Source organism: Corvus moneduloides, chromosome 10 (assembly GCF_009650955.1).
Source record: "Corvus moneduloides isolate bCorMon1 chromosome 10, bCorMon1.pri, whole genome shotgun sequence".
Classification (NCBI taxonomy): Eukaryota; Metazoa; Chordata; class Aves; order Passeriformes; family Corvidae; genus Corvus; species Corvus moneduloides.
The window spans coordinates 3,768,882-3,890,777 of NC_045485.1; the positions used below are offsets into that span (position 1 = coordinate 3,768,882).

Consider the following 121,896-nt stretch of genomic DNA (forward strand, 5'->3'; position numbering starts at 1 on the left):
GGATGGAAGGAGAGGTATTGTTCTCTCGCCGTGGAAACAATCCCGGCAGTGGGGCCAGCCAGGAGGGAGCGGGGCCGGACACTTCACTCGGCAGCTCTTACGGCATCCTGTATGGCAGGGCAGCCTCCAAGGGACGCGTTTTGTGGTGTCCCCTCTGCAAAACAGCGCTCAGGACGGCAGGGAGAGCTGGTTCCGACCGAGGGGGACAAGCCCAGCCTGCTCACCGAGGTCTGTGGGGATTGGAGGTGGTTTCCCTCTGTGGAGACACTGGCAGGCAGGCAACAGGACACTCTGGGCACAGGGAGGTGGCCCAGAGTCTGCCACAACACACCCAAATGAGCACCTCCGACCACACCCTTCCAACCCTGCCTCCATCCCTCTCCATCGGGCCCCACTGGAATGCAGCCCAGCCTGGGAGCAGCTGCCTTGCACAGCTCCAGGCAGAGATCAGCCTTTCCACAGCCACCTCTCCTTCAGTTTGACGCTTGCCTCTTGTCCAAGGGACTGGAAACGAGCTGCACTGGACTACTCACGGTGCCAAGCTGGAATAGAATAGATCCTCCTCCACCAAGTATTTTTTATTCCTGGCCAGCCATGCTTGCTATCCAAGGTGAGATGTTTCACTCACCTTTGCCCCACACTCAGAAGGGCAGGAGCACAAAGGCTGCAGCCCCATCCTCTCTAATTAACAAAATCCACATGCCATGCTCTTCGTTCCCTTGGCTGGTGTTTCTGTGGAGCACAAGTGATTCCCTGAAGGGTTTCCCGAGGAGGATGCCCATCACCTGCCCAAGACCCTTTGCTCTGTGGGGGTTGGGTACCCTCAAAGCATGGAAATTGGATGAGATCAGAGCACCCCTGTGCTGATTCCAGCCCTGATCCCAGCATCCCATTTGCATCAGTTTATCAGAAACATTGCCTCTCGCTGCTGACATCCAAATATTCCTTGCATGGAGGAGCTACTGACATTTATTCCTGAATTGCCACATTGCAGGAGCTTTGGCTAAGACTCGTGTTACATGGGAGGAGAGAAGGGACGCTGTTACTTCGTGAAGATAAGTCCTCTACAGCCTATCAGTCTAGATTGGATTTGGGTCACTTCCTTTATTCATTTCCCTGGATGATTTTTTTAAGGCTCTTTCAAAGAAACACTCGAGCTCAGTACAATGTTCTTGATTGCAACCAGAACTGGCTGAAAAATGCTGAACTAATTGAAAGAAATTTTCTTTTTCATTCCTTCCTCAAAACATTTCCAGGGTTTCTGGTCAGTACTTGGAACTGTGAAAAATCCCCCTGGGCTCCACTCTACAACAGCAAAAGCTTTTTTCCACAGCATCAGCAGCATTTCAAAACCCTGTGAGCTGATCTTAGGGCAGCAAAGTGGCTTCTCTGTCTATCAAAGACACAGGGGTGTCACGACACCTGTGTGTTTTCATCACAACACCCCTCAAACAGACATCCAGGTCATGGAGAATAGCTCCCCCCACCAGTTCTCCATCACCACATTCTCTGAGCATGTCCTGAAGTCTTCTAAGAGCAGTTGGCATCATTAATCCTCTCTCTCTCATGGGGAAACTGAGGCATGGGGTGGCAGCAGCTCCCACAGCACAGAATCATTGAATCATTCAGGTTGGAAAAGACTTACAAGACCATCAAGTCCAACCTCTGACTGAATTCCACCTTGCCCACTGAGCCACATCACAAAGTGCCACATCTCCTCATTTTTCGAATGCCTGCAGGAATGGTGACTCTGCCACCTCCCTGGGGACCTTCTTCCAGTGCCTGACTGCCCTTTCAGGGAAGAACTTTTTCCTCCTATCCAGCCTGAACCTCTCCCAGAGGCAGAAATCTGCTGCCTCCCAAGTCCCCGTGGGGATCCCCACGCACCAAACCGCGGCAGGGGGTCCTACCACACACCAGCCTCCACATCCCCCCCAAAGCCACAGCACAACACGGAGCTGGAGAGACCATCTGTGCCTCCACCCCAGGGCTTCCTCTTGGGGCTCTCACTGGCCCATTCCTGTTTCTCTGTGGCTCCCAGGAAATCGGGAAATTTCACCTCAAAAAAGAAGCAAACCAAGCAACCCCCACCCACAACACTCAGGCTCTCTGGCAGAGGGGAGAGGTTTCTGCAGCACTCATTTTCTGTCAAGTTAACACCAGCTGAACAATCTCCTTTCTTCCCTGAGCATTTCTTCTCCTGGTGGTTCCCCCTCCCCTTCCTTTCTTTTTCCATTTCAACCACCTCAAGCAGAAGGCCCTCCGAGGTACTGGTGACTTCAAAGACACCAGGTCCAATGTGCAGCAAGTGATAAAAACCTACACAGCATGTGTTGGGCAAATTAATATCCCCTCCAGAGCCACCAGCTCCCCGGTCCCAGCAGCCCCATAATGAGATGCTCTACTGACGGGGAGGGGGAGCTCGGTGCAGAAGGGGAGATGTATTTAATGTATGCAAATTGACTCACATGCAAATTGCCAGTAAGTTAAAAATAACGCATTGCACAAGGAGTCGTCTTTTAAAACATTTGTTTATTCATTAGGGTAATCTCTGTTATCAGTCACCTCGTTTTCTTGCACACTAAGCGCTCAGTTTGGGGGAATTTTGTGTATTACAGGTCTGGGGGAGAACTGTGACTTCCTGCTGATCTCAGCCACCCCAGAACAACTCCGGTTTTTGCTCCCCTTCCTTCTCCTTTCTGCTCATAGACTACCTTTCCTCAGAGGGGAGATGCTCAAAGTGATGAACTTCAAGGACAAAAGCTGTCAGAGCCACCCAGAGTAGCTCCTGACAGCCAGAGCCTTCCCCAGGGCCTGATCAGAGCATCTGTCCCAGCTGGGCTCAGGGTGACCAAGCTGGATGGAAGGCACAACATCGTCCTTGCAGCTTCCCTTCCCTCTGCTGGCCAGGGACAGGACCCCAGGAATGGCTGGAGCTGTGTCAGGGAGGGTCAGGCTGGAGATCAGTGAAAGGTTCTCCCCCCAGAGGGTGCTGGGCACTGCCCAGGCTCCCCAGGGAATGGGCATGGCCCTGAGGCTGCCAGAGCTCCAGGAGTGTTTGGACAATGCTCTCAGGCCCAGGGTAGGATAGTTGGGGTGTCCTGGGCAGGACCAGGAGCTGGACTCCGTGATCCTGTGGGTCCCTTCCAGCTCAGGACATTCTGTGACTCTACAAAATAACAGTTCAAATGCCCCCTCCCAGGCCGAGCTCTGCAGGACAGCCAGTCCTCCCCGCACCTGGCACCACTGATTAATACCAGATCCTGCCAGGGGTGTTAAGCACTGCAATAGCTGCTGACAGAGGCCAGTGCACCCCACTGATCCTGGCTGATTGACCTCATGGCAAATCCACTGCTGATCCTGCCTGGCATTACAAAGGAGCAATGGCATTTTGAACAGTGCAAGATGGGAAGTGGAGTGGGAACGGGTGGTAGGTGCCATTTCAGGACGATGGCTGCAGTCCCACTGCCTGGGGGTGGTATTCAGACACCAAGAGCATTTGGTGTGTCCAGAGTTCAATACTGAGCCTTTGCTGCAGGCTTAGGAAGGGTCTCCAGTGGGATCTACATGGAGAGCAGTTCTCCATCCAGCCATGCTGGAGTGTGCTGACACTTCGCAGTCTTTACACATCCAAAGCTCTGGGAGACGGAGGGGAGAGGGGGATAACCTCTGGACTGAAGCACAGAAGGAGCCCTGGTGTCCTGCTCTCACTGGGATAGAGTTAATTTTTTTCCTAATAGTTAATACATTCCCCACAGATTGCAAAGCTCTTGATGCTGTGGAAGAGGAGTGGCACTAGACAGAAGCTGCAGCCACCCCAAGCAAGAGAACAATCCAGACAAAACCCTGCTTCAGCTGTACCAAATTGTCAGGGTCAGAGCTGCTGCAGCTGGACCATCTCCAGGTCCCAGAGGAGCATGTTCTGCCATTTCTGTTTTGGTAATTTCTTATTGCTCAGCCCAAGACTGGTGAAGTTACAGCGTTAGCACAACCCTCCAGCACCTGCCAATGACCATTAGATAATTATTAAGTAAGAGACCATTATCTCTTACTTCATTAGATAACTCCGCTCCTCTTGGGAACCTTGTTCTTCTGTCCTGTGTATGTCAAGAGCTGTGAAAACAGACTAAAGGGAGTCTGAGGACAGCAATAAGCCTTACTCATCTTCTTTCAGCTGGAATTCTAGATCAACATACAAACAGAGATTCACCCTTCCAAGAACCAGGATTCCTGCTCTGGGCAAAGAGGAGCAGCAGGGCTGAGCTCCCCTCCCCCAGCACTGCCCACTGGGAGCAGCCTGCTCCTCCTCTGTCCCTCACCAAGGGACAGACCTGAGCAGGGGCGTTGATGGAAATCCCTCCTCACAACAGCAAGGGCAGATTTAAAGTGATTGGGTTAAACTGCATTAACCTCTGTGTGGACACAGTCACTCCAGATTTAAGTGGCCATTGCTCAGTTTAACAGGAGCCACTTCAGTGTGACCTAATTCACCACCTGAGTAAATAAGGCAAACCAAATAAAGGTCAATGACTGTGAAGAAGTGGCTCCCCAGAGGAGAGTGACCCGCTCAGAGCTTACCTATCAACACAGATTGACAGCAGACACCATCTCTCATCCCTCTGCCTGGAGCTCCAGCTTGGAAGAGCCACTGAGTCCTGGGTGGGAGCAGGACACCGAGAGTCAGGGGGTCACCTTTAATTCAGGCAGGAGCAAAGATCACAAGTCAGGTCAACAAGAACAAACTCTCATTTCCAGGAGCTCAGCTCTTGCCTCAGCCAAGGAGTTTCAGCCTGTCAAGAGATGGGAGCAGGGCAGGACAGAGAGGAGACGTTGGTGCAGGCACTTCCCACACACAGGGACATGGCAGAGCACCACACTGAGCTGCTCCCTCCAGATGCCAGGTTATGGCCATCCCAGCTGGAGCTGGAGGAAGCTGAAGTTCATGACAGGTCATGAAGATGCAGGTGATGATGAAATGGTGGAGACCACCCTGCGATGCTTCCAACCTTCCCAGTCTCCCTCACCAGAGAAGGCTGGGAGAGGGAGGCTCCTGAACCCTCATACAGACAGGATGTGGGGGATGGGAAATCAGCATCAAAACACAGGGCCAGCGCACAGCAAAATGGGATTATACAGATTCATGGACTGGAGATTTAAAAAACTGATTACAGGGACAAGACAGAGAGATACCTTCTACTACCCCCTGCCAGTGACTGGGGATTCTGGGCACAACTGGAATGGATGGTAAGAGAGACCATTCCTGTGTGCTCTCTTTACAGAGTACCTGCTGCTGCTGCTGCTGGAGGCAGGGACCTGGGTTAGGTGACCCACTGCTCTGTCCCACCCAGGCACTTCTGTCCCAAACGGCCCAGCTTGCAGGCTGCTCCTCCCCACACCACCCCATGTCCACGGCTCCTGGCCCCCAGGCAGCACAACCCCACTGCTGCGGTGGGCAGGAGTCTCTTGTCTGCCTGTCCAGAAGAGGATGGAGAACAGGAATTATTCATGCAACAGCAGCTGCTCTTGCAGCTTTCCCTGAGCTCAGCCAAGTCAGATGTTTCTTCTCCCTGTGCCATCCCCCTCTCCCCACCCCGTGCTCCTTCCCCCCCAGTTTGTCACTCCCAGTGACATGCTCCACTGGTGACCGAGAGCTGGTGGCCGTCTCTTTCTGTCACCGAGGCTCGAGGTGAGTGATCCTGCCAGGTGGTGCACTTTCCAGGGGATGCAGAGCGACGGAGCCTGAATCCTAATGAGCTGCCACCCCTCCACAAGGGTTCAGTGATGCTTTCCCAGTGTCAATCAAGCATAAACAGATTATCCTGCCCGGCCTGAAGTTCATGGGCCGCCTCCCTTTCCCGTTTGTGAAGCCCCAGCAGCTGCTGGTGAGAAAACACAGAATAATTGCTCTCCAGAACTACCTAAAAGGAGGCTGTAGTCGGGTGAGGGTTGGTCTCTTCTCCCAAATAACAACCAATAGGATAAGAGGAAATGGCCTCAAGTTGTGCCAGCGGAGGTTTAGGTGGATATTCAGGAAAATTCCTTCACAGAAAGGGTTGTCAAGCACTGGCACGGGCAGCCAGGGCAGTGGTGGAGTCCTCACCCCTGCAGGGATTTCACAGACACGTGAGTGTGGCACTTGGGGACGTGGGTCAGTGGTGGGCTTTTCCAACCTAAAGGATTCCGTGATTCTCCAAGGAGCACGCTTGGACCACGTATGGTGCTGCACCTGCTGCGCCCACGGCACGCTCAGGTCGGAGGCACCTTCTGAGTGTGGGAGCTTCTCCCAGAGCTCCAAGGCACAGCCCAATCCCACCACAGAGATCATCCAATCCCAAAGGATGACTCTGCTCCCTGCCATACCCAATTAATCTGTTTGCCCCCAGCTCCCAGCAAGAGCTGCTGCTGCCCTGTTGTGTGGAGACCTCTCGGAGTTGGTGAGGAATTTGTTTCCCCCTGAACTCAGCTTCCTCCATCCTGCTCCGAGTCCTTGACAGAACACCCAGCCAGCAATTCCAGGCCAAGGACAGACCAACACCCCCACTCTCAAATGAATCTTTCTTTTCCATCCACTGGTGCCAATGATCACAGGAGGGCCTGAAGTCTTGAGACTTAAGGGTTGAAGTATGGTGAATTTGAGCTCATCCCAAGGCAGAGAGTGGTGTCAGGAATTCCTGCTTTCCCTGCAGGGTCTGTTCTCTGCTAGCACTGCTGAACAGCCTGGATATGCTCCCCACCAAACGGCAAAAACTGGAATGCTTCCTAATTAATTGCATGGGAGAGGATAAAAATTCCCTGCTCTTCCCAATCCTGCAGAAGTCAGGGATGTGAGGGAAGACACCAGAGCAGGAGAGATGGAGTGGCCGAGGTGGAACACGTACCCACCAGCATGGCAATTCCAGCTTAATCACCATGGGCTCGTTAGGTGGCCATTTCCATGAGGTGGAGCGCGCCCACAGGACCAAACAGCAGGGCCTGAAAATTGGAAACGTCACAGCTCGAGGCACAGGGATGTGCTCTGCGAAACTCTAATTGCAGGATGCTGGGCAGGACTGTCAAACAGCTGGCACAGCCACCCTGTCACCTCCAGGCCTTCTGCTACCTGACCCGGGCCTGCAACCGCGGCATCCCTTCCCAGATCCATTAATTCCTGCCAAGCACAGCAGCTCTGAAGAATGGCAGAGAGGAAAGAAGGCAGCTTGCTAATGCTCATCACATCCCCAGCCCAAAGCTGCGGCAGAGCTCTCCACCAGCCCCACACCCAACTCTCAGCTGCTGGAGAGGATCTGATTTTTGAAAGGATCTGCCACTGCCTGACCTTTGGCTCAGGATCACGAAGGTCACAGTTAAGGAGGCGCTGGGCTCCTTGTGGCTGTCACTGCTCCTTGCTGAAGCCGTTTCATCCTGGCTGCTCTGGCTGCAGGAGCTGTTGCTGGGTTCAGCTCCCAGTTTTCCTTCCCGCTGTCCAGGCGCGGCACGTCCCGCTCTGACAGGGAAATCAAGGCGCCGCAGCAGCAATGAATTATTGCTCACTAAAAGGGCCCGGTGCCCCGCAGTTCCGGGGTGAAGTGACCTCCATGAATACCTGCACGCACGCTCCCTTTGAGGATTTGGTGCGCGAGTGCCAAGGCTGCACAGTAAACCAGAGATTAATGCTCAGCTGAGCAGAGCATTCCTAGGCAAGAATACAAAGCAGAACAAAGGCCTTGTCATGCCTTCAGTTCCTTCCCCACAGCTTTATTTTATTTATTTCATTTACTTTGGAAAAAACTTCCTTTGCACAACTTCCACCTTACAGCCCTGACTTTGCAAAACTCCAGCGTGCAATAGGAGCCTCCTTCCTTTGCAGGAAGCAAAGCTCCCAGAAAGCCAAATCCCCAGCAGACTTTTCAGGCAGCCAACACACTCTGGAAGCTTCATGCTGCTTCCAGGGGGTCTGTCAGGCAGAGCCACTCAGGAAATCTACCCCTTAATTCCAGTCATCTGCACCAGGGAGGTCTAGAGAGCACCTGGTCATTCAGCAAAACCCGTTAAATTCTCTGGCCCTTGGCAGAAGCCAGGGAAGGTATCTTAGGATCACTCTTCCACCTGGCTTCAAAGCATGGCAAAGCAGAGCCAGGAGCAAGAGGGAGAGCACAGCCGAGTGTGGGGCTTCACACCTTAGCAGAAGGAGATATTCAGAGTCACTGAGTCACTGAGGTTGGAAAAGCCCTCTGAGATCATCGAGTCCAACCATTAACCCAACATTGCCAGGCCCACCGATGACCCACGGCCCCAAGTCCCACACCCACACTCATTTTGTCCTTCTTGGGACAACCTCCTCCACGCCTTACTCTGCTTATAGAACACTCAGAATGCAGTTGCTATAGGGGTTTTCCTGTCAGAAAAAGGTTTTCAAGATCTTCTGCTTGCATCCAAACAGCACAGAATCAGAGGATGGTGTAGGTTGGAAAAGCCTTAAGACCATCGAGTCTGACTATTCCCCCAGCACTGCCAAGGCCACCACTGACCCATGTCCCCAAGTGCCACATCCACACATCTCTTAAATCCCTCCAGAAATGGGAATTCCACCACTGCCCTGGGCAGCCTGCTCCAGTGCCTGACAACCCTTTCAGTGAAGACATTTTCCAGAATATCCAGTGTAAATATGATCCTAAGGCAGGTTTTGGGATGGCAGCTGTCTGCAGCACAGGTTAGGTGCTGGCAGGACAATCCCTGGAGAGGAGCACAGAGACACAAGCACGCTCGTGTCTGTTTTCCAAGCAACAACAAAGGGTGGAAAGCACTCTCCTGGATTTGGATGGTGGAGGAGCTTGATGCCAACACAACAACTGGGCCTGACCTATTGACATTTCTGCGGGCTCCCGATTCCTGCGTGGGGGCTGTCACTTTCAATTTGAATTGCCTGGGTCTTTTCTATCACAACAGCCTGATATTTTTTTGCTCGTGAAGAATAAATATTTACAAACCTTCACTCTCGCCAACAAAAGCATTCTGTTCCAGAATTTTCTTGGGGTTTTGTTCTGGTTTTAAACAGTTTTAGAAATCATTGCCCAACATTTTGATTTCTCTTATTAAAACAAGCGAGACAGTAAAAGGATGCACAAACCAGGGGAGGGATCACAGCAACTCTCGGTTCACATTCAAGGGTTTTCAGCAACCTGCTGCAAAACGGCCGAGAGCATCTGTAGGAAACACAAAGGATAACAGCACAGCAACTCCAGCCAAGGACAGGTCACCAGGCTGTAGGAAATGTGTTTTCTTGGTAAACTAATGAGGGTTCAACCATTTCATACAATGTGAGGTTGTAAACAGATTAAACAGAACGCGGCAGCGCTGCTCCTCCAGCCAGAGGAGCCGACTCCACGTTCCTCAAACATCTCAAGAGCTGCAAACAAAAGCGGAGCCCAGCAAAGCAGTGACCAGCTCACCCTTTATCCATCCCAAAGCCTGTCAGACCCAAGTACCTGACAGCCCACCCACAAGCAACATCCCTGCCAGAGCAACTCACTTCAGGGGGACGTGAGGGGGCTCAGCGAGCCCCTCGTGGGGCAGCGAGGGAAGGTCAGGGTGGACACCTGGCTGAACACGAGCTTGCAGCACCAAGCTGAGCCACCCACACCCCCCTGCCCCATGGAGTACGAAGGGAGTCCTGTTTCACATCACTGCCTGGTGCTGGCAAGAACATTGTGTCCAGCTCTTGTATTCACACCTGCAAAAAAAAGTATTGTCAGAAACAGCGAGTTCAGACAATAGCTACAATAATAAATTTTGGGTGTGAAAAACCAGCCTTGAGGTGAGAACCTGAAAGAGCTCAGTCAATTTAGTTTGCTAAGAAGAAGGTTAAAAAGCAACTTGACTCCTGTCCATGCATTGCTACCCAAAACAATGGTTCGAGTTAGTGGCTCTGCGCTCTTGCCCACTGCAATCCAACAGCCGCAGGCTGGAGTTGCAGCGTCCAAATCCAGACCTGAGGTGAAAATTGTTGCCATATGGGGTCCATGAGACTCAGATGTCTTTCCAGAGGGGATGTTCCTACTCCATTGACCACACAACCAAAATTTGGGGGTGTATCCGCCTGCCTGCGTGATGCTAAAGCCAAGACAGCTCTTCCTGATTTCCCCAAAGTCCCATCCCTCATCCATCCCGGCTCCAGAGGTGATGCTGGAGACCAGCTCAGACCCTACATGGGCTGCAAAGCCCAGGGTGAGGAGGTCACTCAGACCACACAGCCACCGGAGCCTCTGCTTTCTGGGGGTTTGTTGTAGGAAAACCTGTGGACAATGAAGGACATGGCCATGGCTGAGCTGCTGGGGGACAGCCAAGGGACACCCAGAACAGGAGCAGAACTCCAGCACTTCTCCATCACAGTCACTGCCAGAAGGGAGCAGCCAGAACGGGCAACCAGGCAGCTCCTGTGGACAGAGAGATGGAGAGCCCAGGCTGGGAGCGATGAGATAAATTCTGGAGATAGATGATTTATTGCATAACCCCCACAATAGGGAGCTGCTTGACTCTATTAGGTGGATGGATGGCAGGGAATTTAAGAAGAGAAATAGATTTTTTACTCAGCTAATTAGCTAAAAAGGCTTGTCTGGAAACACGGGCCCCATTGTGTCTGAAGTCTGCTGACACACGGCTCAGAGCCACATTTTTCTTCCCTGTTATTACTCTGCCTCTCAGAACATCCCTCAGAGACACAGAGAGTGGGGTGGGACCCCTGCACCAAACCACAAACCAAACACCCAAAAAACGCTCAAGTGACACAAAAAATACACAAGTTTATGTGTTTATACATAGAGATGCACACACTTTCAGGTATATGCATGCACCTACAGCTATACACAAACATATATTACTTATGAATACATTTTGTACATGAAAATATCAGTACACTAAAAAAAATAAAGTCCATAAAAGAGCCAAGTTTGCCATCAAAACCAGTTTGCTGCTTCACATTAGCCTGCCCCATGATTTAGAAGCAAACTGGGGGCACCTGATGAAACAAAAGGGCTGTAGATTGAAGAGAAATAAAAGAAAAATACGACTTGACCCAGCACAGTCACTCCTGGAATCCACTACCCCAGGAAGTCATGGAGACATGCACCAGTGGAACAGACATTTTAAAGGACTGGATAATTTTATGAGCATTAATAACATTTGCAGCTATGCAAGCTAATAAAATGTTACAAGGGCAATCAAACTTCATGCTTCAATGTGTAAGTTGATCACCTGTGAGCTCTGGGAAGGAATTTCCTCTCTGGTGCTGTGGCGCTGAGCAAGTAGCCAGCTGCTCCACAGGGGTGCACTTTTAATAAAAAAAAATTAAAAGACTAAAAAAAAATAAGAATCAGTGTCACTGCTGTTGCTGCCATGTCTTTGCTTTGGTTTTCTCCTTCTGCAATAGCTGGCACTCACTGGAGACTCCAAATATCAGGGAGAGCTTTGATGTCAACTCCCTAAGGTTTCCTGGTGCAGCTTTGGGACAGCATATCCGACACGATCCAACAATAATATCACTTTACTCCTGGAGGGTTGTTCCTATGAGCTGGCAGCAGGAATTACACCAAGCTTAACCTGTCATCCCCGCACCACGGATCCCACATTGGCTCTTTGTGCTCCCATACTGGACAAGTTGTGTCGGCCAGCTAAGCACAGGCTCTTCCAGTAACTCTGAGCCCCCTCACGGAGGAACTCCAGGTATTCCTAGGAAAACTTGGCAGCTTTTGAGCTCTCTACCAATTCAAAACTAGCAGAAACCTTGGTGTTTCCAGGGTTTTCCAGCCTCAGAAGTTAATGCCCTCGTAATTAATGAACTGACAGCAAACGCTGCAATCTGCTGCCACAGGCTTTGCAAAAGAACAACAGACTTTGCTCCTGTGCCTACCCTTCTGTTCCAAGGAATCCAGGCTCAGTGCAGCCAGCTGGGGAGGAGGCTGAAGGGAGGATGGGACATAGCAGCAGTGTTGAAATGAACCTTTCACTTCAAAGTAACAAGCACGGGGTGGGGGGGTTCCAGATACAAATCCAAAGGGCTGGAGAGGACGAGGGTGTGCTCGAACAAGGGACCTGCTCCAGGAGCCTGCCCTCTCCAAAACAAAAAGAGAAAACAGGAATATTGGTAAAACACGTGCTCCGGGCTCTCCACTGTGAGCAGGCCACAGCAGGGTCTGGTGAGCTCTCCTGTGAGGTACAGGCCTTGGGACCACACGGGATTACAGCTCCCTGCCACACCCCTGCCGTACCCCCACCCTGTGTATCACCACGGTAACCAAACCTGAACCATTCACTAAATCCAAGCAGCCAACAGCGAGGCCCGGCTTTGCTGCTTGTGCCCCCCCTGCCCTTGGGAGCACCTTCTCCTGGGTCCCAGAGCCAGGGGTTGGAAGAGGCAAGATACACTTTCCCAGGACAGGAGGAAAGTGCATCTCATTCGAATGAAGAGGTCTGTCACTGGTCACCTGGGGGGGTTATTCACAAACTCCTCCTTTGAGCACAAGGTGAACGTGAGGATCCATCAACCAGCCTGGCCATGCCTGAGTCCATATTTCCTCTCCTTTCTATTTGGCCTTAGAAAAAAGCAGTTCAACATTCCTTTGGGAGAGAGGAGGCAAAGGACACAAGGATTACATGCGTCAGTCACCCTTTCATCCCCACACAATCATTCTCACCATGACAGTGTCCTCCAGGCCACAAAATCCATATATTTCTGAATACACAGCACTGAGAATTTCACTTGCTGCCCTCCAAAGACCTTTCCAAATGACATTCCCTCCTCAACCATGGCAGCATGTGGCCTGGAACATGATATGCCCCAAGGAAGCCATAACTTTTCCATCAGGACAGGAAAGTACTTTAAATCACGATTAGGAGAGCACCGTCATCAGAGACCGGAGCTGACACCCCGTGTGATGTCACACACATGAGCCCAGCACGCTGACAGCAGCCACGGGGTTTAGAATTACAGGCAATAAAGTATGACATCATGATGACATCATGGAAGGAGAAATTCAATTCCCAGCCCAGGGGCTATCAGTTACTGCTTTATTCGAAAACCTGTCACTATGTGCGTGAGCAATGAGCAGAATCCATCATTTCCACGAGTTTTTATGGCCACCATAAATTCAGAGCACTTAGGCCTCAGCCACCTCCTCGTGTCTCTCCGAGCCCGTCTGTCGGCTCCCGCGACGCTCCCTCCAGATCCCGGCACTCCAAATCCCATTTCAGGGGAAATCAAAGCAGCTCAGGTCTGCTGTGAGATCACACAGGTTTGGCTTGGGGGTGAGCTGTTAGCTCTGCACGTGGCTTCCCTCACCGCCGGGCTGGCACAGCTGCATGCACCACGGACAGCCCCTCTGCCACTTGCACGACCTCTAAAAGCCATTTAAAATCTGTGTTGATGAGCACTCTCAGGCAGATGCTTCGAGAAGGTCTCCTGGTGCAGGCTGCCCATCCCACCCCCTGCCAAGGCACTTATCAGTGTATGTTAATAAAGGATTAATTGCACAGATAGATAAAGAATGAGGCTAGCAGGCCGCAGAGGCGGAGGTGAACTTGCTCTCCAGTGAGGCAGGTGGAATATTTTGGGGTGTTTTTATGAGTAGTTGATATCTGTCTGTCTACTCTCACAAAGACCACGTCTGGCTCATGTGGTCATACTCACATTTAACTCAGTCCTCATAATGCCTCAGGCAGAGATAAGGGATGGATTTTTCATAAGATTCCTGACATGGAAGAGGTGTCCCTTGTCTTTGCCTCTTTTTATTGTTTTTATTTCACCTGTTCCTGCAAAAGACAAAGCAGTGTCATGACCCAAAAGATATCTCCTGGAGTATATCAGAGACTCCTGACTGTGTTGTTTCCAGTCATGAGCTAGGAAACTGCTCCACTGCAATGAGCCCCTACTTCCAATTTCCTGACCTCCATAGCATTGGATTAGGCCAGTCTGATCTTTACCAGATACCTTGAAAATACAGAAATATCCTCTGCTTGCTCCCACCCAGGACACAATTCCCCAGAGTGTTAAAATAAAATTAAAATGACCCATTTCCATCCACTGCAGCAGCATTTGTCCTGCTCACCTCTTACAGGTCCCCTGCAAAAATGTCATCCCATGCAAAAGTGACCTCCCTGCATTATCAGTGTGATTGCCAGGCACGTGGGGCCTTCTAGATATCCTTGAACTGATCCAAAATCCCTGCCCAGGATGCTTAAAGGTGGTGCCTTTAAGGGAGTTCAGCTGATAGACATCAAACACCATATCAAGTTCTGACACATTTTTAACTGTTGTTGATCCATAGAATAACCTTGTTGATGCACAGAATAACCTTGCTGATGCATAATCCCTGAAAAAAAAAGTCACAATGACAGCTGGGCACAAAATATTCAAGTTCTGCCAAGGATCTGGCAGTATCAGCTGGATCATAACCTGGTGCAGAGTTCACTTCATTTTCAAGATATTTCATGAGATAGTCTTTACACTATCTTAGTTCATTACTTCTGTGGAAACATCAAGGATAACACTGGGGTTTGGAGATGAAAGAACCTGGCAAGTCACCTTCTCTTCTCTCACAGGCAGTGAATAACCAAAGAACAAAGCCACCTAGTTTAAGAAGGGCTGTTGGACAAGTCACTTTTGAGGGAGTCTGTTGGTATTGAGGGAGGGCAAAGAGCTGCTAAAATTCCTCACATAACCACCCTCTTCAGTTCCCAGGTCTTGCAGTCCCAAAATCCACTGTATCATTTCAGCTCTGCACCTCTGATTACTTGTAGGCTTTCCTGAAGTGGGACTCTGCACTCATAGCCAGCACTGAGAACGATTTTAAGACGCCGGTGAGTTTTTCTTAACCCGATTTCCACTGTCCCCATCAGTTACACACAATTAACAGGTAATTATAGGCAGGTTCCGAGACAGCAGCCTGCATGCAACACTCCCCTTGCCCAACGTGCCTAACACACCGTGCAGCTCCACCTTCACCAGCCAGGAGACAGGAAAAATGGGAAAGGGATTGACTCAATAACCTGAGACTTGCTGCAAAAATGTAGCTCCGAGTTAAACATTCAGAGCATACACAACCAGAGCACCAGCAATTACTGGATTTGTTATTGCCTCAACTATCATGACAGGCATTGAAATAAATCTCATTTATATGACATACAGTCATCTAGAAATGCCTTTTTTTTTTTTTTTTAAGAATTCTTTTAAGATGTCAATGCGCTACACATGGCTCCGTTTTGAGACCTCTCCAGACTGGAGATCAGACAAGATATACAAGCCTTTCAGCCTGCCAAGTTCCATACTTGTTAGGAGCAAGCCTGAATTTGGCATTTTCTACACGGTGCCTCCATGAATGCGATTAAGGAAGGCCTCTTGCCGTTAAATGTTGGCTGCAGGGCTCCAGCTCCCCCTCTCCCATCATCCTGCGCTGTTCCCTAAAGGCCGGGCTCATCGTGGCCGCGCTCCAGACGTTCACGTTGCATTTCCCGCTGTAGCTCAGGCCTGGGATGTTTCTCTGGAGCCTGAAGCACAGCCCAGATGTTTCTCCTGGCGCTCCAGGCAGCCCCACCCACGTCTGGTACCCTCCGTGCCCTTGCTCACCACGCTGGCACAACCACACTGGGCTGGAAGACAGAGTGGGCTGGGGAGTCTCTCAGTTGTTCTGGTCCACGGGTGCCAAGATCTGAACTAAAGGTTACTGACGTCCAGATCTGTGCCAGAGGAGAGTCAGGCTGGATCTCAGGGGAAGGTTCTTCCCCCAGAGGGTGGGCAGGGTTTGAACAGGCTCCCCAGGGCATGGCCATGGCCCCAAGGCTGCCAGAGCTCCAGGAGTGCTTGGATAACATTCTCAAGGATGCACAGGGTGGGATTGTTGGTGTGTCAGGAGCTGGACTTTGACCCTTGTGGGTCCCTTCCAGCTCAGGATATTCCATGGTTCTATGAAACTCAAGAGCATCTCCCTCAAGAGGTCCTGCCTCTGAGTTCAGGGTGCTGGCATTCCTGAAAAACGCGGTCCTGAGGCAACAGCTTCACCACATCACTCCTTCCTTTGAAACTTTTATAAAAGGGCCATTCTGGCAGATGCTGTGACTGGGAATCATCACATCCACTCAGCAAGCAGCAAAGAAAACCACTTGTTACCTTCCTCCATTTACGTATCGCGCTCCCTCAAATTACAGCTCAATTAGGGTCTCCTGGAATCCATCACACAGCTCCAGGAGAACGTGGTCCCAGCAACTGCGCTCTCCAGGCAAGTTGAGGCAGTAAATAGAAAGAGCTAATTGGGGAAGGGGGGAGATGCTGTTTCCTGATGTAAAAATAACTGACACTTCCAGGAAATAATGGTATAAATAGAAAATGAAGCCATTCCTCCTCCAAAAATATTTCATAATTATGTGTCATAAAAATAATTAGGTTATGGTGAATTAGTACAAATGTTTACAACAAAATTGCCATGCAAAACATTATGGGTAATAACATGCTAATTGCTGTAGAAGCAAAAGCTGATTATGTTTCAGCAATATTAAAAGTTGCCAACTCGGCGCTACCATCCAGGCTCTGATATCTCTCAGCAGCATCTAAGGACACAGAGAACTGGTGAGGAGAGGAGGATGTGGCAGGTGGGCAGTCTGTGCCCTGCCCTGCCAAGCCCTTCCCTTGCTGAGTGTCAATTCCTAGAAAGCTCCCGCCAGGGAATCCTCAGGGAGCACCCACAGAGGACGAGGCATCGCCCTCGCTCCCTGGCAAGGCTGAGTGGACACGGAGCAGCCAGGAGGGGACTCAGCTGGGGCTGTCTAAGGGGTAGCTGAGCTCTGGGTCCTGCACAGCCAGCGCCCAGCCAGAGCCAGATGGGATCTGGATCCTGTTCCGTGCGGATCACCCACCTGAGCAGCTGCTCTGCCCCACGGCAGCCGGCCAAGCCTGAAAGACCCCGTCCCTAAGCCTGGGCAGGATGGTGCTGAGGTTGAGCTGACATGGTGTCCTGAGTTGCAGTGTATTCTATTACCATCCTCATGAGCTGTTGAGATCAGGTGGGGCAGTGTTTCCTTGCCTCCTCCCCCCAGACTATCTTTCTGTTAATTGCCCATCATTGTCCTGCCGCATGACTCATAGATAACTCCCTCCGGACTATCTTCTGTTAATGAGCCTAATCAACACTTGGCCTCATGACTCATTACCCCATTGTGAGATGCTCCACCCAGAGGGAGGAACCAAGCATTCCATCGTGGATATAAGCTGAGACTCTGAACACCAGAGACAACCTTTCCACTGGATTTCCAGAGGACAGGAGCTACACAGCCACCACTGGACCTGAGGAAGAGCAGACCCTTTTTCTACAGGATCACCACTTCAGAGGACTGCAGCCACCATTCTAGCAGACTGCTACCACCACCCTGCCTAACAGGGTGTCAGGTTGTATCCTGACTCTGTGAATTTGAACCAGTGTTTTCTTTTAGTTTTTCCTTTTCTTTAATTTCCCCATTAAATTGTTATTCTGACTTGGTGCCTCCCACTGGTTTGTTTTCAAACTAGTATACATGGATTGCTCACGCCAAGGCCCCTGCAGGGTGGATCACTCTGTCTGTGCACATCCCTCTCCTCTGAGCACCTGCTCACTGCCTGGCGCATCCCAGCTCTCCCCACTGCTTCAGGGAACCTTCCTCCTGCTCCTGCCACACAACTGTCCCAGAGGGATCAGGTCCTGCCACTAAAGGATGGTTTCATCCCCTGGCCGATCCCAGAGCACCACCTCCCCTGCTCCGCCCGCTCAGTTCCCACTGCCCAGCAGGGCCCCCAGCCGTCCGAGGGTGAGCTGATGTGCCAGGAGGCTGCCACGGGATCTGTGGGATCTGCAGCAGCAGCAGCCACTGCTCAAAGGTGCCTTTTTGACAGCATCAGTGGCCTCCTGGGAGCTGGGCTGTCTGCACACGCATCTCCAACCCACTGCTCTCCCAACTCACGCACCCAGTGCTTTTTGGGTTGGATCCCCTCAATCCAAGATGTCTCGGGAGAATTGGGGTGTGAGTATTTCTAGAGCGTGGGCAGAGGCCTTCCACAAATCCCCATAAATCTGTTTGGTTCCTCATCCCCTTGCCACCAGATGTGTCAAACTGCTCAAGGGGAGCACTGGGTAAAATTAAAGGTGTGAATTCAAAGCGCATTGCTTCAAAGTTAGGAAATCCCTGCAGAGTGTTCTCACTCAGAACTGAAGTGACATTAATTGGGTTTACCAAGCTCATTTCCAACACAAATGCCGGTAAACCGGATTACATTTCAATGGGGGTGTTCACACAGAACTTCAACACAGTTTAACTAATCCTCTTTCTGAGTACATTTGCCTTAAACCCTCTAAGCGTCCCATATTACAGTTTCTCCTGCAGGGGAGTTGCTGAGTTTTGCCATTGAAAACTTGATCATCTTTGTCCTTGTTTTATTAGGCTGGAAATAAGTGTCTTTCCAGAAGGCAGAAATTTCTCGTTCCCCTTTTACCAGTGCCTGGAGCCGAGGCAGTTCTCAGACCATTACAGACCTGGGACAATGGTCCCAAGAGCAGGCAAAGCCCATCCCTAGCAGGAGGTGTCCCTGCCCACAGCTTGGGGCTTGGACCTGGATGATCTCTCAGTCCTTCCAACCCAAACCACACTGTGATCCTTCGGACAGGCTATGGACCCCTGACACGTCCTCAAAGCCCGCACATGTCCGCAGGCTCCAGCGATGACCCCCTGTGTGACACCGCAGGCACTGATGTCACTCCCGAGTTTGCAAATACCGGGTGAAAGGCACCATGGAAATGATGGGAGTTACTTTTTCTTCTTCTTCTTCTTCTTCTTTTTTTAACAAAGCGTCGTTTGATATGTTAATTGCGGCGCTGGCTAATGAGAGGCTGTGCCGTGAATGGGCTTGGAGCCGGCCTCTGCTCCCGCTCGGCTCCGCGGAGCTGAGAGGCGCGTTGGGCGGCGCTGGAGCCCGGCCGTGCACTGCGCCGCACTCATTATGCGCCGAGTCACACCGGGCAGCTCCCGGCAGAACGCCGAGACAGAGGTAAACCACTATTTGGAAACAAAGGAGGGCTCTCTCCATCCTAATTAGCGGCAGGTTGCAGGGAGCAGCGGCGGAAGGCGAAGGTCACTTCCCACAAGGCTCAGCTCAGGATGCCAAAACACCCACTTAATTCAGGCGGCTCAGCGGGCGGAGTCAGACCAGAGCAATTACACTCCCTGGATTTCCCCGTGGAAGGGTTTAACAATGCAACTCTTGGAAAAAAAGGTGACTGCAGGAGCTCTTTCTTCTGCCACCTTGGAGCGGGGGGAAGCGCAGCCCACCGCGCTGCCGACTCCAGCACCGGCACGGCTGTGTCTTTGTGCCTCTGCGCTGGGAGCCCAGCTGGCAGGGCTGGCTTTCTCTTTATTTTTAACTTGAGAGATGAATAAGAACAAATTTTAACATTTAAAAAACAAAGAGAAAAGGAACCACAAACGTGAAGACCCTTTGGAGTGGGTTGAGTTCCCTCTGAGTTCTCCAAGTTTTCTTCCAGATGCTGCCGGTGAGAATTAACCTTTAAAGGAACCATCTAAGCGTGAACCCTGGGAGCCTTCCTGGGAGAAGCAGCTCCTCTGCTGGGACAGTCCCCGCGTGGCTCAGCCCAAGGATTCAGCTGTGCTGTTAAATGGCTCACTGCACCCCAGCCACCTCACACACACAGCTCTTCCAAAAGGTCAGAGCGTCTTTTTCGCCCTCAGCTGATACTTCCTCCCTGCACACACCCCGGGTGATGTGTGACCACATCTGCCCTCCTGCCGCACCTCTCACAGCTCCCTCCCACAGCAGCTCCCCCTCAGAGCATCTGCACCGCCCTTGGCACCTTCTGCCGATGGCAGGAGCATTTCCCGGGGGGAAGGAAACACCTTCACCCCTTCCAAAGACTCCAGCACGGGGAACTTTCAGTGGGAAAGGAAGACTGAGATTTTTCTAAAGTTCTTTATTTTTCGCCTGATAAACAAGGGATGCAGACACCATCTGGATCCCCCCCTCAAAGGCTTCAGATCCAGACCCCTCTTCCCTGTTCCAGCTAACAGCAAGTGATCACCAGCACATACTGGATAGGATCCACCCCAACCCGTCCTTGGATAGGGAACAGCTTCAGCCAGCAGCTCAGCAGGAGGCAGAGCAGCCATAGGGTGAGTGCAGCTTTCTTTGAATCACTTGTGAAATACATTTCAGATCTGACCTGCAGCTCTTTCCCTCCAACAGACTCCACACTGTTCACAATCATCTCCCAGCGTGGAGGAGTCCAGCAGACCTTCTGCTTCCCACACCTGAGCCACAGCTGCCTTGTGCTCCACAGACCCACCCTCGACGGGGGACCAGCATCGCTCAAAACATCTTCCAGAGCTGCAATGCCCCCTTGTTTCCTCTCCCAGCTGCATCAGCAGTCACTGATACCGAGCACTGACATTACAGGGCTTTCCAGCTGTTTCCAAGCAGCCCATAAAAGCGCTGGCAGCGCCCAGGAGGGCTCTGGTGTCTGTGTGTCTCAGCCATGCCCGCTGTTCCCAGCACAAGGAACAAGCTGGCCCTGGCACAGGGCTGGGGACACATCGGGTGGATCTCAGCAACGTGCCAGTCCTGCTCGGTCACAGGCTGGCATCTGTCCTGGCACATCTCTTGGCACCAGGCTGACTTTGCAGATCGGGGTGACTGCAGATGAAGGTTGGAGTTTTCTTGCTCAGGAGATGTTTCCAGCTCCTTTCACTGTTTTAGGTGCAGGCCTGCCAGGAGCAAAGATGCTCAGTGGGGAAGGGAGGTTTTCCAGCAGGGATGTATGGCTCTCCACCAAGGTGGTGATCCCATCCTGCCTCCCTCATTCCTATTAAAATGCTGTTTGCCCTCTGGCTGCACTCCCAGTCCCCCCTGGCCACTGTTCCCACAGGGATCCATGGGGATGTCAACTGCTGCCTCTATTCCTGGAGCTCAGGTTTGCTCATCAAAGCTCTCCCGAGTGATAAAACCTCCAGTCAGGTGAAAGCACATCAGCCGGGACAAAGAGCTGTTTCCCTCTCCTCCTCCTCCTCCACATCTCCAGAGCCTCTGCTCCAACAAAGTTTGAGCTGCTCCCTTTTTCTGGGCAGCACTTTCTTCACGCATGTTCTCCCTGGCCCCACACGTTGCTGGGAGATCACTCAAGACACGAGAAGCTGCTCTGCTCACCAAACTTCCTCCCAGCATTGCACAGGGCATCTGCTGAGCACAGCAGCCCATCCCAACTCCACTCACACCCTTTTTTTAGTGCGTCTCTTGCCCCTGCCTGGCCTAAGGAGAGGAGACAATTGCAGCCAGCTCCCTCCCTTTGCACAGCACCGGAGCCAGGAAAGGTTTTTCCCAAGGGTGCTGGTAGGAGGTGAGCGCCAGCAAGGGGCCACCACCACCACTTCCAGGGATGTTCCTACACACCTGATCCACAGCTGCTGGGACTTCCACCTGCTCTCCTGATAGAAAACACTCTGCCTGCTGTCTCCAACCCTGCAGGTGCTCAGTGCTCTGCTGACCAGCACAACCCTCCGTGCTGATGGACCTCAGAAACGCCCCTTCTCCGCCGCCCACTCCTGCTCCCGAGCAATTAAACCCCGGCTGCCAGGGCTGGGCAAGATAAATGGTGTTTGTTGGGATGGCTTTTCTGCATGCCAAACATAAAACAAAATGCCAATCGATAGAGCTGCCTCACCTGATGGTTTTATTTCTCTTCTCCTCCCGCCCCCACTTTTAACTTTGCAGTGCTCTGGAGCTCTCGGCGGGGTTTGCACCGTGGTGATAAACCAATAGATCCTCATTAACCCGTGGGCAAGAGCAAAAATTTGCCTTTTCTCTCTCTTTCCCTTTTCTATTTTTTTTTTTTTAAAACTCTCCCTCTATCAATATTTGATGAGGGTAATTTCAAAGACTTGTTTAGTATGATCTCCACATAAGGAGTCCTTGGGAGTGTTTATCACGTTCGAGGTATAATTACATTCAAATGCTGAGACACAGTTGCCAGGGTTACAGCTGCTGGTGGTTCCTCCAGCTTTTGTGTGTCTGGGGTTTCTCACCGCCCCCCGCGCACTCGCACACCCCACGCGCTCCGCTCCTCCAGGGAAGCAGGGGAGGGGGATGGATGGGAAGCTCAAGGACCAGCTGTGGCCAGGGCAGGTCACACCAGCACCTCCCAGCCTGAAGGAAAGTCAGCATTCCCTGCAGGGTGTACCCAGTGCAGGGGTTTGGGGTCAGGGATGGGCTAGAGGAAGAGCTGAGCAGGGAGTTCAGCGCTGCTGACAAAAATGTTACAGTAAAATCCTCCAGCCATTCCCTTGGGTCCTGTCACTGGGGGAGGAGGGAGGTTTAAGTTGGATATCAAGGAAAGGTTCTTCCCCCAGAGGGTGCTGGGCACTGCCCAGGCTCCCCAGGGAATGGGCACAGCCCCGAGGCTGCCAGAGCTCCAGGAGCATTTGGACAGCGCTGCCAGGGATGCCCAGGGTGGGGTTGTTGGGGTGTCTGTGCAGGGCCTGCAGCTGGGCTGGATGATCCTGTGGGTCCCTTCCAGCTCAGGAGATTCTGTTGACTCGATGAACCTCAATGACTGTAAAAGCTCCAAGGAAAGAGAGGCAGCAATGCCTTTTCTTCACCTCTGGAATCCCCAAGTGAACTCTAAAGAGCCAAGGCAGGAATTGCCAGGGGCAGAGGGCTGCAGAATCCCAAGGGAGAGGCCCAGTGGTGCCAGCTCTGGGACCTCCTTGCACCCTCAGCTTTCTCTGCCCTGCCATGTGCTCCTCTGCTCCCACCAGCCCAGGAGAATCCTCTCAAGAGCTGGGTGGTGCTCGAGGACACCAACTCTGCCTGCGCCAAAAAGGGGACACAAACTCCAGCTGACAGTTCCCCTGGGCAACGTTCCGGGCATTAACCTGGCTTAAAGCAGACACAGAGATAGGTAAGTGGATGGATGGAGGGATGGAGGGATGGAGGGATGGATGGATGGAGGGATGGAGGGATGGAGGGATGGATGGAGGGATGGATGGAGGGATGGATGGAAGGATGGATGGAGGGATGGATGGAGGGAGGGATGGATGGAGGGATGGATGGAGGGATGGATGGAGGGATGGATGGAGGGAGGGATGGATGGAGGGATGGATAGAGGGATGGATGGAGGGATGGATGGAGGGATGGATGGAGGGATGGATGGATGGAGGGATGGATAGAGGGATGGAGGGATGGATAGATGGATGGATAGAGGGATGGATGGAGGGATGGATGATGGAGGGATGGAGGGATGGAGGGGTGGAGGGATGGAGGGATGGAGGGGTGGAGGGATGGAGGGGTGGAGGGAGGGAGGGAGGGAGGGATGGATGGAGGGATGGATGGAGGGATGGATGGATGGATGGATGGATGGATGGAGGGATGGATGGAGGGATGGATGGAGGGATGGATGATGGAGGGATGGATGATGGAGGGATGGATGGAAGGAGGGATGGATGATGGAGGGATGGATGATGGAGGGATGGAGGGATGGATGGAAGGAGGGATGGATGATGGAGGGATGGATGATGGAGGGATGGAGGGATGGATGGAAGGAGGGATGGATGATGGAGGGATGGATGATGGAGGGATGGAGGGATGGATGATGGAGGGATGGATGATGGAGGGATGGATGATGGAGGGATGGAGGGAGGGATGGATGATCTGGGCTATCTGCTGGAGAGCTGGTCTCGCACTGCAGGCCCTGCAGAGAGGGAAGGAGCTGCCAGCTGCAGCTCTCTGCTGTCACTTACCCAAAGCCCAGCCACAGCAGGGCTGTGTGTGTGAAGCCACCTGACCACCGGGGCTGGCAGCAGCCCCTGCCCCGCTCCCAGTGTGGACCTACTGGAATGCCCCCAAGACTCTGCTGTACTGGGAAAAAATTAAAGCCTGAGTATTCCCACCCCTACACAACGCCCCATCCCTGCTGGAGCAGCGGCTTGGAGATCTCCAGGCCAAGGGCAGTGCTGGAGGAGGCACTAACACCAACCCTCAGGGAAGGGGCACCCGAGGAAAAGCTGTTCCCTGCTCCTGCCGAGCTCTGGGGCTGAGCTCAGGCTGCCCAGCCAGATCCACCTCCCTTCCCCAGCCTGCAGACAGGCAGGGGCTCAGCTCCTACCTGGCCGGTGTCAGTAAATGCAGTTTCACCCGGGCAGCAAGGAACTGGGATTGAATCACCTTTGTTCTAGTTCCAACTTTAAATAATATGAACCTTCCTACAATAGGCAGCATTATCACTAATCCCTACAGCTGAGCCTGAAATAAGCTTACAAACCATGCAGTAGCACTGTGGGAAGAACAATTATTCCAACAAAGGATGGAGAGGGGAGGAAACAACCATGAGCTCCTTGGATTAGATGGAGGGTTAACACAACTGTTGTCAATTCACAATAAATAAATAATAAATAAAATTTAAAAACAGAAAAAAAACAACAGATCAAAATGCAAAACAAACAAACCCCCAAGAACAAATGCAGCGTGAAGGCCTGGTAAAATATTTACAATTATTTCAATGGAAAAAAGGTACCTGCTACAGTCAATAGGTTGTAAAACAAATTCAGATGGAAGCTATTGTTTACCCCTAAATCAGCTCTAATGCACTGGCAAATGTGATTATCAGCATTCTGCGGGGAGCAGCACCATCAGCATTCATTCCAGGTGTGCTCAGTGAAGGCTCTCTTGGCCGCAGGTTCATTTGTAATTATTAAAATGCACCTTGTTAGCCATGCAGCAAGTCCCAAATTCCTGGGCAGCGGCACATGCAGTGTTTGCTTTAATTTATTCTGTGCCATTTCTGCATTATTTTACTGTGTCAATGCCACGGTGCAAATGAGAAACCCCATCTCAAAGGCTCCGAAGGGAAGAGAGCCGAGCACTCTCTGTTACCTGTGACTCGGAGCTGGCACGTCCTTTGTTCCTAGGGAAAGCTTTTCCATCAAGGACAAGCAGCCGGAGGAGCTGGCAGCCAGCATGGCTGCTCCCACTGCCAGGGGTGGGAAAGGGACCAGCGCAGCGCCTGAGTGCTCACCAGGGGGAAGGCAGGAGTGGAGGGAAGGGAAAGACTTGCTATCACCCTAAGGACTCACACCAGTGGCACTGCTGGGCCACCCTCGTACCCGAAATAACAGCAAACGCAGGGAAGTGACAGAAAAACAGGGAGAGAACTCTTAAGATAGTTTGGGGCATGAGATGTGAGAGATTACAAAATGGTGTTGGGGTCCCTCCCCCGCCGTGTAGCCCTGGGAGAGGGGCCCTGAGGGCACAGACACGGGGCTTCCCTGCCCCTGCTCAGCCTCGTTCCCATGGGTTGGTTTGTGTTCCCTGCGCGGGCAGAAGGACCCTTGGTCCCGTGACTGGAACAGTTCCTCAGCAGAGCCCCGGCCATGCGGCTGGAGAAATAAACATCTCTGAAACATCTAGCAAGAATCTGTCTGTCCATATATATTTCCTTTCCACAGGACTCCTGGTTTGATATATGCGTGTTGCAGTATCCCCACTGCAACAAATGGTGGAGAATTGAGAGCAGAACGATCCCCGATCCCTAAGCGACTGATTTGTGTGAGTAAACCCTGGAAACTTTGGATTCCTCTTCTTGGTTTTGCTTTGCTATTCCATATCTAAACTATGGAGGAACCGTGGGAAGACTCTTGGCTCTCAGAGCCGCATATGGACATTTATCTTAAACTTAAAACAATTCTTGAACAACGATTTGTAAATTTTAGCTTGATTCAAGCTCAAAAAGAACTGAAACACTTCCTGGCATGGTTGTTTAAGAACTTTTTCTATGTTTCTTGGGATTTAATTCTTACGAAGGGCTTTTGGAAAACCGTTTGGACACAGTTAATACTGGAGTCAAAATATATGCCGATGGAAGAATATTTTCGTGAATATTATTTAGTTACCGAGACTGCTGAGCAATGTCAGCTGTGTCCTGGCGAAGGGAAGCCTGGCGCAGGGACCGTGCGGCCCAGGCCACGTGCACCGAGCGCTCTGCGAGCAGCAGCGAGGCAGTTCCCGCGGGCGGGCGGAGCCACGCGAGCCGCAGTGTCGGTGGCGGAGCGAGGCGCGGCGGGAGCGGCGGGACCCGGCGGTGCCCGCCCGGCCCTGCGCAGCGCGTGGTGGAGCGAGCCCCGTGAACGCCCGACCGAGAGGGACGGCGCGCGGGCGGCGGCTGGCGGCAGCGGCGGTAGAACGGAGCCATGCCCAGCCGAAAGGCGCGCTGGAGCAGGGCGCGGGGGGGTCGTAGCTCGGGGGCCCGGCCGAGACGTGGGTGCAGCGCCCGGCAGCGGCAGCGAAGCTGCGACCAGAGGAGGTGACGCACGGAGAACTGAGCGGCGCGGCCCGGCCCGGCCCGCGCAGCCCCGAACGCGACCCCGGGAAGAGCGCGCAGGCACCAGCAGCCCCGACAATTCCAACACGGGAGCGACCGAAGGAGAGAGCAAAGACGCAGCGAGACAGAAAACAGCAGCCACTCGGAAAAAGGAAAAGATCATAGTAACTAAGATCTTAGGGATAGTAAAATGGTATAATGTTAAGCAAAATTATGGTTTTATAACAAGGTGTGACAACCAGCAAGACATATTCGTGCATAGAACTGCTATTAAAAAGAATAACCCTGAAAAATGCATCCCAAGCTTGGGAGATGGAGAGGCGGTGGAATTTAATATTGTACTAGGGAGAAAAGGGTTACAAGCATCGCAGGTCACTGGGCCTGATGGTGTTCCTGTGAAAGGCAGTATATATGCAAAAAATCGTAGTCATGTTAGACAGTATCTCCATTGTAAGCCCCCCCTACAGTCTCCCTTTCCTAATCCCACCTTTCCCTTTTACCCTATGTCCTATTACCCCCAGTGTATTCCTAATCCGTTTTTTCATCCATGGTTTCCCTCACAAAACCATGCTTTTGCCAATTGTTTCCCCAGAAATCCCTTTCCAATGCCGAGTGGGGGATGAAAAGGGGGAGGGAAGAAGTTAAACCCTCTCCTGCCTCAGTTTCCCCACAAAGCATGCTCAGAGAATTCTGTCTCCCTTCTGTCAGCCCTAAGATGTTCCACAGAATCTGATTGGACATTTAAAGACTCAGGAGGGTGGCTTGTTTTGTTCTGAAACTGTTCTTGTTATGTTTATCCAGTTGTTTTCATTCTCCTTTTATTAAAAATAAAACGGGTGAGGTGTTGGGGTCCCTCCCCTGCCGTGTAGCCCTGGGAGAGGGGCCCTGAGGGCACAGACACGGGGCTTCCCTGTCCCTGCTCAGCCTCGTTCCCATGGGTTGGTTTGTGTTCCCTGCGCGGGCAGAAGGACCCTTGGTCCCGTGACTGGAACAGTTCCTGGGCAGAGCTCCGGCCATGCGGCTGGAGGAATAAACATCTCTGAAACATCTAGCAAGAATCTGTCTGTCCATATATATTTCCTTTCCACGGGACTCCTGGTTTGATAGATGCGTGTTGCAGTATCCCCACTGCAACAAATGGTTTGGGTCAGAAGGGACCTTAAACCATCCAGTTCCACCCCCTGCCATGGGCAGGGACACCTCCCACTATCCCAGGCTGCTCCAAGGCCCGTCCAACCTGGCCTTGGACATTTTCAGGGATCCAGGGGCAGCCACAGCTTCTCTGGGCACCCTGTGCCAGGGCCTCAGCACCCTCACAGGGAACAATTCCTTCCCAATATCCCACCTAAATCTTCCTCCGGCAGTTTAAAGCCTTTCCCTCTTGTCCACCAACGCCCCCAAGCCCTTTTCCTCAGGGCTGCTCTCCATCCTTTCCCCACCCAGCCTGTGTTTGTGCCTGGGCTTGCCCCGATCCAGGTGCAGGACCTTGCACTTGGCTTTGTCGAACTTCACCAGGCGGATGCAGGATGCCTCATCTCACTTATCCAAGGGGAGAGCAAGGGCAAATCCACGTGAGAAATCCTGGAGCAGCTCTGCCTCAGCTGGAACCAGGAGCTTTGGAGGAGAAGAGCAGCTGGACACAGCTGCAAGGGAAGATTGGCTCTGGTTGTTAAAGGGTCCAACACAGGGAGATGGGATCCAAACACGTCCCCCAAAACGCCCATTTACATCCCCGAAGCAGAGGGCCAGGTGGAAACATGATCCTCAGGGTTTTAAAATATGAGGTAGGGAGGATGAAGACATTGGGATGAGGGTCTGGAGTGGTGTAAAGAGCACTGCCTGGTGGCCTCACCTCCCAAGGCAGTGGCACCACGGACGCCACTTATCAGGGGAAGGGAATGGGATTGAGGTGAGCACGGAGCATGTCTGAGCATTCAAATTACAAGCAGGGCTTGTAAGGGACAGGATCTGACATTTAATGCCTCTGTTTGCAAAGTGCTTGACATTCACGATAACAGGAGCAGCACAGGCAGGTGGGGAGGGCTCTGGATTCCCGGGAAAGCGAGTGAAGAACAGCCTGGTTTTCCCTCTCTGCTAGGTGGGAACATCCCTGGGAGATGTGAGGGCTGCGTGTCTCACACAAACACCTGGAGCACCCCTGGGATGGGCTGCCTGCAGACTCCTGGAAAAGTCACCTCATCCCGTCGTGCCTGAGCTTTCCTCCCCAGAAGATGGATCATCCCTCCCGGTTCCGCGGGAGGTGTGCCACGTGTGTGGAGCACACGCCCAAAGGAGCCAGGCTTTGATCTTAGCTGGGGCTCTGAGGAGCCATTACAAGAGAAATAAAGTTCAACACTCAGTGTTCTCTTGGAAAGCTGCAGACTGGATGGAAATAACTTACTTTAAAAGGTGTCTCTCCTGACAGCAGTTCTGGGATGGAAGAGGGGAAATCAGAGTCACAGCGAGTGCTTGGCAGGAGCTGGAGGCTTGGAACCAGTTTCAATGCAGGGCTCAGCCTGGAGGTGCCACCACTGGTGTGGGCAGCTGGGTCCCCAGAAAGAGGTGCCAAGTCCTGGGAGGTGCCCAGGTTGTCTGGACAGGGCTTGGAGCAGCCTGGGCTAGCAGAAGGTGTCCCTGCCCGTGGCAAGGGTGGGACTGAAGGAGCTTTGAGGTCCCGTCCAGCCCAAACCATTCTGTGATTCCCTTCCCCAGGAAAACTCTCTACCCCACACCAGCCTCCAGAAGTTCTCCTGGCATGGCTGGAGAGTGGCCTGCAAGAGCAGACCAGTCTCAGGGTGTCTCCCAACAGTCCCAGGTTTTACAGGGCAGGGCCTGGCAAAGCTGAGCTCCGGAAGGCTGATGACAAAATTACTCAGTATTGACACACAACGGTGTTGTCACCACACGTGAACACCTAATTCCACTGCGGTGGCAATGGACTGTCCAGCACAGAGACAGGACTTGTGTGGTGACAGGGGAGGGGACAGAGCCCGAGGCCCCCAGAGCACAGTGCAGATCCTGCTCTCTCAGCCATCCATCCAGCCGTATCTGCTCTTAATTACATTAAAAGAACACTCTCCCACCTCATTTTTTATTATTAGAAATGAACAGATTTGAAGCATTTCCCCTCAAATTATGGTTCACCTGAGTAGATAATTAAGAGACTATAAAGGAGACACACTTTTATGTGTAATTACGCCTACCTCTGCTGCTGTATCGGGGCTTCAAAAATATTTGCAAAACAACTCAAAACTTTTATTTTGTCAGCGCAATAATTGCTGCTTGTCAGGGCTATCGGTGCCAGCCTCTGCTCAAACAGGAGCAGCATCTCACAGGCAGCCTTGCTGGGAGAGGGAGGAGTGTGGAGCTGCAAAGCATCCCAGGAAATCTGCTGGCAGAACAGCTGTGCACACCGTGCCATGGAGCTGGCGCTGAGCTCACCCCTGGAAAGGAGAAGGATGTTTGTTTGAGTTGTGTGGGGAACCAGGAGGATGGACAGAGGCTGCTGGCCTGAGCAATGGAAGGTTTGTTCCTTGTCCATCGTGGTTGTGGACACCCTCAGGGACAAATCTCCACACGCTGCTGGAGGCATCTGCATTGGTTTGGCACACGGAAGGCTCAGCACAGAATCAGAATCCCAGGAGGGTTTGGCTTGGAAGTGAGCTTAAAGCCCATCCATTCCCACCCCCTGCCATGGGCAGGGACACCTTCCACTCTCCCAGGCTGCTCCAAGCCCCAGTGTCCAGCCTGGCCTTGGACACTGCCAGGGATCCAGGGGCAGCCCCAGCTTCTCTGGGCACCCTGTGCCAGGGCCTCCCCACCCTCACAGCCAAGAATTCCTTCCCAGTATCCCATCTAAGCCATTCCTTCTTGTCTGGTCACTCCATGCTCTTGTCCGAAGTCCCTCTCCAGCTCTGTTGCCCAGATCTCCCAACCCTGTTTGTTTCTTCCCTGCATTTGGCGCTCCTGCAGAGGAGCTGGATCTGTCCCTGTGTGCAGAGCAGGAGCAGAGGTGCCTTCATCTTCCTGACGAGGACAGTGGCTGTTTGCGGCTCCTCGGGAGGCTTCCTCTGCCCCAGGGGATGCAGCACTGGCCACCTCTCCCCGCAGAGAGGGGTGCCGGACACTGGTACCCGGTCCGGGGAGAGCACAGGTCCCTCCAGCCGCCCCCAGGCACCCACCCTGGGGGTGACACCGCACAGCTCAGCCCGGCTGGGCTCATTAACTGAGGCTCGGGATGCCGAGGGTAATTAGCACAGCTCAGCGAGCGGGAGCAGCGCGTGGCACTGCCAGCCCCAGCCCGTCCCGGCTGTTGCCCACATCCCACCGCAGGTAACAAACAAATCCTCCCGGCGCTAAGGGCAGGGCTGGCCCGGCACCTCCCGCCCCGGCTGCTCTCCACAGCCCCGGCAAGGCCGCCCGGGCTTGGCAGGGCATGAAATCTAAAGCAAAGGAGTCCAGAAGAGAGTGTGGGGACGCCAAAGAGGCAAACGAGGGCAGAGCACGGAAAAAAGATGCTGACTCAGCACAGCGAGGGAAGAGCGAGGGGACGTGGGCAGCGGGCAGGACAAGGAGTCCGGCGGCCCCAGGAGCTCTGGAGGACAGAGAGGTCCGAGAGAGCGGCAAGGAAACGCCCGGGGCCCCTGATGCGACTTGAGGGGAGCAAAGCTTATCAAGGAATGTCTGCAGCAGCAAATGGGAGAGGGGATGAGGCAAGGACAGGATGCTCCCGCAGCCTGGGGAGCTGCCGGTGGAATCCCAGCGGTGCTGTTACAGCCGCGGACAGACCATGAATGCTGGGGACAGCGGGTCCCAGACAATCCACCAGCTTCTCCCTGACTTAGAGTCACAGAATCACGGAATTGGCTGAATTGGAAAGGATCCACAAGGATCAAATCCAACCCCTGGCCCTGCACAGACCCCCCAACACCCCCACCCTGGGCATCCCTGGCAGCGCTGTCCAAACGCTCCTGGAGCTCTGGCAGCCTCGGGGCCGTGCCCATTCCCTGGGGAGCCTGGGCAGTGCCCAGCACCCTCTGGGGGAAGAACCTTTCCCTGCTCTCCAGCCTGAGTTGTCCTGGGGGAAAATCCCCCCGTGGTGGGTGAAGCTGCCGAGGTGATTTTGTGCTGCCCCTGGTGCCACTCGTTTTAAGGCACTTAAAGGCGTGTGCAGCCTGCTGAGCCCCTCTGGTCAAAGCAGGAGCCACGTCAGGAACCATCCCCCAGCACAGTCTCCAGCTGGACACCGCTCTGGGGGCCTGGTCAGCTCCACAGAGCACAAACACCTCAGTGCAGGGGTCACCCACCCCCACCCGTGACATGGGACCCACGTGTTCCCAGAGCCAAGCGACCAAGCAGATACCAACCAGAGGAGGAAAGGTGGGTTCCCGGGGAGGATGGAGCTGCTGGGATGAAGGGTGAGCAGGGACCACCAGCATGGGGCCAGCACCAGGCTGGACATCCCCCCTCTCCTTATGGGACACCTGGAGCCAGCTGATGCCCACGGCCACTGCTGGGTGCCAAACGCCCCCGGGTGCCAACGTGCTTTGAAGTCCCCAAATCGACACTTGAGCTCGCTGTGTATAAAGAAGATATAATACCCCATCTCCCTCATAAGGGCATGGGGAAATAAATTCATTAGTGTTTATAAGGAGCTAAGAAGCTCTGATTAGAGAGCCAGGGAAAGGGCCCACGAGGGAAATGAATAATTCGGCGTGCAGGAAGAGGGTGGTAAATAATGCATGGGCTGCCGTGGCACCGGGGGAGGAAAGGCTCGGGAGCAGCTCCGGGCGTGGCACGGGGCCGGGTAGGGAACCCCCGGCTGGGGTGGGGAATGCACCTACAGCCCTGCCTGCCAGCACCGATATCTTGGGGTTTTGGGGAGCTTTCCTCTTCCCATGTTCCTTCAGAGGGGCACCGGCATCTCCAGTGGGTCCACAAGCAGCAGGGACAGTCCCCAAAGCTGGGGTGGCAGCAGAGGCAGATTCCCACCCAGGGTAAAGCCAGCACCCCGGGGCACCTTACAGCAAAGCATTCCCACTGCTCCGGGGCCAGGTGGGTGTAAGAGGTGTTTCTGAGGGGCTGGTCCTGCAGGGAAGCATCCTGAATCCTCCTCGTGGCTGAGGGCAGGGGCAGAGGAGCCCAGCTCACAGCAGAGGAGCAGCTCAGATGTGTCTTTCACCCTGCCCAAATCCCAGAAGGTGGGATTTGCTCAGTCAGCAAAAGCTGGAAAAAGGGTGAGAGTGTGTATCTGGGAGCTTCCTGGAACGCTAGGATGGTTTGGGTTGGAAGGGACCTTAAAGCCCATCCAGTCCAACCTCCCACTGTCCCCGGTTGCTCCAAGCCCTGTCCAGCCTGGCCTTGGACACTGCCAGGGATCCAGGGGCAGCCACAGCTGCTCTGGGCACCCTGTGCCAGGGCCTCCCCACCCTCCCAGCCAGGAATTCCTTCCCAATATCCCACCTCTCCCTGTCCTCTGGCAGTGGGAAGCCATTCCCTGTGTCCTGTCCCTCCATCCTTTGTCCCCAGTCCCTCTCCAGCTCCCCTAGAGCCCCTTTAGGCCCTGGCAGGGGCTCTGAGCTCTCCCTGGATCCTTCCCCTCTCCAGCTGAACCCCCCCAGTTCTCCCAGCCTGGCTCCAGAGCTGAGGGGCTCCAGCCCTGGGAGCAGCTCCATGGCCTCCTCTGGACTCATTCCAACAGCTCCACATCCTTCTTATGCTGGAGGCTCCAGAGCTGGACACAGCACTGCAGGTGCTGAGCAGAGCAGAGGGGCAGAATGCCCTCCCTGGGTGCTGCTGGTGGCTTTGGGGCAGCGAAGGGGGCGGCTGTGCAGGTTTAATCAGGGTGGTACCTGAAATCCAGCTAGAAGCAACTGCCTGCAGTAAATCCTGCCCTGTCCCCATCACCCTGGAGCAGAGGGAGGATGTGGTGTCACTCAGGACGGGTATGTGGGGTGACCACATAAACAGGAACAAGCCCCTTGGCTGGCAACAGGAGGTGACTTTCTTGGGAGCATCCCCCAAAACCTGTCCAGAGGGCCCGGAGGAGATTTCGACACTGCAGCAGCCTCAGACCGGCTCCATCCGAGCCCTCCTGGCTCTCCAGCACTGCCAAGCCTGCCTGGCTTGTCCTCCAGGAAAATCCCAGCACTTTTAATAGGTGGTGAGGCATCTCCAACAACTCCAGCAGATGCTGCCAGTTAATGTGGGTTGGCACAGAACTTCATCATCGGCCCATATTGCTCCAATTACAGTTTAGCCTGTGGTGCTCTTGGGCTCATCTTTTATTTGTCTTCCACTGCCGAGTGTGGGAGGGAGGGGGTGTGGGAGAGGCCGGGGGATGCGTGTCTGAGCTCTCCCTCCTCCACTGCCACACCTCTGCACGGCCAATACATTCCCAGCCCCTCTCTTCCCGTGGGAAGGGCTGTCCTCGGGCCAGAGCTGTGCATCTGGAGTAAGAGCAAGTGTCTCCCACTGGACTCCACAGGTGAACTGCCCAGGGAAGCCCCTCCTTGCACCCCATGGAGCTGAGCACAGCCCTGGCTCCATTTTCTCCTTGCAGGGGGGTAAATAAGGATTTATTTATTTTATTAGCCAGAGCTAGGCTGGCATCACCCTGGTGTGCCAAGCACAGGGTGCACTGGGATTTCTGGGAGCTGCTGTGGGGTAATTGGAGCCAACACGCTGCTTCCATTTTTCAGACCTGAGAGGCATGAAGGAAAGATTTTTCATTCTGAGGGTTAGGCTCTGTTCTGGCTGTGACAGTCGCCTGTGTCTCTATTCAAAGCTCAGGGAAAGTTTCTTTGGATGCTGTGTGGCCTCGGAAATGACATCTCGCTCCAGCTGGGACACAGGTGGAGATGGTGACTGGTTATCCCCTGGGGAAAATAAAACCCAGCTTCCAGAGCCCACAGCTGTATAAACCTGTATCGGGAGTGAGGGGCAGTCAGGGACTGGCCGGCCATACCCGGGCTCTGCCGAGGGGCTTTGGGCTCCCCAGGGTCCTTCAGAGCCCCATGAACCATCACAGTGACAGCAGGGCTCCCCCAGACCCCGTTAAAAGGCTCTCCCAAGGCAAACCACTTCGGGAACATTAAGCACTGGGTGTAAATGTCCATGGGTTACTTAAGGGGAAAACCTCGGAGCGACCTGCCCCAAAGCCCAGAGGATTCAACAACCATGAACACTCATTTAAACCACACCAGAAGCCCACTAGATCAAGTGTCTACTCAATTAAGGACACACAAACAACTTCACTCTGCCCTCCATCAGCTGCTGCCTATTTGCCTCTTGCATAGCCGAAGATGGCAGAGACTCTCTGCTTTCATCACTCGGGATGGGCTCGGCAAAAAACACCCAGAACACCCAAACCAGCAGTTCTACCCCTGTGTAAAGAGGGAGGCAAATCTCACTGTGTATGTGAGTCTGGGGCAGTGGAGTCCTGCCCGCAGGGACCTGGAGCCATCCCCATCAGCACGTGGAACTCACCCACTCAAAAATCCCCGCAGTAAAAACATCCCAGCTATAATGGCCCTGGAGAAGCAGAAAGGACTTGGAAATCTCCTGACGGGAGCTGTGAGAACACCCCACATGAACACCACCTCTGGTGGGACAATTACAGGATGCCAGGGACCGCAGGGCTCTGCCAGCCCCACCTACAGCTGAAGCACCGCTTGCCTCCCTCCCCACGGCTCACCCCACAACCCCAGCGCATGGGAACCCCCACCCCCCCTCCAGAGCTCTCTCAGTAGCAGCTCCTCTTTCCGAACCCCAAGAATCTCGTTGGTGGCTGTGTATTTTCAGTTTACAAAACCTTTATCCCCCGTTTCAGCCCCCGCTGCCGGCCGGAGGATGTTCCCAGTGCCGGCAGGACCAGCTGCTCTCAGCATCACCTGGATCCGAGAATCACAGAATAGCCTGAGGCGGAAGGGACCCACGAGGACCATGGAGGCCAAGTCCTGCACAGGACCACCCCAGGAGCGCGTGTGGCAGAGCCGGACGGGCTGTGTCATTGATCCCAGCAGGACAAAGTGCCCAAGCGCAGCCAATGCACGAGGAAGAATCCATTTTCCAGCCATCATTTACAGTAAGCCTTAAGGAAAGCAGGCTCAAGAGGAGCATCAGCCTTTGCATGGACAGGCTCCAGCGGGACTGGGGACGCGCGGAGCCAGCAGGGACGGCGCTTTGATCCCAGCCAGCGCTTCCAGCGCGGCTTCCCTGAGCGATCGCACACGAGGGCTTTGAAACGCGCTCCGCACCAACACCCGTGCCAGGAAAACTCCTTCTCCCGGCTTTTCTGCTGCGAGCAAGCTGCGATAGGGATCGCCAAGAATAAAGTCACTTCATTTACAAACCGGGGAGCCAAATCTGATAGACATCAACATTCGAGGTAAGTCAAGGAGCGGTGGAGCGCTGCCAGTTCCCCAAATGAATATTCATGGCGAACACTCCCCCAGCTCCGCGCTGAAGAGAGGCCGGCAGCAGGAAGGCTGCCCCGGGGAAGGGGAAGGCGAGGGACCAGGCTTATTTCATCCTTTTTATTGAGTGCAATTTTCTCTTTAGTACAATATTCTCTGAAAGATACTGTTACAAACTGCGACAATTTCAACACAATCAACAAATTGGGGAAGAAGGGGAGGGGGAAGGGGAGAGGGGAGCAAAAAAAAAAAAAAATTCCAAGGGTTGAAATCTTTTACAGACATCTCACTGGTTATGTACAGGACAGGGTAGGGCTGGCCCGGGACACGCCGCGGCTCGGGGGGACCGGGGCGCTGCGGGACCTCCCGGAGCATCCTGCGGTGGGAGGAGGGGGAGCGGCCCCGGGGGCCCCTCTCCGGCGCTGCCGCCCCGCTGCAACTCGACGCCCCTGCAAGGCAAGAGGGAGAGGAGAGGGTGAGAATTGGCACGTCCAGAGCTCCGAGAGCCACGCGTCCTTCCCCGCCGAGCCCCAGCCCCGCAGCCCTGTCCTGCAGCCGGCGGGGGCCGCGCCCGGAGAAACCCAAAGGTTTCTTACAGCACATACAGCCTCTCAAAAAAACCCCAAAACCCAAAAGAAAACCAACCCACAAAAAGCAGGGATTAATTAATATGCTGTCAGAAAAGTGATGATTTCACTGAAAGCTCTCCATTTCTCCTCGGGGGAAAAGGAAGGAACGGAAGAGATGGAATTCTTTGTGAGGCTGAGTTGCTTTAGGGAGAGGAGGCTGGGAGGCGATTTTGGAGGCGGGAGGGTTTCCGTGTCCCCCAGGAGCCAAGATGCCCTTCCCCCCCTTCCCACTGCAAGATGAGCCCCCCCGGGGTAAAGCAGGAGCAAACCACCAGGCACCATCAAATCGCTTTTTCCAATGTAACAAAAAATCCCCATTTTCTCCACTGCCAGGGGGAAACCAGAAGGGCTGGGAACCAAAGGAGAAGCCCCAGGAGCACCTTCTCCACACCCTGCAACCAAGAAGTACCGCACAGCAGCAAAATCCCTTTATTTAGCCACTTTGGAGAGGCAAAGATGCTTTTAATATACAATTGCATCTTGGAAACATAAAGGCAGCACATTAAATAACAAAGCAATTGACTGCTGGGTCCCTTTGCTGGGCCACAAAAAGCCGGGGCTCACTGGCTAATTATTGCCGGGCATCCCTGTGCCTCTCCAAACATACCAATGCTTTCAGAAACCCACTCCAGCTGTGCCTGACATTTCACTCCTATTAAAATTCATCATACTCCTGAATGGAAATAATTTTTTTCTTTTGCAAACCCAGGTAGTAACGAAAGTTTTATTTAGTAATGTCGTGTTTGGTGGGAAAAGGGGTAGAGAAAAGGGAAGAGAAATTGAGATTATCTTTTAAAAAAAAGGGAACTTCAGGTGGGGGAAAAGACATTGCTGGGTATTTCTTGGGCACAGGGGGCCATTTTCGCTGCCGTGCTTGGAGGCTTGGTCTCACAGCTCTCGTTGATGGGACCAGAACAGCCAAACAGCTGGAAAAAAGCTGTGACAGAAACACAACCGATGAACGATGCTGAACTCGCTGCCTGAGCCGGGCGGGCCCGGGGGACGGGTGCAAATCGAGGTGGGGTGGCGGCGATTTGTATCAGCTCCGGATTCTGCCACATTAAAGCCGGACGCGAGCGATGGCTCCGGCCCCGGGCGCTGCTCCCGGCTCCGCCACCGCCTTCCCCCGCGGCATTCCCAGCTCTTCCAGCCGTCCTGCCCCAGCCCGCCCGGCAGCAGCACAGCGGGACAAGGCTTTGGGGGTTATTTTCCCTGGGGAACCCGCGCCCTCCCGGCGGTGGCTGCCGGCTCAGCCCTGCCACACGAGCGCAGCCCTTCCCTCCGTCAGGACAAAAGCGATCCGGGGACAGCTAAAGATGATTTGGGCCGACCCCAAAGGATGGATCTCAAGGGACGCGAGGGACAGGTCACGAACAGCTGGAGGAGGATGGGGGCGGGCAGCGCAGCTCATCCCCAGGTACGCAGCCACCGAGTCACCCCCTCATCCCTCATCCCTCATCCCTCCTCCTCCTCCTCCCGGACCGCCGGCGTGGGAACCCCTGCGAGGCGGGCGGAGGGCTTTGATCTCAGCCCCCGAGGGCTGGCGTGACACAAGCAGCGATCCAAAGGCCACGTTTGTGATGAGAAGGCGTCCCACGAGGGAAGGAGTTACCGAGCAGCGCGCCTGGGATGCGGGCACCGTGTCAGCCCCGGGGCGCTCTCCTTTTCCACACTCACGGGAATGGGCAGAACTGCAAATACCCAAAATAATCGGATGGGTGGCACTGCAAACGCAGCTGCCGTGCCCGTGTGATGCCATGGAAAAAGGGAGCAGCTGGCGGGAACGGGGAAGGATGGAGGCGGCCCTGGGAGTGACCCAAAGCCATCCCTGCATCCTGCAATCCCTGTATCCCTGAGCACAGGCCCATTTCCAAACCCTCTGCAAAGGGAGTCACACCTCACCCCCTTTTCCCTGGGGCCTCCCAGAGCCACATCCCCACCCAGGCACCATCAGGATCATGACATGGCACTGCCACCCAGGCACTGACCCCAGCCTGAGTCCCTGACCACAGCAGCCTCTGGCTGGCTCCCAAATATTTAGGCTGGGGAATCTGAAGAGTTCACCCAAAACGTGGTGGGGAAAAATAAGTAAACCAGCCACTCTGTTCCACATCTGCCTGTCCATGGAAGCCCCCACGAGGGTGCCATGTGAGGCTCACCTGGCTCCTCAGACAACACTTGGCATGGGCTGCACCTCCCGCTGTCAGTCCTGCTTGGCACTAATTAGCATTGATAATTGCACTGATGGTGACCATAATTTTCCTGCCCTCTCTCCCTGCCTTCACACAAAGGTTCAATCACCTAATGAGGCCCCTGAGGATAATCAGAGAGGAGCAGGTTCCCCCACCACGATGGCAGCTCGTGCACAACGTGAGGGGATGAGAGAGCGGAGGAGGGAAAGGCACGGCCCAGCTGCTGGATGGGGAAAGCTGCCGAGCCTTGTTTACTTGGGAACACAGAGAAAAGTTCACTCCAATTAATTTTTTTAAGTGGATGGGCGTTAATCCCCCTACACTTATCTAGAATTAACACAGCCTTAAGGAGATTTTTGCCTAATCCACTCCCACATCTGCCCCAAAAGGGTGCTGTCTGTGTTCGGGGAAGGAGCAGAGTTCATCTAATCCACTTAAAATTCACTAGGCTGGTTTGTTCAGATTAACCTCCTCCAGCACTTCCCTCCAGAGACAGGCCAGCAGACCTCAACACCATCCTGCCTCTGCCACTGGCGCGGCCACCCCCTCCGCGGTTGTGTCCCCTGCAGTGCAGCTGTCCATGTGTTGGCATCCACAGGGACCCCGAGATGTCCCCAGAGCAGCCACCACAGCAGAGCAACGAGCAGGGTGGGACAGCCAGGCTGTTTAACATCCAATGGCCAGAGGAAGGAGAGCTGAAGCAGCAGCGATGCTCGGACGCAGATGGGGGAAGGGGGCAGCTATGCCCAGGCTGGAGAGGTACTCACAGTACTGGTCCGTGGAGGACAGCCAGACAAAAGGGACAGCCCTGGGTCACCATCCAGAGTGCCAGCAGCTCTGACAACCCCAAAAGGTGCAGGTGAAGGGCACCATGGTCACCAAGACGGGTGCACTCCCCTCCCCAGCACCGATCTGCTGCTCTGACGGGAACCCAGACACCACTTTTACTGCCATGGATGTTCATGGTTCCCACCTCACATCTCTTCCTGCCAGGCAAAGCAGAGCAGGGAGGCCCTCTCCTGATTGGAGCAGCTCCTCTTCCCATGTCAAACCCCCCGGTGAGGGACATGAGCCAGCAGATCTCCCCTGAGACACAGAGCCAAACCCTGAGGACATCAAAAATGGGAGAGCACAACCCAGCAGCAGCTCTCACTCCTCCCAGACAGGCTTTGGAGGAGATTGAGCTCAGCTGGGACAGGCAGAGCCATTCCCCCGTGGCAGGAGGGTTGATGATCCAAGATGATCCCAAAGGACCCCTCCAACACACCAAAAATATCAAAAATATACGCCAAAACAGGAGCAGCAAAGAAATCACTGATGGGGTGAAACAACTCGCCACAGGAGTCCCGTCAGTGTGGACTTGGCTTCTCCTCCGTCATCACTCGAGAAGTTTCTGGCGCTTCCAAAATCCTGAGGAGACTCACTGGGAATGATCCAAGTATTGGATCACTATCCACCCTGGCGGGATCCTTCATGGAAGAGGCATCACAGCAGACGATGACTGGAATGTGAAATCCCCTGCAGCCCCTCCCGCAGCGGGGAGATTGGGGCAGCAGGGACGAGCAGCACTGGCTGAGTGCTGGAGCTGGATGTGACTCCCTGGCCCCCACCCTTTCCCAGCAGTACAAGGAGGACGGGTGGCCTTGGAGCGACAGAACACTTCTGGGTCTGTAAATCCATTCCTCACCTCAGAAGCTGATTGATCCTTTTTTTTTTTTAACTCAAATTCAATGTTTAAGAGTAACGATTTCCAAGTGAACACAGAGTGGCTCAGATATATCGGCAGTTTTTATGGATCAGAGGCAAAAGCCTTAATTCAGACCTTAACGAAGGGAAACGTGTCTGTCCCCACCGCAGAACAACAGCAAGGGCTGATGGCAGGGCAGAAAAACCTGTCCTAGGCAATGCCCAATGATTTCTCCCAGACCATGGGCCAGCTGGGATGTTCCCACAGAGATGTCCTTGGGATGCAGGCAAACTTACTGACGAGATTCTGCAACCCAACCGCAAGCCAACCCTTCCCTCTCTCTGAATCAAAGCAGAGAGCAGCAGAGATCCCATGGGACTCAGGCTGGCACAAGGGGCGCAGGGGGAAGGACAGCCGTGGTTTCTCCTTGGCAAAGGAGCATTAGAGGCACCAAAAGCTGGCAGGCTCAGAAGTAATGGTTTGAGATCACTCTTATTTAAAAACCGGCTGCCTGCTGTTTTCATCGCAAGCCCTGCTTTGACTTGCAGCAACATTTAAAATTAAATATACATAAGTGCTTTCAAAGAACTGTTAATTTGAAGGTCATTAAATGGCATAAAATACATTCCTTTTTTTTTTTTTCTGGAAAGAGGCACATAATTATGCCATTAATACACGCTCTTCTTCCATGTTCAAGCCTCGGATGTGCGAGGGGCTTGGGTTCACCTTCCTCGGCAGAGGCACCCCATCTCCTTCTAATTACTGCCATTGAGAAACCTGCTGCTCCTCCATCACACCCAGGGATGGGGCTGTGGAAAAAGCATGGAAAAGGCCCAGAGAAGAACGATGCAGCTGAATTGCAAATGGGGATTTTTGGGGGATGAGGGAAGTAACAGCCACTTGGCAACACCCAGTCCAGTTGTGAGGATCTCGCCCACTGATTCTCACACAAGACCTAGGGCCAAGCTCAAAGCAGGGGTTTGGTAGCCAAAAGTTCCTTTTTTGATTTAATGCTCTATGCAAAAAGGACAAAGCCAGCCCAGACACACACAAAAAGAAAACTCTAAAAAAGACACAAAAGGGCTGAGGTTTTTACAGTTGCCATAGAAATGGAGAGAGGGAGCTGACGACTGCAGAGTGCAGAGTGAAAGGCCAGGATCAGGGGCGAGGGCGAGGTGGGCTCACCCGGGCGAGCAGCCACATCCATGTCTGGATATTCATGTGGGATGCAGCCAAAGGAGCAAGGCACCGTGACTGAGCTTCACCCATGAGCAGTGGCGAGGGTCAGGATCCAACCCAGTGGGGTTCACCAGCAATGGGCATCTCCCAGTGATGCCATGAAGATTTTTGCCTTTTCTTTTATACCCGTTATACCTTTTTACAACTTCTGTATTCTCAGTGCTTTTTCCCTCCATTCTTGGACTTGTTTGTCAAGCTGAGAGACTCAACATTTTAGAAGCTTTGTAGTTAGGGATCAGTGTGCCCCAGAGCCCAAGGTCCTCTCCAGAACACATTCTGTAAACCAAGATAGAACCATCCAGGGGAAGGCTCCTTGGGGAGGGGGGCTCACTCAAGCCTCTCATTGGGGAATCTTTGATAGATCTGCTAATTAGTAACACCTATAATGTTATACCCAATCTTTTTGGGGTGGGCATTTTGCGGGGTGCATTCGACCTGGACGTGTGCACCTAAGGATTCTTAAAATAAATACCAAGGTAAAATCCCTTTTTCCCTTCTAACCGTGCATGACTCTTGATTTTAAGACCAGAAAAAGGCATCACCCACCCTTCCACATGGCACAGGAACCCACCAGGACCCTGTGTGATGGACGGAGCCCAGCCCAGAGGGAAGGCCAGTGCAGTTGGTCCTCTTTGATCCAACACTCCTTTTTCTTCCCTTTAAACCAAAACTCTGCAGGGAGAAAACAGTTTCTGAGCCATCCCTTCTCCTCTGGGATCAAAGAAAGGAAGTCCAACACCAACCAGTGTGGATCCAAAGACGTGAAATCGCAGTGTTCATCTTTAGACCAAGGAAGAGGCTCCCGCTGGAGCAGGAGCAACAGGGCAGCATCAGAGAGGCACCACCCAAGTCAAGGTGAGAGCCTCTTCCTTGGCATCTGATGAAGGAAAAGGAGGAGCAGGTCAAACACAACGCTGCTGCCATGGCCAGGCAGGGACAGCACTGTCACTTCCACACAGAAAGGCTTCACAGTTTGGAAAACTGATTTTACTCGGAGGAAAGGCCTCTAAAGAAACAAAATGGTCTGTCAGAAGTCATCTGAAATTTTTATGCTGGTTTTTTTCAATAAAAAACAAAACCCAAACATGGCTGGTTTGGACTTGCCCCGTTGTTTTCCACTAACAGATTGATGGTGAAATCTTCTGGTTTGGATGAAATGACTTTTATTGAAAGGCAAGAGAACAGGTGGCCCCTGGTGACCCTCCCTCAAGTATCACCTTGACAGCAACTCCCTCGGCCCATGATGCCTCTTTGCTGCAGGGGTTTGGTTGAGCCCACCTGCAATCTCTTTGCTCAGCCCTGAGCACCACCAATCTGCTGCTGGACTCTTGCATGATCCTGGAGGGGACACGTCCAGGTCCCAGCACGAGGCCAAGATGTGAGGACAGCTGGTTAGGAGTGGAGGGATATGGGAATCATCTGCTCTGACACAGCTCAGGAGACAAATGTTGGACAGCTGGGAAAGAGCAACAGAAGGGAAAGGCCACCAGCCCTGGCAATGCCCAGGGGCACTGCTGGTGGCCCAGAGCCAAGGAGCATCATTAGCCAAGATGGTCTTGGCATCTCTGACAGCACCTGAGCACCCAGACAGCCTGTTTGATCCCTCAGGGGCACCTGGTCTGCTGGGTGGGATGGGCAGGTCTGAATGTTTCACATTTCACATTCACGATGAAATGGCCTCAAGGTGCACCAGGGGAGGTTCAAGTTGGACACCAGGAAGAATTTCTTCACTGAAGGAGTGGTTAAACATTGGAATGGGTTGCCCAGGGAGGTGGTGGAATCCCAATCCTTGGAGGTGTTCAAGGAGCGCTGGGCATGGCACTCGGTTCTCTGGACTGGCTGACATGGTGGGGATCAGTCACAGGTTGGACTCGATGATCTCAGAGATCCATTCTCACCCTATGACCGTGGTTCTGCACTGAAGGGTTTACATTAAAGCAGGGTTGCTGTGGTGTGGCAGGGCAGGGACAGCACCGAGCAGGCAGCAGCAGCTGCTTCACAGGTGCTCGCGGGGCCGGCGACAGCGGCAGGGGAGCCGTGAAGGCGCACTATTGATATTTAGCCTCTGTGGCTGTCACTCGTTCCTTTAAACACCTTTAGCTTCCTTCTCATAAAAGAGAAATCATAAAAAAACCCCACAAAGGACCCTTCAGCAGCGGCGAATACCAATGTGGCGGGGCAGCGCATTAGCATGCGCGGCGCCCGCTCCATCTGCATGTTGTGTTCCGTGTGACAACATCCCGGAATATAGATTTGGGCCGCCGGCATCCCGAGAGGTATTAGCAATCGTCTATCAGACAGGATGAGGAGCAGTCCCTGCTGTTGTAAACAAGGGGTGTTTTTCTCTGCCTCTTTCTCTGGGGGGAGTTCAGTGAATTGAAACAAGCTCATTCCTGCATCTTGTTACTTCCCCTTCTTCTTCGGCAGAGCACGGGTCATCTGCCTTGGGCAATGCAAGAAAAAGAACTGGAGGTGGAAAGTGCACCCCAAAGGGTCCTTCACCTGCTGCTGGTGATGGACCATGAGCACGACCCAATGAACGTGTTCCTCACAAACCACCACGAACTGAGCACGTGCTCCTCACGGGATACACGGGGGTCCCCCCAGCCACAGAGCACCCTGACAGCCCCAACACAGGAGGGACAGTGCTCCCACCCAGGACATGTGGACAGGTGCTGGCAGCAGGCAGAGCACAGGCTTGTCCCCTTGTGCTCAGGGGCAGCAAGCAAATCTGGTGAGGCATCTCCAGGCATAGATGGGAATACGATGGGGCAGATGGACGTGGAGCAATCCCATGGTGTAGCTGGATGTGGGCAGCCCCATGGCAAGGACAGACATGGGGAAAACCCAGAGCCCAGGTGGGCGTGAGCCATCCTCAAGGCAGTGATGGACACAGGGCATCACTGCAGCACAGACAGACGTGGGCTGAGAAGTAAAGCAGCCCCTGTAACACAGCCAGATATGGGGCATCCCTGTGGCTCAGGAACACCCCCAGGACATGGATGGATGCAGGACACCCCCATGGCGCTAGCAGACGTGGAGCATTGCCACGGTGGGGATGGAAGAGCGAGGAGGATGGAAGGTGAATGAGAGGGTCTCCATGTACGCGTGAGCCACCGCGCCACCAAATCGCAGCTGGCACCTGCAGCCCCCGAGGCACAGCCACGGCCAGCCCGTGCCAGCGCTCCCCCACCACGCGGGTGCCAGCACAGTGATGGATCACTGCAACTCGCACACAGCCCTCTAAGTAAAAGCCTTATTAAGAGTTCATTCGTTTTATACACTCCCGGCGCGATCCGCGGGGGGAAGTCAGATGGCCCAGCCTTACAATATTCTGGGTAAACACTGACACGTGTCGGGCAATTTTAACCAGATCAATTTGCCTAGGAGACCAATGGAGGAACCAAAAAAAAAAAAAATAAAGATCAAATTAAATACGGGGAAACATCCGCTGGGAGAGGCTATAAAGAAGAGCAGAAAAATACAGAGCAGGATGGACGGATGGACAGAGACACACAAAACACTCGGACCTACCTCTGAAGCCATGAAACCTAAGTCCATAAATCAATATCAAAATCCTTAGGTCCACAAGATGGGGGAAAAAGTCCTCCATAGCCATCTTCCAGACATCACCGAGGCCCTGGAGGCCTGAGCAGTCCATTTCCCAGAGCATCTCTCCTCCTCCAGCAGCCACCAACCCCGTCACAGCCACGCGGCGGCTCCTCCGGTCCCGTCCCATCCCCGCGGCGCCGGCCGGCCCTTGGCATCCTCCTCCCCACGTGCAGGATGCCGAGCACTTCCTTCACCGCCGGGTGCTTCCCGGCTGCCTCCCGCCCCTGGGGGCTGTGGGCACAACCCCTGTTCCCCCCGGGCTGGGGACCGGCCGGCTGCTGGCCGCAGGCTCAGCGCTGGTCTTCGGTCACGGACAAGCAGTGAGTCCACGGAAGGTTGACAACATACACAGGCGCACGAGCGCGCACACACACATGGGAACACCTCTTTCCATTTTCCAGGATGGAGAGTTTGTTTTTTTTTTTAATCCTCTTTTTTACCTTTTTGCAAAAAAAATGCAAGCAAAAGAGAAAAAAAAAACCAAAACCCAAGGTTTTCTATTGAAGGTACATCTCTTCTTCAATATGAAGACATTAACTGGATTGAGTCGGATCCCCCATGCAGTGGTCAGCGAAGTCCTTTGGTAGTTGCCGGAGCGGCACCTGGGTGGGATGGCAGGGAGCTGCAGAGACATCTGAGGACACTTCCTCCCAGTCCGTGAGCAGAGAGGGGAGCGGGGTGAGCTGGGAGGGCCAGGGCAGGGAGGGAGGGCAAAAGAAGAAAAAGGAAGGTGGTTTCTCCGGACAGGATGCTCCATCTCATGCCTCTCCCTTCCCCAACAGCCCCTTCCTCCTTCTCAGTTTCGACCACTGCTCACTGGTGGCAGGATTGGAGTCTGGTCTCTAGGGTTTGGGTTTGCTTCCCCAACGCACATTGGTTTGTCTTCATCGTTTTTTATGATTTTTTTTTGTTTTGCTTTGCTTTTTAAATATATGATTTGTACATATTTATATGTATTTATACGCTGTTCCCCATGACATTGGTAAGTGTGCTTCTGTTGGTGAGGAACGGAAGTCACCAGTCAGAGGTGAGTCCCAGGAACGTCCTGTGGCTGCGGTCGCAGTCCCCAGGCAGCGGCAGCTCCTGTCCCAGCACTGCCCCGCCTCAGTTCCTCCCCTCCCACCTCTGCCCTCCGCTGCGCGCCCTCCCCGGCCCCTCCCCGTGGGACAAGGGACGTCATGCCATCGAGGTCGGAGACTGGCTCATCTGTACTCGCATGGACTGGACGCTGTTCAGGATCTTCTTCTGGTGCCCAGCCAAAGTCACCCCTATTCTCAGGAGGTCTCTGGAAGACAGACAGACAGACAGAGGAAGGTCAATGGGCAGTTGAATTTCCTCCACAGAATCACGGAATAGGCTGAGTTGGAAAGGATCCACGAGGATCAGAGTCCAGCCCCAGGCCCTGCACAGACACCCCAACAACCCCACCCTGGGCATCCCTGGCAGCGCTGTCCAAATGCTCCTGGAGCTCTGGCAGCCTCGGGGCCGTGCCCATTCCCTGGGGAGCCTGGGCAGTGCCCAGCACCCTCTGGGGGAAGAACCTTTCCTGATATCCAGCCTGAACATCCCACGAGGTGTCCTGGGGGACACCGCTCTGTTCAGGTGGTGAACCTGTTTTGCTGTTGCTAAGGGAGGTGAGGGATGTAAGCTCAGCTGGAACATCCACAGAGCCCAAACACGGCCCTGCGAGCATCACTGGGTCTGAAAGCAGGGAGACACCCACACGTTGACCCCCAGCTGGTGACTGTGGCCTCCTCCAGACTCTGGGTGACCAGTGTGAGGGAGGCTCACACCTGTCCTTTGCCCTGAACTGACCTCCCCACCTCCCCAACTGGGCAGCACCCCGCTTTCAGGCGGCCCTGGCACGGCCAACTCACTCGGACGTCATCTGGGCCACCAGCTGCAGGGAGGTGAAGCCAGCGGTCAGGAAGCTGTCCCGGTACTGGCTCATCTTCACAGCACTCAGCCAGTCGTCTACTGAGGTAAAGGCAGTGAAGTCGGGGATGGAGCGGTCGAGGAGGGGCTGAGAAGGCCTGAAACAGGACACACTGCTGGGGACGAGCCCAGCCAGCATAGGGACACACTGCCCAGCCCACCCCTGGCACCCCTGTGCTCCCCCCAGCACACACCCATGGGAGGCCATGAGGAAGGCGTGTCCCATGGGAATACCGCTGTGCCAAGCAGTGCTCTGCAAGCCCGCACGTTGGATTCCAGCTGCGGGAGCCACCGGGATGAGGCGTGGGCAGAGCAGCCACCGCACCCAAATGGTCACACGCCACAAAGAATCAATAGCAAAGAATTATTGCTGTTGCTTGGCTGAAAACTGCATGTTCTTTGTCTGACTGTCAGGCAGAGCAAATACAGAACCCCCCCCCGCCCCCGCCTAAGGATTTATGGATTCTCGAGCCGCTCGGGGAGCCTTTCCCCACGGCGTGGGATGGTGACAGGGAGCACTCACACAGCGGTGATGGTCGCCACAGTTTTGAGGCTTGCCGGGTTGCGGATCATTTTGTCCAGGGTGTTGACGATCTCGGTGAAGCGCGGGCGGGTGTTGCGGTCCTTCTGCCAGCAGTCCAGCATCAGCTGGTGCAGGGCGGCCGGGCAGTCCATGGGCGGCGGGAGCCGGTAGTCCTGCTCGATGGCATTGATGACCTGAGGATGGATGAGGACGGATGAGTGAGGGGGAAAGTGGATGAGGGACTCGGGAGGCTCCCTGAGCTGCCTGTGCAGGCAGAGGGGCTGCAGGCAGCCGGGAAGGCACGGCCAGCCCAGCTGATCAGCAGCCAAGGGAGCGGGAGGAGCCGGGGGCTCCGCGAGGTTAATCTCCGCTCTGATGCTCCGCGGCTGCAGTTCCTCCCAGCAGAGAGCTGCCACTCATTATCTCGGCGGATCTCGCCGGAGTACAGCAGTCACACTTCCAAAGCTCCTTCCCTGCTTGTAAACCCTCTGAACATTTTCAAAGGCCCTGCAGCTTGCTGAAGTCCAATTACCAGCCCACTGGCTTTTCTTCCCAATTTCCCTCCTTGCTCACCAGCCTGTTTCATCTCCAAACCAAGTGCTCCCAAGGCTCCTGGAAGGAGCAGAGAGCCCTTCAGGCAGGGATTTCTTTTGGGAATGAGCACCCCCTGGCCCCCAGAGCGGTGTGGATGACTCCCAGTGCTTACGTCTTGGTTGGACATGTCCCAGTAGGGCCTCTCCCCGAACGACATCACCTCCCACATGACGATGCCGTAGCTCCAGACGTCGCTGGCCGAGGTGAACTTGCGGTAGGCGATGGCCTCCGGCGCCGTCCACCTGACAGGGATCTTCCCCCCCTACAGAAAAAGGGACTTCAGCTGAGAAATGTCTCCCTAGGTAGAGGAGGCTGGATGCCCACAAGCCACAGTTGTGGGGTCATCCCACACACCCCAAACCATGGGTCCCTGGGGACCCCATCAAGGAGTGGGCAGGTGGCACCCAATGGGATGAGGAGGCAGGAGCCATAAACAACTCCATGAACGTATCTTGTACCTGCCCAAAAGGGCTTAGCTGAACAAAACAAATGGGTTTAGCCAAGGATTTACCCCACTGACTGACACCACCCCACTCCAGCAGGACCCAGCACATCAGTGGCCTGTCCCCCAGGCCCCTTGCCAGGGAGTCACTAGGTGACAAGGCTAAGCATGACTGGGCTAGTGCTCGTCACAGGTAAGGAGCCACAGGCATCCCCATCCCTCAGCCTTCAACAGAAACACGGCTGAACTGAAAGCATCCTCTACAGATTTATCTGAGCTCCCACAGCTGCCAGAAGATCCTTCCAGCCCTGCTTTTGGAGTAGAAGGCAAAAAGAAAAACACCTTTAAAACCCAATGGAAAGCACTGATGTAGGAAAGTGCCTTTGGCAGAGAGCTCCTCATTTCTCCCAAAGGCTCAAAATCAGGCTCAGCATCTCAAGCCACCCCGCCAAGCCAGGGCAGGTTGCAGGGCCAAAGGCCATGCCAAGGGCGCAGGGATGTGAGCAGGGGCAGCACGCACAGAGGGATTGCTCCCTGGAAAAGCTCCATCAAATAACCACAAAAAAAGCCAAGGGATAAGGAAAACCACAGACACGCACGGGAATTTTCTGGGGGCAGGACTGCTCTGTAAATCGTTTAGCACAATCGTTTTCCGTAGCCTTTCCGAGGACGCGTCAGCTGCTCTTGAAGGATGAATGGCAAAAAATTTGATTTGACTAACTACAAATGGAGAAATTAACTGCTAGGTTGTTTTTCCTGCCTTTTCCCCAGAGCGAAAAGACTGCTGTGGGAGGCAGAGTGATGCAATCGCAGGCACAGCATCACTTCCCAGCTGCCGGGGAGATCTATTATGGCCTAAATTAAATAAAAACACAGATGAGATAATCTCTTTTTATCTCTGAAGGTGGGGAAAAGACTAATTCATGCCTCATCTCAGCAGCTACCGCTGGGGTATTTGAAGGAAAAATAAAAGCTGGGTGTCTGCTCAAAGGCTGCTGCCTGCTGGAAGGGTCTGGGCAGGGAGCGGGGCAGGTACCGGGGGGACAGGAACATCCCATTGAGCAGGGGAGGGACAGTGAGGGGCTGCAACTGGGCCAAAACATTGAGTCAGCCTTAAAGGCATGTCCCTGGCTTTCCCATTTTGGCAGCAGGAGCCAGCCCTGGCACCTGGGCACAGCCCAGCAGCCCGAGGAACTGCTTTGGCAGGAGCTGGTGCAGCCTCGTGCCGGCACCCACTGCACGCTCTTCTGATTAATCCATTAGATGAGGCCAGCGAGTTGCTCATCCCTTTCCCCTCTGACCATCCTGAACACCTCTCAGGGGCTCACAAGCAGGACAGTGGCCATGCTGGGGAGCTGGGGGTCCCCTGGGGTAGCCAGGAGCAGGGGGAGAACAGAGCTGCCATTACCTACAAATGAGTTAATCAAGGAAGAGAAGGGTGGCTGGGGAATGGCAGAGCTCCCGTTAGGCTTGTCTCTTTAATTTATGCTTGGAACAAGTTTCCAGCAGGGAAAAGCAAACCAGACCTGGAACACTGGGGGAAGGGGAGTTAAAACACCAGGAGTTGCTGTGATCTCCCTGCCTCCCCTTCCTGTCTCTCCAGGGACTCCTCTGTGCACCTTTCCTCCACAGAGGAGAGGGAAGAGCCTTATCTGGAAACTGCAGAAGGCAGAAAGGTGCTTAAGGGAGGAGGGAGCTGGAACACTTCTAAAAAGGAGGAAGAGAAAGGAGGGAAAAGAGGATAATTTGTGGAAACCACAGCCAGGACCTCTGGATCATGAACCTATGTGGTGGGAACGCTCATGAGGTGCTCCCACCCATGCCAGACTGTACATCCAGCACCCTTCTGCCAGGTTCAGCAGGTGCAGGGCACAGGGAATGCCAGGGAGGAGAACATCCTGTGGGAGGTACCTACCAAGGAGCTGGTGTAGGTGGGGTCAGACGTGTCGTCCTGCAGGTAGCGCGAGAGGCCGAAGTCGGACACTTTGCACACCAGGTTGCTGTTGACCAGGATGTTCCTGGCAGCCAGATCTCGATGCACATAATTCATCTCTGCCAGGTACTTCATCCCAGCAGCAATCCCTCTGAGCATTCCCACCAGCTGGATCACTGTGAACTGACCATCGTTTTGCTGCGACCAGAAAGAGCAGGCACTGGGTGAACATGCAGACCCCACAGTAGCACCAGGGCCACTCACCCCGACCTCAGGAGGATGCTGCACCTCCCCAGAGGACTCCAGCTGCCCTGCCTGCTTAAAGCAGAGGCAACCACCCCAAAGCACACATTTTCGAGATGTATGGCACACTCCAGCCAGCTCCCAAGTTAAGCAAACAGGCTGGGATGTACAAACAGCACACCAACATCCCATTCCCAAATCCCACGGCCCACGTGGCCCCGCCTCGCCTCACCCGCAGGAAGGAGTCCAAGGCCCCGTTCTCCATGAACTCTGTGATGATCATGACCGGGCGGCTTTTGGTGACCACCCCTTCGAGGCGGATGATGTTGGGGTGGTCGAACTGCCCCATGATGCTGGCCTCGCTCAGGAAATCCCGGCGCTGCTTCTCCGAGTAGCCGGCCTTGAGCGTCTTGATGGCCACGTAGATCTCCCGCTTGCCTGGCAACTTCAGGCGCCCTTTATACACCTCTCCAAACTCCCCTGCGAGCACAAGATGGAATCATTTCGGTTGGAAAAGACCTCCAAGATCACTGAGTCCAACCTTTGATCAATCCACGCCAGAGCTACCACCTCCTCCTCCACACTAAACATTGCAAAGAGCAAGGGGGCCTTGCCCAGCCCACTTGTCCTCTTTCAAAGGGCCAATGTCTGCTGCTGGGGACATGTTTAGGTTTGCAACCTTCTCCAAGGTGACAGACACAGGCAGAGGCTGCAGCCGCCTGTGCAAACCCCCACAAGGAGATTTGCAGGGAAAGTGCATCAACATTTAAGAACTACCTCAAATACCAAGTGTCAGCATTGACAATCTCGGCTGCCTTTCTGCACATCACTTATCTTGGGGTGGGAAATAATTGGGCTGTTTACATTGCTGCTCTCTGATTTAAAATACAGAGAAAGCAGGACAGCTTTCACTTCACCAAAGCCAGATTTGCCTGTGGAGGGATTACATTTAAGCCACTTTTGCAGCCACTTTGCCTTGACGAGCAGTGATACATCACTGAACCTGATCCCAACCAAACTGACTCATTGCTTCCTCACAGCTTCCCCTCCCCGGCTTCTCACTTTCTCCTCTATGAGTATGACACAGTTATTTAAAAATGGCAATAGAACAGCACAGATCACACACACACACATGCACATATGTGTATCTACACACACATATGGGAATATGGCACAGACTACAGTGAGATCGGGCCTTTCTTGTTATCTCATGGAAAAGCCACATGGGAAATCCCAAGAAGCCCCGTGGTCAGCCAGTGAATACATTCCTGGAGCCTTTCCCACCTCAGAGGAACTTTGAGAGCATAAAACAACCTCGTGTCCACCCTAGCCCCTCACAAACCCAGGAAAGCTTGATGTTTCAAGGCTTCATTGAGGGCTTCCAGGTGAAGGACCATGTGTGTTCCCCCACAGAGCTGCTCCAGGTGGGTGCCCGGCCACACAAGAGCAGCAGAGAGGGCAGAGAAGGATGGGCAGCAGGAGACAGAGAGACCCACCTGCCCCAATGACTTCTTCAATCTTCACAAAGGACACATCGATCTCCTTGGCGAACTCTCGGACGGCTTCGTTGGGGTCCTCGTAGGTGAAGGGGTCGATGTAGATCTTCATCCCCGGAGACCCTTGTTACAGGGACAACAGGGACAACAGCAGAAGGGAGACAATTACAGAAACAGAGTTAATAGAGTTGTTTGGGTTGGAAGGAGCTCAAAGTACCCCCATGAGCAGGGACACCTTCCACTAAACCAGTTTGCTTCAAGCCCCACCCAACCTGGCCTTGAACAATGCCAGGGATGGGGCATCTCCACAGTCTCTGGGCAGCCTGGAAAACCAAGAACAGGTGTACCATGGCCAAGGACTGGAGACCCTTCTGTCCTCACACTCTCCACTAAGTGGCTGCTATCACTGTGCTCACCTTCACAGACCCTTCTCATCCTCTTTGGGCCACCAATTCACCCAGATCTCCCCTGAACCTCCTCCTCTCCCTCTCTGCCCTCCTCTCCTCCACCATTCTCCTTCCTCTTCCTCCTCCCCGGCAACGGGAGCAGTTACAGACCTGAACTACAGCGCACCGGCTTTACGGTGAAGGCTTTATGAGGCTCCACGCCTTAGTGAAGAAATATTTATTTACCCAAAAAGGCCTCTGATGGCTTTGTGGCGGCTACTAAATTGACAGAGTGCAGCAATTATAACCAACAAGCTGGATGGATCCGTGAAATACGGCTTGGCTGGACGCCGGGACACGCGGGAGGTCCCTCACCCGGGGCAACGCGTGGTAGCAGGATCTGGCCACGCTGCAGGGACACACACAAAGTGGGCTCTTGCCCCTTTCCAAGGGGGAAAAAGCAAAACCAGCTCCCCAGACTTCCCAAATGGGGTTGCAGACATCGAGTTTGGATGCCGGGGGCTTGCGGAGCTGCCAAGGGGCATGGTGGTGGGGCACGGTGAGGTCACAGGGCTCAGCGGGACACCGGTGTTGTACCACCACCCAAAAGGGACCTACAAGGGGCTGTGGTGTCCCCCTGGGCGGGGGTCAGCTTCCTGTGCCATTTCTCACACAAAAAGGGGACCATGGATGGCACAGCAGCCCCTCAAGGTCATCTCTGGTGGAGACCAGGAGGGACATCACTGCCTGGTCCCCTCCCTAAGGCATCTCGCCCTTACAGGGACTAACAGCACTCAATTACACTGCTCAGGACCTTTTCAAGGCCATGATTCCATCACACTGGTGCTTCCCAGAGCCCTTCCAGAGCTGGCATACAGATGGATGCATGGACCACAGCATCACCTCTGCACCAGGAATCTAAATCCGCTCCCAGCTATGAAACAATTCAGGAGAAGGCATGAAAGCCTCTCAGTGGGCACTGCTGGTGCCAAACAGCCACCAAGGGAGAGCTGCTTGTGGGGCATCGAGGACTCAGGAGGGACCAGGCAGGAGCATCCTCACCCCCAAAAGGGGCCTTTGGGGCAAAAGTTCTGCACCTCAGAGGCAGGGAAGGCTGCAATGAAGCCATCTGTGCATCTCCCAGTTCATAAATCCCTTTATGGCTCTGTCTCATACACTTTAACTGCCCCATAAATTCTTTTACAAGAGCAGCTGATGCTCCATCCAGGATTACAAAGGGATTTACAGGATCGTAATGGAGACTGGCTCACTGATCAAAATATTGAAAAAATAGAGGAGAAAACAATGCCCAAGTTTCCTGTCCGCTGTCAACACAGGCTGGTTTTCAAACACCCTCTGACATGCCCCAGGCTCTGTCCACAGGCTCAGTAATCAGCAGGATGAGCTCCCCCCTCATCCTCATCCCATCCAAATGAGGGATTGGCCACCCAAACCCATTCCTCATCTCTGATGAGGTCAGCCCCCGGCTCACCATTGCCACACCAGCAAAAGCTGGGTGAAATTCTGGGTACCAGAGCACACCACCAAAGAAAGGCACCCGTGGTGAGCCTGCCTGCAAAGAGCTTTGTGCTCTTAAAATCATCCCAAGAATCCTGAAAGCTGGATTAGGCCATTTTTCACTGCTGCAGACAATGGCAAATTTTTTATCACTCTTCAAAAGTTGAAGCGCTCTGCACCACGACCCTGACCCCAGTGTCCAATTCCTTCTGGCATCAAGTTTCCCTGGCAATAAATATCATGGGGACAGAGAAAAACCCTTCCTGCTGAATTGCTGCTGCTTCAACAGGGCGTTTTCCCAATTTCCCCAATCTCAAAGCTCCCAGCAAAGCAGTGGAAGGGATAAACCCTGAAAAATTACACCCCGAGAGACCCTGTCTCACCCCAAAACCCACTCAGAGCACTCTGCCAGCAGCAGGTGATCCTGGGGTCCTGCCAGAGGGATGGCAGAGCTGCTCTGGGAGGCTGTAATTGCCATGCCACTGAGCACACGGTGATTTGTTCCAGAGGATGCTCTCATTACTCCAGCAGTTGCTCATCACAAATTTCCCACCTGTTTTGCTCCAGCCTCTGCACTGACGGAGCACCCGGGGGCTCACTAACCTTGGCAGAGTATCACTGGCACCCTGGATTTCTGACACCAGTCCTCACAGCCCCCAGGTTTAGAAACCCAGGACAGGCACATGCTTCATTGCTTCCCTACCTAGGCTGAGCATCCTGGATTTCGGGGTGCTTGGGGCCAGCTAGGGATGCGCATGGGGTGGGGAATGCTTCAAAACAGGGGGAAAACGTGAAAAATCAGTCTGCCTGCAGCCTGACATGAGTTTATCCATCAGGCATCAAATAAATCTTGCCCTGCCCCCCCACAGTGCAGAAACGTGGAGAAAAGAGGGAGGAAAAGCACAGCTCCATTGCATTTCGGGATCACCCGGTAATGTTTGGAAAACAGTTTATTGTTTGCCAGGAGGTTCAGGGTCCCCCACAGTGCTGCCACCATGTTGGGAGGGTTCAGTGTGATGCCAAGAAGGTCTAAAGAGATCCAGTGTGCTTTGCTGGCTTGGCTGGGCTCTCCTGCTTGTCTCCAACCCCTCTCCAGACCTCCTGATTTTCTCTGCCAGGCCGACTGCTCCATGCCCATTCCTCCCCTCTGCTCACCCATACTGCTCCCTGCCTTTCCCACCCATCCTTCCTCCACCCCTGCATCCCACACCTCTTTCCCCCAAGCAGGCACCCAGGACCCAGAGATGGTTCTTCCCACAAGGTAGCAAATTGTACCTGGGAAGCATCTCTAGGAGAGCGTAAATGGGATTTATTTATGGGAAAATCCTGCCCCCCAAAGCTGCTGTTTTGCTGCTTTATTCTCATTTGCAGTGCTGGCTGCTGGAGGGGCACCAGAGCAGCCATTCCACACAAATACACCTGGAATTAATTCTGGTGCACAGCTCCACCGGCCGCAGAGGTCTCCTAGGAAAAGTTCAGGCTCTCCTAATTGTTTGCCAAGGGGATCAGCAGCCCAAAGCCAGTTAAATGTTCCCAGTCACTGCCTGCACATCCTTCCCCGAGCAGGGGACAGGGCAAGCATCAGCCACGCAGCCAGGACAGCAGCAGTGCCAGCCACCAGCACCCACACCCCAGCTGTGCTCCCAAAACCCAGAATCCCCCCAACAGCCCAGCCCCAGTCCAGGCCCAGGGAGAGCCCGTGGCAGGAGATCAGGCGCACATCCTCCCTCTGATCACCACCTCTTCTCCTTCCTTTCCTCCTCTGGGAGTCTTCACAGCATCCTCTCCCCATCCCTTGCCCCCTACATCCTCCCTGCCCCTGACATCCCCCCAAATCCATCGCCATCCCCGAAATCCCTCCTGGTACTCTTCTTTTCCCACCCACAGTGCTGCACCTGCCCTCCCCCACACCCTGTCAGACACGTGTGGACATCTCCCCTCCCACCCTATGGTCCTGCCCATCTGCCACGGGGGTTCCCCCACCCCACAGCCCCCTTGGAAGGGGATGAGTGGGGCACATGCCGGGTGCAGGCTGGGGAGCGTCTGCCCCGTCTGCTTTTCCCGCGTGTGCTGCTCACCTCTGCCGGTGCTGTAGTGCTGCAGTTTATCGCTGTACACCGCCTCCTTGCTGTAGGCACGCTTCCTGCCAGAACAGGGGACAGAACAGCCAGGTTCACGGATCAGCAGCTGCTGGGGGCCCCAAGCCGCTCCCCTGCCAGCAACACTCCATCAGCAGCGGCATCGTGCTGCTCCCTCTGGCAGCACGGGTCCCCCATCCCGCCTCTCCGACCCCTAATCTGCATCTTACCACCTCCACCTCCCGGGGACACTGATCCCACAGGGACCCACCTGCTGCAGACGATGGAAATGGCCACCAGGGAGACGATGAAGACCACCCCGGCCGCTGCGGACCCCGCGATCAAAGGCAGCTGCTCTCTCAGCTCTGACTTGTAATCGTCTGCGAGAGAAGAGGGACAGGGTCAGTCCTCCCTGGCACGTTCAGGGAGCGAGAGCAGCTTGTGGGAAGGGATCCCCTCCCATTCCATGGGTGCTGCTCCCAAGGTGGTGGGACAAGGGGGATGCAGGCAGGGGGCTCAGCTGAGGCAGGCGATGAGCCCATGCCATATTGCACTGGGTAGGACTGCCATGCTCGGCTCACACATCTTTGGCTTAAAGACAGGGGAGAGAAGATCCTGGAAATAATGGCAGACCAATGTGCATGGACCCAATTTCCCAAAGAGATGAGGTTCACAAGGGGGTTTTGCCCATGGCTCTGGCATTTCCCTTTCCTCAATAAATTCATTTATTGAGCAACCTGATCTACCGGAAGGTGTCTCAGCACATGGCAGGTGGTTGGAAGGAAATGAGATTTGGGGTCCCTTCCAACCCAAACCTTTTTGAGACTCTGTGATTTCAACCTGTTGGCCACTTCGACCAATTTTAACATGGGGTCTCACAGACACAGAATTCCCACAAGTCGTAGGAAAGGAAGAAAACATCATTAATAACCAAGCCAGCCAGAGAATGCTGTGCCAAGGCTTCACCCAGACCAGACATCAGAGAGTCCCCTGCACAATGGTGAGCTTTGGGAGTGAGGCTCAGGAGAACCCGGGAACCCTGGCTGCAGGTCTGCTTGTAGGTTTTAATATCTCAACGTGAGACAAGTCCTTTCACAGAGCCACGGCACCCACAGCATCCCTTCCCCACTAAGCATCCCTCCAACCCCCTGCATCCCTCGGAACCTCCTCTGTCCCCTCAGCCACCCCCTGCATCCTTCAGCAGCAGCAGGCTGGGAAGAAAGCCAAGGTGGCACTGGGAGGACTGGATATGCCTGGGGGAAGCCCAAAAAAATTACTGGCACCCTCCATGTGTCTCCCCCATTTTTCACTGCCCCATCAGTGGTGTAGGTACTCTCAACAGGCAGTATCCAGCAGATCCCACACTCCTGGGGCTTCTGTAGCATTCCAGAAATACTCCTCCCTCCAGCTGCCCCAGAGAGGTCTGCCAGGCTGTGCCAGCAGCCACATGCAAGGGTTAAAATAAAACTCATCCAAAAGAAAGCATTTAGCACCCTTTTATCTGTATTTTCTACTCTGCAGTTAATTACTGGCAACTAGATTTATCTCCTGCATGCTGCTCAAATCCTGAGAAATTCTCATCTAACAATCAATTATTATTTAATAACCTACACAATCCATTCTTATTAAATTTCAATTAATTGCTTATTTGAGGCAGGATTTTTCTCCTCGCTTCTCTAATCCTGAATATTTGAGGCATTGGAGGGGGGTTTATTACCATTTCCTTCCCTTTGGTCTCCCGGCATGGTTTTCCTCTTCCCACCCCAGCTGGCACTCAACATGAATGCAAGCATGGGGTGACCCATTTTGGGGAAGAAGAAAAGCTTTAGGAAAGAAGAAAAGCTTTAGGAAAGACAGGCAGTGAGGCTGGGAGCCACGGATGCCACCTAAGCAGAGAAGGAGCCACGCCAGCAGCAACAGGGAACGGGCTCTCAGCTGCCCCAGGGCCAGGAGGACCTGCTTCACTCCCCAACTTCTGGATTAGTCCTGAAGCTGGGATTAATGACAAACCCTCCCCTGATTTAGTAGTTTCCAAAGGAAGCCAGTGTTTGTGGGTGCAGGGAAGGGCCAGAAGAAGCCACGAAGGTCATGAGCTGGCCCAACACACCCTTTTGGCATGGGAAACGAGCTTTCACATGGGTCTGACCGCCCCAGCTTTGCCCCAGCGGCTCAGATGGACCCCAAGCATCGCAGGGAAGCAGCCCAGACTCCTTCCTCCAAAGCTCTGCAGCCCTCCTCCCACCCCATCACACCGTGCCAGGGGGTTCCGTGTCCCCACAGCTGAAGGCACCAGAGCCAGAAATAAACAGCGGGGGAGCTCCCGGAGCTGGGCGCTCCTGCCGCTGGCGGATAACGAGACACCACCGCAAATCCGCCGGCTCCCGGCACAGAGGCTCGGCAGCCAGGCCCCTTTATCCCCCCTGCCCGGCGCACTCACCGTCGGTGAGGGTCTGGAAGCACATCTTGCCGCTGTACTTGCCGTAGCCGGCCACGGTGCGGGCGCGCACCTGCACCACGTACACCATGCCGGGCCGCAGCCCCTCCAGCCGCGCCGTGTTCGTCTGGCTGCGAGCCATGGACGAGTTGTACTCGTTGTGGTCCTGCGGGCACCCCGAGAGAGCCACGGTCAGTGGGGCGGGGACAGCGGGGGGACAGCGGGACTGCAGCCCGCCTGTCTGGGTTGAGGGGTTCGGCTGCTGGGGGGGGGGGAAAGGAGAGGCTCTGGTTCTGGTTCAGGAGCGTCTCTGGCACAGAGGATCCCACAGGAAAGGCTGGGAGAATTGGGATTGTTCAGCCTGAGAAGGGCTGGGGTGATCTAATTGTGGCCTTCCAGTAGTTGAAGGAAGCTACAAGAAAGATAGGGCTGGACTATTTATAAGGGCCTGGAGGGACAGGACATGGGGGAATGGCTTCCCACTGACAGAAAGTACGTTTAGATGGGATATTGGGAAGAAATTCTTCCCTGGGAGGGTGGGGAGGCCCTGGCACAGGGTGCCTAGAGAAGCTGTGGCTGCCCCTGGATCCCTGGAAATGCTCCAGGCCAGGTTGGACGGGGCTTGGAGCAGCCTGGGATAGTGGAAGGGGTCCCTGCCCATGGCAGGGGGTGGAACAAGATGAGCTTTAAGGTCCCCAGGCCATTCCATGATTTTATGAAACAGGACCCACAAGGCACCTCCCAGGTGCCTCTCAGGTGGCCCCCTGGTCCCACCAGAGCAGGGAGCATGGAGTAGCAGAGGGAAACAACAAGATCATCCAGAGCAAAAATAATTTATGAACAACAAATTCCTCATCTTCAAATGATTGATGTCCTTGTGCATTTCAAAAACATCCCACAGTTACGGAAACCTCGTGTCCCTGCCCACAGCACGGGGGTTGGAACTGGATGATCTTTAACCAAAGATCCAACCTAAACCATTCTGTGATTCCACAAAACACTATAATGTGCCCTGTGAGACCCTGCTCAAGCAGGTTCAAGGGCAACTCTCTGCCAAGATCCCCAGCCCCTGCAGCCCTGCTCTGCCGGCACAGGTCCTTGGCCTAGACCTTGGTGGAAACCTCAGGCGTCTCCGCTCTCATTTGTTACCACGTTCCCCAGTGCTCTGCTGGTGAGAGGCCGCTGGTGAGATCATCTAATTATTCACACTTAGAGGAATTCATTAGAGCTGGCGAGACACAGGAGGGATGGAACAGCTTGGGCCGGGCACGGTTCATCGCAGGGGTTGGGAGCGTGTCCCCTGCAGGGCAGGACAGCTGCCAGGGACAGGAGCAGTGAGAGGCAGTGACCCGGGGCAGGGACAACCCCCATAACCTTCCCTGGTCCTCTCCAGCTCCCTCCCCTCCTCCGTATGCCATCCCCATGATTCAGGTCCTAGCAAATACCAGCGCCAAGGCAGCCACGGGCACTGATGTGCTGGACAAATGCTGCCAGGGGGAAGGAATGGCTCAGGTTGGACAGGGCTCTGAGCAACCTGATCCACTGAGAGGTGTCCCACGGCAGGGGGGTGGAACTAGATGAGCCTTAAGGTCCTTTCCAACTCAAGCTGCTCTGTGATTCTCATTCTGTGATTTAGCAGCTGCAGTCACAACTCACTCCCACCTTCTGGAGGCAGCTCGGGTGACCTGGTGCCTGTCCCACCTGGCCATTCCCAGCAGAGCCTGTCTCAGAGCCTATTGATGTTCCCCGTGCCCCAGCCCAGCCCCCACGACAGGGCTCCCCCGGGCTCACCGGGGCCGGCCTGGAGCCCACGGTGCTGCCGACGTCGGGCGTGCAGATGCGGCTCAGCTTCTCGTAGTAGCGGATCTCGTAGTCCAGGATGATCCCGTTGGGCTGCTCGGGCTGGGGCCAGGACAGCGTGATGCTCCTCATCGTGGCACTCACCTGGTGCATGATGGGCACGGTGGAGGGGGCTGCCGAGGAAGCGGGGAGCGAGGGAAAATTAATGGAGAGGGGTGGGAAAACTGGCCCTGAGAAGGGGGAAAATCCCCACGGCATCCTGAATCTCCCGTGCCTGTGGCTGGCTTCCCCACGGGACCAGCTTGCTCGTTAGCAGTGGGAAGACCGGCGTCTCAGCAGCTCTACATGGAAGCAGAGCAGCAAGGCAGTGAGGGAATTCTGCTGTTTAATCCAACTACTCCCTTTAATTAGGGTCTTGGAAATCCTTGGTGTGGCTTCTCCCTGGGACTGCTTGCTCCAAGGATATCTCCCGTGGTGGGAGAGACACAGCAAAGCTCTCCCCAGCGGGGTAGACCAAGGTTTGGTGACAGGGTCCAGCTCCGTGTGACATCTTTTGCTGTAACAGCCTCTCTGGGGAGCCAGCACTCAGCACCCAGGGAGCTGTGCCACAACTGGCACCCCACGTGCTCTCAGGAATGGGCTGTGGGAGCAAAAATTTGCCCACCCTGAGGACAATGACAGCAAATCAGGGCAGGGACACGCCAGCCCAGCTTTGGCTCCAGAGAAGCTGCTGGGACTGCTCTTAGGGGCTCTCAGGGGATGCTCATCCTCAGCACCCAAATCTGCTTCTCCCAGGAGAACAGCAACACTGTCCTTCCACCATCAGGGACACTGAGCCACTAAACCAGTCAGGAGACCCTTTTCCAAATGCTTTGTGCCCTCCAAGCTGTACTTACAAGGGGCAGAGCCAGCCAACACAGCCCTAATCCTGCACTTACTCCTAGCAAAAGAAAGGTATCCAAGTCTGTCCACACCCAAAAGGACACTGGCATGACCTGTCCACAGAGTCAGCTCCCAATCCAGCCATCTCTGCCCTCCTCCTCCTCCTCACCATGCCCACAGTACAGGCAGTGCTGGGAAGGGAAAATGCCTTCCCTGTGTGAACTCAGGGAATACCTGAACCCGGCACAACCAGCCTGGGGCACGGGATCATGCCATGGAGGGAATCTGGGGGTGGCAGGAGCCCCGTTTCTCGTGGTTCCAGTGGGAAATGTGGATAGTTCAGCATTGCCTTTGTTTACCCAGAATACTTAATCCTATTTTTTTTTTTTTTTTTAATCTCTCCACATCTGCTCCAGGAAGATGATCGTGGGCTGAAATTAAGCACTCAGCTTGACTGCTGCTTTATTAATTCCCATTAGCTTGGATGGGGCTGGGAAAATGGTTGGAAAACCCCACTGCAAAGCCAAAGAGATTTTAGAGGGAGAGCACCAATGCCCTGGATATCCCTGGTGCATTTCCATCAGGTTACTCCACAGCCCAGCATTTCCATGTTTGTAATCAGCCTTTGCAAGACAAGCAGGGACCCCTGGGATACAGACAGACAGATGAGGGTGACCTGGCTGTTCCCAGCTCCCCGTGGTGGGCGAAGAGCTAAGAAACACCCCAAAAATCCACCCCAGGAAAAAAAAGGCCTGGAAACAAGAGGCAGGTTTGGCTGCACATGGTTCAGCAGACAGTGATGCCAGCCAGGCACAAGTGTAGATTTGTATTCCCTGGAGCCAGGAGACTGAAATGTTTACACTGGTTTACACTGAAATATTTACACTGAAATATTTACACCAGGTTTCTCCATTGTGCTATCCAGAGGGAGCAGGATGGCAAAGGCTGCCTGGCCTGGCACAAAGCAGGAGTTCCCATCCCCTTTTTAAACCCAGAGCACACGGGTTTCCCTCTGATCCTCAGTGCAGCCCAGGACCAGTTTCCCCCTTGCCATCTGCACACCCACCCCACCAGCATCCCTGTTTGACCCAGAGCTGCTCATTCAGCTCCTGATGCCTGACTGGGGAGAGGAAAGGGAGCAGGGGAGCCTGGAAAAGGAGACAAGAGGAAAATGATGGCAGAGGGATGTGCCAGAGGAGACAGAGCCTGGACTCAGCCCCGGCATGCTGCTCCCTCTGTGCTGTAACACAGTCAGACTGCATTCCAAGGCTGGATTCACCCCATCTCCCTTCCCCCAACTGGGAAAAGGGGCAAAGTGGTGATGCCATTTCACCCCCAAGCAATCTAGAGGGGGATAAAAGCAGGTATCGGATATCCCTCCCACAAGCCAACTCTCACCCTGCCCAGGGCACAGGCAACCATTCCTCTTCCCCCCTCTTCTCCTGGCCTTTCTGCCCACTCAGGGCTGGGGGCACCACAGCCATCACACACCCTCACACCCCGGGAGCCTTTCCTTTGGGACACAGACCTTGACTCCACACGGAGCCTGCAGCGGGCAGGGCACAGCCAGCCTGCGCGGCGTCACGGCGGGACTCACCGGCCTGGTTGGTGGTGATGTTGACGGAGACGTGCTGCTGTGGGAAGGGGCTCTTGCTGGACACGCCGTTGACGGCCTGGATCTCAAAGGTGTAGGGGGTGTGTGCCCACAGGTTGCTGATGAAGACGCGGGTGTCGGTGAGCCCCAGCTGGCGGGGGACAAAGTCCACGTTGTCGTCGCAGCGGGAGCAGGCGCGCCGGTCCGAGCGGCACTTCTTGCACACGATGTTGTAGGTGACGTCGTCCCGGCCGCCCGTCTCCCGCGGCGGGTGCCACTCCAGGATGATGGACGTCTCGTTGACGATGGAGATGACGTTGCGGGGGCCGGATGGGACACCTGTGGGAAAGGAGAGGCATTGAGACAGCTCCCTGCCCTCCTCTGGAGGCTAAGGACACCCCAGGGATCGGCACTATCCATCACCTCCTCCCTCAGGGAGGGATTTGGTGTCCACAGCTTCGCTTAATTCAGGGTCAGACTTTCCAAACTGGCAACACCAACCACCTGCACTGCAAACAAGCTTCCCAGATGGAGATGAGGACTCCCATGCCACAAAACCACTGAAGTCTCCAAAAAAACCTCCATGTGGAACGCACACAGATCCAGCCATGAAGATGGACCCATTTCAATCCCATCGGGAGATGCTGAGATAACTGAAGTGCCCACGTGGAGAAGCACCTCGAGCAGATTATCCCAGCAAGAGAAAAGTCACTTAGCCAGCACCATGGAGAACCAGAGGAGTAGCAGGAGAAGAGAGAGTCAAAAATGGAAAGTGGTTATTAAGGGTTGGAAGGTTACCAAGTTGGAAACCTGGGAATTTCCCAGCATGGAGGAGAGCCGGCACCACTCCACGGTTTGCAAGCAGCTCCCATGTTGGACAAGAGACGAAAACTGCATTGATCAAACCAGCCAGGAGCCATGGCAAATGCTTCGGAGGATGGGAATTGAGCGCGGCTCCGATTGCAAGCGCTGCTGGATTGGGGCTGCAGTCTGCTCAGGAGGAACCCAGGAGAGCATCACTGAGGCACAAACACACATCTGCACTGATCTGGGGAAGGATCTGGGGTCAGCCAGGACGGCTCCGCAGCCAAAACCACAAAATTCAGCTGCTGGGTTATATTAAATAAGGAAAGCAAGGAATTCCTCATGCTGGCTGGGCTGGGGGCTGCACTTCCAAGAAAGAAAAAGGACTTTGCCATGATACAGGGAGCAATAAAAATGATGGAGGACTTGACCTGCAAGGAAGGGTTAAGAGAGAGAAGCACGCTCTGTCTTGGGGAAACCTATCCCAGGGGAGCCCTCCACGTGTGTGTGTGTGTGTGTGTGTGCGCCAGGGAACATCGTTAGGGCTGTGGATAAATCAGCCCTGTTAGTGGCCGGGGATGGGCTGGACAGGGACAGATTCATCAGCACCATGGTGACGTGCCTGGTGGGATGGAGAGGTCATTCTGCATGGAGACACTCTGGGAGCCTCCCTGAGCTGCTGCTGTGGATAATGCGGATGAAAGATTTTGTTCAAATGCCCAGAGAAATGACAGCCTTAAAAAAGTAAATTAAGATAATAGAATTCCATTGCCTTTAACCCTTTTCCTCTTTAGGAGTAGAAGTGTCTGTTGTGGAGCAGTCACCAGTGCAGCATCCTCAATGGAAAGGGCTGTCCTGGACCTGAGGCACCGCAGCACTGCCAGGCTCCCCCGCGGTGGAGGTGCCAAAGAGAGTTACAGGAGGGTTGTAAGGCCCACAGCAGGGGCAGGAGCAGGGAGAAGGACCTTGATTCCCCAGGGGAACAAGACTGCAGGACTCACAAAGGCTCAACGGGATCAATATTAGTGAGTTACTCTCAAAAATCTGCAACCTGTCTGGATTAAGGAGCTTTAATCCAAATCCTCCCTCCATACCTCAAGCAGATAGTATCTTTTCAAGAAAAAGGAAAAAAACCCTGTATTTCTTCCCTGTCCCAGTGGCAAACTGCTGCCTTCCCAAATTCCTCCCACTTTAATTGCAGCCCCTTCCCTCCTCTGCAGGGGCCCAGGAACTGCAGGGATCACCCTTGGAAGGGTTCCAGTCCAGGGCACTGCCTGCAGCTCCACAATGTTATGTACTCCTCTGGCACAGAGAACCTTTGTGGGTGAACAGCTGGCACCTCAAATTGGAGCAGTGCAAAAGCAAGCACTGACAAGAAGAAATAAAAATCAGCAAAGAGACTTTTTTCCCGGTATTCCTGTAGCTCAGCACTGCTGTAAATCAGTTATGTAACAACACATAATAAAAATCTGTAGATTATCTGTAGTTTTGCAACCTGTCTGAGAGCTCAGGTGATCCAGCAAAACACACAAATCCTTTCCTTGTTTCCAATGTGTGCTTTGGGCACTTCCCAGTATGCAGGGTCCGGAGCATCCACGTGCTAATGCTCCATGATGGGCTGCTTCAAGGGCCTGGAGTGTATCTGGAGGGGAGTTGAGGCCTGAGTTCCCAGCAGGCTGAAGAGCACAGCAGCTCTTTCCTGTCTCCTGGGCTCTTTTCCCACCAAAAGCCAGGCTTGAGGACACTGCTGCTGATGCCATGAAGATTTTTGCCTTTTCTTTTATACCCCTGTTATACCTTTTTACAACTCCTGCATTCTCAGTGCTTTTTCCCTACATTCTTGGACTTGTTTGTCAAGCTGAGAGACTCAACATTTTAGAAGCTTTGTAGCCAGGGATCAGTGTGCCCCAGAGCCCAAGGTCCTCTCCAGAACACATTCTGTAAACCAAGACAGAACCATCCAGGGGAAGGTTCCTTGGGGAGGGGGGCTCGCTTGAGCCTCTCCTTGGGGAATCTTTGATAGATCTGCTAATTAGTAACACCTATAATGTTATACCCGATCTTTTGGGGTGGGCATTTGGCGGGGTGCATTTCAGTGCATATGACCTGGACGTGTGCACCTAAGGATCCTTAAAATAAATACCAAGGTAAAATCCCTTTTCCCCTTCTAACCGTGTTTGACTCTTGATTTTAAGACCAGGAAAAGGCATCACTGCCATGGCAGGCAGCTCGGGCAGGCAGCCGAGCAGCGACGCATCGCTGAATACCAATGCTTAATGCAGCCTTCCCCCTATTAAAAAATACTCCATCTGCAAGACTATGAACAAGACAGCCAGAGCAGATAACTTTAAATCCTAATCTATCCTGGGGACTATCTCCCTGCCATCACCGCCGCTGCCGGGCTGATGGATAAATTCCAGAGGCTGCCAGCAAGGTGGGATGCGGGGCCACCCCACCCCTCCGCCTTGCCCACCCAGCCGCGCTCTCGCTCCCATCCACCGTGGGACGGGGGGAGAAAATAAAACAAACTCTGCATGGATTGAGACTTTATCCCCACTGCTGCCCCAGGGGCGAGGGCAGCGAGGCCCTGCAGCCGCCCAGCCCTGACCCCGTACTCACTGGTGCAGGCGGCGGCCGGCGGGTCGAAGTCCGCCCGGTAGTAGCCATTGCGGCAGGCGCAGACCGGCGAGGCCTCGGCGGTGGAGCGGCTGTTGGTGGGGCACGGCACGCACAGCCCTGCGCCCTGGCTGGCCTTGAACGTCCCCACGGGACAGGCTGCAAGAGAGAGCAGAGCAGGTGGGTTCTGAGCCATTCTGGGATGCAGGGAAAGCAGGTCCTGTCATTGGAATGGGGCAGGAAGAAGGAGAGGAGAGGAGAGGAGAGGAGAGGAGAGGAGAGGAGAGGAGAGGAGAGGAGAGGAGAGGAGAGGAGAGGAGAGGAGAGGAGAGGAGAGGAGAGGAGAGGAGGGGAGGGGAGGGGAGGGGAGGGGAGGGGAGGGGAGGGGAGGGGGGGGGAGGGGAGGGGAGGGGGGGGGAGGGGTGGGGAGGGGAGGGGAGGGGAGGGGAGGAGGGGAGGGGAGGGGAGGGAAAAGGAAAAGGAAAAGGAAAAGGAAAAGGAAAAGGAAAAGGAAAAGGAAAAGGAAAAGGAAAAGGAAAAGGAAAAGGAAAAGGAAAAGGAAAAGGAAAAGGAAAAGAACAGGGTGAGGAGAAGGTGAGGAGAAGGAAAAGAACAGGGTGAGGAGAAGAAAAAGAACAGGGTTAGGAGAAGGAAAAGAACAGGGTGAGGAGAAGGAAAAGAACAGGGTGAGGAGAAGGAAAAGAACAGGGTTAGGAGAGGGAAAAGAACAGGGTTAGGAGAAGGAAAAGAACAGGGTGAGGAGAAGAAAAAGAACAGGGTTAGGAGAAGGAAAAGAACAGGGTTAGGAGAAGAAAAAGAACAGGGTGAGGAGAAGGAAAAGAAGAGGGTGAGTGAGAGGAGACACAGAAAAGCTTCACACTTGTATTAGTGCTAAATGGGGTAGTACCTTCTCATGAATCTAGGATGGCCAGAATTTTCCACGTTGGCCATGGATTACTCCTGAAGCCACTAGACAAACACTGCAACCACATAGCAATGATCTTTAGTCAGGCAGAGCAAGGGGGCTGCAGTAGCTGCTTCACTCCCTACTGCTCGTACCCAGGCAGGGGGATGGCAGGGGGCTGTGGGACCCCCATCCCCAGCAGCACCCATGGGGACATGGGCAAGCAGGGGCAGGACAGTGCTCCTCTTCTGCAGATCTGAACGGTGCCTGTCCACCACCCCAACAGCCTGGCTCAGGTTCCACAGCTCTTTTTCCATGCAAAATTTAAATATTTAATTAAAAAGTCGGTGTGACACTCATGAGAGTGTGCTATGGGTCCATCCCGTTAATCCCCCACAGCCTGCGGCTGGAGCTGCCCAGACTCCAAGTTCACTCAAGCAGGAAATGGCAACTAATTCATAACAGAGGAGATGCTCCAGTTACAGTGAGGGTTTAATCAGCCACAGGGGAGGTTTCATTAATCAACCATCTCGCTGCTCTGCGGAGAGAGGGCGAGGATGGAGTGACAGGGATGGGTCCCTCATCTCCGCCCCACCCCACCCATCCTCACCAATGGGCACTGACGAATGGATGCTCATCCATCCCTGACATCCAACAAAATCCGACGGAACCAAAGGCTGCAGAAGGGAATATCTGTATTTTGGCACACGTACCCGAGGGATCAGACCTCCATGCAGCCCAGGAGAGACTGTTCCTGGCCTCACACCAGGGTGGTCCCAGCCCGATTTGGCTCCCAGCTCTGGCCCTGGGATGCCATCCCCCCCAAGGCACAGCTCTGCAGAGAAACACGCGACGTGTCTCATAAACACGGCGATGATTGAGATAATGGAAAGTGCCTCTTAGCCCCTGTCTGCTGCATCAGGATATGAGGCATCTCCTAGCAGCCATGAAGAGGAAATTAATAGGAGCAAGCAGGAGTAACCACTTTGATGCAATTTCCTTGGGAGATAGTGGACCATCTAATCTTTATTGGAGCCCTTTAACCTGTCATTCAAAACTCATGAAGGCCTCCTGCTCACACAGCCTTTCCAGATATTAATAGATGATAGAAAAGAATAAATCAAAACAATATTTTACAATTTTATTATTCAGGAGCTCTTTTGCCGCCCCACAGCCTGAGGCACACAGCTGGCTGCAATGAACTGTCTCTTTGCAATGGCCCTGCCAGCTGGGTGAGGACGTGGCATTCCAGAGGAACCAGCCACCATCTCCCACTGCCCTTCCTCTTCCCCACCACAGGAGGACTGCCAAGTCCTCCACATCCCACCACAGCCATCCCATGCATGTGGCATCTTAAGGAAGCCCATAACCCACCACCTCATGCGGTGGGCAGTGAGACACACGGGGTCACCACGCAGTCCACAGCATTTGAAGGGGACCTTCAGGACGCAGACCCTTCCCCCCCACACACATACACAGCCCTATTCCCAAACCAGCACAAGGAGGCACAGAGCTACACAGACACACGAGGCAGGAACCAACAACACCACAACTGGACACCAAGGCTTCGAGTGTATCTCCAGCTCCTCACCTCTCCCTTCCCACCATCACCTCCCCATCATGTCCCAGCAGCCTCATGCTCCCACTGGCAGGGTGAGCATCCATGAGACGTGCAAAGGGGGACCTGTGGGCTCTGGAGCTGGAGGATGTGTCAGAACACACCTGAAATGTGCCAGGCTCTTTGGAGGGGCAGGAAGGGAACCAGGGAACAGTGGTACCAGGGAACAGCCACCTGTGTTTTAAGGGAAGAGGATGGAAGGAGGAGGATGAGAGGATTGCAGTGCAATGAACACGCCTCAGTTTTAAGCTTGAGGGCATGTCGGTGGGTTGGTTGAAGAGGTTTGTTAATGTTTAATTACAATTAATCCAAGTGATGCTTTGTCAAAACACCTGAACATGGCACCCTGCAACCCAGTGTCCGCAGGTTTCCGTTATCACTTTGCTTTTCCACAAATTCCTATAATCTGCAGGCACGTGGCTCTTAATTGCTATTATTACCAATTAGCTTTTCTCTCCTGTAATTACACTGTGCTTGCCTAAAGCCTCCCACAGTTTCGGGGAGGTGGATGCTTTCTCCTCTCTCCCAAAGCTGCCGTGGGTGCAGCACTCCCCTCTGGCTGCTGCCTGTGCGTCCCCTCTTTCTGGGGGAGCTGAACCATGAGCCTCATACCGAAAGCACAGCACAAACCCCCAGGGCCCTGCAGTGCCACGGTGGGATCCATAATCCTTCACACGGCAAACCCACAGTCCGAGGGCAAGGCTCAGATGGAGGGAGCAATAAGTCACCCCACTAATGGCCAGTGCAACATTTGCCTTAATTTAAGGGCTGCTCCAAGAGCTTCCCAGAGCTGGCAAGGCCTGCATCCATGACAGTGTGTCAGACAAGTGCAGGATGAGGCTCTGCCTCAGCTTTCCCTGTGGGAAGGGGCTCTTTCTGCCAGTGCCCAGGCTGCAGCACAACCTTCAGCCCGGAGGAGAATTAATTGATTGTTGATTATGGGGGCTGAATAAGATTAATGATGTGCTTAACTATCCACTTCCTCACATTTAGGCACCAGGGGCGTGTTTGTAAATGCTGGGGCACAGAACTCCTCCATGCTGCTCGGCAGGGAGGATGCTCAGCACTTAACCCCCCCACAATCCAAAGCTGCCCACAGATCCATCATCCTGCCTGCACACCGGGAATGCTGCACATCCCAGGGGTGAGTTTGCCAGCAGGACCCCTTTTCCGGGGCTGACATATCTGGGGGTGGGAGGGAACATCACTGAGGGGCTGGTGAAACTCAGGCTTCTTGCAGGGAGACATCATCAGTGGAAGTTTGGGGGAAAAATAGCTGCAAGTTGCCCTTGTGTCCGAGGGGTGATTGAAGGATGTGGCCACAGGGCTGGATACTACTGGGGGCTGCCAGCCAGAGCTGATCCTCTCCTACTCACCCCAAAGGCTCAGAGGAAGGATGTGTCACGACTCACGCAAGGCAAACGCCCAGTGAAGGCACCACAAAGCTGTGGCCCCACTGCCACCTCCCTCTGCAGCTCCCAGAACCACAGAATCATGGAATCACAGAACCACAGAAACATGGAATCACATCATCTGAGAATCACAGAACCACGGGATCACATAATCACAGGACCACAGAATCTGAGAATGCCAAAACCACGGAATCACAGAACCACCAAATCTCCTGAGTTGGAAGCAACCCCCAGGGCTCATCAATCCTGCACCCCACCAAGCCCACCCTGCATTGTCCAAAAGCTCCTGGAGCTCTGGCAGCCTCGGGGCCGTGCCCATTCCCTGGGGAGCCTGGGCAGTGCCCAGCAGCAGGATGGACTGTGGAAGCACTCGTGGCACACAGCAGCACTGCGAGGGCTTTCTACTGCTTAACACTCTCCTGTACCCTGCATCATTGCATTCCAGATGCCAGGAGTCCTAGAAAGAGCCAGAGATAAGCAGGATCTCTCGGCTCATCCATCCCTGCTCCTGCCTGAGGCAAGCCACCGTCATAGCCTCTGTGGGAAGGGTGCAAGCATGGGGATATTCAAGCGTGGGGGCATCCAAGTGTTTCATTCTCAAACTAAATCCTCTCAGTTAGCACCTGGAACTTGCACTTTTTAATTACTCTCTCAGGGAAGCTTAAGTCAAAAGGGAAAAAAAGAAGAAAGGAAGAAAGGAAGGAGACATTGCCCCTACATTAACTTGCTCTAAAGCTCCCTGGGGAAGCAGAGTGGCATTTTTCCTTTGCAGACTTTAAAATAGGAGCTTCTCCAAGGAATTGAAGATTCAGAGCCTTGACCTGCCCCAACCCTCGCTGGAACCCAGCAAATCAAGCTGGCAGTGCCTCATCCTTCCCGTGCCCCTCTGTCCCTGCTGTGGCACAGCTAACCCCATTTTCCAGGTATCCCCAAATTCACGCCTGTTTTGGATTCCCTTTTGGGTCCAGCGCCTTTCCAGGGCAATCCCAGCGTCTTCAAGCACACCTGTGGCACTCTGGCACAGCAGGTGATGAAAAGCTGCGTTAGAAGCAGCAGTGCTGCATGAGATGATGCCCTCAAGCAAGCTGGAGGTGTGGAGAGCACTGTCAGGTGCAAAGGCACTAAAGAGCCTGGATGATCCAGCCTTGCTCCAAAAAGACATGTGGAAGCACCTAGCAGCACCCTCTGGGAGATGGGCAGCAGGGTTTGAGGACAGCACAGGTCAGGAGAGAAGGAGGAACTGTGGCTCACTGCTTTTGCAGCCTGCTGGAAAAAGATTCAAGGCTCCCCTTTCTGTGAATAATAGTTTATCCTTAAGAAAAAATACTGGCTCCTCAGCCCAACACCTTCTGCACAAGGTTCACAATTTTTTGGTGAAACCCCCCCAAAAAAGAGAGAAGATGCCTGCCAGAAACGCCTTGTGCGTTTCGTAGACACCATCGACACAGAATCTATCTTTAAATACATTAAAAAATGAAATAAGAAAAAAACCCACCAGTTTTTCAGCCTTCAAACTGGTTAGCTCCAGAGAAGGGTGTTTTAAAATGCTCTCCTTGCCATCCTGCTGTCACCCTGAGCGGTCAAATGCCGGCTAGGACACCCTCCCAGACACTTTCAGCTGAGAGACACCACCCAGGCAAATAAACACCCACACGAAACTGCGTGCTATGGAGAAGTGCCATTGAGAGGATGCTGTGACTACAGGGCCAGGCTTCCCAGGGCTCCCGCTTGCCCTCTGGGGCAGTGCCAGGGGCATTGGTGACACCGTGTTCCCCGGGGACACACACAGACCCCGGGCTGCCAGCCCATCCATGCATTTGGGCTTCAATGCCTTTGATATGATGATGACCCAGGCTGCAGGCTGGGGGGGGGAAAAGCAGCAGAACTGGGCAGGCTGTCATCCACAGGGGGGGGTTGTCATCTCCCACCTTCAAAGGGTGACGAGGACGCTGCCTTCCCACCCTGCTTTCATCTCCCTCCTCATCCTCCCTGCACACATCCAAGCAGGGAGCAGGCGCATGGTGCCGGAGGTTTAATTGCAGCCCTACATGGTGCTCTCCTGTCATCCCTTCCCTCCTGCCTCTCTCTTGGGGAGGGCCTGGCAGGTTGTTTTGTGAGGATTTTGCCCCCATTCCTACTTTTTAATGATCTGATTCCCTTTTATCTTAAGCCAAGTGTTTCTCCAGGAATGCCCCAGCCTGGCACGGCCACGGCGAGCCCAGCAGGCAGCCAGCAGTACCATGGGGTGCTCTGCCACGCTGCCCTCCACCAGGCAGCCACAAATCAATCCGGAGAGCTTTCTGTACCGGGAGCAATGCCAACCCAGGAGGGCTGGGAGGGTACCCAGCACATGCATCCTGCCTTCCTGACCGTGCCAAGAAAGGAGACTCAGCCCTAAAACACCCCATCAGCCACCAGATCCCAGCATCCAGTCCTCAGAGTAGGGAGAGGAGCGCAACCCAGATGGAGGAACAGGGAAGTCTAAGCATTCTAGCCCTAAAGTATCCTCCTGCTCCCAAGGAGGGAGCTCAGGTCAGGACCCCAAGCCATGCCAGAAACCACAGCACAAGGGGACAGGACATCCCAGCAGAGCCTTGTCCCCAGATCCTTGTCCCAAAACCTCATTTTGGTGCAAACTTCACCGTCTTGTAGCTGAACGCACGAATTTTGGATCACCCAGAGATGCTCCCGCCTCGGGACCATCTGAATTACAAACAGCACCCGCCCCGTTGTGTTCCCTTCTTTCAGCACTGCATAGGCAGAAACTCATGAGATAAACTCATGAGATAAACTCATGAGATAAACATGAGCTTCCCAGCATCCGGGCTGGCATCCTGCAGGCACGGGCTCCGTCCCTCTCGCTGCACAGAGGAATGCGGCCCCAGCTCTGCCTGACGTAGACACTTAATTAAACCAGCCCTCCACCTCGAGAGGAATGGGCTTAGATCCGCCTTGGGACACATGTAAATTAAAGTCAGAGCTGGCCTGCCATGGTTTATTCATGGAGGGAAGTAAAATTCAATGTGGTTTTACCTCTCTCGGGGGATTTTTTTTGCTTTTCTTCTCATGGATGAGAAATGAATCGGAGCAGGGCAGGATTTCAAAGGTGCTTGCAGGTTAGGGAGCTGTGCAAGCCATATTAGAGGCAACAGGATTGGATGCATCCCTGTTCACCTCTCCCAAAAATCCCACCCCTTGCCCCAGGGGAGCAAATCCCTGGCTGATGGAGCAAGGTGCTCACAGACTGAACTGCTCACCAGAGCAAGCCCCGTGTGCTTCACTGGAAGCAAAGTGCAGTTGATGCTCACCCAGAAGCAGTTTTCCTCCAGAAAGTCTTGCTTGGAAAAATTAAGTGCCTCTGGATGCAAAGGAGCTTCAACACCAACTGTTTAGGTGACATCATGGCCCTAAACAAGGAGTTTAAGCCTCGAGCAGGGCACAGAAGCAGCTGGTTCAGGCTCCCACGTGCCTGGCTGCTCACTGCCTGCAGCTTCCCGACAGGTCCACGCTTTACCCATTTAATCACCACTCTGGGCTTCACTCTCTCTGTTTTTCACGGCTGGGGGGATTCTGAAGGTCTGAAGAGAAAATCTGTCCCAGATGGATGCAAAGAGAAGAGCAGGCACGCCCTGGGCAGACGGTGCCGCGGGGCTGCCAGCTTGCCACGGAGCAGGGAACTCGCTTCAGTCTCCAAAACAGCCAGCGGGGGGAAAAAAACCAACACTTGGCATGGTCATTTTTCCAAATCACTGTTCTCCCACTCAGGTTTTGCTCTGTTTTAGTTTCCACTTGGCTCCAGGCTCACTGCCCAGTCCCATGCCACAGCTCCCTCACCACAGCTCCACTTCCTTGCCATAAACCAGCCACTTCGAGTGATGAAGGGGAATAAATTGATCAAACTGCAGACAATTCATACACATACACAGGGAGGTTCACAGCAGAGCGAGCAGCAGACACGTGGCCATGGCAGTACCAGGCACAGGCTGCTCCTCACCATCCTCACTGCCCCAGCTCATTATTCTGAGTCAACAAATGAAAGGGGGATGAAGTTCTCATCAAGGATTTGGTGCTATTTAACCTCCTGACAGTCTTCTTTAAAAACAGATTTAGCAGCTGCAGCCCAGCACAGGCTCTTCCCTCTACCGGGGCTGCCATCCCTGCAGGCAGGAGCTTCCAGTGCCTAAAGGGCTCCAAGGGCCTGGAGTGACAGGACAAGGGGGAACGGCTTTACATGGACAGAGGGCAAGGTTAGATTGGATATTGGAAACAAATTCTTGGGTGGTGAGGCCCTGGCACAGGTTTCCCAGAGAAGCTGTGGCTGCCCCACCCCTGGAAGTGTCCAAGGCCAGTGCCTCACCATCTGTTGCCCACAATGAACCTCACAATGAGTTTGGAGTAAAAAACTGGGGGACTGAGATTCAGGCCAGGACACAACCCCCAGAGATGCTTTCTACCCCCACTCCAGGCATCTGGAGGCTCCATGGAGAAATATTTTTTTCCCTCGTGAACTGCAGCAACGTGAAACTCCAGAGTCAATGGACAAAGACTGGAAGAGACAATACTACCATGTGCTCCCTAACCCAGCACATCGTGTTCACCCCTCAATGCCTGTGTGAGCTATCGAGCCACCTCATCAACAGGGAAATGAACCAGCACGAAAATTCCTGCAGGATCTCTGGGAGAAGTTCTTCCTGCAGGTACAGAGCTGCTGGCAGGGGCTGCAGTTAGAAGCCCCCCGAAAAAGATGCATCTTTCCTTTGCAACCAGGGATTTTGGGAACCACCGATGTCACTCCGTAATTCCAGCCCCTCTTCTGACTGGGAAATTGGGGTGGCATCGCCACTGGGCTCCCCAAAGCACAGTCCCCTCCTGGCTGGGAAGCAAACATCTCCCGTCCCTAACAGGAAGTAATTAAGCCCCTCTTCCTCCTTCTCCAGCTCATGCCATGCAGTGTCCCCTCGATCTAGAGAACATCAAGTGCTCATTAATTACGTCTGAAGTAGTTCCTCGTTAGTGCTGATACCGTGAAGGAAGAGCCACCCCAGGATGGGGCTGGGGAGAGTTTCAGCCACAGGGCCAGGCTGGTGCTGCCGGCACGGGCAGGGCCGTGGGGACACACAGCTTCCCTGTGTCCCTGCCACAGCACTGCGGGACATCGGGGTCACACTGGGGTGCTGAGGTGTCCCACCATGGAGCAGGACACTGCCATCGGGGTGGAGGTGAGCCTTGGGGGGCTGTGGATTGGCTGACTGCCTAAGGACTGTGCCCAGGAATGGATTTGCCATGGGAGGATATCCCAACCAAGGCACATTCCTCATCCACCCCAAGAGTGCCATGCATGGAATTAATTAGAAAAGCAATTAAGAGAGCTTCCCTATGAATATTTATAGCAGAACAAGCCATAATTGCTGTTCCTGGGAGGAAAGGCGCCTTCCTACCCAGCTGCAGAGAGGAGAGAGGACCCACGGCACTGACAAGGGTGACACCTTTGAAAAGCCCTTCCAGCCAAACCATTCCATGCTCCCATGATTCCCACACTGGCTCACCCCTATGCCACAGTGGGGAGGGCAGGCAACCTGCTCTGGACAGGAAAGGACCTCCTGCAAGCAGTGTGAACGCTGGCACTGTCCATGTTGGTGCCATCACCGGGGACAGGACAGATGCCCAGAGCTGCAGGGTGGGAGAACACTCACTGACCCCACCTCTGAGCCCAGACAGCTTCTTCCTGCCTAAATTTCCACCTGTGTCTGTGCTGGTGATAGCAACAAGCAGGCACAAAGGTGTGGTCTCCTCCATCCTCAACATCTGCTACACATAAGTCAAAGCCCCCTGAGACTGCAGGGATTTACTGTACGTAAGCAGCTCTGGAAGCTTTTCTTAGCTGTGAAACATAATTTGCACCTTGGGCTCTCTAAGAATAAGTTGTCTTCAATAATAACAGATGATTAAGAGCTCAGGTGCAGATCCGATGTGGAGCAGGAGATCTGTGATAACCGCAGGTCTCTCCTGTCACCCTCCTCCAGCACTGCCACCCTCGCTTGCCTGGTGTGCTGAAACAGATGCCCATGGCAAACCCGGAGATTTGGGTTTAGCCAGAGAATGACAGTCCCTGGAAACACCCAGACAGCCAGAGAACCTTTCTGCCATGCCCAGAACCATTTCAAATTCCCAGTTTTGCAACAGAGCAAAACCCATAAACATCAAAGTAATCCCTGCTTGTGAGGAGGGTGACCAGGTCCCTCTGCACCACGGAGGGGACACAGTGCACACCAACCCATACCAAAGCTATGGCCAGGGCAGATCTGTTGAGCCTGGATGCAATATGTACTATAATAAAGTACAAAATAAAAAATAAAATTCTAAGTCACTATCATGTCTCTCCTCAATGGCAATTTCCTCTCTGGGCTGCAGACCCAGCAGAGCTGCTTGAGCCAGGATGGAAATTTAATTTGTAATTCCCCTGTATATCATTTTCCAGGATGCCCCTGCTTTTACAGATTGATGCCTTTTCCTGGTCTTAAAATCAAGAGTCAAACACAGTTAGAAGGGGAAAAGGGATTTTACCTTGGTATTTATTTTAAGGATCCTTAGGTGCACACATCCAGGTCATATGCACTGAAATGCACCCCGCTGAGTATGCCCCAAAAAAGATCTGGTATAACATTATAGGTTTTATTAATTAGCAGATCTATCAAAGATTCCCCAAGGAGAGGCTCAAGCGAGCCCCCCTCCCCAAGGAACCTTCCCCTGGATGGTTCTATCTTGGTTTACAGAATGTGTTCTGGAGAGGACCTTGGGCTCTGGGGCACACTGATCCCTGGCTACAAAGCTTCTAAAATGTTGAGTCTCTCAGCTTGACAAACAAGTCCAAGAATGGAGGCAAAAAGCACTGAGAATGCAGGAGTTGTAAAAAGGTATAACAGGGGTATAAAAGAAAAGGCAAAAATCTCCGTGGCATCAGACAAGTTTCAGGCAGCAAAGTCCAGAGACCAGGCCTGAGGGCTGGAGCTCTCCACCTCCAGCTTGGCACACAGTGCTGCGCCCCAGGCTCCACAACGCTCCCCCAGAAGAGCAGGGAGATGGCAGAGCTCTGCCAGAGCATCATCCCAGAGAGGCCCCGGGGAGGGAAGGGATGAGACAAGACAAGGACAGCGTTATCCCAGGAATATCCCTGCTCACAGAGGTGCTGCCAGGAGCCCAGCCACGCTCAGGCAGGATGCAGCCACACTGAGAGCACCAAGGTGACCAGCTCCTACCCCAGCCCACAGCTCTCCTGCCTCAAATCCATTCCATACAAAAATGTGACACAAGCAGGTGAGTCCTGGGCTGAACACAAAAACTAAGCTCCCTGCATGCCATTCATGCCATTTTCTTGGCTGCTGCTGGAGCCTAGGGTGGGAGAACAGCAATTCCCCCCTGGGGTGGGTGCAGAAGTCAATCCGGGGTGCCCATGACTCTGGTGTGATGCTCCCACAGCCAAGGCACGGCTGGTTCCTTGGCCGTGAGTGCTGCACTGGCTGCAGACGGATGGGTTTTCCCATGGCTCTTCCAAAGGCCTGCTCTTGATTTAATCGCCCCGCTCCTCTCTCCACGCATCCTCTGCGCCGCGAGGCACCGGGCGTGACAAATGACCACTTGTAACACACTCGGAGCTGACACCCACGGCACCGCTCCATTTGTCACCATCCGAGCGCGCGGCGGGGCTCGGAGAGGGGAGCAAATTAAAACCTCAGTATCTGCACTGATTACTTTTCCCTCATCCTTCCTCAGCAGTGTCCCAGCTGGCCCATCCAACCCACACAAACCTCCTCAGACAGCCAGAGGAAAGCAGGGCAACTCTTTCCAGCTGGTCCGTGGCTTTTTCACCTCTCTGGGTCTCTCAGTTACTAAAACATCATCCCTCGAGGGCTGTTTCCCCAAGCAGGGGTTGCAGGAGACCTGCAAAGCCCAACTGCAGCCCAACTCAGCTTCCAAATGCTGCCTTGCACAGGGGACTGGTGATGAGTTATCTCATGGCTTGAGGGGAAAAATCACAGAATCATTAGGTTGGAAAAGCCCTCCAAGGTCATTGACTCCAAACATTAACCCAGCACTGCCAAGGCCACCACTGACCCATGTCCCCAAGTGCCACATCTGCACAGCTTTCGAACACTTCCAGGGATGGTGATTCCATCACTTTCCTGGGCAGCCTGTTTCAGGGCTTGGCAGCCCTTTTGGTGGAGAAATTTTCCTTAATTTCCAATCTAAACAGCTTGAGGCCGTTCCCTCTCCTCCTGTCCCTGTTCCCTGGGAGCAAAGCCTGACCCCCCTGGCTGCCCCCTCCCATAGGGAGTTGTGCAGAGCCACAAGGTGTGGATGCTAAAAGGCAGGAGCAGAGGAATTTTACAGCTGCTGAAGCATTTTGTGAAGTTTTTCTTTCTCATGCTTTAGCTAGAAACAGTGAAAGATGGTTTTGTAAACTAATTCTCTATCTGTGCACCTGGGTTTGTTTTCCAGCCTTGTTTTGGTACTCTGGAAAAAATATTTTGAATGGGTGCTAGAGAACCTAGCCAACCTCAGCTAGGGGGTGGCTGGTCAAGCGGCCAATCATATCATGCTCTCTCACGTACAAAGATATATAACCTAGTGTGTAAATAATAAAATAATTCCTTTTCTCCTTGGATTTGGATTGTGTTGTTTCTCACCGGTTCTCGGTAGAACAGTGACAAGAAGGTCCCCCCTGAGCCTCCTTTGCTCCAGGCTGAGCCCCTTTCCCAGCTCCCTCAGCCACTCCTGGTGCTCCAGCCCCTTCCCCAGCCAGGGTAAAAAAGTCCTTTTTTTCCATTTGAAATTATTGCTGTTATCCTGCTGGGAGAGACACTGGCTCCTGGAGCATGCCACGGGCTGTAGGGTGCAGCACAGCCCCAAACACAGGTGACATTCCCACCCCCTTGCAAGCAAAGCACAGCAAGAGGAGCTATTCCCAAAGGAGTTCTCTCGTGACTGCAAAAAAAAAAACCACAAAAACCAAAAACCAACCAAAAACAACAAAAAGGAAAAAGTTATAGAAAGGCTTTAAAAGTCCCTGGCTGAGTCACTGGGTTTGCCAGGTGCTGGCTGTTTGCAAACAAGGGCGAAACAATGCGGGTGCCGGACACGGGCCGGATCTGGCGCTTCCTTGCGGCTCTCCCATTGTCTAGGAGAACAATCCCTGCTCCTGCCCGACAGCAAAGGCCTCGGACGTGCTGGCAGCGGGATGAGAGCCAGGACTCCTGGGCTGGGTGAGTGGAGAAGGTTGGGAAAGATGGGTGGGTCTCACAGCCCACTGCCGCAGGGATGCTCATGGATACGCGCACACGGAGCTCTGCACCCCAAAATCCCCCCAAAAATTCATTTCCTCGGGCTCTTCAGCTACCACAGAAAGTTTCCTAAACGGATTATTAGCAGAACAAGGGCTTGGAAGCAGTTTTATGCCTCCATTTGCAAACAGTCACAAGGAAAGACCCTTGGCTGGGTGGGAAAATCAAAGGAGGATTTTTCTTCCTGTTTTAAGGGTGGAAGCAATGTTATTGACACTCAGAAGTTCTCATGGTAGGGAGGGGAAATACACAAACAGCCCATGGAACAATTTAAGGAGGAAAAAAATTGATAAGGAGCAAAAAAATTGCTAAGCAGGAAAATAAAGCCATCCATGGAAGCCTGTGGACCATTCCCTAATCCCTCTGAGGTCACTGCTGCAGCTCTGGAATCCCAACCCTGCAATGCTCACCTGGCCCCCACTCACACCCTGCCTGGGGTATTTTCTGCGTTTCTCCCTTTCTTCTCCTTGGGACAGGTCTGGATCACAGAGGTGCTCTGGGGACAGGGACAGGGAGCTGTGGTGCCCAAACCTCCTCCCTGGCAGCAGCCAGGACTCATGGACCCTGCCCATCCCTGCACTGGGGGAAGGAAAAGGGCCTGAATCCACCAGAGGCACATTTGGGCTAATAATGCCTAATTAAGACGTTCATTAAAACCCATCACACTCATTAGAAAAAAAGTTAACAAGGTTTTCCTGGACATTTTCCTTGCAAAATTATTACAGAGGTTAATGGATGCCTTCACTAAGGCATAATTTAGGAAAAATCACACTTTTTTTCTTTTTCTCTCACTGTTTCTCCTCCACAGAGTGGCCGTGGTAAAACTGGGCTGCCTGTTCCACCCAGTGGTGGAAGCCGGGAGATCGCTGCCAGGCAGAGGCAAAGCCCCTCCAACAAAGGGGAGCATCTCTCCCTCCCTCCCTCCCGCTGCCAGGATTCAGCAGGAGCTGGGAGAGCTGCCACTTCCCAGCACAGCCCGAGCAGGGAGAGCAGCTTGGGTTGATGCAGGATGGGAGAGGGGCAGGAAACTTGATATTGTGCCAAAAAACAAAAACAAAAGGGGAAAGAAAAAAAAAAAGAAAGGAGAAAAAGGCCCATTTTGAGCGGGTGGAGGTTTGTGGCTCAGCTAAGCCTGAAATAAAACACTCCCCGGACATCTTTGCTGCCGTTTAGGGTGGGAAGTGCCCCAGCTGCTCTGATTGGGGTCTAAAAGCAGCTTTTGGGACGGTTAGTGGGGTAGTGCGTCCCAGGTGCCCAAGGCCCAGGGAGCAGAGGCACAGCACTGCATGGGGAGGAGGAGACCCACAGCCCCAGCGTGCTGACACTGCCCATGCTGGCCAGGAGGAAAGCTTGAAATCCCAATTCCAACCCACAGGGAACCACTGTCCCTGGAAAAACACTTCAATCATCATGAGCATCAGCCACAGAGGCTCCCTTCCAGCCAGGTGCCAGGCAGAGACCCCAGAGTGCATCAGCTGTTTGTCCACAGGTTCAGAAAGGTTTGGGAACAAACCAGCTGACCTCGACCTGGTCCCCAGGAAAGAGCTTGAAGAAGTGCTGATGGTTTTTAAGCCCAAGTATTTCTTTTTTGTCCCCAGTCCTTGTTCTGGGGTGCTGCTGGCCCCATCCCGTGCCCTGCTAAACCAAATCCAAGGGCAGGCGGAAGGAGAGAGGGGCAGGGCAAGCACTTTCTTTTTACCTCTTTGTTTTTCCCCTCCTGTTTTAGAGGAGAAAATCTTAAAAAAGAGATCACTCGTAGGCCAGGAAAGCTGCAACGAGATGCTGGAGTGGTGGGGAGGAGAGAGGTCAGCAGAGAGGCTGGAAATAAAATGATTCCCAACCACGGGGAAGTGCACGGACCAGCAGATTGGAAAAAAAATTAAAATTAAGCCATCCTTAAAAGCAAAAAACAAGGCTTTTCTGCAGCTCCTGCCAATGCCTGGTGTGCTCACCCTGCCCCAGGCACCCAGGCAGCTGGGCATGGAGCTGCAGCACACTAGGATGGGATGGATACAGCCAAAGGCACGGGGAGCAGGATCCTGTGTCCCCATGACCTCCCTGGCTGCCATTCACCCATGGGACAAAACCAACATCACTGTCATCACCCAAGAAAACCTCTCCTGGGTGCCCCAAAATGCTGCACGGGCACCAGGCTGGACCACGGAGCAAGGAAAAGGCAGGCAAGGGCACAGCCAGAGACTCAAAAGTCCCAGTTCTCAACACAAGCAACAAATTCATTGGGAAAACTTTGACAATTCCCTTGTTTTAAGCGATAGCAAATTGTTCTACTACTAATTGCAAAATGTTCGAAATTATTTAAAAAATCGCTTTTTAAATCACATTGTTTCCAATCTTCTGTGATGGATAAGTAGAGGAAATCAATAATTATCACCAGGGCTGCTCGGCAGGAGGGGAGGATAACAGGGGAACCAGCATGGAGCTGCTCACTCCCTGACATTCAAGGTCGTTCGTGCCCCTCCCGCTGCTCCTTTCCCCAATCCATTCCTCCACACAAAAGGCAGGAGGGAAGGACAAACACGCAAAGGAGACAGAGAAATCAAAGGGATGAAGGAGATCAGGATAAACCCCCACAGAGCTTTGGCAAAGGCCGGGCACAGCCCAGCACATCGGCCAGCAGGTGAGGAAGGATGGGGGGACCCTGCTGGAGATGGGATAGGGGCCGGCTGCTCCGGGAAAGCCAGGGATGCCTGGAAGCAAGGCTTTGCATTGCAGGCATCCCAGCCCAGCTTTGCTCTGGTTTTGTGGGGTTTATTTTGATTGTTTCCCCCTGCCAGGTCAGATTTCCAGCTGCTGTAGCAGACAGGCCGGCAGGAGCAGATCAGAGGCTCCTGAACGCGCCAGCACAGGAATTTGCCAGGAGGGGAAAACTGAAAGTGAGACAAGGCCGGGTAACAGCAGGACTGCTCTCTCACCCCTTCCTCCTGGGTTTATAAATACAACAGATAAATTCAGCACAAAGCTGGTTCAGCCCCAGACTTCTTCCTTCTCCGTGCACCCGAGTCAGTGCCAGGCACGGGGAAGGTCAGAGAGAAAGCCAGCGTGATTCCAGCAGACAGAAATACAGTGCCCAGTCCTCAAAGTCAAAAGGGATGAAAGCCAAGAGACACAACTAGTGTCTGGTGAGGGGTTCCTTTGCCATCATCAGGTTTCAAACACCAGGAGGAAGGGTTTAACAATCTTCCTTGAGGAGAAAAAGCGAAATCCACCCAGAGCGCTCATCCAAGGTTTCCCCCGCCTGCCAGTGATCCCCGCTGCCACCTTCCCTCCCACCTGCCCCCGGCACGATGATGCATTGCCCGCCCCTTGACCACACAAGGAAGCCATAAAGCAGGGCTGAGGGACGGGGCAGAGCAAGACAAATGGATTTAATATCAGCCCGAGCAGAGCGTGGGCTCTCACACGCACCAAATGAATTATTCATTTGGGATTCAGGCAGAGCCTCCAGCTCGCACTGACCCACCGCCCCCGCGGGCACGGGGTGTCCAAGAGGATGTGCTGGGCAGTCCACTGGGCTTTGGGGTACAGCTGAGAGCTGTGCCAGGGCACCTGTGCCAAATCAGCCTGGGATGTGAACAAATAACAGGGCTGATTGTCTGATAAAGACAATTCTCCTCTCCCACGCCCATCCTGGCGTGGTGGTGGTAGCAGCCCCCCATCCCTCTGACCCCAAACATGAAGATAATCTCCTCAGGGCTCCAAGTACCCCCAACAAAGATGACGTTGTGCCTGTGCCCCCCTCGAGCCGTAAGTGCCGCTAAAAGCCGGGATTAATGAATCCCTGAGTACCCCAAGCTCCACTGTCAGCACGAACCTGCTCCGGTCTAATGGCCCCATGATAGGCACAGCCTCCTTCCCAGGGGAGCGCGGGATGAGACAGAGCTGGGGGAGCTAAACAACCCAACCCTATCTTTTCCCCCACCACGTAGGAATTAAGCCTATTTTTTCAGCCTTCAAATACTGGAGGATTTTCTTTTTTGGGGTTTTTTTTTCCCCTTGGTGACAATTCCCACAGGCTTGTTAAGTGTCTCATCTCAGGCTGATGAAAGCTTGGAGCAGATGTTAGGAGTGTGTGCTTCCCAGGAGCCAGGGTGCAATCCTGGCAGCTTCCCTGCCAGGCAAACCAGGCAGGGGAATACAACCCCTTCGGAGAAAACAAAGCCTAACAGAAAACCAAGGAATTGTTATTTCTAAACTTTGCAATGCGGCACCTCCTGCCCACCAACCTTCACCTAAGTGGGCTTAGGTCTTCCCTTGCCAGCTCCAAGGTCCATGGGGATACCAGGAGGAGCTTCATGGCCAATGAACTACCACGGAGCCAAGGTCAGATATTTATTCAAAAAAAGTTAATTTTCCAAAATTCCTGATGTTAACCCTGGATCAAGCTTTTAGGAGGGGTTTTAGTGAACTTCCAGGGATGGGGGATATCCTGGATTTGGGTTCCTCAGCGGCATTGAGCAGGGCCTTCAGTCACACGGGTCTCATGCAATCCAAGCCTTTTCTCTGTCCTCCTGACATGGGAACTGGAAAATACTCGCACAGGACTGGGGAAGGGCAGCCATCAGAGCTCTCCTCCACAGACAGCACCTTACCAGCACCCATGGAATCACCAAACAGCACCCTCCTGTTATCACAGACATGCCTGGTGCCATTTAACACCTATTTGCCCTGCACCCACAGCATACTCTGGTGCCTTTCAGGATCCTACATGCTGTCAGTCAATCTATAAAAGATATTTCTACTCCTCAGAGCTGCCAGGATCCCTAATCTTCGCCTCAAGGAGTCTGAATACAAAGCACGCTCCCCATGCAAAGGCAAAACGCTCACCAGGTGCTCAGGAGTTTCTCCTTGGGGATCAGTGCTGAGGAGTGGGAGCACAGCTGGAGACAGGCACTAGGGCACAGAAAACCCAACAAATCCCCAGTTTCCTGGGGTCTGCTTGGTGTAGCTTTGATGGCATGAACACTGCCCAACCCTTGTGGAGTTTGCACAAGAAAAGGAAACAAGAAAAGCCATGGAGATGGGTGTAACACCCACCCTCAGCAGGTTTGCTCCCGTGCCTCTCGTCCTGCTGTTGTCAATCCTCTGCCCTTCCCCAGGCATTGAGAAGGTGCATCACGGTCCTCCCAGGGGTCAGGAGCACTCAAGACCCCACCTTCCTCCAGCTGGCAGAAAGGTCAACACCACCAAAACCCACAGTTTTACATTATCACTGTTTTCCTCCATTTCTGGCAAAGTGACATTACTTCTCAATTCCAGTGTTTCACTAAAATTAGTATTTGTTTTCCCATGATGAGAAATGTCATTTTGCCATACAACCATGTGTGCTTTCTGTGTGTTGGTTCAATAGCAGAGGAACGTCTCGCCAGGAACGCTCCGTTTGCAGAAAGCCCTCCCTCCGACAGAGCGTTCGGCTCCTCACAGCAATCTCCTGGTGGGAACAAAACCACCCCTAAGGGTCAGCCGCAAAACTCATAGGAATCCCCCAGCCATGCTGTTTGAGAAAGGATTCTCGGGGTTTCCTGGTTGTTGGAGCCCTGGCATGGGAAGGTGTCACCATCCCTGCTTTGGCCAGGGGGGAAAGAGGCTTTGTGTGGTGAAAACTTACACAAGTTCCCAGGTTTAGAGCAAACCATCAAACAAGCTTCTCCACAGCTTGAATCCCAGCTTTGCCATCTTCACATATCCAGAGTTACAGATGAAGAAACACCTTGGGGGGACTCCCCAAGGGGCATCACAGCCAAGCGTGGTGGTACACACATTCCACCACCTGCACCAAAAGAGATCCAAGTTGGACCTCTTCCCATCACAACCCCCCAAACCAGCCCTTAAGCACTTTGACCACCTCCTTCTTCCCAACCCTTCCTTATCCTGGTGGTGTTGACCTTCTAGAAGCTATTTGGAACTGATGAAACAGGGTGAGCAGAAAGCCCTCTCCTCTCCTTCCAAGCAGCGTGCAAAACCAATACCTTAATTCGGGAGAGGAGAAGGAAAGGGTGGCCCATAGAAAAAAAAATAATGCTTCAAAGGTATTTGGGAAATATTCACCACAAGGGCAAAAGGAGATGAAAAGCAGTGAGCACTGTTGGCATACTTATAACCTCGCACTGCAGGACTCCAGCAGGCAGCAGCACGCTGGTGGTGTGGCCGGGGAACCCAAAAACCAGCACAACAATTCCAATTAACGCCGAGAATCAGAGCAGCCCCACGGCAGCCGGGCCCCACGGCAGCTGCCCGGCTCTGCTGGGGAGATAACGAGGCAGATGAAAGAACCCGGCCGGAGAGCATGGCACTTTGGAGGCACCACATCACAGAGGTGACTTCCAGCAGGGTGGCAGCGGCACTGGCACCGCCACCCACACCCTCACCACGCTGCTCACCAGGTCTGGCCACTGACCAGAGCACACCGAGAAACCACAAGGCTGACCACTGCTCCCTGGAGCAAAACCACATCAGGGGAAGTACTGCCTACTGCACAAAACAGTTTGTTAGGGGACAAACATTTTACCCTGAAACAAACACCAAGGGCTTGTTGCCCAAAGCCAACCTTACCTTTGCAAGCCACGTTGTTCTCGGGCTCATAGCCAGCCTTGCAGGTGCAGCGGCCGATGGGCACCATCCACTCGCCGTCGCCGTTGCAGTACAGCTTGATGGGCACGTCCACCTCCTCGGCGTTGGGGATGCAGGTGCCGCGCGCCGTCACCAGAGAGGTGCTCTCCGCGCCCGTCATCGTCTCCGGGAAGATGGCGAAGTTCTGCACCACGCTGGGGCACTTCTTGAAGAAGACCCTGACAGACAGCAGAGACATGCAAGCCCCGTAGTCCTGGAAAGCCAGGTAAAAGCCATTGCGGGTCAGGGGCCCGAAGCTTCTCACTTCCGTGTTCACCTTCATCAGGCGGCCCCCAAAGTCCACCTGGGAGAAGCTCTCGTCAGCAGCGATGGTGTCCACTTTGAGGTAGGGTGCCTCCGTCCAGAAGGCGGACTTCTTGGTGGCAATGACAGAGTCTGTCTCGTAGTAGTAGAGGTTGAAGGTCTCCTTGCAGGAGCCGGGGACGTTGGGGAGGCTGCTGCAGTCCCGCACAGTGAAGCGCATCTCGGTGTAGATGCGGTGAGCCCCGCGCCGGTTGATGAAGGTGGTGAGGAGCCAGTTGTTCTGGTTGGGCTCGAAGACGTTGCACACCTGGTACGTACGGATGGTGTTGAGGTTCTCGTCGTAGCCACTGACTTCTTCCCACTGCAGAAAGGAGCAGGGAGAAGTGGTGAAAAGGAGGAAGAGGGGCCAGAGATGGCCGCTCACCCTGCATAGGGCAGGGCTGGGAGGACAATCCCAAAGTTCCAAAGGGGATGAGGAATGTGGTTATGGACACACAATGTGATGTACATGTGGAAACCAGTCCAGGATCAGAAGAAATCCCCACCCTCTTACCCCTCCATGCCTCTCCCCATTGCTCCCAATTGATGTTAAGACGTCTTTTCCACGTGGGCAACTGCCTTATCTGCCCTGAGAGGATGTAAAAATGGGAAGAAAGATGGCCCAGGCACCTGGAGGCAGGAGGGAAGGCAGCACACGAGGCTACAGCTTCATTAAAGCCCAAGGCAGCACGTGGGCTGGAGAGCGAGCCTGACCCCAAGCTGCCGGCACAACGGGATCATTTCCCCCGGCAAAGAAAACCAACTAAATAAAACATTACTGCTGTGGAGAGAGGGAATATAGATTCGCAATTCGATTTATAGAAGGGCATTAATATAATCCAGGCTACAATTTCAATTAAGGGACAGCGGCAAACTGTGAATAGTCTATGATGGCATTAGAGTCCTACAGACAGATTTACAACCTCATAATCCATTCATTTTAACTAATCCATGTTTACAGTCTCCTCATAACAGCATTACTCATATGGCAATCTTTAAGCAGCTCCCTCAGTATCGGGGATCATTTCCAGGAGCGATGCTGCAGCAGCCCTCACGCCTGTGTTTACACGGGCACAACGGGTGATGCTCCCCTGCCCTGTCACACTGAGTCCTGATGAGATGATGCACCACAACCAACCCTGAAACCTCACAGATTTTTCCCCCTCTTCCCTTTTCCATTGAACAACCACATTTCTCATCCCCAAGCTTCCCTCCTGTGAACCACAGCCTCGATGTAACAAAACACAGCTTTTTGTTTTGCTTTCAAAGCAGGGTCCTCCTCATGCTGCCAACAAGCGCAGCGGAACATTCACTCCCAGGCCCACCTCCTCAGCTCTGCTACGCTTAAGCCAAGATCAGAGCTCAAGGTTGCACGTTGTTGTTAAGCCATGGTTACCAAACCAGCAATAAAGCCTCCCTCATCCAGTACAGTGCTCTTCCTTCTCCTCCCATGCTGGGAAAGTGCTGTAAAGCCCCTTCTCCCCCATGCACAAGGCGTGGGGATTCAGTGCCCCTTCATTACCAGACACATTTTCAGAGCAGGAGCCGTACAATCCTCCCTGACCAAGGGGGTTGCCATTGTTTGCTGTTCCCACCTGGGCTTTGCATCACAGCCCTGCCTCCAATTAAGACCAGACAACGAGCTCTCCTCCAGCATTAACAGCAGTCCCATGGCTCTGCTGCCTTCACTGCAGGAATCCTCCTCTTCATCCTCAAAAACCTCAGAGCCTCAAAACTCAGAGCCAAAACCTGCCAACAAAACTCTGCTGCACTTCAAGGTTCCCTGCATTTAGGAACAGCACAAAATGCCCCTTGGAAAACCCTCAGTAGGGTCCAGGGCTGGATCCAGGCACTGCCTCGTGCATGCCTTGGGTTGAGCACTCCTGGTACCAGGCACTGGGAGCAGCAGGTCCCTGTGGCTGGAAGGACCCACAGTGCCAGCAGCTGCTGCCACCAACGCTCTAACAGCGACAAATGCATCATTTTGATGAGATGCTACTAAATAATTCACAGGGAGCTGGGGATTAAGTCAATGTTGTTCTCTGTCTCCACTGAGATTTAAAGCACGTCCATCAGGAAGAGCAGAAGGAGAGCCCACAGCCCGTCCTGGGGGACCACAGCCCCTGCAGCCTGGCTGGCACCAGGCCCCAGCATGAGCATCAACAGCCGGGGCTAAATCTGTGAGCTGGGGTGAGCAGCCCCTCTGGGAGCTCAGCATGCCATGGGGAGATGCCACCACCCAAAGGGAACCAAAAGGGACCCAAAGCCTGCACAAAGCCCATGCTGATGGCAACCCCAGGGTCAGGAGACGTGGCTCATCAAATCCCTGTGCCTCCAGCCCCAAGAGAGATGAGAACAGCCTCAGGGAAGGAGCTGAAACGCAGCAGCCGCCAGGAGCCTCTCCCACTGTCAGGAACAGTGTGACCAGCAGGACCAGGGCAGTGACCATCATCCCCTGTGCTGGGCACTGCTGGGGCACCTCCAATCCTCTGTCCAGTTCTGGCCCCTCATGACAAGAAGGACATTGAGGGGCTGGAGCATGTCCAGGGCAGGGAACGGAGCTGGGAAGGGGCTGGAGCCCCAGGAGCAGCTGAGGGAGCTGGGAAAGGGGCTCAGCCTGGAGCAAAGGAGGCTCAGGGGGGACCTTGTGCCTCTGCACAAGTCCCTGACAGGAGGGGGCAGCCGGGGGGATCGGGCTCTGCTTGCAGGGAACAGGGACGGGAGGAGAGGGAACAGCCTCAAATTGGGCCAGGGGAGGTTTACATTGGATATTAGGGAAAATTCCTTGCCAGAAAGGGTTGTCCAGCTCTGTCACAGCTGCCCAGGGCAGTGGTGGAGTCCCCATTCCTGGAGGGATTTAAAAGCTGTCCATACAGCTTTTGTGGCACCTGGGGACATGGGTCAGTGGTGGCCTTGGCAGTGCTGGGTTAACGGTTGGACTTGATGGTATGAGAGGGTTTTTCCAGCCTAAAGGATTCTGTGATTCTATGATTTTAGATAAGAGACTTGGCATTTAAAATACTTTGTGGAAGATTTAATACACACTCCTGTGAAGCAGAAGCCTCCCCAGGAACTCTCAGAGGAGTGAGAATTGGATGGCTGCAGGGATGCACAGAGGGATGGAGGGATGTGCACAGTGGGATGCAGGGATGGGGCTGGGGAGGGGCTTTACTCTGCTGCTCTGCAGAGGATGAGACCACCATGCCTTACAACACAAGCTCCCCGCCTGCCTCGCACAGGCTTTCAGTGACAGCAGCTGCAGGCAGCTATTTATATCCCGTCTCCATCACCTGCACGTGCCACTCCTGAATTTTTCCAGCAATTTATCTGGGCCCAGAATTTTTCCAAAGCAATTCAGTAGCAAAATACCCCAATTCAAGGGGCTCTGACATGTCTGGAGTGGATTTCATGCCTGCTGCAGGTGTGGCCCAGCTTTGGTGATAGTGTGCAAAATAATTTCTTTTGAAGACTTGGCCAAGCCAGTGACACCCTAACAAAGACACAGCCTGGCATCCCTTCCCCTCTGGTGCTACATCCTGGAGTCCCCAGGGGCTGCACCCAGCCTGCCTGTCCCACCGTGGTGCCCATCCATCAGCTCACATCCCCTCCCACCCGCAGCTCCATCTCTCACTTTTTCTGCCAGGAGAATGTGAGTCAGGTTATTTTATGCTTCCATTCCTCAAAGGCTCATATTATATAAAAAAGATGTTTTAAGTGCCTCAGGGTGTTTGGTTCCTCATTACTTCATAAAAGTGACATTAATAGCCAAGGAAGAGCACTGCCGAGTGCAATTATGGATGATGTTCCAGGTATGAAAGCTGGTTGGAGCCTGCTAATGTTTCCTAATTACAAGCCTTTTGGCACAGGGAGAGGGAAGGCACGAGCAGGGGGATGGAGAGCAGTGATGGGGCTGAACCCTTCAGGAGGGAGAAGGACAGGAAAGGCAAGGGAGAGCATGGAGCTGGAGAGATGGAGACAAGCTCCATCTTCACCAAGGCCCCAGGACTGGCTCGGGGAAGGGATGCTCAGCCTGGCTCAGCCAGACAGCGATGCCCTGGCACCCCGTACCAGCCCTACGGGGCACCGCTGCTCCCACTGCAACTCCTCCGGCCTCCCACCAGCATTTTACCCCTATAAATAGGGGGATTAAAAGCATGGACCCCCCATAGATCACATAAGGGTCAGCTGGACAAGTGGAACTTACCCCTGAAGGTGGGTTGGCGGTCCAGCCCAGCTCGGCTGTTGCCGTCCGCGTATCCATCAAAGTTTCTGAGGAAACAGAAGAAAGTAAACCAGTTATTCCCTAAGTTTTTCATTACACTATAAGCACAGAGACGTGGGAAAACACTCAGCTGCTTTGCCCCTGACCCTTGGAGAGCTCGGGAATCAACAGCAGCTGCCCTAATGGACTCAAGGCAGTTTTGCTCCGGAGCAAACGGTGCAGGACAAGACTCTTTGCAAGGAGTCATGGCCTGAATCCAGCTCACACTGCCAGCTCTGACCCTTCCCTGCCCAGGAAAGGAAAATACTATCAGCAACACAAAAAAAATTTAAAAATTCAAAGATGCTGTATTTCACAGAGTCACATCATTCCCTACTTTTAGACGTAACAAAAAAAAACCCAAAACAACAAAACGCAACGAGAATAATAGCGAGAGCAACACCATAAAGAAACAGATGGGGAAAACCCTCCAGGTTTTATTTATTTGTTTGCAGCAAGTAGACATGCAGATTAATTGCCTCAATTCCTGTGTCCCGACCAAACAGGAGGAGGAGATGTGCCGCTGGCAACTGGCTGAGCTGAACATCCCCCATCCCTCCTCTTTCCTGCGTGCTCCCAGGTACTCACAGCAGTGCCAGGAAAAGGGGTGCAACCAGAGAAATAAAGGTCAGGAAATAAAAATCAGCCCAGGAATCTGTGCTGCCGCCGGGCTGCTGCTTTTAATCTCTCCACGGCTGCTCCCGCAATCACAAGCGGGAAACAAGACTCCGATTAATCTTCCAACCCCTCCCTTTGCCGGCCGCTCCGGGCTGCGACGCTGGAGAAGCGTGATCAGGAACTCCCCACCCTGACACGAGTGATAAACGCTCCCAAAACCCCTCCCAGGGGTGAGTGAGCGTGGCCCTGGCGCAGGGAGAGCAAGGCAGTCCCCAGGCATGGAGAGAAAAGGGGCTGGGAGCTGGCGAAGCTTCTGCACCCAGAACAGGCCCCAGGATGCTGCAGTGGCACTGCCAGGGGGGTTCAAAGCCCACAGCCCCCCTGCTTTGCACGGTGCCAGGTCATTCCTGCTCACAGTGCCCTCGGAGAGGAGACGTTCCGCTCCTGCTGCATATGGCAAACACAAAAGCGTGGTGACCTTCACGCTATCACACGTCACTTTATGGTTTTGGTCATTTTCCATTTGGCAGAAGGCAGCTAAAAACATGGTATCCCAGCTGCAACTCCTCTCCAGCCTTAAATCGTGGAATCCAGGAATGGTTTGGGTTGGAAGGACCTTAAAGCTCATCCAGTGCTACCCCTGCCATGGGCAGGGACACCTTCCACTGTCCCAGGTTGCTCCAAGTCCTGTCCAACCTGGCCTTGGGCACTTCCAGGGATGGGGCAGCCCCAGCTTCTCTGGGCACCCTGTGCCAGGTCTTCATCACCCTCACAGGGAATATCCCATCCATCCCTGCCCTCTGGCAGTGGGAAGCCATTCCCTGTGTCCTGTCACTCCAGACCCCTGACAAAATGGGGCCGGGGGCTTGTGCTCCAGGCCTCCAGCAAGGTTCTACTCTCACCACCCTTCACCTTCCTACCACCTCCAGGCCCTCCTTCCCTTCCAAACAGCCCAGCCCCTAATTAGACAGCCATTAATCCTTGTAACAGCCCTTCAAATGAGCAGGAAGATGTGTGCAGGCATAAATGGATGAGGAGGTGGAAGCAACAGGCCATGCACACATCTCCCAGTGCCCCCTGCCAGTGGGGAGGGATGCTCTGAGAGCCCCTAAAACACTTGGTGTTCTCCCCCAAAGCAAGCAGAGTGTCCTTGTGCCACACAGGGGAAACTGAGGCAGGGAAGAACAAGGAGACACAGGGACCGTGGTCAGGCTGGGACCCGAGCTGGCTCATCCACCCTCTGTGATAAATAAGGACAGGCCCCATTACAGGAAGGGCACTTCTTCCAAAGGTTTATTCAGAAAGGCTTTTCACTCCATCATCTCCCTTCCTGCTCCACACACTTTCAGCTTCCTTCCCCGGGCTTTGACACAGGAATGTACTTTTGATAAAGCACAGCTGCCCTGTGGGACGGCAGCACACGAGGACCAGCTCTGCTCCAAGATGACACTCGCCAGGAGCCCTCCCAAAGTCTCACCCCTTCCCTTCTCTTGAGTTCCTCCCCAAAGGCTCCACGTGCTGGAAGGGAAGCAAGAAAGCACAGCAGCAATGCTTAAAAAAACCTCAAAATAATTAAGTAAATAGAGAAATTAATTAACAATAAATGAATACATGGAAAGGCACCAAGAGAAGCTTTCTCTTTGGATGCTTCTGGAGTCCCAAGGTGATTCTGTGGCCAGGGAGGTCGCACTCAAGAAGTTTCCACTGCAGATGCAGAGCTTGTGTTGCAAAATGTGGAATATGGAAAATTTTCTTAAGAAAGGATGCTCATTAGTGCTTGACCTTTGTAGCTTTCAAGCCTAATCAACAAGAAAGGAGATTTAAGCCGTGCAACAACAGCTCACGAGCTCTAAGTGGTGTCCTGGTGCTGGAAAGAGAAATTCCTTGTTGGTAGAATTGCCTTGCTAAGGTTTAGGGCTCCACACGTTTCAGTGATCTCAGTCCTGGGGGGAAGGTTGACAGTGCCTGGGGAGAAGGATGTGCCACTGACAGTGGGCACACAGAATGCAGAACTTAGAGGCCACAAGGACATTTGGCAGAACCCCCACGACAAGGAAGAAACTGATAAAAGCAACCCAGCAACTGTGCTGAAATCAGCTCTGATGGGTCAAAGGCAGTTCTGGCAGGGGCAGATCATGAGCACCGACTCTCGGACCACTGACCCAAGAAACCACTGACCCAAAAGAAGAGAAAGACTGAGCACCTGGACTAATTAGCAGGAGAGAATCATTAATCAGTAGAAGATAAAATACTAATTAGTAAGAGAATATTGTAGCCAATAAATGCTAATTCTTTTGATAGCTAAAATGTATAAATAGTAAAAAGCTTTTGGGGTGCTTGAACACCACCGAGCACCCAGGCTTGGGCAACTCTGAGATAAATAATCAATGTCTCTCTCAAGTGTGTAGTTATTGGCTTGCTGCACAGGGGATCCCATTTTTGTGGACAACACTTGCACTCCCATGGCTCCATGTTCCCAAAGCAGTTTGCAAAGCAAAGGAAGAAGAGAGCCTGACCCCCTATAGACCATCTCCTGCTCAGATCCTGTCCTATCCCTCAAGGACATTGCCACAGACAAGAAGATCCATAAACTGGCAAAATGGTTAATTTGGGAGTTTTTTGTTAAATACAATAAGATGGTTAATTCCCTCCCTTCCAGTTCAAATTCCTGCTGAGTTCACCCAACCCTGTGACTGCAGAGGCACCGGCATCAGAAGGACACGGCTCAGCAACTTCCTATTGACCTCTCCTATTTCCTCTTGGAGGAAACCTTGGTTTTTACTTCATTTTCTGGGATGAAAAAGTGACACTGTGACCTTGGTGGGGCATTTATGGACAGGCTGCTCGGGGCTATGACTGCTGAGCACCCTGCTTCAGCAGGAGAGGGTTTGCAGATCCCAAATCCTAGCAGAGAAAGTGGGAACAAGACAGAGATCCCAGCACCCACACCCCCAAAATATCCCTACAGGCTGGGGGACACAGGATCACCCCCCCACCTATCCATCACTTGGGATTGGGCAAGGAGGACAGGCAGGGAATGCTGCTAACAAGGGGATTAGTGCAGATCAGTGCCTGAGCAGCCCTAATGAGTAGAGAAGCCACAAGGACACCTCGCACCTCCCCTTCCCACCTGCCTCGCCCTTCCGTGAGGACCAGTCCTCATTAATTGGCACAGGGTACTAATTAAACCCCCAGGGGTACATCCTTTCCCTGTGTCTCCGACATCCAGCACAGCATTGCTGCCCACGTAGAGTGAACCGAGTCACCTGTCACCTGGACCCAGCGGCCCCACCGTGCCAGGCTCCGTGCCCAAGACACTGCCACCCCCTCACCTGCCCCAGGCACCGCTCCTCCAGCATTTCCCTCCACACCTGCCCACCTGCACGTGGGCACAGCAGGTACCCAGGGATGCTCTGTGGTCGGGAGGGAGCTCAGCACACTCGCTGGGAGAAGTCTCCAGGATCAGAGACTCCGCTGGCCAGGCTGTGATGGCCCAAGCCCTCATTAGGGAGAGAGGAGCTCTGCTACAGAGAGCTGAGCTTTCTTGGAGTGAAGAATCTTCAGCTGTATACAGTAGATTTTCTTTAATGGACACATTACTTTAAACTAAGCCTTCGCCATCTGTTCCAGTCCCTAATTATCAATACAAAAACAAACGTCTACTCACAATTACACTCATAACAAGTAAAGATGCCAGCAATTAGAATGCACCAGCTTCCCGTGCCGCGCAGCGCATCCATCTGGGATGGCACCCGCGCGATCCAGGCAGGGAGGACTCGCTGCTGTCCCGGGCTCCCCACACCCTCCCGGGCAAACCTGGCCAGGGATGACGCCTGCGGCAGGATAAGCTGCGCCTCAGAGGAGTGAAGGATGGGCTGGCATCCTTCCAACAGCAAGGAAAAAATAAGTTATTTGGGCGAGAATAGCCTTCATCTCACACCAGCTGATGCGTCTTGCCAACCACCCTTCCCGCAGGACTGAAGCCTCTTCCAGAAAAACCTTTCTGAACTGTCCAAAATTAAGCAGAACTTATTTCCCGAAATTCCCAGCCTGAAACACGTATTTCAGACCTCCCAACGGCAGGCTCTTGCCACTCATGCCGTGAGAAGGTGTCACTTTTCCCTAGCAGGGAGCAGGATCTGGCTGCAGGCACAGACACACAAAGGGAGGAGGCCAACCCGAACTAACCCAACCCAATCGCATTTGGACGCTGTTATCTGGAAAGAAAGAGATACAACAACAAATTTTCTGCTCAGGGACGCCACAGACACTTCTACAATCACTCCTCAGTAACTGCCTCGGGTCCCTCTCCCGAAGCAAGGAACAGCAGCTCCCTCCCTCCTGCAAGAAGATAACGGCAGGAACCAGCCTAAGGCACTCGAAAGCAAATGCTTGGGCATATGTGGAGAGACACAGGCTTGTCTAAGACAACCAAGAGGAAAAAGATAGAAATTAAGCAAAATAAGGAGAGAGGAGGCTTGATAACAACAGATGGGGAGAGGGAGATTTGGAAAGGATGCCAGCTGCTGGAAATAAGCCCCCCAAGATGCGTGGGGAGCAGAGAGGTGGGTGCTGATAGCTGAGCCTTTGGAGGGAGGGGAGGCAGGAGGGCAGCTGAGTGAGGGGTGGGGCAGGGCACACAGGGCTCGGGTCCAGGGGCAGAGGATGCTCCACAGGTGGGATCCTCAGAGACTCATCCTGATGTGCCTCAGCAAGTGTCAATGGGGTCAGCGCACAGTCCAGCCCCAGAGCAGGTCCCTGGGCAGCCCCAGCCCCACAGCGTGGTTTTCTGAAGGGGAACAATAGCAAGACTTCTTTTCCATAAGGAAAGCACTATATTTTGCCCTCTATTTCATGCTCATAAATGCCAAGCTTGCTTCCTACCTCTTCCTTCCCTTCCGAGAGCTTCAGCAAAATCAGCCCAAGGCAAGTGCACAGCTTGGGAAGCTTCTGTCCAAGTTTGGTGACATTACCAGGGAAAGGGAATGACAGGGAAACAGAGCCAAGACGCTTTATTCCCAAGCCTAGTGCTAAATAACATCAACCGCTATGGTATCGCAAGCTCTGCCTTCCCGGGGCTGTCGTGACTCCAAGCCATGCCCGTGTGCAGGTGGCACCACAGCTTCCAGCATCACCGCTCCATACACTCGTGGTGTGCATCGCACCTCTCGATGCCAATGGAACTGAATTTAATTCTCACTGTTCCCACAGATCAATTTATCCTCCACTCCACTCTGGTGATATCTCACCTGCAGCACTGTGTCCAGCTCTGGAAGGACATGGGGCTCTTGGACAGAGTCCAGAGGAGGCCAAGAAGATACCTAGAGGGATGGAGCAGCTCTGCTATGAGGTAAGGCTGGGAGAATTGGGATTGTTCAGCCTGGAGAAGAGAAGGCTCCAAGATGATCATAGATTGGTGTTTCAGCACATGACAGGGCTCCAAGAGAGCTGAGGAACTGTGGAAAAGGGCATGGAGTTACAGGACATGGGGGAATGGCTTCCCACTGACAGAGGGTGCTGAGGCCCTGGCACAGGGTGCCCAGAGAAGCTGGGGCTGCCCCTGGATCCCTGGCAGTGTCCAAGGCCAGGTTGGATGGGGCTTGGAGCAGCCTGGGAGAGTGGAAGGTGTCCCTGCCCATGGCAGGGGTAGAACAACAGGAGCTTTAAGATCCTTCCAACCCAAACCATTCTGGGATTCTGTGATTCCATGAAAGCGTTCAAGCACACACCAGGAAGTTGCCTGAGTAATTCCAGGTTCCTCTCTATGACCACACTTCCAACCACAAGTCCATGTTTGTCTGTGCAAGTTTTTAATATATCCTGAAATTCAGATGGGGAAAAAGCAGGAATACAAAATCCATACAGCTCTGCCACATGGATTAAGGCAGTGAGCTGCTGGAGGCACATCCCACCCGAAATGCTGGAGGACTCCCCCTGTTTGGTTCCTGCTTGGAACTGTGAGGGGAGCGCTGCCGTGCCGGAGCCAGCGGCTGCGCAGCAGGAGCCTGTGGCATCTCCCAGATGGTTTAATTACAGCACTGGAGCGGCGGCAAAGGTACGAGCAGGATCAGCCTCTCCCCTCTGGCAAGAGCTGCTGCTCTTCACAGCTTCCTGAGAGCACCGACTTCCCAAAGCCGCTCCCAGCATCTCTGCGCTTTCAATCAAAAATATTACAGCAACAACTAATTACGTGCTATCATTCCCAGGGCTCTCTGCCTTTAATGGTGCATTTTGCTGCTACGGAACGGCGGTGGAACGGCTCTGGAAGTGCATAACGAGCTCTCCCCATCAATCTCCCGCGGGTTCGTTATGAAGGATTACCCACCGAGTAACAAACCCAGACATGGAGGGGGAGGATGCGCTGAACAACAAGTCAACACAAAATATTGCCCTCCTGTATTTTAAGGGTCTGTGCAAACCTCTCAGGAGAGAGGAGCAGCCGAGCCTGCTCTGCAAAGACATCCCAGCCATTGCCAGCGTGAGGAGATCTGCGGTGGCCAAAAATCCCCTCACTTCCAGCAGGAAAGGGAAGGAATTTCTATATATCAGGCAAGGACGAGCGTGCTGTGTCAATTTGTGATGGGATGCATTAAGCTGTGGCTGCACAGCACAGTCCCGGCCTCCTCCGGGATCCCCCGTCAATGCCACGGATTTCAGCGCGCAATGAAGATGCATCGCAGCAGGGCAGGCGATAACTTAATGAAGCTCAGATTTGGGGGTGTTTGCTCAGCAACTACAGAACAACTTTATCAATAAAGCGCTGCCTGCTGCGCCGCGGGATGAAACGCTCTAATTGCAAGTGGCAAACACTCCCCACATCAGGATACACTAAATTGAAATACGCTGGCTGATGTGCCTGAAAGCGCCCAATCAAACACCTGATCTATTTCTGCATTCACACACACGCGTGGCAAGAGAAAAACCCAAACCAAAACCCCAGCCAAAAAAAGTTCAGGAGGTGATGCAAAGTCATCAAGTCCTGTTTACAACTCTCACTCCACCTCCAGCCCCAGCATCTCCCCTCGGTTTCCAGGCTCCAAAGGGACCTGACCCAGCGTGGATACATGATGTTGGACAAGCTCAGAAGAAGCCATACAATCCATTTATCATAATCCTACCGAGGAAAGAGACAGTAAATCAAAGAGACAACCCGCCTGCAAATAAATTACCGAGGGGAGGGAGAGGGGGAGAGGGATAGAGAGGAAAAGAGAGAGAACTGCAGAGGGAGAGATAAGGGAAAGGGAAGGAAATGACAGAGAATTACCCAAAAATGCACACATCACAGGAAAAAAACAAACAAAGGGGACCGAATCAAATGGAAAGATAAGAGAGAAAAGATAGGGCTTTCAATACCTTTTGTTTTCCAAATTGCAAACCTATTTTAGAAAATTTGGAAACAAGTTTTCAAATATCAGGAACTCATTTGCTCCTGTCATGACAGAATCGGTTGCTGATACCACACTTTTTATAACTGCACACAGGCCCTGGATACCCAAAATCCACACACACCATACGCACAGATCACCGTCCGTACATCATCGTTTACAGTTTGGCAACTCAAAGTCAAGCAGCACCGAGGGCTGAGAGAGCACTTTAATGAACACCCTGGCCCCCCAAGACAGACCCAGCCATGCCAAGGGGCCATCCGGGGCAGGTAGATGATGTGGTTGTCTTTGAGGAGAACATTTTCCAGAACAATGTCACTATGCATTTAAATCTCCATCCCTGCTTTCTCAGGGCTGGGTTGCCAGCAATCCTCTCAGAATGCCGCAGCCTGCCCCAGAAATCACCATATGTCAGGCTTGGCATGTAACTCACTTCATCCTGCACAAGATGTGGAAGAGGAACTCGGCCAACCAGGGATGGGCAGAGGCTCTCCCAGAAACCTTAACCTCCAAAAAGCTTTGTGAGACTGCCTCAGAGAAGGTCCAGCTAAGTGGGGTAGAAGGTCTGGTTTGAAAGAAGGATCGCTTAGGTTGGGCAGAGCACTCGTCTGCTCTTCAGCATCCATGAGATCACCCTCAGGAGCACAGGGCAAAGCAGATGAAGGCTGAAGGTCAGGTGCCTGGAGACACTCTGTCCCTTGTCCATGTAGTCAGGTGGTTCCAGCACAGGCTGGGCACAGCGGCCTCACATCACTGGACTCTTTGGGTGGAGACCAGCTGGCTTGGACACCCATCTCACCAGCTGAGAGAACAAGGAGGATCCAGAACTCCAACCCATCAAACATCCTGGGGGAGCACAAAGTCTTGAGAATAATCCAAACATTTTTGGGTAATGATGCCAACAACTTCCTATTTTCCGCTACTTTTCCGTAGCTCACATCTTGGTCAACATCCAAGTACCCACACTGGCTGCATGTGGTGTGCTCCAGCCAGGTTCAATGGAAGCAAGTGAGCTCACCCACGAGGACATTCTGCCAGGAGCTCCTCTCTTGGGAAAAGGGAACTTCATTACACTATCAGAAAGCAAAGAACTCCAAAAAGAGATAAAAACCAATAAATACAAGCGGCGTGTGAGATTTTGCAGACAAGGGCCATTGAAGCCTAACGAGTTCTGTGGAAGTGGGCTCCTTATCAGCTGGGATTCTCTTGGAAATGAGAGCCTCTAAAGACAGAATTAGTCACCTGAGAAGACAGAGCTGCCATAAACATCAATAGCAGCTGCAATTACATGGGCTAGGATGAATTACAAGGATACACAGTCTTCATGCCTGGATCCATGGGACCCATAGGATTGCAGGGGATCTCCCCAGCAGCAGGCTCACATATGTCTTACAGGGGCACGTGCTTGGCTACAAAGCCAACTTCCAGTGCTGGAGTACAGTGGGTGCACTGAGCTTGGGTGAATTCATGTGCCAGACCTGTCTCTCCCTGTTCCCACAGCTCTCCTTCCCCACTGGATTTATTTTGCCTTACTCCAGGGTAGCACCGCCTGTGAGGAAAACTTGAAAAATCAAAACATTTATCCTGCGTTTCCCTACACATCATCACATCTTTAGATATTCAGGATGAGTCACTGTCTTGGACCACGTTCTCCAGAAAAGCTTTGCGTTCTCTACAGAAACAGGCGTCTCGTGGAGCCCTAAATCTGAAATGCCAGCCCTGCTGTCACAGAGCCCTCGCGCCCAGAGCTGCACCTGGCACCGCCCAGCTCCTATTTACTAGATCTTATTTTAAAATGTCAGAGGGATTCTGCGCAAGCCACAAACATGACAGACTGCTCAGAGCAAGCACCACCAGGGGACTCAAGCTTAGCCTGGGCACAACTGCTCCCAGTGCAGCCGAGGGCTTGCTGCTCCCCCAGTCACCAACACCTGGGGGAAAAGCCTCACTTTTCACCCCAGCACAGACCAGCTGCAGCCACACTGATCCTCTATTTTTTAATGCAGCTTCTGGCACATACTAAAGCCTTCTGGGGGGCCAGCCAAAAGTTTCATGAGTAAGCAAAAACTAAAAAATAGCATTTCTGTTCTACGCATGCACAGGGGATCTCCGGGGGAGAAGAGGGAAAGCAGCAGGGCGAGAGTGGAATCACACAGAGATGCTCCGGCCGAGCTGGAGACGACAAGCGATCCGCAGCTGCGGGAGCAGAGTCATCAAGGGGAGGAGGTGGAAATATTGAACCTCAAATGGAGCAAGCTGCAAAAGCGCCGGCTCCCGCGCCGCCCCCCAGCCCGGCGCCGGCCGTGCCGAGCGTCGTCTCTGCGGCTCCTGCGCCATATGGAGTGAGCCCGCGAGTGCAAACGAGGCAAAGAGCGCGAGAGGCAAAGGGAAATCAATCTGTGCCACCACAGCAGCACACGGGGCTGCTGGCAGCACAGGGAAGCCTCCGTCAGGACACGGATGGGATGGGGGAAGGCTCTGCCTTGCGTCCCTGGGAATGCCTTGGTGGAGAAGCCCATCACCCACCCAGTCCCCCCCACCATCCGAAAGGGATGTAGCAAAGGCAACAGCTCCATTGGAAAGGGCAGAGCACCCCATCAGCAGACCCTGCTGGGTTCTTTGCTCTGGCTCCACATCCAAATGCCACTTCCCTAAATGCCCTGGAAACTCGTCCTGGGCTCTCCCAGCTTTGCCTTTCTTTTTTTCTTCTTCTTCTTCACTTTTAGATTTGGACAAAACAAGAAGCAGCCAGGATCTGTAACTATCCTGCAACCTATCCAAAAAGCTTTCCTATCAGTCTGAGCCACCTTTAGGTATGTACACACACAGCTGGTCTGTGTTGGCCAAGATTTCCAAACACCCATTCATTCACACAAGGTGCCAGCTCCAACGGGCCAGTGGGGCCGGGTTAAATCCTTGCCCAAATTCACCAACAACTACCAGGGACTGTAATCACCTTGGAAGATGCTCTTCATCAACAGGTTCAGGACCCTTTGTTGTAACCTCGTGGTGCATCATTCAAATGGTGCTGGAAGCAGCGGGCAAACAGCTGCCTGCCTTGCCCAGCTCATGCCAGCACAGAGGCAGCACAAAGGGTCCCCCCACATCAGGAGCCTCTTCTGTGAGAAGGGAGGAAACACAAGCACTCCTCTAAGTCAACCTTAAATCACAAGATTTTGCTCAGAGCCATTCTTATGCTGAGCTTTTCCCGCAAGCTGCAGTGCCCAGCTGAGCTGCTGCACAACCGCAGCTCCCACGGGCCCTGGGGGTGAGGAAGGGGAGGAGGAAGAGGAGGATGCTGGCAGGAGGTGCTGCTTGGCAGCCCGCCTGCCTGGCACACCCCTGCCTCCAGCCCCAGCGCCTGCGCAAGCTGGGAAAAGGCTCTAGCATGAGGACAGCCATCTGCGTGCCGGGAGCCGCGCCAAGGAGGGTTCAGGGATTTTTTCCCCCTCCTCCTCAGGACAGTCTCCTTCCCAAATGCTGACTTTACACACGGGTGACACCTCGCCAAAAAACTTCAGCATGGTTGCAGGAAGGTAACCAAGGAGAAGTGCCCCAGTCAGCCAGCCCAGTCACTGACCAAAGCCCAGGAAGTGCCCGTGATCCACTGCAGGTGAGGGATGGTCCCGGCACCACCAGCACAGCTCCATTTCATGCAACACCAGCTCTGCTCATTTTTAAAGCATTGCTGGTTGATGATAAAGTTCCCCTGAAGCTCATCTCCATACCCACCTCTTCTCCTGATGACGGTGACCCATCCTCCCTGATTGTGGTTTCCTTGCTGAAATAAATCACTTTAAGTGCACATTGTGCTCTGGGTCTCATTACTGTTCATCATCTTCTGCGCAACGGAGCTGTCACATCCTCGCAAACTCTGTCACCTGGGCGACACGGGAGCCATTTGGGAGGGCAGGCAAGTGGGAAGAAAGAGCCCAGGGCTTGACAGGGTACCAGGAGTTTCCCATTCCTCTCCTCTGCAGCGTTTGAATGGTGGGCTCGCACCCCTCATGGCAGAAAAGCTCAGGAGAACAAAAGCAAGAAGGTGCAACACGTGTCCAAGATGGGATCGGTGCACCAAGGCCCCAGACAGATGGCAGCAGGGGTGGCACATGCACCTCGACGGCCAAGAGGGTCTTCCCTCAGTGAGTTATGCCCCTGCTAGAAAACCTCCTCCAGAAGAGGTGGAAGAAACTCTCCTCCCCCAAATTAGAGTAGAAACACCTAAAGAAGGGAAAGAGGAAGAGCCAGGCATGGGGGCAGCAAGATGGTCACCAATCCCTCTCCAGGTGGATCCTAGGCAGCACCACGCTGAACTCCTCATCACAGACAGGTGCTTCCCACTCCACGAGGTTGCTCCAGATTAATCCAGAACAGAAGGCCGGGTCATGCTGCATACAGTAAATTAAAAGCTCTGTGCCAAAACCCCACCAAGGATCCCCACAAAGGCACCATTTGCTTGTCGCATCACTTTTGAAAGGCAAACACTCAGAGAGAAAGGGAGTGATTAAGGATGCTGCTAATCCTGGAGTGTCCACAAAGATGGGTCTGCTGGGTTGTTCTCAAGGACAGAGTGTAAGTACCACTGGCCCCCAGACAGCCACTGGTCCTGTGAGGGGCTGGGACCAGCCTGGAAGGAAAGGCCAACCCACAGAGCCAGGAAGGAGCTGCTCACCCGGCCAACCTGCCCATGCAGCCAACGCCCTGAGCATCAGCATGAGCACAGCTCCCTGGGGAGAGAAGCTGTTTCCTGGCCTGATGTCTGGGAGGGTGCAAAGGTTTGAGTTTCCCACCGAGTACACAACACCTACAAAAATCCTGGAGCGTGGCTGTGGAGAAGACACACTGCTCTCACACCTTCCACAAGGTCAACATTCGTGCTTGTCTAAAACACTCCATCTCACCTCTCCCATCACAGCTTCAAAGGAAAACACCTCTGGCTGCTCTGGTGACCACGGCAGGAGAAGACCCCCAGAAAGGTAAGCAGGAGAAAAACCTCACAGATGCAGAAGATCCCTGGAGACGCAGAAGACCCCCCGACAGGTCATCCATCCGTGCCAGAAAGGATTCCCCAGGTGGTCCCTGGGGCTTTGCTTGGCTCTGCCAGCATCCCACCCCTCCATGCCAAGCATCCTGCTGCAGCATGGAGACCCCCGTGCCCCCTCCTCGCCCAGGGCACTCGCACACATGTTCGCACACGCCGGCGTGGAGCGGGAGGGGAAGCCAGGCTGCAGGAATAACACAGGCACACAAACAAAAGAGCACAAGCCATTAATCTGGGTGAACCAGAGGAAATGAAATCATTATGTCTGCAGCTACAACATCCCGAGGAACAAATTTCCTGCCTGGATAATAAATGGATTCTTTTGTTTCACATTGGCCCCGACCACATGAGTCTCTTGGCCTATTCCTCATCCAAAACATCTTGCTGTATAAATACCCAGACAGGTTCAAATTTCAGCTGCTAAAAATATGTTTTAATTATAATAATATATAATAATAATAACAACAAAAAAAAGATGGATCTACAGACTCCCCTTGCCTCCTAAACAACCTCTGAAGGCTTTCCAGCAGGCAAGCAAGCAAACAAAAAGTCCCAAAGTTGCCAAAAACAGCTGAACAGCACAAATGCAGCCTTTAAAAAATGACTGAGGCACCTGAAAGCAGCTCCAGGTTAATGCTTACAATAAATAACCCCTGTCAGAAAGAAAAATTAGGGGTGCATGAAGATTTGAAGCACCGATGGCCCAGAAGCATCTCCTAAGTACTTCCCAGCAACAGGACGGGACCAAAGCCACATGGCACATCAATGACAGCTCCAACCTGGGGCTGTGCAGGTTTTCTTCTGAGCCAGGTTTTCTTCTGGTGGCTTGCTAGGGCTTGGGATTTATCCATTGGATGGATAGGGGGGAGTGCAAGATCTGGCCTCCTCTGGCTTGGCAAGATGCTCCTCAGCTGCAGGAGTCTCCAGGGATGCAGACCTTGAAGAGAGCTGCGTGAATGACTGGTTCCAGCCGTTCCTTTAAGCTGCAACTCCATCACATCACTCACTTAAAACCATTTTTGCATCTAATTGCATATTTTCCTTCTGCTTTCAGCTTCTTTTCTCTCGCCTTCCCAGCTTCACCAACACATTGTGAGCACTGCAACAAGTTTCAAAACAAGACGCGGTTTTGAAGCCAAACATCGAAGCGTCTTGGTGCACAAAGTCCAAATTGTTTGGATGTTAAAGAGAGACCTCCAAACAGGGAAACAAGGTCAAAAATTCCTTCCATCTAGCAGGCAGCCAGGGGCAGAAGATCCAACCAAGCCCACCGTGCTCAACCACAGCTCTTACTCAGGGCTGGACTTGTTCTCCATCACCCCAAACATCCCAGCACCCAATGACTTCTCTTCAATTCCACACACAGACAGAGGAAGCCCCTGGTGCATCACACCAACAGAACCTCAATTTTGGTTTCCTTTGAGGGTCATCTTTAATTCCAGTTACATTGTGGATGCTGGGGAAAGCATCCAAGCACAGCTGCTGCCTCATTTCTGTCGCTTATCACCACTGTTACTTCAAGGAAGGGGAGGGGGAAAAAGAAAGGAAAAAAAAAAAAACCAACAGTCCTTGGAAACTAAATATTTACACACCCACATAGGCTAATCCCAGCAGATCCAAGGGTGGGAAGCCTATTAAAGAAACATCCCTAATTACTTTCCCATTTTAAAGGGAATCATCTGGCCATTAGCTCGAATGCTTTACTTAAGTAATCACTTATTTTTCAAGAGGAATAATCTGCTGCTGTGTGCACAGACAGGACTGGGGGCTGAGAAACCATTTTTATACCCTTTCCTCAGGTACAGCCAAGTGGCACAGAGGGGCTGGAGGAAGAGAGGGGAGTCAGGAGGTCAACACATGCCACCCTTGGGAGGCCACTCCTGGCACACAGACAGAGGCAGCTCATGCTCTGACACCTTGCCGGTCCCTCGACTGCACTACAAAGAAACTTTGTTGGGAAAAGGGGAGTTCTCAAGGAAACATGGGAAAGAAAAATGGGAACAGAGCCCAGACACCTTGAAAGGCCATCAGTCCCCTCACAACGATGCCCTGGCAAATGCCCCTGTCCCTCCCAGCAGTGCCAGGAGCAGGGAAACACAGCAGGCTGATACTGCAAAACACTGATTTTTCAAGAGCATCTTTCGGTCCCTTTTTGCTGATGTATTAACAAAACATTCTCTTATCAAAAAGTCAGGTGGTTTCTGCAGGAAAAAAATGTCAGGAATCCAGACACGGCGATGTATGGAAGGATTCCCAGTACCCCCCCTGTAACAGCAAAGCAAAGAGCAGCAATTTGCTAATTGGCAACAGCCGCTGCGCTGCTCGAGGAAAGGGCTGGAACCTTGAGGATGGGCACAAGTTTGATTATAAGACACGCTCAGTGGATCATTTAGAAAGATAAAACCACGCTCGCTCTGCCGCAGCCAGCTATTAAAAGTGGAGAATGTTATTTCAGGTAATAAAGAGCAAGACCTGAGGACCAGCCTGGGAATTCAAATTTACAACTTGTATCAAATTCATCTGCTGTAAAACTTCACCTAGTTTATAAGTTTCTCACCAACTTCATAAAACATGTTTTATTATTATTGTTTTCTGACTCTCCTGCCTTAATAAAATTCCTCTCCCAGCCTGTGTGGGTGTTGCATTATAAACATTTGCACTTTGATTCATTCAAGACTGCAGAAAGCTTTCAAGGTAACCTATTAGGAATACTTTAAATGGTTCAAAGACATCCCAGTTTCCCCTGAACACCGCAAAGCTTTAAAGAACAAAATAAAAACATGCCTTGCTGCGAACCACCTCCAAAAATCTGCTGGGCTGGTGACTCAGGAAATGAGAGTGACCACACAGGCCAGCCAGGAGGGGTCCAGAGTCGGAAAACACAGGAGTTACCAGGGCACAGGGTAAGGTGGGCACCCACCCATCACTCCCCAAGCCCCCTTGCCAGGGAGCTGGTGGGATTTATTAACAAAAGATTCTCTTGGGGATGATGTGAGTGTGTCCCACTGGTAGGAGGCAGCCAGACCATTTTTGGGGATGCTGCTGAGTGGCTCCCACTGGTGGGAGGCAGCTGGACCATTTTCAGGGATGCTGCCAAAGCGCTTCCCACTAGTGGGAGGCAGCTGGGCCATTTTTGGGGATGCTGTTGAGTGGCTCCCACTGGTGGGAGGCAGCTGGACTGTTTTTGGGGATGCTGCCAAGTGGTTCCCACTGGTGGGAGGCAGCCAGACCATCTTCCCACAAGTGAAGGACCCAACCATGCAAAACCAGGGATTTCCTCATCCCCAATCAGCGAGCGGAGCCCAGCGCTGGCGCACAAAGCAGAGCTAGAGGGGGCTGGACACAGCGTCCTTCTCAAAGCAGCCCCTTTTCTCCTGCCTCAGGAGAAGTTAAGGAGCCTGCTGAAGTTAAGGAGCAGCCTTTGGTGGCTCTGAGCGGGCTCTGGAGGCAGGCTCTGAGCAGCCTCCCTCCCGCGGGCGCGCAGCAGTGCCACCAGTGCGGCGATAACCCATGAGAATAAAAGCTGAGTTTTAGGAGGATGCTGAACACAATTAGCTCGTGCCCTTACAGCTCCCACCAGCCAGCAGCCACCTCCTCTCCTCCACCATGTTGGCTGCAGCATCCAGGGGCCGGAGGGACACAGCCAGCCCACGGACAGAGCTCAGGAGGGCTCGACCTGAGCTGAGTCCAGAGAAAAAGGCATTGATGCCTTTAGTTCTGCACAGCTGCAGCTTCTCTCCACTTGACTGAGCAAGAGGGAGATTACCCGGCACAATGCACGTGGCTCAAGGAGCCACACGTCCCTCCCTAGGAAACATGGTACAGAACTGATCCTCCTTTCTTTCATTAAACCAGAAATTACCACTTTAGAGGCCATCTCTGGTCACAATAACATCATTGTATGTGACTTCACAGTGCCTCTGTTGAGAGCCTGATGGGCTCAAACAACTTAGACCCCCACCAGCAACTTCAGCTCAAGAAGCAAAGCACAGGCAGCAAAGGCCACAGATCTCCAGGAGATTCATCCACTTGTGTGGAGCTTCTGGAGAGCTTCAGCCAAACTCCACAGGCTGGGGAAGAGCTCTGTGCTCTGGGTTCACTTGCAGCCAGTTCATGCCCATAATTTCCAGGACTAAATAAAAACTGCATTAAAAATAATCACAGCAGAAGAGCAGGGATGGAGTGGCCACATAGTGAGGGCAAACACAGGGAGAGCTGGAGAGCTATGTTTGGAGAGCTGGAGAGCAGCCTCTCCAGCTCCATGGGTACATCACAGAAGGCAAAGGTGCTGGACTAGTCAAAACCATTACCAGAAGCACTTCTGAGAGAACAATTGTGACAATTTTCTTACTTCCAAACACATTTGTTTCAAATGAAAAGCAAAGCCAGCACCAAACGGAGCACTCCAAGAGCATCCCACTCATGCTCTCTCCCTACATGTCCATCCTGTTCCTTGGGCATTTGGAAACCAGAAGCTACAGATTTTTGGTGAAAAGGCTGTCTCCCTCCCAGTCTCCCCGTCCAGAGGGCAGGGAATGCCCAGTGGGCCCAGAGCAGCCCCCCACAGCACACTGTTCTCCTCCTGCCCCCTGAGAGCAGTGTTTCCCTTTCAACTCTTCTGCTGAGTTCCCAGTTTTCCTGGGGAAGATGTAATTCACACCCCTCTTCCTGTTCCACAGTGATTTAATGTCTTTTGAGCAAAATGCAATTATCCTCGTATCAACAGGGCCCTAGCGAGGATGATAATGAGCCGGCTCCAACCCCGCAGCTACGGAAGCGGCTGAAGCCAGCGGAGGCCTCGAGTAATCAAAGGCCCGTCCCCGGCCTCCGATTGCTGAACAAGAAATGAAAAACCTCCATAAAACTTCAAACACTGCCATTCCCTGCTCCATCCCTCCACCCGTGGTGGGGGTTTTAGCACCAGGAGACAAGCGACCAACACCAGCTCCAGGTCCCTCTGATGTCCTGCAATCTTTAGTGTGTAACTCTAAACTCCATACAGAGTGTTAGCTACTGTTCTCCTATTTTGGTCAGACAAAACAGTTCCTCTCTAGGCCTGGCAATCAAGGACACCTGACTGTCTCAGGCCCTGAGAAATGTAAACAAAAGTGAGTTGGGGGGGCAAGCAAACTTGGGGTAAATGACTTCATTACCTGAACCTGTAAATGGAAGATTCACCCCCAACATACAAATGGACCAAACTTATAAAAGTATGAAAACCCATGACCCCATTGCCCATTTGGGTGTAGGCCCTGGGGTCTTTGACTGCCCTAATGTACCTGAAGGCCCTTCAATAAATATAACCACTTTTATTCTCTTAATTTTGTCTGGCCTCTGATTTTAGGTAGTCCCAAAAGGCATCACCCCCAGCTTCATCACACCCAGCTGCATTTTGGGTGTCACCTGCCAGGTCACCCAGAGCACCCCAGGGCAGAGAGAGGGCACGGGGGCATCGACCTTCTGCTCCAAGCAGACACAGCAGCCCTGTATGCCCAGGTTCTGAGGCTCAAGGAGAAGCAGCCCCCACCCCAAGTTGGAGGTGCCTTGCTTTGCCCCAGGACATGCAAATAAAGGTGTCCTCCTGCTCTGCCCTGCAAAAAGGAAGAAAATAGAGAAAGGGATGGAAAGACGTGGACATGCAACAGGTCTTGGGCTTTGCAGGACTGCAGAGGCTTCCTGGGAGACAGCAGAGCCAGGAGCAGGGAGCATCCAGTGAGCTAAGCTGCCCATCCCCTCAAAAAAATAATATATAGCCAGGCAAAGACACCAAAACCCAGCTGTGCTCAGAGCATTCCAAGGAAAATGCTGGTTGGGTTTGAATAATCCAAAGCTTGGTTCCCAGTTGCTGTTGGGATGTGGCTCACTGGGTACTAGTGCATTGGAGAGGCAGGTGGGATGAGAGAAGGGCTTTTGAGGAGAGAGCATCATAAAACAATCCTTTGAAGTCGTGATGAAACCCCCATCGAGGATGGCAGGAAACAGCCGGGAAGTGAGGATTTCCACAGCCTCTTACCTATTCCCACCCACCACTTTTACTCCTTGCGTAACAACTCAAAGCTTCATCAGCTCCAACCACCAGTAACCCTGACTGGATGCCTCCCCAGATAATAAACATTTCCTTCACTACTAACGAGCACATACCTGAGGCTTTATTAATGCCTACTTACTTGGCCTGGATATTTCCAAATTTTAAATAAGTAAGTAAATAAAATCCTAGAATCCCTGAATGGTTTGGGTTGGGAGAGACCTTAAAGATCATCTCATTCCACCCCTTAGCCATGGGCAGGGACAACTTCCACTAGATCTTAGTAATAACCTAAATAACCTTAATACTGTTAAAAATCACCAAGATTACCTTAATACCGTATTTTTTTTCTCCCCCCCAATCTGGAAAGACCTTGAAAGGACTTCACCTGCTTATTAAGGGGAATGTCTTAGAAGAGAAAAAAACCAAATTAACACTCACCAATTAACTAAAACCAATCTTAACCCTCACCTCTTCCAAACGACTGCTTGCCATGACCTTCCATTGTGACATAAGCACACAGTACGGAGATGCCAACCGTGGGATGCTCTGGGACTCCCCTCCTCCCAAACCAAGAGCATCCCTGGTTTAAGTTGGAAGAAGTGAGGCTGAAGGACACTCATCTTCCTCATCCAGGGCTCAGCACAAGCCCCTTCCCCTTTGAACTGTTGCCTCTGTGATTTTTCACCACGGGGCTCCCAGCAGGAACTTATTAAAGCCAGACCAAAGCACGTCTTGCTTTAATAGTAATTAGGTCACCCTGGGTTGTGGGCTTAGCAGGCAAAACTATAATTATTTAGAAACATCAAGTTTAAATGCCAAAGAATCTTAATGGAGCTGAGCTAATTAACCAATTTCAACTAAGTAACTGATTAGCTTAAAAAGAAAAAAAAGATAAATCAATGATCATAGACAACAACATTTTCTTTTAACAGCCTTTCTTGCAGCAATTCTCAATTGCACAAACTGAGCCCAACAACCCCTGCTAACCAAATATTATTGTAATTAAATATTCAACAGAAAGCCTCTTCAATTATTCAAAAGACTGATAACACTTGGTTATAATTGGGGTGGTGGGAGAGGTTTCCAGAAGCAGGGATTGTGTGCAGCTCCGGCTGCTGACGCAAACCCGAGGGTCGTGGCATCAGCACAGGGCACCCCTCCCACGCCTGGAACCGACCTGGGGCAGACGGATGCTCTCCAGCCCAGACGTGAGAAAACAGACCAGATGGTGCACAGGCTTTCTGGACTCCTGTTATTAGACCGAAAATTTAGGGGACTAATGGCTGGTTTCCAGGTTTCACACCGTTTTCCAGTGGTAGCGTTATTCCCCTGCCAGAGGGCCGGGAGGAAAAGCAGGCCCCCGTGTATCATTATAATTCACTAAGCGGCATTACCGTAGGAAATTACAAATTAGCTTTTCAGCAAAGGATACGGACGTATTTAGATTAGCCATCGAGAAACTACAGAACCTTCCAGCCCATTCATCAAAGGTCTTGTAGCTCCAACTTTCAGGGAAATGAAACAATAATAAATATTGAGCAGGGAAAGTTAATCTCCCCTGAACGCACTTTAATAATTCAGAAGTTGTGAGAAATAAATAAAGCACAGATCCTTTTGTGCCTACAAAACACGTGTCTTGTTTTTCTCACTGTTTCTCATGATGTGACTTGGTGGGAAAATGGATGGTGACGAAAATAAAAGAGCTCCAAAAACAAAGCTGTGGCTGTGAACAACATTTACAGGGAAGAAGGGAGCCCATCCATGCTTGCCACTTATCTGGAAAGCCGTGGAGCTGATTTGGGCAAGAGTTTGCTCCCATTGTCCCTAAGGACAGGGCTGTGTGGCCTCTACCTGCTGCCTGCATCCGCTCCATGCCTGTTCTCTTCCCTGCACGCTCCCAGGCAGCCTCTCAGGCTGCTCATTTTTGGAAAGACTGTGGGTGTACGCCTAAAAGCCAGACAATGCAATAACCAGCTCAGGGTCCAAGGGCTACCCAAGGTCCCAGCTCTCTCCTGACACTACTCTGCCCTCACTCCATCCCTTTCCTCACCCTTCTGCCCCCACACCAACCCGGGACCTCTGTAAGCAGCACTCACTCCAACCTCCTACCATTCCAATTGAGGAGATGCCTTCCCAAATTGCCACCCGGCCAACATCCAACCTTAACATTTGCCTTGCCCAAGCACTGATGCGTGCAACCCTTGCGAGCTCTGTTCGCAGCAGAACAAGGTCAAACTGAAATGCACTTTCAAATCTTAATGAATATTTGGGGAAAGCATTCCCTCCCACAACCCCAGCTATTTACCCGGCCTTGCTGTGCTGTTAAATGACTCCTCACACCAGTGCTGTCTGTTTACAGGGAACGAAGCACCGTGGTGCCCTTCGGGCAGCATCACACAGGTTTGGGGCTCCTGCAGGAAGCCCTTTCCACGTGCGCTGAGCTTGGGGTACCCACAGCTGGGAGAGGTAAAAAAAGCCCCCTGGAGCTGGCTGGACTCAGCCAGCGCAGTGCACACACACCACAAGAGCCTCAGCCTTGCTCTGGGCATCACTTCCATCAGCCTCATCCCACAGCACTCCCGCTGCACCAGGGCTGGGGTCTCCGAGACTTTGCTGCCCTGATTAGCATCAAGTTACCCATTGCCCAAGGTACCATTTCCCCCTTTTCGTCAAATCTGAGCATTTCTTTAGCTTACAGAACCCACCTCTGCTAGAAACATCTATTATTCAGCACCGTAGCCTGGATCCAGATGAACATATCTGGCCTCCTTCATCACCAAACATCCGTATTTTCTTCTGATTTCTAAGGCCAGTGGAAGGGTTTTACTCTGTCCTGTTGTGTCAGGAGCTGTACCCAGGATGGGTGAGAGGACACCTTGCAAGCCCTCTGGCAGCTCACGCCACAGCAGTCAGGGCCACTTAATACATGGGAGAACATGCAGCACTCCAATATCCAAAAGAACAGGAAAACACAGTCCCCACCTACTCCACGAGCAGAGATACCAGGAATTAATCCAAAAAAAAGGCAACATAAGCACCTGCAGTGTCGGGCCCCTTTTCCATTATTTGGCAAAACACTTTCCCTTCAGGCTGACAAGATCTGGGCTCACTCATCACGCCAAGAATAAGGGATTTCCCCTTAGGGCTTTCTTTTTTTCCCCCAGTTAGAGCAAAGAAAGCAAGAGTGAAGGGATGCCTGAATAGCAGCACTTGCAAATTCCCATGAAAGTTACCATTTTCACTCGCAAATTCCCTCCTGAAGACTTATTTCTAGCCCTTGAGAAGGGCTCTGCTCAGGGTGGAGCAGCTGGGCCAGAGGTGGGAGCGCACAGGGTGCTGCTGCTGAGGGAGGGCGGCCGCCGGCTCTTAGCCTGCTCGGCACCGGCGCTGCTCCGCTGCCTGGCGGAAGCACAGGAAGCCCAAAGGATGCCTGCAACAGATGCGAGCATCCCGAGCCAAGGGGGAGGAGAGCGGGCACCCGGGGCAGGCGGCATGCACGGAGGAGGAGGCAGGGACGTCGCTCTCCAGTCAAATCCCATCCCTGCTCCTCTCGCAGGCAGCAGTTCCAAAGCCAGGGGATAAGCAGGGGGAGAAAAACTAAGCCGGATCCACCAGCCCCAAGCAGGGCTTTCCACCTCCCTGCTGTGCTCTCCTTATTGTGATGCTGCAAGCACAGAGAGAAAAACCTGGCTTTTAAAAGAGCAGGCGCGAGGCAGGGAGATGGTGGAGAGGTGAGCAGGCCAGGCAGGTGAAACAGAGTATGTGGAGGAGCTGCACCGAAATGGACATCAGCCCCATCCGACCTACCAACAGCTCCAACCCGAGTTAAAACGTGTAACGTCAGTCCATTACCACCCTCTCTATATGCTAAATGGATTATATTTGGTTCAGCTAACACGAGAGAGAGCACGCGAGCGGCTTCTGAGTGATTGCAGGGTGTGGGAGAGACAGAGTATTTGGTGCTGTCATCTTCTCACATCCTTCTTCCTCTTCGCAAGCCACAAAAAGAATTTTAAAATTACTATAAACATCCAGCTGTCCAGCAGAAAAGGGCCAGCTAAGCCACAGGATTTGGTAAAAAATCAAGGAACCATAAAAAAAGTCAGATAAGTGACTCTATTACAACCAGGTTTGCGTGCCGCAGGCAATGAGTTAGCAAGGTTTTACGGAGAATAACGAGAGTGGTTTGGAGGCAGCCCGAGCCCTGACCCCAGATGCATCCTCCTCCCCCTCCAGCCGGGTCCAGACCCCCAGACACCTCCCCCACCATCACGGTAAAAAGACTTTTTGTCTCGTTGGCTGATTTGAGATGCAGGGAGCCATCCCTGGCTCAGCTGCTCCTGCAGCCCAGGGCAGAGCAGGGCGCCAGCCGTGGCTTTGCCGTGCCGTCAGAGAGGGCTGCTGGCAAATCCAGCCTCGCCGATGCTCCAGGGGCAAAGCCAGACCCCAGGGCAGGGCAGGTCCTAGGAGATGCTCCAGATCCATTAGAGAAAACCATGTCTCAATCTAGCAAGTTCAACCTCTGCATCAAGAGATTCAGTAAGATTTAAATAAACCCCCAAAAAAGGCATTTTCTTTATACAACCACATCATTAGACTCTTGCCTTAACTCCAAATCAGATTTGATTGCTCTACCTCAGAAATTCCCCATCCAAAATTTTCCCTGAAATCTGAGATCTCTCCTAAGATACTACTTTACTATCCAAGATACTACTATTCCTCAGCAGAGCAGAAATATCACCACTCCTCAACAGGTTCCGTCCTGGGCAGGGACACCGACTCCACCGGTGCTCCCGGGGAGAGCTCCAGCAAGCTGAGAACACCCTGGGTGACACCCCGGAGTGCCCTCAGACCAGGAGGGAGCCGAGGTCTCCTATCCAGCCGCAATTCCAGCAGTGCCTCAATCCGCTGACGCTCAAAGCGAAGAGCTGCTAACAGGTTTTGCCTCTTCACGTGCGGCTTCGCCACCGAGCAAACGCGCGCTCGTTGCATCACGCATCGGCATGGCACCAGCACTCCCACCTCCAGGTATTCCTACAGAGATGTCATGAGGCAGCCCCAGAAATACGAAAAGCAAACACCTGTGTCAGCCAAAAGCCAGCGGGAAGGGGATGCTGCAGCAAGCGGGCCTGCCTGCCACGATCCAGCAGCCGTGCTTGCGAGCAGAGAGCAGCTGCGGCCAAACCCCACCGGAGCAGCATTCCGGCTCCCGAACCAGCTCCTAGCCGCCCGGAGCTGCGCCGGAGTCTCCTGCCACCTCTGACAGCTTGCAGTTCAGCCACAACCATACTGACATTAAAACCCCCGAGGAGGGCCCGGCCCCACGCCGGCCGGCAGCGGTCTGAGACCCCGAGCATCATCATCTCCCCGCAGCCGCGCGCCTCTCGCTGCCCACAGCCGAGGGGCTGCACCACGTCCCCTGCTCGCAGCCACCGCTCCAGCTCTGCTGGGCAACCCCTGCCACGAGCTGGTGCTGTACCAGCAAGAAAGGTGGCAGTGGCAAAATAAAGAGGAAATATAATAGAAGCAATACTTCAAGAGCCATGCCGGGCACGGAGCAGCGACGCAGCACCAAGGCTGGGGCGGGCTGGCTGTCCCACCAGGCCCACCGCCCGCAGCCCGGGTCTTGGTTGCAGGCACCGTCCTGCTGCCCAGCAAATCCCACGACCAAGCTGGAGATGGGGAAAAGATCCCAGCCCACCGGCACGGACTGCGCTGAGAGGACGGGCACGCACCTGCTCTGTGGCTCCATGGCCGGGCCAAGCGCCCCCCGGCTCAGTTCATACCCAGAAACGGAGACCACCTGCCCACGGCTGCCGGCGCATCCATCCTCCGCGGGGCTGGGAGGAGGAGGGTTGGCAGAGGCGGCTCCGAGCACCGCCACGGCCCCCGGAGGCGGCCCCACCGCGGCCCCGGGGACCAGAGGGAACCCTGACGGGACTCCGGAGACCGTCCCACTGCGGCCCGGGCGCCAGAAGGGACCCCGGAGGTGACCCCACCGCGGCCCCGGGCAGGGCTCCGCAGGGAAGGGGAGCCGAGCCAGAGCGACAGCTCGCCCCACGCGGATGCGGGCGGGTTCCCTCCTCCATCCCCGGCCCCCTCCCGAGGGCACGGGCTGCCAGCACCGCCCGCGGACCGGGTACCCCGGACTGCCACAAGAGGCCGGGGCCACGGGGCCGGGATCCAGCCCCGTGCCGGTGCCTTACGGCGGGAGAGTCGCTCCCCGCCTGCTCCCCAGCCGCAGACGCCGCGGGCGGCGCAGGGACCCTCGGCTCAGCATCCCACCCGCTCCCGGTAGTCCCGGTCGCCGCTCACCTTCCACGGCGGCCGCGGCGGCGGCCAGGCAGAGCAGCACCACCAGATCCGCAGCCATCGCCTCCTCGGGCCCCGCAGGCGTCAGCCGCTACCGGCGGGCGGCCGTGAGCGGGCATGGGGGGTGCGTCCGCGGGCCGGGTGGCTCCGTGGCAGGGCGGGCCGGGGCCGCGGACGGGACGGGCCGGTGGCAGTGCCGGTGCCGCTGCCCGCCCGCCCGGGTCACATCGCCGCCGCGAGTGGCGCGCGCGGCCACGCCGCCGCCGGCCCCCGCCGCCGCCTGGCCACGCCCCCGCCGCCGCCCCGCCAATCCCCGCGCCGCGCCCCGCCCCGGCCACGCCCCCGCCCGCCGCGCGCGTCCGTGCGAAGGGGGATGGCGCCCCCTGGCGGCCCAAGGACGCCCCTCACGCCGTGCCTCCCCTCAGCGGGACCCGCGACGGGGCGGGCCTGGGCCCCGCAGGGCCGGGACGCGGCCGGGGACGGGCGGCGACAGGAGCGGGGAGGCGCCGGCGGGGTCACAGCGCCGCAGTCTCGCTCCCATCTCTCACCCCCAAAAGGAATCTCGAGCGAACCGTCAGCCCCACAGAGACGTGGCCCCTCTGCCCAGCCGCCCCCAGCATGGCCGCTCCCCTCAGGCTCAGACGCTGCGGCCGCAGGGGTCGGACCCAACGCGGGGCCCCCTCAGCCTCCTGCCGTCTCCGCCTTCTCACCCTTCTCTGGGCATCGCTCCGGGAGCCGCGGCCACATGGGACACCGGGAGCAGCGGCCTCACTCGGGGGACACCGGGATGCTCGGCACCCCTCGGCAGCAGCCCTGTCACTGCCAGCCCAGGGCGTGCCCTGGTACCCACAAGCGCAGCCAGGAGCGATCTACATTCACAGCCTACAAAAAGAACCATCCAGAAGGGCGCTCACCCCGTCCTGCTCACCCCACGCACCGCCCTGGTCACCCTCGGCAGGGCTCAGCATCCCCCGCTGCTCCGCTCCCCACCCCACAGCAAAGCTGGCCCTGGCCCTCCTCCTCAGGGATCCGTGCATCCCAGCACACGCGGGTCAGGAAAAACAGCGCGGGCAGGGCAGGCAGCAAGGGCTCATTCCAGTCACGGCCGCACGCCTGCCGCCACGATGGGACCAGAAACCCTGCAGAGACATCAAACGCTGGAAAATCGTCAGCTTTTCAGGGAAAGAGCGTGCAAAAAACAGTCAGCGGTGCCACGGGAACAAGAGTTTTCCTTTTGCGGTTGTGCAAAATGTATTTTCAAGCAGCTCCTATTCAGCTGAGCAAATAACAGAAAAAATTGCCAAGAACCTTCTGGCTAAGTTTTAAGGAAATTTGCTTTCATCTTGACAACCCTTCTTCATTTCCTTCCCATGAATATCTCAGCAATCCAGTTTACTCACTCAGAGGATCACAGAAAGAAAACTGTGAAGTAAATGTCAGTATTATTTGCATCTTTATCCAGTCTGCCATAAAAGCAACACCATGTTATTTATCTGATCTAGCACAACTCAGTAACAGCTCAAGTATAGAATATTCATGATGTGCAAAGCAAAAAAATGTTAATCGTTTGAGAATACAAGAGGCAAAGAGCTGAGCCTGTGAGTTATCCAGAGAAGTGCCTCAGCTTGGGGTGGTTTTTTTTCCTCCCAAATAATAGTTATCAACTGAAAAACTTGCATTCAGAAACTAACATTTGACCAAAATAAGCCTGACAATTTTTGTAGGGTAAAAAAAAGAATAATACATCAATATTCTTCTGATTTCTTTTCAGCTGGCCAAAGAGTTGGCTGCGCTGGGTGAAAGCCAGCTGTGTTTGTTCAAAATGTTTTCTCTTCCGTCAGCCTTGCTCCGAGTCTCCCAACAGCAAGGCTTTGCTTCTCCTGGAGGACACGTCTCTGAAAAAGCCGTGTACCATCTGGGGGTGGAAGTGGGAAGGTGGCAGCATCCTGTCACAGGGCCACTCTTCCTTGCACACCCAGTGGGATTGTCACCATCTGCCCCAGGGACAATGCCCACCAGTGTCCCCTTGGAGGGCACATGAAGGGCATTAAAGCCTGGTGGAGTTTTGGGCACATTTTGCTCCATTTTCCTCTCTGAGCCAGCCATGTGTAGGAGGCAAACACCCCATGGAAGGCAAAACCACCCTCGGGGCTACCAGCAACCTCCAGTTCTGCCCACCAGGCCCCTGTGCAGGAAGGACATGGGGCACAGACCTGCTCAGAGCATGAGCAGCCCCCCAGAGGGAAGGCTTTGGGCGGTGCTGTGCCCGGGGTGCACGGCCGGTCCCTCTGTGCTCACAGCCCGCAGCGCATTGAGATGGCGGCAGTCGGCTGCCAGAATTAGCTCTGTCTTAATTAACAGCTTTGCCTTTGTTCTCAGATGCTGCTTCAGGCGATGCCAAAGCCTTTGTGGAGGATGAAGATCTGGGATCCCAGTGAAAGGAAGCATCAAGACTTATCATATGGCATGGCACAGATCTCCTTCTCAAAAAACCCTCGTAACCACCTTCGAGAGCAGAGGGGTCACAGCCTGTGCCAGTCCCCGTCCATCCCCACCACACTGGCTGTGACAGGACCAGCTGAAGCACTAACATGAATCCCACCAGGCCATCCTTGTGCATCTGGTGGCAGCAACCATGCTACAAGGGAGGCTCTGGAGGGATCGCCCCAAATCCTTCGAGCTGGGAACCAGCAGGCCCACGCTCTGGGAGCCCGACATCTCCTGTGACAGCAAGTGGAGGGTGAGCAAGGCTCCTGCCTTGCACCAGAGCTACCACCCAGCTCAGACTGGGAGCTCACTGGGATGGTGCCCTTGGTGGCAGGAGGATCCTGTGAGCCACTCGCTAGCGCAGGAGCGGCTTGGAGCAGGATAAAGGTCAAACAAACCTCCCCTGCGTCAGCCTCATGGAGCAGCAGAGCTGGCAGAGGACACAGAAGCCTCCCCAGCCAGAACAAGCAGAGCTAAAGCAGCCGTGACACTCCCAGTTTATTTTCCAAGCCGAGGCCGGGCCTGCAGGGAGGGCAGGAAGCTTTTCATGCAGCGCAGGAGCACTGCTCCTGCATCCCTAATCCTGCCAAGGCAGCACAGGCTGCTCCCAGGAGCTCGCCTGTGCATTAATTGTAGAGGAAATCATGCACCTACAGCATCCTCCCGAGAGTCAAAGCCTGAGGAGCTGGTAAATCCTCTCCCTGATAAGAGAGGCAGATCCCTTCAATATTCCAGCATTCCAGACTTGTCTGGTCTGTGCCACATCACAAGAGCCAGGTGAGACAGGTAACAAGGGCAATGCTGGCAAGCAGCATCCAGCCCCTGAAGCACCTCCTGTGCAGTTGAACCCCTTCCTGCGAGTCCAAATAAATGTAATATGATGTAATAACATTAATTAGCAGCATTAAATGTTCAGTGTATTCAAGGCACAACTCAGCCACTTGGCAGAGTGCAGCCCAAACTGCTTACTGTTCTCTCAGGGGAAATAACCTCAGGGAGACTTCTGGGCTTCATACCATCAGGAAGCTGAAGGGAGAGAGGGAGGGAGAGAAGTTATTGTCCTCTCCAGGCATTCACAGAAAACTCCGGTGTCTTATCAGAGCAGAAGAAGCTGTAGGAAGGACAACTCCTTTGTCATGTGAACAATTTGAGGACTAAATTGAAGCGAGACGTGAAGAAAAAGTAGGTGAGATGAAGGTTAATTTGGCAACCAGAGTGAGAACAGAGGGAGCTGGGGTATGGAAGAGTCTATTAATTCCCTGGGCAAGAGATGCAGCCAGAGCCAGGCCGCACAGTAACTCCCTGCACAGTACTGAAAGATAAATTGCAGGTTCTGCTGGTGGAATATTCTGTTTATTAAGTTCCAAAATAGGAGACAGTCAAGTGCCAAGTGCCTCGAGCCTCTCAGTGCCTGAGAACATATCAATCACTGGTGGGAGCAGCATTCAGCAGCTCTGGTGTGACACGGGGCACCACGTACCGGGCTGGACACACCACATCCACCCCTCCACACTGCCATGGAGACAGGGAAGGAGGCAGGGAAGGTGCCTGCTCCTCTGCCAATGGGCAGCAAAGACAGGCAAAGATCAGCAAGTTCCTTTAGGAGAGAAAGAATTCACTTTGATTCACAGATGCTGCAATTTCTGCTACCTGGCTTTTCCTCTTAATTGGGTTTTTCAGGGTGGTTGCAAGTCCCAGCAGACCCACCAGCCATGGGACAACACAAGCACAGATCAGCCATGTCTCCCCATTTTCCATTTCTTCCTAGGATCTCCAGGTGGAAGGATCTCTTTGTTCCCTTTGAAGGCAGAGGATTAACAAAGGCAAATGCAAAAAAGAAAAACAAAAACTCCTTTGTCTGAGGATGGATGACATCTTTTTATCTGTTTCTAATCTGGCTTCAACTTTCATTTCTTTAGGAGGGAAAAAAAAATCCAAAGATTAAATTTTACGCCAAGGCAAGCTATAATAAGTGACAGAAACACTCCATCTCCGGGTCCCTGCTAGCTCTGTGAAGTCAGAACATTCACAAGGAAGAAAGCAAAATATAGACAGACAAACACTTTCAATGGAGATTTAAAATAAAAACTCTCCTCATGTTCCAAATGCAAAAGCTACAGAAAAATATGTCGCTCCTCCAAGGAAATTTCATTATCTTGAAGTGAAATGCAATTTATCTTTGGAAGCTTTAAAAAAAAAAAAATGGCAGGGAGGGGAACCTGCCACAAGAGTTTCACTTTATCGCAGCCTTTGGCTTGTTGCAGTCTGAGCCATGCTCCCATATCTGGAAGCACACAAGGGGTGGGAAGTTTTTAAGGTGCAAGTCCATCCAAAGAAGGAGGGAGGAAGTAGAATGGTCCAGCCCACTCCATATCTGCTGCTTCAGGGTCCCATTCAGATATTTCCTACTGAAATCACCCATCCAAGTGCAAAAAGCTGGCTTGGATCAGGTGCTCACCTCATGCACAGGAAACCTGCCACTTTTTCCTGCTTTATCATGATGAATTTCCAATTGTCACCTTGATCAATGGTCCCATGAACACTATCATAAGGGTAATATGATTTTTCCCCCCGATCCTATTGTTCACAGGGTAATTACATGGATGACTGCACTCAAGGGCAAGAGCATGTGTCCTGCACCCTTGCACAGAGCACGCAAGTGCCTGATACTGCTGGCATCACCAGGGCAACAACAGCAGTTTTTCCCAGGTAAAAAGAACAAAACCAGGAATACTCAAGGCCCCAAACCCGCTAGTCACACATACAAGCCAGTGAATGTCTCTGCAGGCATTGCAGCCTCCCTACTGTATTGATCATCAATCTCACAGACACGGGAGGTGAAGGCCAGAAGGACCTGCTGCACCCCCCTGACCTCCCTGCACACACCAAACCTCACCCAGCAAGTTCTGCCGTGATCATTTCACTGCTTGCGAGGGAAACTTGCCTCCCAACCAGGTCTTTACTGAGCCACTGCTTTGATAGCCTGGGAACACGTTCGAACTGCCCCAGCAGTGCCCCTGGGCCCCCCTCTGGACAGGGATCACGGGCACCACAGGGCAGCTGGTAATGTCCAAGCAGCCCTTCCCACAGGCACTCCCAAGGGATCAGCTGCCAAGACCGCCAGATGCCGTGTCCTGGCTCCC

At 53.5% G+C, this 121,896-nt stretch overlaps 1 protein-coding gene and 1 long non-coding RNA gene across 2 annotated transcripts; one reads left to right on the top strand and one right to left on the bottom strand.

Moving 5' to 3' along the window:
• The first annotated feature begins 35,338 nt into the window (after positions 1 to 35,338).
• On the top strand, positions 35,339 to 37,089 carry LOC116448744. Its single transcript, XR_004242098.1, has 2 exons — positions 35,339 to 35,754; positions 36,745 to 37,089. It is a non-coding gene; the product is annotated as an uncharacterized LOC116448744 (long non-coding RNA).
• EPHB1 (EPH receptor B1) lies at positions 35,889 to 116,450 on the bottom strand. Its single transcript, XM_032119624.1, has 17 exons — positions 116,270 to 116,450; positions 90,826 to 90,890; positions 86,262 to 86,943; positions 66,423 to 66,578; positions 63,003 to 63,338; positions 60,515 to 60,696; positions 58,727 to 58,889; positions 56,561 to 56,669; positions 56,290 to 56,354; positions 52,308 to 52,430; positions 51,044 to 51,291; positions 50,551 to 50,766; positions 48,306 to 48,455; positions 47,600 to 47,793; positions 47,019 to 47,174; positions 45,064 to 46,426; positions 35,889 to 36,231 (listed from the first exon to the last, which is right to left on the bottom strand). Exons 1-16 carry the CDS (start codon positions 116,325 to 116,327, stop codon positions 46,318 to 46,320), a joined length of 3,012 nt encoding a protein of 1,003 aa, XP_031975515.1. The 5' UTR covers positions 116,328 to 116,450; the 3' UTR covers positions 35,889 to 36,231; positions 45,064 to 46,317.
• Between the last annotated feature and the right edge of the window lie 5,446 nt (positions 116,451 to 121,896).

What these genes read in the sequence shown, in the direction of transcription:
- EPHB1 (XM_032119624.1), bottom strand. Translation starts at nt 116,327, where the DNA reads ATGGCTGCGGATCTGGTGGTGCTGCTCTGCCTGGCCGCCGCCGCGGCC. An exon ending in GCCGGCCGCCGCCTGCACCA is followed by an intron (nt 63,339 to 66,422) that starts GTGAGTACGGGG and finishes CCTTTCCCACAG; the next exon opens with GTGTCCCATCCGGCCCCCGC. An exon ending in CATCACCACCAACCAGGCCG is followed by an intron (nt 60,697 to 63,002) that starts GTGAGTCCCGCC and finishes CTTCCTCGGCAG; the next exon opens with CCCCCTCCACCGTGCCCATC.